This window comes from Vombatus ursinus, unplaced genomic scaffold (genome assembly GCF_900497805.2).
Source record: "Vombatus ursinus unplaced genomic scaffold, bare-nosed wombat genome assembly UNPS02015255.1, whole genome shotgun sequence".
Taxonomy (NCBI): Eukaryota; Metazoa; Chordata; class Mammalia; order Diprotodontia; family Vombatidae; genus Vombatus; species Vombatus ursinus.
In genome coordinates this window covers 28212352-28356530 of record NW_020955033.1, presented here as the reverse complement: position 1 = coordinate 28356530, position 144179 = coordinate 28212352, and the positions used below count along the sequence as shown (strand labels likewise).

The 144179-nt window shown below is 36.1% G+C and overlaps 1 pseudogene; it reads right to left on the bottom strand.

Annotated features, from left to right (window-relative positions):
• Positions 1 to 60338: 60338 nt before the first annotated feature.
• Positions 60339 to 114185, bottom strand: LOC114031769 (annotated as a pseudogene).
• Between the last annotated feature and the right edge of the window lie 29994 nt (positions 114186 to 144179).

Sequence of the window (144179 nt, the reverse complement as noted above, 5' to 3'; positions counted from 1 at the left end):
CTGCCCAGTTTTAAGGGACAGGAAATTATATGTGTGCTTCTCCTGGAATCTTTTCATTACTACTTATCTTGCCTTCTGTTGGAAGCAAATGAATCCAACATCAACCACAGTAACAACCACAACAATAACAAGTCTCCTTTCTGGTTTCTGGATAGGCTGTTCTTTGGTTCTCACCTGGGGGAATGGAAGCAAAATCCATTCTCTAAAGTTAACAAAGGTACATGTAGTCAGACCATGAAATCAAGATTCCTTTAAGGATCAGGCTATTTTGGTATTAACATTTCATATGGATATCGTAAGTATAATAAGATAAAAAACTTCAGACAATCTGCATTTTTCAAGAGATGGGGGAATGGGAATAATATCTTTAACCAAGGCTCTAATTTCCCACAGGGCACAACCCTCTCCACTTACATGCCTGTTTTCACTGGCTTGGTTAGAAGATAGTTAGAGGCTATATGTGCTGGTCCACTGCCACGGGTAGTCCAATTTTCAGAGTTGAACAAAGATGAACCCAAGTGTCATGAAATAAGAAAGTATGAGAATAGTAACATCAGGTATGTGAAAAGGAAGATTTGATCACTAAAGCATCTTCTGGTCTTTGCTTCTGGCCTTTTCTTTTGTTGACATCTAGCCAGAGCCAGTTCTAGATTTTCTGGCATAGGCCTTGAGAATGACAATAGGCAGATGGTGGCACTTGTTGGAAGCAGGGAATTATTTTCTAAAACTCCCATAATCCCTAAACTTTTGGCCAGTTTCACATGATGCCAAAGTATATCTAGCCTTCCAGATGTCTGTGGAGACAACTGGTTCTTCTCTTGGGTGAATGTGCATATAATCAAGGATTCAGGATAAAGGTGACCTTGGTGTCACTTGGCATAAGATACTATAAAGTCAAATTTTCTGGCTGTCAGTGCTGATGACTGGAAAGTATGACTCTGTGTCCTCGGGAGCTAAACAAGAAGATAATAAGAAAGTGAGCTCTGGAGAGAGGATGAATTCCACTAATATAACTTGATTTTTTGGTAGCCTCAGAAAAATCAAAGGCCCTGTGATATGAGTGACTACAGGTTACAAAGTTTCAGTATAAGTCAAAATAATGGATACATTTTTACTTTATCTCTCTTTAAGAGGTAAATTAAGGAGCTCTCTACTATGTCCTGGAAGATAATTGTTTTGGAGGGGAACAATAGTATCACTAATACGTAAGGGAAAGATTCAATTTTTCACCCACTAACCCTTGGTAATCCAAGTAATTTTTCAATGCACAGTGTGAGAAGAGGGTTGTCAGAGTCAACTAAGATATCACTATTGAGGGAAGGAAACTACTAACTAGGTCAAATATATGTTGCCAGGCTAACTTACCTGGGGTGAAAATATAGAATGATAGATAAAGATAATTACTCCTCTGTCAATATTCCCTTTTACTCTCTGTCTTTCTGTCCCTCTGTTTTGCTGTCTGTCTCTCTTTGTCTCTCTGTCTCTATTTTTCTCTCTTTCACATGCCTACACATACTTTTTCTGTTCATAGCATTCTACCTCCCTGCAGCGCTACACATGCCCATACACATACAAATTTTTTTTCTGCCCATAACCTATTCCCTTCTCCTACATATTCATAAAGCACACTTCCCCCCGTCCATAGCACTCTGCCTGCACTCCTATGCACGCACGCGCACACACACACACACATATATGCATTTTTCACATGCATATGCAAATAGACATCTAAATATGGACATAAAATGAGGGAAAGAACTCTCGTTATGTTCATATGCTACATGATCCTTTCTTTCCTCTCTTAATCCTGACCTCCATCTCACCCCTCAGCCCCATTCAGCCAAACAATAACAACAACAAAAGGCAAGTTCTAGGTCTTTAAAAATCCCTTTTGCACTCGAAGACTGTGGCACTGCCAAATGTTTGAGACTATTTAAAACGGAATGATAGTCCTAAAAGTTTATTGTTTGAAGTCTCTTTATCCTTGGCTTATTTCCTAGCATTCCATCTAGAATAGCCTTAGTCCACATCAATCTGTTACTTTTTTTAAAAGCTATTATTAATAAGCTCTGAATCCCCAGTAGTTAATATGAAATACATTCTATACTACATTTGCAGGTTATTTTTGATAAATATAGCACTCTGCTCTTTTAATAATAGCAACTCACAAATGCATATTGATTTAGGGTTTGTAAATAGCTTTCTTCACAGAAACTCTGCATAGTATGCCCTCCAAATGAAGAAACTGTTGCTGAGATGATTTCAGTGACTATTCAGATGTCATGCAGCTTATACTAGAGGTAGAATTCAAATCAAAGTCTGCTGACTCCAGATACACTTCTTTTTCTGCTATACCACGTGGCCTTTCCGAAATTTCTAGCAAACTACAAAACTATTAGACAGATTTCACTTACAGATTTTCTATTTCAGAATTTTACAAGAGGAAGTGCTTCTCAGTTTTATTTTGCCCTGTGACATCTGATGGCCCCTATAACCAACTCTTCATGATCCACACCACTCACTTAAATACAGTTGTATTTAGATGCCAAGTAATAGAATCTTTGGAGAGCTGCTTGAAACTGAGGCCTGACCTCCACTGCTCTCAAAGAACTTCTAGTTGACATCCATATTTATTCTCATATTTAATCATAATCCCAGTTAGGCATGGAGTTATTTCACTCTAGGTACATATTCTCATTCATTTTCACTGTCAGAGGATTTGAATTACCTTGATAGTGTCAGCAGCTTTTAATCCTCCTGCGGCCTCCCCCTCTCTTTTTCCTTAGGTTACCATCATGCACAAAAGATCACATGCTGATAATCCTTACCTTCCTTTACTCCTAGCCCTCACCCACACAGTCTCTGTTTTGTAAGGAGAGGGTTTACATAGCACCTTATCTAATATATTTTGGATTAATTATAATTCCTGGCTATTATTGCGGACAGAGAATCCATACAGTATATGTCACGGGTGATGGCAGATCTGTGTTGAGAATTGCCTGCTTCTTCTTGTTATGAGGAGTAGAAATTGAACCTGATGTAAGGATAGTAGTTATGCTGTCCCATGACATGTGTGAAACTGCCAGGTTGCTAGAACTTAATTTCTGCTGCCATGGAAACTGTCCTGAAGAACACAGACTTCCAATGATTTCCTGCACGCAGAAAGACAACATACCTAAGGAAAGTGACACTGTCTCTATCACCATCAATCAATATTTTTGAACATCAACAGGTTGAATGATACCTATCAGGTTAGGCACTATATGCCTTCTTTTGTCCTTATTTTATAAATAGTTGAACTGAAACATGGGAGGATTGAGAAATAGAGCAAAGGAACTACCAAAAAAAAATTGAAGCACAAAGTATTTGGACTTAGGATTAATTATCCTGAACCACAGTGCTCTAGTACCATCAGATATGACATCTATGTAGCCTTATATACTTTGCAAAGTGCTTTCATAGGCATTATCTCATTTGATTGCCAGAGAGAATCTCTGAGGTAAGCATGGCAAATGTTACAATTCTCATTTTACATGTGAAAAAACTGATGCTTGAAAAGGTGGCAAATGTCAGGGGAACAAGGGAAACTATATCTTGTTTATCTTATTTCTTCCAGCACAGCACTAAATTTTTTTTTAGCATTTATTATGTGCCTATCATGAGCCAGGCACTATGTTATTCTCTATAGATAATAAACATGTATTAAAACTGAATTTGTTGACTTACTCAAAGTCACATAACAAGATGACTAAGACCAGAATTTGAACCCAAGTTTTTAGATTCCAAGTTCTATGCTCCTTCTATTGCACCATACTGTCCATTGCCATAACAAAAATTCACATTTATATAATACTTTCCCTCTTTTCTGGCAACCTTGAGATCTAGATAGTGGATGTATCATTAATTCCTTTTTACAGGTAAGGAAATCAAGGCCCAGAGAAGCCAAGTGACTTGCTCATGTTTATATGTATAATAAGTCATGGGGCCAGAACTCCAACCCAGGTTTCCTGATGCCTAATGTTCCAGTAGAGCTTGGCACATCTCTCTTAATACATAATGCTTGCTTTTTGGTCAACCATATCAAAGGACCTTGGTTAAAATTTCAAGGAACCAGTATCAGTAAGAATTATTAGAAACCAAAGACATAGACACAGATGAATATTTCAATATTTCTGTATCTCTCTGTCTATCTATGTATCTATGTATCTATCTTTCTATCTAGTTCAGACTTGTGATTTAGTGACCTATTCGGTATAGAGAAATTCAGATGTGGAAATTCTATCCAGTAGTGGAGATGAACAAGTTAAATAACTTGCCACTGTATTCTCTCTTTCTTTTTTTTTCTTTGCGAGGCAATCAGGGTTAAGTGACTTGCCCAGGGTCACACAGCTAGTGACTATCATGTGTCTGAAGCCAGATTTGAACTCAGGTCCTCCTGACTCCGAGGCTGGAGCTCTATTCACTGAGCCATCTAGCTGTCCCATGTATTCTCTCTCATACGTGCACACACATGCACACACACACACACACACACACACACACACACATACCCAGAGAGAGAGAGAGAGAGACTTTTTTTAAGAAATATAAATATTCAACAACAATAGATGTGATGAATTTATAAAGCAAGTCACATTCACCAATCTGCTTTTCTGAAAGTTCTCGCTGCTGCTTAGTCATATTTGACCCTTCATGTTTGACTACTTCATTTTTCTCTCTTTGGGTCATCTTTTAAGCATTTTTAGACCACTTAAGATTTTCTAAGCACTCTTCCAACCCAAAACTTTGTTTCTAGGTCTTTGAAGTTATGATTATTGTGCAAGATCAACTTAACTGTTTAAATCCCATGCTATGAGGCAGCATGACATAATGAGTACAGCAAAGAACTTGAAGTCAGGTGGACCTGCATTCAAAATCTTTGCTAGTGATTCTGGAGCAAATCCCTTAGTGTCTGTGAGCCTCCATTTCCTCATCTGTAAAATGGGACATTGAACTTAATGACCTTTAAAGTCCCTTCCAACTCTAAATCAATGATCCTTTACTTTTTACAATCTTTCATTCTTCTTTCTTATCCATAATCATCTCTACATCTTCCTTGAGGAGTAACTGATCCTTAGGCAATTTGTGGCAGACGTGTCACCCAGGCATTCTTTACATAGAATCTACAATAGTTTTTAGATGGTCCATGGACTTGGATGGGACAAAATTACAGTTACATTCAATATATATATATATATACATACATATATATATGTATGCACGTATGTATTTTGCAATCCTATTTATCAACCATGACAATTCAGTTGTCCTGCTTTACTCTTTTTCTTTTAACTCTTCCCACAAATAACATATGAAAATGAAAAAAAAAAGTAGGAAGGTAACAACAAAAATAACCCACTTGATCCCGAACTCAAGCATTTGTCTCTTCTAAATGATGTATAATTCAGGGTTTGGGTCTTGAATTTCTTTACTGAAGGTCAGCTAGAACAGTCCCATGTAACATAGGAAAAAAAATGCAATTTTAAATTTGGAAAAAAGTTCAGAGGGTATCTGGCACAAGGCTTACTTGATTAGGAATTACTATTCTTATATGACCTGGACCACTTTTTAACTTTTACCCCTTGGCTCCTTGCTATGCCTTCTGGGACCAAGCAGAACAAGTCTAAACTACCTCCATGGCAACCACGTATGACCTCTTACAGCTCTCAAACTTGAGATGCTGAAATGCCATAAATGGAGCATGAAGACCACCGGGAGGAGACCTGGTGAAGACTCGTCTGGGAGGCAAGTGATTTGTGTTACGGGCCAGGTGGAGAGCAAATCCTTGTCTGTCATTGGATCTATACCGCCAACTGTTGAAGTAATGTACAAGGACCTTTGAGCTCCCTTCAAGACTCAACTCAAATACAGTTTCCTTTTATGAGAAACCTTTCCTTATTCCTCAACTTGTTAGTGATATCTTCCTTTAGAAATTACTTTATATACATTTTCTATTTATTTAAGTACACATTTCCTCTTAGTAGAACGTAAGCATCTTGAGGGACTAGTTAACTTTTGTCTATATATCCCCAGTGCTTTTTACAGTGTGGTATGTAGTAGGCATAAGAAATTAAATGAAAATTTGGAGTGAGTTTTATGGAAACTGCAGAGTACACACAAAGGCCGGCAGATGACAGAGATGATGCAAAATACCTAACCTAAATCTTACAGTAAGGTATTGTAAACATCACATAAAAGAAAACGAAAAAAAATTCATTCTTCTTTAGTGTGAAGGGAGGGCCAAAAATTTTACACCGTGTCAAGGTTCAGATATGGTAAGTAATAAACATTAATAGGTGATGTTTATTTCAAATACAGTCCCACCTACGGTGACAGACACAGAACCACTGAAAAGACCAATTATTTCAATCCACTGCTGTGAATTTCTATAGTCTCTAGAAATGTAGCAACATTACTTCTTGCTCTACTCAGACAACTATCCAAGTAGCAAGTATGAATGCTCATGAGTGCCTGTAGAGCTGAGTAGATTCCTGGCAACAGATTGGAAGAGTTAAAATTTAGGATCATTCTGAGTCTTCTATTATGTATTTTAACACCACCATTTTATTATTCCTTACAAAATAAAACTATGTGTAAGATTAGCTTTGCCTTCCCCATTTTCAAATATGGAAATTAATGGAAAGGGGATGTTAAGTTGGTTACCTGCAGCAAATCTTTATTTTAACTTAGCAATATTATTCCATAGCAGCTGAAATCTATGATTGAAAAACTTTGTTGACATTATCAATGCACTGAAATTTGAAATGAAGGGAGTTTGAAGTCTAATTATGAAGTTAAAGAAAAAAAAAACTAGGGACAGCTAGGTGGCCCAGTGGATAGAGCACCGGCCCTGGATTCAGGAGGACCTGAGTTCAAATCTGGCCTCACACACATAACACTTACTAGCTGTGTGACCTTGGGCAAGTCACTTAACCCCATTGCCTAGTCAAAAAAAAAAGAAAAGAAAAATTAAACCAATGCTTTGAATAAATATATTGCCTAAGTGACTTTGATCAAATTAACATCCCTTAATATCCCTTTGACTCAATTTTATCATCTGCAAAATGAGAGAGTTGGACCAAATGACCTCTGAGTTTCTTTCCATTTCAAGATCTATGATCCTAGGAACATTTTATAGTATTCATTGTCAGGAAGGAGTTAAGCAAGGGAAAAGTATGCAGTTGTTTTCTAGATCCCTATATCTTGATTTTTTCTCAATAGAACTTTTTGTAAGTGTTGTAAAATCCCATAATATTAGAGATAATCATATTCTACACTCAACCCATATTCCAAAGTCAAATGAAAATTTTATTTTGGATGATATAATTTAAGGGTTTAATACTTTCATCTTTCTCCTTATCCATCAAAGCTGTAATAAACTTATATAACACTTTTATTTTACAGAGAAGAAAACAGAGGCTCAAAAAGCTTAGTTACAGGCTCAGAGTCCTACAGGTAATTAGTGATGAGCTCAGATTCAAAACTAAGCCTTCTGGTACCATATATAGGCCTCTTTCCACTGTACCACACCATCTCTTACCAAATTCTTCAACCCAATTTGGTAAACATGTATTAAGTACCTACTATATGCAAGGCTCTGATCCAGGTTTTAGGGCTTCACAAACAAAAATGTCCCTGACCTTAGAGAACTTATACTCAACTACTCTGGTCATATATAATTCTAATAGGGATATTAAGTGACTTTTTAAAAGGAAACATCTTTTTAGACACTAAATCAAGATTTGAACTTGGAGATCCTTGAGAATTCACCAATTGCTAGGCTACTTAATCCTATTTCCATGGTATATTTGTACTACTCTTATTAATTATGGAATACATAATTTTGAGAATATGTTTATTAATTTTTTCCATCTTTTCAAGAATGAAAGGAATGAAAAGTTCTCTTCAGCCCCAACTCATTCAGTCAGTAAAATGAATACAGCCAACCCCACCCACCCACTACTCAGTAAGAGAGTTCCATTAAACAATTCCACAGATTTTTAATAAACATTTCAAGAAGACTTTGGAGTATTTCCCCCTGAGATACATTTCTTAAGTGGTAGGCAGCACTTATCATGTATACACTCATTCCAGTTGGAGCTTTTCAATATGTTTTCCTTCATGTCAATATCTCTGTTAAATGTTTTCAGATATTTTGAAACATATGCCTGTCGAATGACCATATTTCTCAACATATTGAAACACCGATAGGTTCCTCTGTGTGTGTGTGTGTGTGTTTGTGTGTGTGTGTGTGTGTGCGTGTGTGTGTGCGTGTGTGTGTGTATTTTCATGAGGGCCCAGCTGCTTCTTTCTGAGACCTGCCAAGAGATTCATTAAGATGCTTTTCTTCCAGTTCCCTTTCTTTCAATTAACCAGTTCTTTAGCACCTGCCACCCTCCATTTGACCTGAGGTGGTAATTAAGGCTCTTATATTCCTAGAAAAAGACTATTTTTAAAAAATTCTATAATGTCCACTATTAAATCACCTAATGCATATTCATTAACAGGCAAATAAGGGAGTTAATAAAGAATTCTCAAAAGTCACATAAACAAATATAGGTACACTTATGAGATCGCATTCATAGGGACTGGACTTCCATGGCCATTATGCTATCATTTTAAAGCAAATGACTTGGTTCAGTTAGAGAGTAAAATATAATGAGCGGGAAGACATGAAAAGATTCCCTGAAGGCCAGTTATAAATTTTTAAAATGTAATAAATTAAGAGGCAAGACCACTTATGTAACATCCCTCTAAAACCTTAAGACACTTAAATATATTTGCATTGACCAGCCTTAGGACTTTTTTTTTCAGTATAGCCAATTCCTTGATGAGTAACATTTTTCCATTGTTGGTTAGTGACTTCTCTACCCTTTAGAGGCTTTAATATTTGCCTGGGACACTGAGAGGTAAAATGACATACTGAGGTTCACATAGCAAATTTGTGGCAGAAACAGCATCTGAACTCAAGTTTTCCTGGCTTCCAGGCCAGTCTCTGTATTCACTATGTCATGCTCACTCTCACAATATTTTAAGTAATCACAGCCAAAACTGAGAGGATTTATTCATAATTATGATGCTAGGTTCCCTTTAAATGGAGATTTATTTATTGGTTCCATTTTCAGTATTGCTCATTTTTTAGAAGTTTGGGATTTCCTATGCATTTCTTTATATGACATTCCTGCCCCATACTTCCAGGATGGATCTGGCATGAAGATTTGTTCTCTTTTATATGTAATCAGTTTGTTCCTGGCTTCCTCTTGCTTTTTCCAGTCTTCTGGTACCTATTTCATTCTCCATAAGAGAAGACATTGTGTTCCAGTACTCCGATGGATTTGTGATCTTGTTAATACACATGTTTTCTCCAATGATGGTGGATTACAGAAGATACTTGCCTTCTCGTCCTTTGTGATAATATTCCATGTCATGATAAGTTCATGACATAGGTTCTGTCAAATGCACTGAAAGAAGACATTTTGAAGGGTGGAAAAGTGATTTTAGGCTTTGTTGACTCATTGGATGTGGTAGCCAAAGCAGAGGGAACAATGCTAAATGTTTATTTGGAGAAGAGATAGATCACCCACCTTAATACATATATTGTGATTTGACCTAATTTAATGCAACATAGTAGAGAGCAAAAAGTGGCAGGTTTTGAAGTCAGAGGACCTGAGTTAATCCTAAAATGCGGCCACTCATTACTTTTGTGGCCCTCAGCAAATCACTTAATTTCTACGAACCTCATTATTCTTATCTGTGTATCAAGAGGTTTGGATGAGTGATTTTTGAGCTCCCATTCAGCTTTAACATATTATTCTAATTAATTCTATCACTCACTGAGAGTTTGGATATGGTATATAAAGTTTCCAAAGAGTTTGGTAGGAAGTTATAACAATTAGGTCTCCTTAATAGGTTTTTGTTTGTTTACTGGATCTGTATTTTAGGAATAAATATCATGGGACTAAGATTACATTAATTGGCATTTTGTTAAAATGCTATGATCTCTGCATATTTGGTAATTATATATTTCTTACACATTTGTTACAGTGCATCTTGGGAATGATAGAGCTCTAAAAGAACCTCCTGTACCTCTATCCCCATCCTCACCTCTGAGCTTACTAAAGAGTGGCTGTCTCAGAAAGTGCACTGCTCTTGCTAACTGCTAAGAGAGCAGTTCCTAATCCTACTGTTCAACGTGGTGATGCCCAGAGGCCTAGATAATTTGCTAATTATTCATTCCAGAGGCACTCAGGGCATTGTCTTGAAATAATCTTTCATATTATACTAATTAAGATGCAAAATGATTTTCTGACATTTGGTTAAAAGCTTTCCTTCAGCCTCCCAGTCTTGGCTGTGACTGGCTAAGATCTGAAGCTACAATGTCTTTCTTGGTCACATTTTACAACAGCCGTCAATGATGAAGACTCTAGGCCAGGCTTTAATAGCTATCATTATATTCCAACACCAAATGTTCATTTTAAAAATAACTATATACAATAAGTTATATTGGTACCGAACAATAATGGCATTCAAGGTGGAGGACTTATTTTTTTAATGAATATCTATATGATGGGCACACAAATTGTGTTCATTCAGAATCTTAGATCAAATTGTGAAATAAGCAATGATATTTTTGGAATCCTGAGGAAAAATACCTTGATTTTACTGGACTACTATTTTAATTAACCATATGGGCACATTTTATACTTGTATATTAGATGTAAATGGCATTTCAAATTAAATGTAAAAAATAACATGAGTCAGGCAGAATAAGACATCTGTTCATTAAAACCTTGGTGCTAACATAGGTTTAACTAGAGTGTGCAAAATGACCTTGACTTTTTTGGTACAATTCTAGAATGTGTTATGTGTTTATTTGGGGGCAAGGTTTATAGTCAATATATTATACTTCACACAGATAAATGTGAAGAAAAATGGAAAAATACTGTATTTAGAGTTAGAGGATATGGATTCAAATCTTCACTCTGCTTTTTTCACCAATATGAATTTGAACAGTCATTTAACCTTTCTCTGTCTCAGTTTCATCACCATTAAAATGAGGGAGAGGGAAACTGGTATATTAGGCAACTCTTTGCTTTTCTCCATTGGTATACTCAGAGCCAACCACATGCTAAGACCATAACTTTATTACCTAGATGTGTACTTATCTACTTAAGTACCAGTGAGACAGGTTAATTTGTATATTACACAAATACAGGAGGGATAACTAACGTATTGTATAACAGAACCTAAATCCAATCTGGCATCTCTAATCCCATTAATTGTTCCTGAGGCCAGGACTGCGCTACCTCCTCACCTGTGCCTCATAGCATTCCTTACTTCCTTCAAGATGTAGTTCAAGAACCACTTTCCATATGAAGCCTTTCCTGATCCTCCCAAATGCTGGTGGCCTTCCTTCATCTCTAACTACCTTGTATTTATTTCTATTTATTAGTTATAAACATGCATACATATTGTCTAACCCAACAGAATATAAGTTGCTTGAAAGGAGAATCTTTTATTTTGTGTATTTGTATCCTTAGTGCCTAGCACAGCAATAAATACTGCCTTAAGTGCAAGACTTGATGCTTACACCTATTGTATTTCTTGTTAGTTACTGGTATACAGAGATTTTCTTGTATCTTGACTCTGTTAGTGGGAAAAGAAAAGGAGATTCCAAGGAAATGTCCTTCCTCCTGCTTTGTGCCTATCCAAATTCTACCTATCCTTCAAATGCTATTTCAGGTCTCTCCTTTAGATCTCTACTCTTCCATACTATCCCAAAATTATTCCTCTCTCTTCAACTTCAAAGCAGCTATTATCTGAATAATTGTTTTTTTTTTTTAGCAATTTATCCTGTGCTAACTGCACCATCATTTCTGTTATGTAATTGGACTATTATTTAAACCTTTTATTATTAACCTTTTCTATGTGTTTCTAATTCTTTTCTCAGCAACTCAGCAAATTTAATTAACTTAAAATTTATGAGTTCAGAACATCACATTTTATATTATTGAACATAGAAACACCAAAGACTTTGACCTATTTGAAGAAAATCTTAAAAAAAAGTTAATCTTTAGTTATAGAACCTCAAATAACTGATCACCTAACTGAAAAAAAAATACAATCGTTCTGGTCCTCTACATTTGCTTATATCTGAAACTTAGTCTTTCAGTAACTTTTAAGTTGGAAGAAGCTGTGCCCATCAACCTCTTTATTGTATAGATGAGGATCAAAAAAGTTAAATAACTTATCCGATGTGCTATTGTTAGTAAATGTAGAGTCTATACTTGAATCTGTATTCTGCTCTGTTGAGACCACATCTGGATAATTGTTTTCAGTTCTGGAAGATTAAAAGCATTCATTAAAGTACAGTAGATATCAGGTATTGGTGACTGATGAGACTAAACACTATTGTCTATCTTAACATGTCATTGATCTAAGAAGTTATCGAATCTGACAATAATTGGCATAGATTTTTTTTCAGCATTGAATAGAGAACTGACTTTGTGAAATAAAGAAACATTTCAAGATAGCTTAGGAAAAAAAAAAAAACTTACCTCATCTACCTGCATCTCTGACCCCTTGTCCTTCTCAACAATCACCCTCAGTCTGGCATACTATCTTAGAGTCAGGCTGTCACCTTGGATGGACTCAGTGACAATCCTTGGAAGTTTCCCTACTTCTTGCTACCGTACATTCATGTGTGAAAATTATAACAAGGCTTTTGTATCTGAACATCTCCTACCGCCTCTGCCCAGTAAAAGACAATCTTTCTTTCTGCACCACAGAAGTCTATTACTTTCTCCACAGCTGCAGAATGTGTTATATTGGATGGACTGTCTACTCTCAGACTTAGAGGTCAAGGAACATCAGAGGCCTTTCAAGACTTTCCCAGTCTTAAAAACACGCAGCTGGGGAACGTAGTTTGACCAGTTACATACTGTTTTAGAGTCTGAGAGAGCCAGTAAAGAAGAAATTGAGGCCGTGTACTACCTTTTATTTTAATCTTGTGTCCATAGGGAAAAAGTCAATTACAGTAGAGGTGGATCGAGAAGTTTGGGTGCTAGCTGAATAAGGCTAGAGGAATGGGGAGGGGGTGTGGCTTGCTTCCTTTTCTGGTTTTTCATTAGCTGCCATAGGGTAATGTCTTTTGAAATGGAAGATTAGCTGAAGACTAATGATTTTGACAATAGGGGATTAGTTTCCTTGGTTGGAAGGGCTCATGAAATAAATCAAAATGTCCCTAACTTTACTACTGGCTGTGTGAGGGAAATATGAAATGAAAACAATTGAAACAACAACTAAGCATATTTGTAGCCTTAGTAAAGGACAATGTAGAAATATAATGATAAAAATGTATCTGTGACTTTCATTGCTGACCAGCAAAAATAAACATCTCTTCTGAGACATATTTTCCTTGTTTCTCCTTGTGAGATCAACCTTTTGACACTAGCCACAACTCCCAACCAATCAAGAGGCTGCTTATTTAACATATAATTTCATGCTTGCTTATTATTTTTCATTCTCTTCTATTTCAGATGTTGTGAAACTCTAGACTCTGTCTTATTAGCCCTATACCTGTAACAAAAAAAATCTCATTAATTCTCTGCCTGGCAGTCACCCTTCACTTCCTATGCCATTTTAAAGAAAAGTAGGTAGATTTATCTCTGAAGTTGGTAGTTACTTCTAAAAATCCTCAGCTGGTTTTAAAGAACATCCTTCCTGTCTTAAAGATATCTCTCTCATGATGCGCAAGGTTGGAAGCCTGAAATTTTGGACACCAAAGTAGGATGTCTTAAAAAAACAGTTTAAACCACAGTTGCATCACTAGGCAGTTGCAGGGACAATTAAAAACAGGCTGTGAGTAGAACTAAACTTGCAGCTTCTGTTTCTGGAGGTTTTCTGACTTGTTGAACAGATAAAATGCCTTTTACAGTCACCTGACAAACAAAAGCCTGTCTTGTAAATGAAAATTGAAAGGTGCCTGACTGTAGGGATAAGGTCATAAGCAAACCCAATCAACAATTCCGTTTAGCTTTAAGCGGCCTGCAATCACCAATTCCTTGCCCTTAGCCCACCGTACCTTATAAAAGTTCACTTCCCATAGTTCCTAAAGTTGCCAGAATTGATATTGCCCCTGGAACTCTAATAGGGGCAGGGTGCTCATAGCTCTTTCTGAAAGGTTGTTAAATGTTGTTTGTTTTGTGTGGTAACACAATCTTTGGCAATCCAGTGAAACCTACCCTACCCCATTCCCAGAATGAAGTTTTTAAAAGTATGAAATAAGATAAATAGGATTCTAAAGAAAAACAACTACCTTAAAATAGTTGTCAAAATTTATAGGTTAAGAATGCCTGCCCTAAAAATGCTATCCACATCCAGAGAAAGAACTATAGAGTAGGAATGCAGATCAAAGCATACTATTTGCTCTTTTTTTTCTCTTCTGTTTTGTTTTATTTCTTCTTTCTTGTGGTTCCTCCTATTGGTTCTAATTCTTCTTTACAACATGACTAATGTGAAAATATGTTTAATAGGAATGTATATGTATAGCCTATATCAGATTGTACGCCATCTTGGGAAGGAAGGGGGGAGAAGATTCAAAACTCAAAAACATATGGAAGTAAATATTGAAAACTAAAAATAAATTAATTAAAAAATTAAAGAAAAAAAAGAATGCCTGCCCTAGAAGGGTGCCATTTAGAGAAAAATGAAAGCATTTATAATTCTTCAGGAGCTAGAAATAACTCATTAGCACCTTGACACCCTCTCTCCCAACACATGTCTAAAAAAATTGGCCTGGATATATTTTATTCTAAAAAATTACTGTAGGTGTTACTCGAAATGTTTTTTGTGTCATGATGACACTTTATTCTGTTGATTCCAAAGCAAGTAATGCTGGATTTGGAGTCAGAGAACCTGTGTTAATATCCCAATTCAGTCGATTAATCAGTCAGTAAATATTTATTATTTCTTTTTAGATCCCTTTTAATTCTAGTACCTTCCCTCTGTTGAATATTTCCAAGTTGACCTGTAGATATCATTTGCACATTTTGCTTGCATGTTGTTTCCCCTGTTAGATTGTGAGGTCTTTGAGGGCAGGGGCTGTCTTTTGTCTTTCTTTATATCTCCAATGCTTAGCACGTAGTAGTTGCTTAGTATATGTTTGCCCACTGTTTATTGACTATATACAGTTCTTTGACTGGACAGATCTAACTGGACAGATTAGAGAAGGTGACCTCCAGCTCATCCAAGCAGTGTGAGCAGCCATGACACTCTTCTTTCCCAGCTGCCCTGGGTCCCAAGGTCAGAGGAGGGGTTAAAAATAAAGCTTGTGGAATTCTGAAGACCCAGAGATCAGGGAAGGGGTTGATGGAAGATGAAAGGGAAGAGAGACCCTTGTGGTTGGTTTTCCCATAGTCCAGGAACACTATGGGGTCTGGGTGGCCCAGGGATCAGGAGAAGGAGAATAAATCCATAGTGAATTGACTTGGAGAAACCAGTATCATCTCTATTCTTTTCCTTCTTTACCTCTCAACACCAGTCATGAGGATCTTAAAAGAGTTTATGATCAACGATATCAGCAAAAAAAAAAAAAAGTATCACTCTACCATTCTATACTCCTCCAAAGAATTGAAATTAATGAAAAGGACCCAGTTTTGACCAAGCTATATCAGCCATGGTTTTTAGGCAAACTTTACAAGTATTGCCTTGTCCCTTGTTCTTGTGGCATTAGAAACTGAAAGTTAAAGTATCTTGTTCTAAATGCAGTTTGGGGGTGGGGGGAATCATGGTTGGTGGTAGATGAAAGAATCCACAAGCCTCATATATAACTTTCTGAAATCATTAAGTGTAGGTCTCTGAACACATCAGACTTCTGAAGAGGAGAACCATTGGTGGAATTTTTCCTGTAACTATGAGAGGAAGGAAACTAGCATTTTCTCAGACCAGAGTGTCCTTAAGTGTTCTAATTTGACATCAAGGGGGTCACAAGCTGCCTAATGGCTAATGGGAGAAATCAGCATGTGTTATTGGCAGAGAGATAGTGCTGTGTCATAATATTCAGTAATTAAAGTACAATCATTTGAGAGAAATGGCACTGAAAAAAGGACTATTTTAAGAAGGGGAAAAAGTCCAAATCTATCCTCTGAAAATGAGCATTGAAGGAATGAAACAAATTCCCAGTAGCCCTTTAAACTGCTTGTTTTTTTCCAGTGGTGGTATGCTTTCACAAAAGACCCAACAATAAAATGGCTGAGAGATTGGTTTCATTTAAAGTTCAGTGTCAGTGTTTGGGAAATGTTGCTCATTAATATTTTAAGAAAGTTGTGCCTCCAATATGCAGACCTAAACACCACCAAACTGGAGAAGATGAGTGTTTGTGCTCACTATGAATTTTCTAACAGAAAAGAAAGAATTCATATCCTTAGAATTTTTAGAAAAATATATTTCTTACATGCTGCAAAAATCCTTAAGTCTTTAAACAACTTGTCCTATATCTATGTAGAGGGTTGTATTCAGATCTCTGTTTAAGTCCTAAGAAGACCAACATTTTTACTTAAGTGAATGAAATCAGTAAGCCTGCCAAACATCTATGGCTGTGAATGTTGTCCCTTGATGAAAAGTATAGAAATAGTCCTGTCATTCTGTGTAGAGAGACTTTCCACTTTCTCCACTACAGCTAGCCAACACCACTATTTTTCCAAATGTTTCATATATTCACACACTTGTTTTTGTTCTCTTTAAAATGTGCTGGATAGCGATTGAGTAGTTTAACTCGTTCAACTAGTATGATGGAACTTCTGTTGTAACTAATCTCATTCAAAATACGGACTTCTTTTAATAATGCAAAATCAAAAATAACCAGAGATTATATACTTTGCTGACTTCTTTCTTGATGTTATTACTGTCACACTCTATGTGAGAAGATCATTTTTTTATTTGCTTACATTTCATGACTGATATCTTCTCAAGCAAATATTATCTTCATTAACAATTGTGTTGTTGAGACCATGCTTGAACTTATGCTGGGGTGGTCTCTAATGCTATTACATGCAGAGTTGATTAAATTTCATGGCCTAAGGTGGGGGTGTTTAATAATAATGATGATAATATTGATGACCATCATAATTCAAAGATCTATGTTTTCATTACTATAGTTTCTCAATCCACAGACCTCAATTCCTCCATTTCTGAGTTGTCTTTTGAGAGCAGTATTGTTCTCCTTCCCCTCCCACTCCCCCTAAAAAATCACCTCATGTTTAGTTTGGCTTTTAGTATTTGTAACCTTAGTATAGTCATTAGAAAACAGACAATCCAAGTTAATAATACAATAAACATTTATAAGTGCCTATAATGTGCTAGGCACTGTGCTTAGAGCTGGGGATACAATTAATAAAAAGAAAGACAGTTCTTGCCCTCAATGAGATTACAATTGAATGAAGCTTGACAACACATAAAAGGAGGTAGAAAACCAGAGTAGAGTCATTTTGCCCCATGGAGTTGAAATCAGGCAGAACAACAGATGCAAAGTAGCATAAGCTGAAAGCTCAGTTTCTGCCCTCTATAAAGGAGGGCGTTGGGAGGAGTTTTATACTCCTCCAGACCTCCAATCAGAAGAGTAGAGGAGGCTGATGAAGGTAGTGTCAATCAAGACTTGAATTAGCAGCATGGTTATGAGATTAGAAATGATGAGTTTATCCTGGGAGGGGTGTCCCATAAGACATGGGGGGGGGGGGGGAGAGAGAAAGAGAGAGAGAGAGAGAGAGAGAGAGAGAGAATAAGTGAAACAGAAAGAGAGAAAAGTAAAGTGATCTGCTTTATTCCTAAATACGTTCTTTGACTCCCCATACTTTATCATTTTATCATTCTTGCTCTGGCCTCGCTTTTTTTCTTCCTAGTCTTGACCCCCTATTTAGCCAGTTTAATTATGCATTACTCTCTCCCCCATAAATAAGTTTGTTCCATTATCCTACGGTCACTCATACCATGAGATGTCAATTCTATGTTGCTCCCACCAATATACTTTCTCTTCCCTTACTTCTGTACTGCCTAATGCTACTGATAGGAGTTATGTAACCATGCCAACTGAATTCACTACAAAATTGTATTGTATCTGATTGTAATTGGAGGTCATGCCTGTACAAAAATGTTTATTCTTTCTGACTTCTATTCTACCACCCACTCCATTCTGTCAATTCCTCACTTTTCATCAAGACCTGATACCACCTTCTCTCCATTACCTCTCAAAAGAAGACTTCATTTTCTGTTTTATTAAGAAAACTGAATCCACTTAATTTTCAGTCTCTAATGATTAGATGTTCTTTCTCCTTACCAAGACCAATCCTTTCTCCTTTTGCTCTTCATCACATCCCCTTCTATTTCTTCTAGAAGCTTTTCTGATTAGCCAGAGGAACTTGGGGCTCTAGATTTAAAGCTGGAAGGAAACTCTGAAGCTGTCTAGTCCAGCCACCTCATTCTTACAGATGAGGGCCTGAGGCCCAGAGAGGTTTTGAGTTGCTCAAGGTAATACAGATAGAAAATGACAGAGCCATGATTTGAATTCAACTCCTCTGATTCAAAAGCCAATGCTCTTTCTACTGTACCATACGGTGTCATTCACCGGCACATTACTCACTGCTTACAAACATATTCCCTTATCTCCTATTATTTTTAAGCAAAAATTCCCCACATTAAATAGACTTTCATTTGATGTTGACATCTTCTCAAATTGTACTCACTGACTCCACTTCCTTGCCTTTTGCTTGGTTCTCTACCTTTAAAATCTGGTTTTGAACTCTACCAAAGCTACTCTGGCCAAGGTTGCTCTCTATTATCTTCTAAATCCAATGGCCTTTGTTTAATCCACTTTTACTTGACATATTAAAAGCTTTTGACACTGTTAATGGCACCATCCTCCTAATAATTTCTCTTTTCCTTTAACTTTCCTATCACTGCTCTTTTCTATTTTTTCTACTTGCCTGGTCACTTCTCAATCTCCTTTATTAGATCACCATCTATATTAATTCCCCTAAATGTAGTAACTGCAGCGTTCTATTCTGAACCTTCTTCTCTCTCCCCTTTTTTTTAATCCATCAACCCTGATGAGTTCTAATATCATCTCTCTGTATATGACCTACAGAAGCTATGTATTTAGTCCTAATCTCTCTTCTGATATCCCATGTGATTATCTCATTGGCAATTCAAATTGAACATGTTCAATACAGAATTTATTATATGTCATAATAAATCTCCTTTTCTAAACTTCCTTACTTCTTTCTATGTCATCACCATGCTACTCCAGTCACATAGATTTATAATCTTGGAGTCCTTCTTGACTATTCCCTTTCCTGTTACTCCCTCTCCCTTCATTGGATGGTGGCATGAAGGGAATGGGGCATTCCTGTTTGTTGAGTAAGTATGAAAAAGATAGGTTTGTAGAATCACAAAATATTAGAGTACTATGGGCCTATATTGATTAAGGGAGTTTTCATATAAATAAAATCATAAGTCTAGGGGAAAAGTTATTTAAACATAGAAGAGGAGACACTAGAAAAGATACAAAGAAAAGAAAGACATTCTGTTTTCAAGGAATATATGCTTTAGTAAGAGACAAGGCATGTGTATAGATAAATAGCATACATATTAACATATGTTTATGAGTAGAAAGTGCTACAAGAAAGTTTTCTTAGTAACATAACTCTCTAGTTAGAATTCCTTTAAGTTCCCCGGTTCACTTGAAATCAAGTTGCTCTATTCAGTTCTATTCACCAAAGAACATAAAGTGTCTGCTATGTGAAGGGATCTTGTTCTATGTACTATGTTCTAGATCTTGGCTGCATAGAAGCAGACCATGAAAAGTCATTTCTGCCCTTGTGCTTATGTTTTACTAAAGCATATTATACAGAACTAAACAAATAAATACAAAAATATTTGAGGAGGAAAATAAGACTCACTACTAGAACGCTCATGAAATACTTTACTTTAGAGAAAATAGCACCTGAGTTGAGCCTTAAAGCAAGTTGAAGTTCCAAGAGGCAGGTATGAGGAGGGAAGGAGTATATTGCAGGCATAGGGGACCACAAATGTAGAGAGGTTGGAGCTAGAATGCCAAGTTTGAGAAACTGCTCAAGCCAATAGGAAGCCATGGAAGATTCTTGAGCAGGGAACATTAATGAACAGTTTTTTGTTTGAATGATTGAAGGGACAAAAAACCATTTATTTATTAAATACTAGCTATGTGTCAAACACTGTGCTAAGTGCTAGGGATAAAAATAGAAAACAAGGTTGTCCCTGCCCTCAAGGAGCTTACAACAGGCTAAAAGTGGGAGATAACACAATTTTCAGCTTCCATTTCTTAAAGAAGCAGCTGTCAAAAAGATAGACTAGAGCAGGAGTTCTGACCCTTTTTGTGTCATAGGCCCCTTTGGCAGTCTGGTGAAGTCTATGAACTTCTCAGAACAGCATTTTAAAAAATCATGATTGAAGGAAATGATAAATTGCAGTTAGAGGTTTATGAAAATAAAGATATATACATTTTCACATCCAAGAACATAGACACTTTGAAATCTATCCACAGGGATTATATGTTAAAAACTATTAGACAAGAATACAAGGTTATTTTAGTTTCTTTGAAGAGAATAGATTAAAGAGAAAAGAGACTGTGGGATAAGTTCATAGCATAATTTGTGACTTCAAGTTTGTGATCTTCAGTTCCTGGAAGGATGATGGTTCTTTCAATAGAAATAGAAAAGTTTGGAGGAGTGACAGATTTTATTTATTTTTTTGAGGAGGCAGCTTTCTACAAGAAGATAATAAGTTCTGTTTTGAACATGTTGACTTTGAAATGCCAAAAGAAAATCCATGTAAATATGTCCAACAAACAATTGGTTCTGTGAGACTTGATCTCAGGAGAAGGATTAGGGCTGGATATACTTTGGAATCATTTGAATAGACATGATAATTGAGTCCACAAGAGCTGATGAAATCACCAAGAGAGCTGGCATAGTGAGAACAGAGATAAATTTACAGACCAAAACCCCATATTTTTATGCATCTCCATGTTTGTGGATCTCTCAACAAGTACTTCTTTTCATCCTCTAGGTAGGCCAATACCTCACTGGCTTAGGGTTCTTAACCCAACACAAAATTCCCATAAATTGAGGATTCTTGTCAGTAACAATATTTCTGATTCCCTTGGTTATCCTTCAAAGAAATTGTGTGTTATCAATACAATGATCTTCAAAATCTATAGCTGGCCAGCTCAGCAGGATAAAATCTATTGCTAATAATGCCAATTTCATAGGTTCAATTGACACATGAGCCAGTCAGTTTCCCCATCTATGACCAGTTGTCTCCAAAATGCTTAATCACTTAAAGACCTGAAAATGTGGGTGGACCAGTACCCACACATTACTTTAGTTCAATTCTTTAAGGACCCACAAAGTACTAAAATTTGGTATCATGATGCTAGAAGCAAAATTAATAGAGCTGCTAGAAATAAAATTAATGGAATGAGATAGTTTCATGTGCCCTGGTTTTGAGGCATATAATGAGATGTTTGACATCACCAATCTTGGAGTGGGAACACAACTCAAAACACACACCTTGCTAATTGTGGCTCAGTGTATGGGAATTTTGATATAAATATTAAAAATACCAAGGAAAGCTCTTAAAAATTAAAATATGTGGGGCAGCTAGGTAGCACAGTAGATAGAGCTCTGGCCTTGGAGTCAAGAGGACCTGAGCTCAAATCCAGCCTCAGACACATGACACTTACTAGCCATGTGACCCTGGGCAAGTCACTTAACCCCAATTGCCTCCCCACATAGCAAAACAAAAAACAAACAGACAAAAAAAGAATTAAAATATGAATATTCAGGCACTTTGTAATTAGTAAAAAAAAAGCAGCACAAACTTCAGAAAAAAAACAAATTTATTGCCAGTTCCCTTGGCCTATCTACATAGTATGTGAGATAAGCTATGGTTTCTTTTATGCATAGCTAACTGGTTATAGCATAACAGGCATGTAGCCCAGAATTCCTAGCTTTATCTTATACAACCACAGCTGCAGCCATATTGCAAAAAAGGAAACCTCTCTGATGGGTCCCTTAATTCTTGTGATATTTCACTATCTAAGCCTCAAGGTTTCACTTCTCTGTAATGACCAGGGGGCAAAAGGTACCTTGAGATTATTGTTCTTCAATAGAGTTGAAGAAAAAAAAACAAAACTATAGCTCACTTTTCGAAGGAGTGAGGCATCTCTCTAGCTTATTGATGCCTACAAGATCCCAGTCATTTTAGAATTATCTGTAAAGCATGGACAGGGAAATGCAGGTATTTGACCCAAGACACAAATTGGTCAGTTACAAAAAATCCACAAATAATTAGATCTAAAAAATTTTAAATCTTAAGTCCTTACTAGGAGGCACAAGTTAACAATGAGGGGAAGTTAAGGATCTTTGATTTTTCCTTAGCTGAAAATATTCCATTTTCTCCTCATTTTTTGTAACATGCAGGTTTTAACAATAATATGAATGAAAGGAGAAGATGGTGATGACTGACAGAAATTTCTAAAGTAACAGGGCAGGTGAAGGTAAACTTATGTTCATCAAAGAATTTGAAAAATGGAATGACTACAGAAAAGGTCAAGGGTTCAATTGTTTTGATGATATTGGGAATCATCCTTCTTTTCTCCTTTATGGGGATGGGTCTGTATGAATTACTATGTAAATCTGGCCACTGGAAATCTACTTTCTTTAACCTTTTAACATTTTTTTTTTGAAATTCACATCATTTCAAAAAATATAAAATATTTTTTGAAATGACACATCTTAAATTTAATAATTTATTGTAAATTTGTATTTTTTAGTGACAGTTTTAGAAGAGCTTGTGGTATTAAGAAATTAAATTATCTAGGCTTTCCATATAGTAGCCAGAATTACAAATCCTTGAAGTTCCATTTAGAGCAGAGGTTCCTAAACATATTTGGCCTACCACCCCCTTTTCAAAAACAAAAACATACTCAGCTTGGCTAATGTGACAGAAAAGGAAAATGATAAATGTTGGAGGGGATGTGGGAAAACTGAGACACTAATGCATTGTTAGTGAAGTGGTATGCTGATTCAACCATCCTGTAGTGAGCAATTTTCAACTATGTCCAAAGGGCTATAAAATGTTGCATACCCTTTGATTTAGCAATACCATTATTGGGCCTGTATTCCAAAGAGATTTTTCAGAAAGGAAAATAAACTATATGTACTCAAATATTTATAATAGTTGTTTTGGTAGTGTCAAAGAACTGGAAATTTTGGGATACTTAGCAACTGGGGTATAGGTGACCAAGTTGTGGTATATGATTGTGATAGAATACTATTATAATAAAATAAATGACAAACAAGATGCTCTCAGAAAAACCTAGAAATACTTATATGAAATGATGCAAAGCAAAATGGACAGAACCAGGTGAACATTGTATGCACTGACAGCCATATTGTACTATGAACAACTGTGAATGACAGCTATTTGTACCAATTCAATGATCTAAGACAATTCTGAAAGACTTTTAATGAAAAATGCTATTGATCTTCTGAGAAGAACTGATGCAGTCAGAGTGCATATGGAAGCCTACTTTTTAGAATGTTCTTTATTTTCTTGTCTTTTTTTGTCTGTGTTTTCTTTTACAACATTACTAATGTGGAAATATGTTTTTCATGACTGCACATGTATAACCCATATTAAAATGTATTCCTTTGCAATGGATGGAGGTCAGGGAGTGAGAGAATTTGGAATTCAAAATTTTAAATAATGAATGTTACAAATTATTTTACATATAATTGGGGAAAATATTAAATAAATGTACTTAAAATATTAGTGGATTAATGACTAACTACCTTCTGACCAGTGCTACTACTTTTTAATAACTCCTTAATTTTCTATTATCATTGATACATACATGCTGACACTATTATTTGAACTAAAATAAGACGTTAAAATTAAGTGCATTCTACAAACATGAAATACCTTCAGATCGGTGGCTAGGGGGTGAAAGCAGTGGGAAGCACTACACTAGTCAGGGTCCTTTCTTTTGTGTTTCTGATCTAACAAAATATTACAAAAAAAGTATGACTGACCTTTTTTTTTTTTTTTTTTTTTTGGCTAGGTGATGGGGTTAGCTGACTTGCCCAGGATCACACAGATAGTAAGTGTTATGTGTCTAAAGCTAGATTTGAATTCAGGTCTTCCTGAATCTAGCACTGGTGCTCTATCCACTACACCACCTAGCTGCCCCCATGACTAACCTTTCAGCACCAAATTGCATGGTTGTGCTTCTGCCCATGGTGTTAATCAGAGCATCTCTCCTTGTTCAGGGATCCTGTTAGAGAGAAAGAAAGGAGAGTTTTGTATGGCAAAGACTGATGAACAATATGGTAGAAGGAAAAATGTTGCTCTTGGATAGATACCTGGAGACAGATATTTTTAGTAGAAGGTTTACACCATATTTCCCCAGCTGTCTTCAATCTTGTTTCCCAATTTTTGTAAAATTAAAAATTGGTGCAGTAGTAGTATGATGGTGGTTGTTTTTGGCATGTTTTTGAATACAGAGAAGAATAAAATCATAAAAATTGACAGAGAGGAAGATGTAGAGAGTACAGTAAAAAGAATGAGCATTGAATAAATGCTTTTTTTTTGCAAGCAGGGAAGCTTCTTAGCTATTCTGTTCTAATCATCCTCAAATGCTAGTGCAGCGTATGAAGGAATGTTAATATACTGATTTACTATTCATCATGAATAATAAACAGAATAATTTACTATTTGCACATTTTGACTTCGTAAATTGGCTCGGGTAGTGAGTGAAGAAGCTTGTGATGACATCAAGTTTATCAAGTGAATCGAAGCAGAGAGAATAAAGGCTGCATGTGGCTTACAAACCTATCAAACATTGTAGATTCATGAAAGCGTTGTTCAGTGTGGTCCAGCTTTTGACTTTATTTCAGGTACCCGCAGCTACACTCTATCTTATTTTTTCTTTCACCCTTTTTCCTTGTTCAAGTTATTTATATAAGTGTTCATTATATCATACATCACCTTTGGGCATGATTTAGCTACACTATTTTCTCTGAATTTAAAAACTGAGCAATGAGACAAAGAAATAACTCACCTTTAGATTCTCCCTGTTGAGTTTTAAAATTTCATCAATCTATGATTTTCAGGGAATAATTAATTTGAATATAAAATAAAAATTTACCTAATATAACCAGATACAGAGGCAGCATGATGTAGTGGATAGAGGGATGACCTTGGAGTCAGGGAGACATGCTTTCAAATACTGTCTCTGACACATGATAACTATCTGGCTCTGAGTTTTTTTTAACCTTTCAGCTCCCCCAGGTAACTCTTTAAGACAACTGTACACATGAATTGATGATGACATTAGCAGAGGGAGTTTCTGTATTTTGAGGTAGTTCTCCATATTGATAAAACCACAGATACGGACTAGGGCCATATGCAATTAATTATGGCATGCTTTGGGAGATTAAATTAGCTAGATAATTACCTTGATTCTCAATTTTATCTTATTCTGTAGACAATTCTTTTTTTTGTTTGTTTTGTTTTGTTTTTGTTAGAAGTCTTAATGACTGTATCTAAACACAAAGGAAAATCTGAGAACTATGAGAATACTTGCTTCATGGTTAATTAAAGTCTTTTAATGGGAAAGATATTTTGGTTGAAGGGATTCTATAAATTTTTTCCATCTTTTTAGAGGAATACTTTTTTCCCTATTCATAGGATATCAAAAGAGCAAGCACAGTTGAATGTCTGTAGCAGGAACAAATAATTAACAAATTCATTAATTATGGTGCTGTTGGTGCTTCTATTCTCAAAGCTTTTGGTTTAATAATACATATCATAATCAGAAGTTTTATTGTATGACAATATTTATCTGAGTAAGGTTGTATTGTGTGTTGAGATGCAAACATAATTTTCATTGACAATGTCCACTGAAATGCTGTTAGTGAAGGTAAAATATTTTATTTAAATACTACAGATAGTGTCAGAGTTCAAACAAGTCTATTCTCCAATGCTTACTACTTACATGATCTTGGATAAGGAACTTTATCTCCCTAGGCTTCAGTTTCTTCATCTGTAAATTAAGAGTTACATTAAATGGACTCCGTGGTAGTTTCTACTCTAAGTAGATAAGCCTACTTAAAGGAATATTCATTTTATTTATTGAAGTATGAATTTAGTGAAGTGTGAAGTGCTTATGAATTGTTTTCAGGGCAAGGATTATGTAAATGTAGGTCTTTAATCATAATATCTAATGACACAAATTTTTCAGTTGCTTTTAATAAATTGATGGCTTCTGAGGTTTCTTACACACCTGGATTTATGATCCTAAAATCCTGTGAGCCTATGAAACTAGAGATAAGATTTAAGCTACAGGTAAATCAGTAAAAAATTGTGAATAATTCTAGGTGTTTAAATCACTGATTTCTGAAATAACCCCCAAATGTAAATGACAAAATCCCAGAATTGATCTGAAACTTTAAAAAGTAGTCCAATTATTGTAGCAACTTTTTTCATTATGCCCCTATATAGGTGCATCTCTATCAAGGGATAAACTTTAAATTATATTTTTAATCATTTGGTACCCATTTTTATAAAACAATAACAGTAATATTGAAAGACATCACCATTCCAGTTGTAGAGTGATGTCTCTTTTGCAATATAATGGATTGTCTATGACACTCTCCATGACTCATTCATTAGCCATTAGTCTCTTGATATAAATGATAGAATATAAATTTCAATTAATGAAACAATTTACATATTGTTAAGTGGTGATTTCCTTAAATTTTCATTTCTTAAATAAAGATTAGTGGTCTGAAAAAAGAGAAGTAATTATGAGTAAAATTACTAAACCTTGTGTTGGTTAAAAAAATCATCCTGACAAAAATGTAGATAATGATCTATAGCCCCAAGTACTCAAGGAATGAAACTGGAAAAAAAAAAATTCATATTAGTGGATGTTAGATCAATTATTTGGACTCACTATGTAGAAGATTTATGATATCTTAACTATTTTTAGCTATTTTTTTTCAGAGAATGTTTATGTGACAGAATTTTTTTTTTTTGCTGATTGAATCTATGTTTCTATTTTCCCTGTGTTATTCTATCTCTGTTTGCTGTAATCCTATCCATCTCCCAAGACCCAGCTCCAATGTTACCTACTCCCTAAAGCTTTCCCTAACTCCTTTGTACTCTCAGAACAATTTGTCCACAATTCCCTCATCATTTTCTGTTTTGAATTATGGTTTTTTGTACATATTTTATTTCTTTTCTTACTAGATAATTGGCTCCTAAAGGACAGGGGAAAGATTCTTATTATCTTCCTATCACTCTCAGATGCTCAATTAAATTCATCAAACATTTATTAGGACACTGTAATGTACTAGGCATTATACTACATTCTGGTATACAAAGACAAAGGAAATGGTTTCTGCCCTCAAGGGGCTTATATTCTATAATATGGATACAGTATATATACAAATAAGTATAGTATGTTCAAATATTCAGATACTCAAATGGGTCTGTGATCTCATTGATTCAGGAATTCTATTTATGGATGTAAATCACGTCCCATCTATGTTGGTCCATCCTGGGTAATCCTTATATATGTCTTCCACAAAGTTCATCCCTGTGGCTCTATTCAATGGAGGCTTTCCTCTCTTTCTCCTGACATTTCATGGGTAACAGTGGATCACTCTTGTCATCCCAATGTCATTTCTCACTCTTGCCACATGATGGACCTATCTTCTTTTTCTTTCATACAATTCTTTGATGACATCTTTTACTCCTGTTCTTCATAGTTTGTTACTGATAATTTGTTGCAGCCTACTCACGCTCAACATGATGCTTTCTAATGCTCTCAGTGTGATGTTCATCATTAATTCTTCAGAGGTAGTGTCACACTGGGTGTCACTGTCATACAGCAACACTGGCAAAATGTTTGTATGAGAAAGAGGGGTATTTGGTGTTATGAGAATCTTGGGGTTAGTAAAAGAGCTTTAGAATTTTCTGAAAGCAATACAGCCCACTATCCTCCTTTTTTCAACTCAGGGCCAAAATCATTATCCACCCGTATTGTCTATACCACACATACATATCCCAGGATGAAGTATTATGAGGTATTATTAAAATGTAAGTTGAAATTTATACAAGAGATTTTCTTCATCCATTTGCTCTTTCCTGCTTAGACAGATAGGCTGCAGTCTTTTGAGTGATTACAAATTTTTTCCAAGAAGCTCTACAATGTCTTGGGACTTGAGTCAGTTAACATAATTTCATCTAGAACATCTACAGGACCTTACCATCCACAGGGAATGCTTTCTCATTCTGGTCTCTGGGCTAGATTTCATCCATCACAGTGGTGAATACTTTTGGTGAGTATACTTCTCTCCGTTTTATGTCTCATCTTATATTCTTCTCAGAGAGTCATTGAAAAGGGTTATTTCTGTTATTATATCTTCCAAAGAATCTTTAATAATCTTGATATATGGATGGGGGTGTTACTTTATTGTAAAAGAACTTATAAAGTAGCATTTTGTTTTACCAAGTCAAATGCCTTTTCTCATAATCAACAATAAGCAAAATGGAATTTCAAACTCTATATTTTTCAGTTAGTATAGTTAGTACAAGGAAGACTAAAGAGGGTAAGAACAATAATTTCTGTGGTAGGGGGTGGAGTGTAATAAAAGAAGATTTCACAAAGATGGTGGAGCCTTAGCTGAGGCTCAAAGTAAGACAAGAATTTTTAGAGGTAGAAATGACAAGGTAATGAATTTCTAGCATGGGGAACACCTCATGCAAATTCATAGAAGAGCTGTAGTGTTAAGTTTGAGGAACCATTAATAATATTACAGGACAACTTGAGTTTCATTTTGGACAGGCTGATTTTGAGAAGTCTGTGGGACATCTAAGAGTTGTCCAGCAAGCAGTTGGTGATTCAGGGATATCATGCAGAGAATTTGGGCAGAAGAGATATAAGATAGGGGAAAAATGAGAGAGCTCATTCTTTGCTGAGAAAATCCTGTTAATACCTACAAAATATGAATTATTTGCTACTCTTGTGCTAGGTTCTATGAAGACTGCAAAAAGAAGTGTAACGAGACATTTTTTGGAAGCAGAAAGACATTGTAATTGCCTTCATCCCTATTGCCTACTGAATAATATTTATACTTCTTTACGTGGCATTCAAAGGCCTCCATAATTCGATGCCATCCTACCTTTCCAGATTTTCTTTTTTTCATACTATTTCTTTCCATACAAGCTACATTTGGTTCAAACTGAACTATTCTCTGCCCTTCAGACACACTCTGCCTTTTCACAATTCCATGCCTTCTCTCACATGCCTTCTCATAATGCCCTCTGTCCTGTTTTTCACTTGCGAAATTCCTTCTAAGTATTTGAAGCTCTACCTACATGCTCCCTCCAACCATGAAGCCTATCTTGATGTCCCCTGTTGATTATCTTTCCTGCTTGACTTCAGAAAAGTCAACTCTCTAATGCATGTATCATGTAATATTATCTATTATTATGCTGCTGTTTCATACCTCCCAACAGATGGCAAGTTCAAAAAAAGGCTGGTACTATATTTTAAACCCTCATATTTCAGTACTTCAATGGATGTGTGATCTCAGTAGATGATCCTATATTGATACATTTGGTGACCAATTCATACCTTATTATTCTCTGTGGCTTATTTATATCTTCCTGAAAATCCTCCAGTGGGGCTTCACCCAATATTCTGGGTGCTTATGTTTCATTCCTTTTTTATTTTATGGATACAAGCAGAGCATGTGTGCTATCTATTGGCTATCAGTCTTGCCATGAGTGGCACACTCTCTTTTCTAGTCACACATATTTTGTTTCAGACTCTTTTTGTTGTTTCCCTTAAATAATTCTTGGTCTATAATGCATTGCAGGTTCATGGCCACCATGTGTCTCTACATTGCCATTAGGATTTTGCATTCAGTAGACAATAAATATTCATAGATGGATAGTGGAAGAATGAATTCCCTACAAGATAGAAATGAACAAGCCACTGTAAGCCAATCAATATCCATTTATCAGCTATTATATTTATTATTTATTCTACCAAGTTTCTACATGGCAAAGAGAAGGAAGGAAATGGTGCTAAATATTGTTAAAGAGCTATAGAGAAGAAGCAAATCCCTCCAACATCTATCAGCTGTTGCATCTTCTATATCCTTAAATATATTAAGTTATCAGGACTCCTGGTATCTTTTCATGGTTGACTTAGCCTATCTAAAAAGCTGATTCCATAAAATACCAATACAATTTTGATCTGGAAAGATTGATAGATCTATCTATGTATCAGTCTTTCTATCTGTCTTTCTATCTCTCTAAATTGTATTGGATCTATATAAGTATGTAGATGTAGATATCTCACCAGAGCAAAACTGTATATGTATATGCATATATATATATATATATATATATATATATATATATATATATATATAATTTGTATTTATATGATCATCAAAACACAGATCGGAGCAAATTTTTGTATCCATCAGAAACATAGCAATATTTTAAAATTTTATTTTTAATATTTATTTTTTAAAATTTGACATACAAATTTGCTCCCTTCTTCACACACCTCTCCCACCTACTAAGAAGGCAAGCAGTATGACATATGTGTGAAGTCATGCAAAACATTTTATATTAGCTATGTTGGAGAAAAAAAAACAACAAAAGCAAGAAAAATAAAGTGGGAAAAAGTATGCTTCAATCTGCAGTCACAGTCCATGAGTTCTCTCGGGGTGGAGAGCATTTTTCATCATGGTTCCTTTGGAATTGTCTTGGTTCAATGAACATTACCAATCCAATCCAAATTAAATTACCAAGAGTATGGATCCACAAAGAAATCATTAGTTCAAAAACAAATATAATCTGTCAATAATGACATACAATAAAAATAGATGCCTTAACGACTCATAACATATAAATAACAAAATTATTCTTATAAAAAGGATGACAATGGATTATAAAAGATAACCTATCTAAAACCATCAGAGTCTGGCTGGATAATTAAGCATGTGTACTTCTTAGCTACTAGGAAAGGAGAAGAAGCAGGAAAAAGATAGGAAGGAGAGAGAGAACAAGAGCAAGAGAGAAAAGAAGAGGAAGGGGAAGAGGGAAAGCAAGGTACACAGTATGGCTTTCTAACTCCCTCATGGCTGCAGGTAGGGAAAAAGACCTGAGACCAACCCAAAGGCAATCTTGTCCACAGCCAGAAAAGAAGATAAACAAAATTCCTTCCTTGCAAGAAGGTAGGCAAAAGAGAGCAAGAAAAGGTCAATAACAAAATTTTAGTAATAATAAAAAATAGGTAACATTTATCTAGTGCTTACTATATGTCAGGCACTGTATTAAGCACTCTTACCATTAGTATCTCTTTTGATACACACAACATCCCTGAGAGGATGGTGCTATTATCTCCATTTTATAGTTGAGGATTGAGGCAAACAGAGGTTAAGTAACTTGTCCAGGATCATACACCTAGCAAGTATCTGAGGCTGGATTTGAATTCAAGTTTTCCTGACTCTTGTCCCAGTGTTCTATCCACTACACCACGTAGCTGCCCCTGGTAAGTAGCCTTGCTTAGTACATTCTGAGCCTATCTTCCTCACCCTCTTTAAGTTAATGTAATGCCTATCCACACTGAAAGTTTTGCCCTTGCTGAAAGGAGGTGAGACTAACCCCCATTTAGTGAACACAGATACATCTTCTGCAAGGTCCACAGTATTAAATCAAGTGATATTTCCCTACTTTTATGAAAAGATACTCCTTCAATCCAGTGAGGATCTGACTGAATCCAGACTGGAGATCATTCTTGCATTGACCAGAGCTAGGTGGGAGAGGGGGAGGTTATTCAACTACTCCTTTTCAGTTCAAACAGCTGGACTGTCAGGAGCTAGGTGATATGAGATGGCTTCTATCTCATTCATTCCTAATCAAAGAGCTTGAAGGTGTCAACTGTCAACTATGATATTACAGAAGAAAATGAGAAGTTGAGGACACCCCATAATAGTAGCAGGGCACACTGATCAAATGGCAGGTCTAATTTTGCATAGATTTTTACAGTACTTTGCAGACCATAAAGCTTACGTAAAATGTAGAGTGTTATTGTTATTATTATCAGCTAAAGCTAAAAATCAAACTCTACTATTCAATTAGAATATAATATATGTATATATCATAATGTACAAAATAACAAAATATATATTAAATATAGAAAATTATGTATAATGTATTTATGTATATAATCTCTTGCTTCAGCAGATAACAATGACAATTATATTATATATAATATTCATAAAAATTGTTTTTTTATAAAATGGAATCAGAAATTCAGAGAAGTTCAGAATTGGAAGGGACTTCAGGAGATATCTAGTTAAGTCTACAACTGACCCTGGACAGTCTCTACAATATACTTGACAAGTGGTCCTAATGATCCATGCTTGATGATTTCCACGAGGACAACTCACTACGATTGTACATGCAGCCTATTCCATTTTTAACAGCTCTGGTTATTTGGATGGCCATTCCTTTACAGAAATCCTAAATTTGCCTCTTTGGAGCTTATGCCCAGTGCTTTTCCACCTTAAGGCATCCAAAGGAGAAGATTGTGTTATGAAAGGAGAATGGAGGGGCAAACTAACTAAGGAGAAGTAAATAGTGAAAGTGATTTGGAAGGCTTTGGACTTGTGATAAAAGCCAGAGATGGAAATTGGGAATGCCAAGTTTGGGAGAATTTGAGGAAAGTTGAATAAGAAAAATTAGAATTGAAGATCAAAAAGGGCTCATCTGAAGAGCGAAAAGATTTGAAGAATCATTACCTGAAGAGAAGGATTTAAGGATAATTATACTAAATTGAAAACTCTATCTCAATTTAGCCCAGTAAGTACTTATTAAACACCCACTGAGATGCAAGGTATTTTGGTGGGTGCTAGAAATACAAAGACAAAAAGGAAACAGTCCCTTTCCTCTTTGATCTGCACCAGTAAAGGAGTGCCATAGAATTTAGAGATCATATTTCCTTTTTTCAACATTATGTTCCTGATACCAAACACAATTCTTTGCAACTAGTTAATATTTAATACATTTTTGTTCATTTGAATATTCCTGAGTATTTGGGTCCTCACTACATATGGACAACTTCCTTGATGTCAAATGGCTGTTTGCTTGTCTAAACTTCCCTCAATCCCTTGGATCACTTTGTCTTGCCCCTGTGTGTCTAACTGGCCTTTAGGCCCAAGCTCTCATCTAGCCCGTGTCTCCCAATCAAGTACAAGTTATAACAGACATAGTTACCTAACTTCTAGTTTACAATTATTTTGGAGAATAAAGGCTTAGTATATGAAGCAATTAGAGAACAAAAGAAGGTTTCATATAACCAAAGGCCAAATGTTCATCATACTCAAATTGTACAGTAGGATTTTAGAGGAGTTGTTATTTGTACTTCATTTTTGAAGAGGACCAATGACATCACGGGTGATGGCTTGACTCCTGTGTGAATTGGATTTAAGTGAGGCAAAGTTGCATAAAGTTGTCAGCGTCATTCTCTCCTCCAGAGTCATCTAAGTCCAGTGACAAGACAAAAGTCAAGACAACTGGCTATGGCCCAGGATGCAGTGGATAATCTTGGCATCTTGGATACCTGACTGAACTTTAAGCCCTCCACAGCCCCTACTTTACCACTTTCATGGCACATTGGAACAAATTTTTCTCATCTGCCCATTCTTCTGGGGGAAGTCTTCATATGCTTGGGACAGATACCTTGATAACTCACCAATATGTTTGAGGCCCATTGGTTATCCTCAACCTGGTTTAGCCCATCTGATGAGATGGTTCACCAGCATGTGGCTGCTGTTTATGTTACAGCTTCTTAGAGCTACAGGTGAAAACTGAGTGCCAAGTAGACATCAAAAGTAGATGAACATCCCTGAAAAGGGCTCGGCAACCCTTTACACTAGAGACGCTAGTCCTCCTTGAATAGCCCATATAGAAGTATGGAATGGGGTAGTCTTGGAATGTTCATAGAAGACTTAGTTCATAAGGGGATGCTAATCATATCTAATAGTGCTACCTAGAATGTTATGCTAGATTGTACTAGACCCAGCATGATGCAAAAGAGGCTATTACCTGGACATCCTAGAATAATTGGCAGTAATTTGACTCTGCCATTTATTATTAGTGAAATCTGGGCCTCAGTTTCCTCATTTATATAATAGAGAGGTTGAACTAAATGACCTCTAGAGTCTAATCCAGCTCTAAATCTATTGTCTACCTAGACATCTTCATGGAATCATTGCAAAGGCATGTGGTTTCTTTGAAACAATATCTGTGATCTTTTACCTATACAGCTTTTACTTATATACCTATACAGTTTAAAAAGATTGGTACTGGTAGTCAGACCTACAATCTAGTCCTAGCTCTTCAATCCTATGGTGTGAACTTGATCAAATTAGTTAATCTACCTTTCTGGGTCTTTGTTTCCCTAATTGTAAAATAAGGGGGCTAAATTAGATGATCCCAAAGGTATCTTCTGACTTTGAAGTTCATCAAGTCCCTGACTTTATTGCCCCTTTGAACATAAGCTTCTTGAACTGATTAGGTAGTGTTTCTGCTGCAAGTAGAATGCACCACATGGGGAGAGATTGATTCCCCCTCATTAGAAATGTTCAAAGAAAGGTCATATGACTACTTGCTGGGAATGTTGCATAGAGAAATATTTCTCAAGTGTGGGCTGGATTAAATGGTGGTCAGGATTCCTTACAAAACTGAAATTCTGTAAATCATATTTTCGTTGATTGGAATTTCAAGTTGAAGATTTTTTATACAAAGAAGCTGGTGATACAAATAGAACAAAGAATAGAGAGAATACAATGTGAGGAAATAGTGAGGGGTGGGGCAAGAAGCCGCCTAGAAAGGAATCAGGAAGCACATATCAATCAGAGCATTTAAGAAGTGGGCAACACGTGGGTTATTTTGCTTAAACCTCATATTTTTACAAACAAGAAGACTGGGGTGCATAAAGGCTAACTGATATATCCTCTGTCATACAGTTCATTTGTGGTTGAGACAAACCTGGAACCACAATCACCTGATTCCTAGTACAATGTCCTTTCTTTTACTCCATCCAATTCTTTTCCATAATGACTTTTGGAGATTTAATTATTCGGCAAGTAATGAGAGTAATAACCTTAAAAAGTAGGAGAGGTAAAGAGATGACATATCTAGTAAATATCTAGTATGTGGCATTGAGTGTTAGATATAAGCACTTGAAAGAAGAAATAAACATTGCTTTTATGTCACAGTAAAAATATCCTCACTGGGAGGATTCATCTCTGCATTTTTTTTTCACATAGGCAACTTTATTTCACACACCTAGCAGTACATAGGAAAACCTTTAAAAGGGACAAAAATGAATACCAATTTCTTCTTATTACCCTGGATCTTACTGGAGAGACTGTGTGGTACAGTGGAAGTAGCACTTGATTTGGAGTCAGGGGACCTGGGATAAAATACCAATACTAATACTGACTTTCTTTGTGGCTTTGGGCAAGTCAGTTTCTCTATGTGGGTAAGACAGGATTTTCCTCACATGCAAAATGAGGAAGTTGGGCTGAATGGCTTCTGAGGACCCTTCCAGCTTGGAATTTACATTCCTATGATGACTGTAGGGAGGGCAGTTTGCTTAGCTACTAAAATGAGTGGTCCCAATTGATTTCATTTTTTTTCAGGTCCCTGGGACATCTTTCAATTTTACAGTAGCACTACCTCCAGAGCCACAAATTCATGATATACAGTGTCTACTGGGCACCCCAAAATGCACCCTCTAATCAAATCTCTGAATCAGAGATTTTACTTTGAATTGAGGAATGTGCATTGGGAAAAAAGCAAACCATTGCCTAAAATAAAAATGTTTCAGAGGATACCTCAAATGGATTACTGTCTCACACTTACGCACTTTGAAAGGATTATTAATATTCATTAGAAGCCCCAATTTGCCCTAATTTACAAAGTGTCCCTACCATATTGTTCAAATCTAAGTAGTTTATCCCACAGCCTCTTTCACTGAATTCTGATTTATCAAGAATTATCAAGAATCTTAAATTTGTAATACAATGTAATAGCCCAGTGATTCTTGGATGTGGCTAATTGTTTCTCTGAAATGTCTGGGAAAGAAAAAAGTTCTGGTAATAGACTGATTAATCCCAGTCCTCTGAGTTTACTGTTAAAAGAGAACTAAGAAATCACTCTCCCTAGTAAACCCCTTCCTCCTCCCCACCATGCAATGGAACTTTAGAATACTTTATTATTAGGCATGAAGTATTACAGGATTTGACCCTAGTGCAGAATGAGTGGGTGGAAGAGAAGTCAACTGTAGGTATACCTTCTCCGAGAAGGAGTGAGAATAGCCAAACATGTTGGCACACACCTGTAATTCCTGCACTTGGGAGGCTGAGGCTGGTAGATCACGTCAATTAGGGAATTTTGAGTGACAGCAGGCTAAGCAAATTGAGTGTCTGCACTGAGCCTGGCACTGTCAGGGTATAGGCCCTGGAAACCGCCCCCTCCCAAATTTCCCTTGAACTTTCCCACATGACTGCCCTTGCGTTGTGGTTGACCCTGCCCCAATCTCCAATTCTCTGTTACCTCTGACCTAGCCCAACCCTTCATTGTCTGGATCACTTCCCACTTTCCACCCTTAATCCCATCTAGACCAATTCTCTGTTGCCTCCCAGCCACCCCAAACTACTTGGCCACTCCGAGATCACATCCAGATCTTCCCACAGTCTTTCTGTATAAAAATCTTTCTTGCCTCCATTAGATGACTCAAATTCTTAAAATCTGGCCAACAGCACAGACTCACTAGGAATCTCACCCACTCCAACCGGTGTTTTAATAAACTTTGTCTGTGATTGAAAGAAGGCTTGTGTTGAATTCATTTGAGGCAGACCTGTGCTTTTTGCCCTTGAATTTCAGGGTTCCCAGCACCCCTAGACTACAATAGCAATAATATGGTGAAGTCCTCGTAGTGGAGACCACCACGCTGTATAAAAAGGTAAAAAAAAAAATGTCAAAGCTAATTACTGTTTGGTCCATGCATGGTTTACCACTGCACTTCCAGCCTGAAGAATATAGGAAAAGACAGTAAAAAAAAAAAAAAAAACAGTTACAAAACCTACTAATGATGATGATGGTGGTTGTGGTGGTGGTGATGATTATAGCTGTGGCACTTAGGTAGTGCTTTCAGGTTACCAAAGCATTTCACATATATTGGCTTATTTTTCCTTCAAATTGCCCTGTTGGTAAGACAATGCAAATATCATTTTCCCCACTCTATATATGGTAAAACTGAGCCTCCCAAAAAAGGTTATATAGTTGGCAAGTGGTAGAAATGCAACTTGAACCCAAGTCTACTGACTCTAAATCAAATATTTGCTCCACTAAACAGATCTGCCATTCATATTTTTACAGCCTCAATCTAGAAGTTTCATATGAAGTGATGTATAGAAAATCACATAGGAAACGTAGCATTTCACTATCTCTTCAAATGCTATCATTCTATTTTATTCCTGTCCTCCCCTGAGAAATCAGAGAACTGCCCAATTCTGAATCATCACAAGATTGATGTTGCTCACCTTTCATGAATTCCCTAGTCTTTTTGATAATTGACAAAGATAAGAGTTGTTGTGTTGATAGCAATTACACATTTTCTAAATTTGCTTCAGTATCATATCCATGATGTATCCCATCAGTTCTATGTGTGTAAATAGGTAGATTTCTGAAGATTTAAAAGTTCTTGAAGCAGAAGTATAGTTAGCAAAGTCTGTGGTGAATTGTATGTTTTAGTTCAGGACTCTGTAATGAAATGTGGCAGAGGTGTATATGTGTGTGTGGTTGTACTTACAGGAGAGGCAATAATGAAAATGACCTTGGACCCAGACTCTGAAGATCTGTGTTTGAGTATTGGCTCTGCCACTTATCTTAGAAGTATGGTCTAATAAGGTACTTTACCTCTCTAAGCCTCAGTTTCCTCATATGTAAAATGGGGGTAATAAATACTATACTTATCTCTAAGCATTGTTTGTGAGGACAAAATAAAGTAACGGATATGATGTATTTTGAAACTAATTATACAGCAATATAGAAATGTCAGCTATTAATATTATGCCAACTCATACTGCCTAGCCCAACAGTCTCTTGCCTACTGCTTGATTCTTGCTAGGTTGCACAGCTGCTTCCTGCCACCCACCTAGCTCTGAGTATTGCTGTCTCTTTCTCCCATTCACATCCATCCCCTTGACTCCCACCCCAGCTTTCAGCTGGATGACAAGATTTGCTTCAAAATCAGGTATATAGTTTTCTGCCTGTTCCCACTCTCTTGGCTAGGCATGGTGATGAAAGAAGTTGCTATTTGCCTCAGACAAAATTCTCATCTTCTCTGTGCCTTGCAAGAACATGTTTACCATTTAGAGTGCTACTAAGAAGCTAGACAACTAGGTATTACCTTGGATTTCTGGTCAAGTGGAGGGACTTTAGAAGAGTACAGCAACACCAAGTGTGCCATTGCCAATAGTTTTTCAAAGTCTTTTCATGCCTATCTCTGCTCCTTTCCCCCCACCCTTTGTAGCTTCACAAATTATTTTGTTGACAATCAGGGCAGGAATTCATAACACCATGGTGTAGACTAGGAAACTAAGGCATAGAGAAGATAAATGGCTTGCCCAAGGTTACATAGTAGAAGGTCATGCATCATATAACTTTATATCCAATTCATTAGTGGCTAGGAGGGCAATAGTTAACTAAATTCCTATGCTATCTCACTGCAAGAATTCAGTCATTTTCATCATCTATAACTCAATGGAGGAATTCTCACTGAGATGGAGTGCCTGAGAGTCTTGCCCAAGCCAACACCTTTGCCCCTTACCCCAAAAGAATTTTGGTCCCATTTACTTAAGGAGGGAATGATGGGGTACAGGCTCTGGAAACCCTCACCTTAAACATTCCTTGGATTTCCACACTTGAGCAAGTAAGTCTCTAACACTATAATCCTATCATCTGACTTTTCATTATCCTCCACCTAATCTCTCAATTCTCAATAACCCTTAACCTTAGCCCAGTTCTCCATTGTCTGTTACCTGGGGGAGAGGGGCATTACTTCCCACCCTTGATCCCATCTAGACCATCTCCCAGTCACTCCCATTAAATCCTCCCTAGAGCCTCCTCCAGTCACCCCAGCCTACTAGCCACTCCCATCAAGATCTTCCCTACACCCTTTCTCCCAGACCCCTCCTCCAGTCATAGCAAACTATTGGCCACTCCTAGATCCCTCCCACAGTCTTTCCATATATGAGATCCATCTTGTCCCCATTAGGGTGCTCAGATTCAATCTGGCCAATGGCTCGGGTTTAATCTAGCCTGCTTCTCAATACAAGCATCACAAATGTTCGGATTCCTTAAGAGTCTGGCCAATATGGCAGATCTTTAATAAACCTTGTCTTTGGCTGAAAGAAGGCTTGGGTTGAATTCATTTGGGCAAGACCTGTGTGTCACTATTTCAGGGTGTCAGCGCCCATAAACCCCTAAACCTCAACATCAGTACTATATGAGAGTAAGAGAGTGTGAAAAATAATTTTTCTTATCATTATCTTAGAAACTCAGAGCTTCCTCATCCCCTTTTCTTTCTAAATTCAATCCTTCTTCAGAAGAACATTGAGATGCAATTTAAATGGGTCTATTCTTGCTCATTATGTTGCCTAGACAGGTCTGGGATAATGTTGATTTCTCTCTATTGTCAAGAGAGGTGATATGGAAATTGATGTCTCTTTGACCAGGATTATCTGACCTGGCTCACCCTCATTTTAATATGGCCCACCTCCCAGAGTTGATTGGCATCCCTTGGGAACACCTACTCTTTGAAGGGCATGTAAGATGTATCCCCAAACCCCCAAACTGATCTAGTTCTGAACTGGCCCCCTTAGGGGGGCCCAGTTTTGGACTGAACTCCCATACAATGCATGTCAAGTCAGCTTGAGAGAAATTAAAATGTGGACGCATACACCCCGATTTTGTTGTCTCTTAGAGCTGTTTCTAATTGGGGCTCATTTTTGGGGTTCACAAGAGTAAAACAATAAGAGAGATTTGGGGGGAAAATTAAAACAGCATATAGCTAAGAAAATCTGCCTTTCTTTCTTTCTCTTTCTCTTTTTCCCTCAATCATTCAACACCACAGTAGAAGATTAGAAAATTTCCATTTGTATGGGCCTGGTCTAAGATCTATTGAGAGAAAAGTACAGATCAATGAAAAATGTAGGAAGTCACTTAAATAACTGTGGGGTTTGGAGTACTTAGAACTAGTACTGACCTCTATACTCCTTATTAAAAAGGAATTGGCTTGACTTGACCTGTAAATTCCCTTCCCAGTCTGAGATTTTAAGGGGCTAATTAATCTGCCCCTGCATAAAGCAAGCTCTAGGAATGTCTTATTCCTCTATACCTCCTTCAAGTCCCCTTGCTAACTCCTAGCAAATCTTACTAGGTTTGAGGTAAAATTCATGGTTACTGATCTTGCTTAGTGCTAGAGCCAGGCACTGGGCTAATAACCTCAGTCATAGGCATATTGGGGTTATCTTTGGGAAACTAATCTTCACCACTCAATACCCTACATTGAGTTTTGGAGCTTAATATTCCCATGAAGAATGGTAAATTGACATCACCTACTCCCAAACAAAAGGTGTCAGCATAGAATTATGGAAAGTGTGCTAGATTCCTAGTTAGAAAACCTGGGTTCAATTCCTGTTCAAGGTTTTCTACTTTTATGATCCAGGATAAATCACTAATCATCTTTGGACTAAAAGTTCTTCATCCCAAACTTCTTTATTTCTGCCCCCATACTCAATCAGTTTCCAAGTTTTGCCAATTCTATCTTCAGAACATCTGTCCCATCCATCCTTTTCTCTCCAGTCATATAATCCACACCTTAATTCAAGTCCTCATCACCCCTACAGTAATGCAAATCAGCTTTTCATTGATCTTCCTGCCTTCTCTCTCTCTCTCAGGTATACAGCTGCTGAAGTAATATTGTTATACCTGGCACATGATAGACACTTAATAAATGTTTATTGATTGATTGCTAAAGCACAGGTCTGACTATGTCACACCTCTTTTTAAGAAGCACTACTGGAGGGGCAGCTAGGTGGCACAGTGGATAGAGCACCAGCCCTGAAGTCAGGAGGACTTGACTTCAAATCCGGCCTTAGACCAAACATTTGACACTTACTAGCTGTGTGACCCTGGGCAAGTCACTTAACCCCAATTGCCTTAAAAAAAAAAAAAGAAATACTACTGTGTCCCTAGTGCCAATATAATCCAATACAAACTTCTCCGTTTAGCATTGGAAGTCTTCATAATTTGACTCCAGGCTTATGATGTCACTCCTCTTTTTCTTTTTCTTTTGTTTTCTACTCTCCATGCTCTTGCCAAACAAACCTTGTTGATGTCTTTCACCCAAGATACTCACTTCCCATCTCCATGCCTTTGCAAGGCTCTACCGCTGTACCTACCAGTGACATGCTCCTTTATCACTTTTGTTTTTCTTTCTAGAATACCTAGTTTTCTCAGTTTAACTCAAGCTTCATTTCCTAAAAGAGACTTTCCCCACAGCTAGTAGTGACTCCTCATCCATTACAATCCCTTATGCTTAGTGTACGTTTTGGATCCAATCATATATAATATATCCATATTGCCCCCTCCCATTTTACTCAACGGAACCTAAACTCCTTGATATTGGGGACTGATTTGTTTTTGTCTTTGTGCCTAGCACATATTGTATATTTAATAAATACTTGTTCAGTGATCCCAGATATAAATCCTCTAGTAACATTACCTTATTTGATCACTTATACTGTATGCAGGTATTCAATTCATTCATGTCAAAACTGAATTTTTACAATGTATCGTTCTTTGACTTTATATGAGACCCTGGAAAAAAATTGAATACAGACAATGCAAATAGTAGGAGACTGGCGGAGATGACACCCTCATCCCCTTCCCCATGCTTTCACTGTTGTGCTTCAGCATCAGAATCTTTTCCCCTAAGCCTTTGGACAGAGTTCACATTGAGTGATGTTCAGGAAGCTCTGCTTTGGGAGGGGAAGAGGTTAGCCTTAGCTTCCAGACCCTCTGAGACATTCCCTTTTCTAACTCCAGCATGACATTGCCTTTACTTATTTGGAAAAAAGAGCCCTCTAATCTCTCCAGAACTCATCAAGTTTGCAGTGTGGCTCAAACTCCTTAAAATCCTCTGCTGTCCCTGGTTACTTCTGTTGACAGCTCAGTCTAAACTGTTATGCAAACAAACCAAACACACAGATTGCAGCTGGGTGTACGTTTGTTCCCCAGCTTCCAGCTTTCTTTGTCAAACCGGATCCATGCTCCTGCTAGTATGTGGGGGGCACTCTTCATTCTCCCCACCCCCACAGAAGTTTCTTTCGTTACTTCACTAGCATTAAGGTATGGAGCCGTCTATGAGTACCAGACCAATTCTAAAACTTTCATGATAAAATCTAATTTCAAGTCTCATGGTGGCATGAGGTTCCCTTTCTCCCCCAAACAAGGCTGCATATCAGTAGAGGTAAGTGCCAGAAATTACACTAATAGCCACCTGGTGTCTTCTCATTACACTGAATCCCTAGCGTATATTATTAGATAAACAAGAGTGCAAGAGAATTCAGTAGATGGTCCATCACAAGGTTGAAGCTTGTTAGGACTGCCAGGCTGTTTCATCCACAATACTTAAAAATACTTAACCCCTCCCCTCCCCCCAACACCATTTTTCTCTGCTAAACAAATACCACTGAAGGGGGCTATACGAAGTTCTCAGAAGACTGGAAACGGTACTTCATTATCATATGTAAGTCAATTTTTAAAGAGAAATGCTGTGACGAATTTGGAATAGAAGAATGGTAGAAGTATAATTCTCTCCATCTCTATGCATGTATATATGTGTATGTACATGTACATGTACATGTATATGCATATAAATGCATATACATGCATTTATACATATGTATATATATATAGTTATATAGAGAGAGAGAGAAGACAGAGAGAGAGAGAGAGCAGTATCCATGGATACAGAGACATGAATAGATAGATAGATGGATAGACAGATAGATGAGACACTGCTTTAGCAATGACACTTCAGAATACAAGTGATGCAAAGCAGGGAATAATGAGGAATACAATCATGCTTACAGAAGATAGGGGAGGTGTCACAGGAAGAGTCCTGAAATGGGAATCATAAAACCTGAGTTCTGGTCAGTGCTTTGTGTGACCTTGACCAGTAGCTTCACTTATATTGTTGAGACCATGTTCTCATAATAACTAGCACAATAAAAGCTAGAGTTTACATAGTGTTTTAAGATTTGTCAACTGCTTTATATGTTTTCTCATTTCATCATCACTAAACTCTGATACAGGTGCTATTATTATATCCATTTTACAGTGAGAAAATTGAGGATGAGAGAGATTAAGCGACACACCCAGGGCCACGTTCATAAGTATCTGAGACAAGATTTGAACTTGGGTCTTCCGGTACTCTATCCATTGTACTTCCTACTTACCATCTATAAAATGATGGAGTTAGACTAGATGGCCTCAAAGATTTCTTCCTATTCTAAAATTCTGTGATTCTGTAAGACTCAACTTGCTCCTTTTCCAATCCTTTCCTTGTCACATCAGAGCTTCAGTAATGGAGACTAAAATACCACAAAGTGACTATTAAGATCAAATGAGATAACGCATGTGAAGTGCTTTGAAATCATTAAAGTACTATAGACATGGCAATCATTACTTCACAACTAAAGTAAAAAAAAAAACTAACGTAAAAAACAAGGGTTTTTTTTTATACATAGCACTGTATGGTTTAAAATTTTTGTTCATAAATGTAACTAGCCAAATATAGACAGAGAATGATTCATCTTTTTCTTTGTATCCCCAGTTCTTTACACAGTACCTGAAACATCATAAGTTTAGGTGCTTAATAAATGCTCAGAAAATCGTAAATTGACTCTCATTTGATCCTCAGATCCAACCCTCAAAAGTAGGTTGACAGGAATTGACAAGAATTTTCATCCCTATTTTATAGGTGAAGAGATTGGGGATCAGACAGATTGAGTTGCCCAGTCATGTAACTAGTGACAGTGCCTGAATTATAACCCATTTTGTAGAACTAGATTTTCTTATACAATACATATAATACATGGGAATGTATGTATTTACAATTTGTCAAAAAGAGAGTTGACAAATAGATGTGTATGTGACATTCACTGACAAAACAAAACAAAACAAAACCAAAAACAAAAAACCCAAAACATTTGCTACTGCATGTTTCCTGTGAGAGTTGAGACATAAAAATAGACCATCAAAGAAGGGTTGCATGAAGTATTCAGTAAGCCTACTAATCATAGACAGGAAGGGAAGAAAGTATTTATTACGCTCCTACTATATGTGAGGCATGGTGCTAAGCACTTTACAAATATTATCTCATTTGATCCTCAAAACAACCCAGAGAGGTAGGTGATATTATTAGCCACATTTTATAGATAAGGAACCAGAGACCTACAGAGACAAAGCGACTTCCCCAGGGTCATACAGAAAGTAAGTATCTGAGGCCCAATTTTAACTCAGGTTTGCCTGATTCCAAGCCTAGCACTCTATTCACTGAATGAACTAGCTGCTTCATAGTGCTGTAAAAAGATTGAAGATAGCTCAGATTTTCTGCCTCTAATTTTATAGGTGTGGAAACTTCAGGTCCAGAGTATTAAACTGGCTTACCTCAGATCACACAGTTGGTTAGTGAAAGAACCAAGACTGGAGTTTAGGTATCTTGCCCCCATATTCAGGTATCTATTACATTGTGATGTTTCCTCAGGAGAATTATGAATGGATGTCAAGCCTAATGTCCTTATGTATTTAGGATGATTGTTTCATGTTTGCCCCAGATGAGGCCTGAAGACTTGTGCCATTGGAAATCATGTTGAAAAAGCAGTGAAAGTGTTCCTTTCCAAATAGAGATGCAAGTTATGTATGCCTACTGAGAAATATGACAGAAATTTCTGAAAATGCTCCAGAAAATATTCAATTATTCCTTGTATAAGTTATCTTAACTGGTGTTACTATTCAATATCTTTAAAACATTATAGTTAAAACCTCCATCATATTTCATACTTCCATTCTTCAACAGATCTATGATCTTATCAATGTGGATATTCCTGCCATCACTGTAGAACCTGTGCCTCTCATCCTATGCAATTATTTTCCTGTTTTTCTCTTGATTTTACACATAGGGTACACCCAGAGACCTAGAAGCCTTTTTATAGGTCCTTTTACATTTAATAGATACACGTGGAGTTCTCTAGTAGTCCATCTATTATCCCTCATCCTCTTCACATGGTCTTCTACCTTCTCTTCAGATCATATATTTCCTCAATGATATCCCTTGTGCTACTTGGACATAAAGTATCACAAGAAATATACAGTGACTTGTTAGAACCCACCACTCTATTCACAAACATTTATCTCCTTGTTTTATACCTCAATTGACTTTGGGAACCATAAAGTCATTAAAAAAAAGTTATTTTAGGGGTAGCTAGATGGCACCGTGAATAGAGCACCAGTCCTGAAGTCAGGAAGACCTGAGTTCAAATCTGGCCTCAGACCAAACACTTGACACTTACTAGCTGTGTGACCCTGTGACCACTTAACCCCAATTACCTAAAAAAATAAAATAAAATAAAACAAAGTTATTTTTGTGGTTGTATTTATCATAGAATCTTATATTATCATAATATATTCATGAGAGACTTCTTGTTTGGGAAGGCAATTAACAAACAGTAACCATATAAGAGTTTTATATTTTCTGTTGTGTTCTTCAGTCAAATTGTGACTGTAATGGTGTGGTCTACCTCAGAAGATAAAATCCTGCCCATTTTCTCCTCATATTTTAATATAGTGAAATTAATGGAAGAGAACCTTAACATTCATGTAATTTGTTCTCATTAAGAGTTTATAAAGGTAATGAAGAAGGTATGTGGGTGAGCAATTATTGATGTCCTCTTGACTTTTTTTCATTTAATAAAATTTTTATTTTTTCTCAATTACATACAATTAAAAATTTTTAACATTTGTTTTAAAAAAAATTGAGTTCAAAATTCTTTCTTTCTCTCTCCCTTCCCCCCTCTTTGAGAAGGAAAGCAATTTGATATACATTATATGTGCAGTCATGCAAAACATTTACATATTAGTCTTGTTGAAAAATAAAATGCAGACCAAAAAAATAAGAAAAATAAAGTAAAAAAGTGGAAAAAAACATAGACTTAAACAAAATAATGAAGAATTAAATGAACAGAGCCAAGATAAAGTTTTACAGTAATGTAATATTGTTATAAGAACAACTTTGTGTAAATAAGTCATTTTGGCTATTATAAATACCCAAATTAACTACAAAGGACATATGAAGAAAGACATTATTTGCATCTAGAGAAAGAACTGATAAGTAGAAGTACATATAGAATGATTATATGTTTATACACTCACATATTTCTGTGCAATGGTAATTGCTTCTAGTTTGGGTGGGAGGGAAGAAAAAAAGAAAAAAGAAATGTACATAGTTACTAATAGATTTGTGGTTTCGTGTGTAATCATCTTTATTTTTATTTTACTATGTTATGGAAATGCTTATTTTATTCCATAAATTAAAAAATTTTAAAAGTATGCTTCAATTTGCATTCAGTTTCCAGTTCTTTCTCTGAAGGTGGTTAGCAATTTTTCTTCATCAGTTCTTTAGAATAGTTTTGGATCATTGTATTGCTAAGAATGGTTAGTCATTCACATTTGATTATTGTACAATATTTCTGTTATTGTGTACAATGTTCTCCTAGTTCTATTCATTTCACTTTGCCTCAGTTCATGTAAGTCTTCCTAAGTTTTTCTGAAGTTATCCTGCTCGTCATTTCTTATAGTACAATAGTATTCTATCACAATCATATACTACAATTTCTTCTACTGTTCCTCAATTGTTGAGCATTCCCTCAATTTCCAATTCTTTGTTACCACAAAAAGAGTTGCTATAAATATCTTTGTACATAAAAAGGTCATTTGCCTTTTGGGGTACAGACCTAGTAGTGGTATTACTAGGTCAAAGTGTATGAATAATTTTTTAGCCCTTTGGGTATATTGACTACATTTTGATACCAATATAGTGCATATATTTTCCCATTTTTTGCTATTTTACCCTTCATTAGATACTTCATTAGATTACTTGTAAAGTAATCCCTCAAGGCTTGCAAGATTGTTTTGTCTTCAGTATGGATTTCCTTGGTATGTACTTGTTATGGTCCAAGTGCTATTTCTACTTCTTTTATAATACACTGAAGAATAGATATGCCCCTGTAGGGTTTTATAGATTGTTCATATTCTGATTTGATGTGTTCTCTGCCTCCATGTCTCTTTCCTTGGCAAAGAGATTTGGTGTTTGCTGATACAATTGCTAAGGTCTATAAAACCACCTTGCTATGTTATCAGTGTTTATATTAGTTAAATATTTGCAAGAAATTGCAATAATCAAGATGAATATCTTTGTCTTTTTCATATTCATAATTTTCAGCAACAATGGACCATTTGAATAGGTCCACTTGTAATTTGTTCAAAGAATATCTTTAAATTGCAAAAACCAACTCTAACATCACCATCGTGAATATTTTTTTAATCATAATCCTTCATACTAATGTAGCACTTTGAGATTTAATAGCTTAAAATTGCACTAATATTTTGGGATATGGTAGGTTTTTATGTGTGTATGTTGATAACCAATACATATACTCACACATGTGTATACATGCATATATGTACATATGTGTGTATATACATGCATACATATTAACCTTATAGATCTTGAAAAAACAAACACAGGGAAGTGATTTGCCTGTGGTCATAAAATATAGGAAGTCCTGAAGTTAATATTTTGATAATGGGATTATAGATTTGCAGTTGGAAGGAACGTTAGAGGCCAGTTAATCCCACCTCCTTCATTTCATAGGTTAGGAAATTGAGGCCCAGAGAGGTTGTTAGGTACTTTCTTACCATCACATTTCTTATCTCTTATTTCAGTTCTGTTTACCATTTATTTGTTTCCTTTCCACTTGGAAAACTATTCTCATAGGTCATAGCATCATAGGATAATGGATTTAGAGCTAGAAGGAATCATAGAAACCATTAACTTCAACCTCTTCATTTTATTTTCATAAAATAAAAATAATGAAATTAAAAATAATTTTTTTTCTTTTTTCCCCCTTCATCAATCAGTCAACAAACATTTATTAAGTACCTATTTGGTTCAAGTATTATGTTGAATACTAAGGAGGAAAAAATAAAGACGATTTGGTCCCTACCCAGAAGAGCATATCTTCTGTAGTAGAGACAATATGACAACACCCACCCACACATAATGAGCATATAAAAATATATACATGTATATATATACATATTTATATGTATGTACAAGATATTGGGGGGGAGGAAAAAGATGTCAGGAAAAATTTCATGTAGGAGGTGTCATTTGAGGTGAGCGTTGAAGGAAAATCAAACTTCTAAGAGATGGAGGTGAGGAGAGAGTGTATTGCAAGGATGATAAAATCATACATTAAATTCTGGATGGGACCAGAGAGGCTATTTAATATATTACCCTCATTTTATAGATGAAGAAACTAAGACTCAGTAAAGTGATTTGCCTAACATCATATAGGTAGGTAACTGAGGCAGTTTTTGAACTCTGATTCCTAAGTGAGCTCTCTTTCCATTTTTAGTTTTAAGTTTACATATTTGTTTTTCCAATTATTTAGATCTGATTTTATTTGTGTGAAAAGTGTTTTGTAATTGTGTTCATAGAGTTCCTGGGTTTGTTTCAGGAGGTAGACTTCTAAATATTTTATAATTTCTGCAGTAAGTTAAAATGGAATTTCTCTTTCTATCTCTCGCTGTTGGGCTTTGTTGGTAATATATAGAAATACCGGTGATTTATGTGGCCTTATTTTATAGCCTGCAACTTTGCTAAAGTTGTTTATTATTTCAAGTAGTTTTTTACTTGATTCTCTGAGATTCTCTAAGTATAACATCATGTCATCTGCAAAGAGTGATAGCTTTGTTTCTTCTTTGCCTATTCTAATGCCTTCAATGTCTTTTTCTTCTCTTATTGCAAAAGCTAACGTTTCCAGTACGATGTTGAATAACAGTGGTGATAATGGACATCCTTGTTTCACCCCTGATCTTATTGGAAATGCTTCTAGCTTGTCCCCATTACATATTATGCTTGCTGAAGGTTTTAGATAGATGCTATTTATTATTTTAAGGAAGACTCCATTTATACCTATGCTCTCTAGTGTTTTTTAATAGGAATGGGTGTTGTATTTTGTCAAAAGCTTTTTCTGCATCTATTGAGATGATCATGTGGTTTCTGTTAGTTTTGGTGTTGATATGATGGATTATGCTGATAGTTTTCCTTATATTGAACCAGCCCTGCATTCTTGGTATACATCCTACCTGGTCATAGTGTATTATTTGTGTGATAAATTGCTGTAATCTATTTGCTAATACTTTGTTTAAAATTTTTGCATCTATATTCATTAGAGAAATTGGTCTATAATTTTCTTTCACTGTTTTGACTCTTCCTGGTTTAGGTATCAGCACCATATTTGTATCATAAAAAGAATTTGGTTAGATTCCTTCTTTACCTATTTTACCAAATAGTTTATATAGTATTGGAATTAATTGTTCTTCAAATGTTTGATAGAATTCGCATGTAAATCCATCTGGCCCTGGAGATTTTTTCATAGGGAGTTCATCAATGACTTGTTCAATTTCTTTTTCTGAGATGTTGTTATTTAAGTATTTTACTTCCTCTTCTGTTAATCTGGGCAATTTATATTTTTGTAAAAATGTATCCATTTCACTAAGATTGTCAAATTTGTTGGCATATAGTTGGGCAAAATAATTCCTAATTGTTGTTTTAATTTCCTCTTCCTTGGTGGTAGTTTCACCCTTTTCATTCTTGATACTAGTAATTTGGTTTTCTTCTTTCTTTTTTTTTTAATTAGATTAACCAAAGGTTTATCTATTTTATTGGTTTTTTCATAAAACCAGGTCTTAGTTTTATTTATTAGTTCAATAGGTTTCTTAATTTCAACTTTATTAATTTTTCCTTTGGTTTTCAATATTTCTAATTTGGTGTTTAATTAAGGATTTTTAATTTGTTCTTTTTCTAGTTTTTTTAGTTGTATGCCCAATTCATTGATCTCCTCTTTTTCTATTTTATTTATGTAGATTTATTTAGAGATATAAAACTTCCCCTAAGAACTGCTTTTGCTGCATCCCATAAGTTTTGGTATGTTGTCTCATTATTGTCATTCTCTTGAATGAAAATATTGATTGTTTCTATGATTTGTTCGTTCACCCAATCATTTTTTAGTATTAGATTATTTAGTTTCCAATATTTTTTTAGTCAATCTTTCCATGGCCCTTTGTTACGTATAATTTTTATTGCATCATGATCTGAAAAGGATGCATTTAATATTTCTGCCTTTCTGCACTGGATTGTGAGGTTTTTATGCGCTAGTACATGGTCAATTTTTGTGTATGTGCCATGTACCACCGAGAAAAAAGTATATTCCTCTCTATCCCCATTCAGTTTTCTCCACAGGTCTATCATACCTAACTTCTGTAATGTTCCATTCAACTCCTTAACTTCTTTCTTGTTTATTTTATGGTTAGATTTATCTAGTTCAGAGGGGGGAAGTTGAGGTCCCCCACTAGTATAGTTTTGCTGTCTATTTCTTCCTGTAACTCTCTGAACTTCTCCTCTAAGAATTTGGATACTAGACCATTTGGTGCATATATATTTAGTAATGATATTACTTCATTGTCTATGGTGTCTTTTAGCAGGATGTAGTTTCCTTCCTTATCTCTTTTGATAAGATCTATTTTTGCTTTTGCTTTGTCTGAGATCAGGATTGCTACCCTTGCTTTTTTTACTTCAGCTGAAGCATAATATATTTTGCTCCAGCCTTTTACCTTTACCCTGTATGTGTCACTCTTTTTAAAATGTGTTTCCTGTAAACAACATATTGTAGGATTATGGTTTTTAATCCAATCTGCTATAAGCTTCCATTTTATGGGAGAGTTCACCCCATTTACATTTACAGTTATGATTACTATCTGTGTCTTTTTCTCCATCCTCCCCCCCCCATTTATAGTTTTCTTCTTTCTCCTTCCCCTCCCACTAGTGTTTTGCTTTTGACCAGCATCTCCTCGGTCCCACCTCCCTTCTACTATTCTTTTCCCTTTTCTTCCCCTTTACCCTTACTGCTTCTTCCCTCCCTTCTATCCCCCCTCCCTTTTCTTTCCCCTTTCCCCTCCTACTACCTATAGTACAAGTTAGATTTCTATACCTAACTGATTATGTTATTCCCTTTTTGAGCCAAATCTGATGAGAGTAAAGTTCAAACAATGCTCACCCCCCTCCCTTTTTACTTCTGCTCTTCCTGTAATGTAATTTACCCAGGTCTGCCTCCTCCTTTCTCAATACATTTTCTTAGCTCAGACTAACCCACTTGCTTGGGTCCCTTTAACCCACTTGATTAAATTTTTATTTTTATCACTACACCCCCTTTATGTATACTCCTTTAACCTGGTATAATAACAATACAATTCTCAAGAGTTGCAAGTGTCATCTTCCCTTGAAGGGATGTAAATATTTTGCCCTTATTAACAACATATAGTATCTTTCTGTCCCATTTACCTTTTTATGTCCCTCTTGAATCTTGTACTTGAAGATCAAATTTTTTGGTTGAGCTCTGGTCTTATTATCAGGAACATGTGGAAGTCCCCTATTTCATTGAATATCCATCTTCTTCCCTGAAAAATCATGCTCATTTTCACTGGGTAGTTAATCCTTGGCTGCATTCCAAGCTCCTTTGCCTTATGGAATATCATGTTCCATGCCCTATAGTCTTTTAACGTAGAGGCTGCAAGGTCCTGTGTAATCCTGACAGTGGTTCCATGATATTTAAATTGTTTCTTTCTGCATGCTTGCAGTAATTTCTCTTTTATCTGGTAATTTGGGAATTTAGCTATTATATTCCTTGGCATTTTTAATTTGGGATCTCTTTTAGTTGGAGAGCAGTGGATTCTTTCTATAGTTATTTTACCTTTAGTTTCTAGGACTTCAGGGCAGTTTTCCTTTATCATTTCCTGAAGGATATTGTCCAAGCTCTTTTTTTCATCATGACTTTCAGGTAGGACAATAATTTTTAAATTGTCTCTCCTGGATCAATTTTCCAGATCAGCTGTTTTACCCATGAGGTATTTTACGTTTTCATCTATTTTTTCATTTTTTTTTTGTTTCTGTTTGGCTGATTCTTGCTCTCTCATAGAGTCATTAGTTTCCATTTGTTCAATTCTAATTTTTAACATATTGTTTTTTTCTGTTAGATTTTGTACTTTCTTCTCCAATTGGTCAATGGTATTTTTAAGGGATTTATTTTCTTCAGTGTACTTTTTTTTTCCAATTGGCCAATTGTACTTTCAAAGGACTCCTCTACCTCTCTCATTTGACTTTTAAAATTCTTCTTGAATTATTCTAAGAAGGCTTTTTGGGCTTCAGACCAGTGCATATTCCCTTTTGATATTGCAGATGTGGGTTTGATGACAGTGTTGTCCTCTTCAGAATTTCTGTCTTGATCTTCACTCTTCTCATAATATGAATCTATTATACATTTCTTTTTACTCATGGTGTTTCTTTTTTCCCTGACATTTAAAGAGATTAAGCTCTCCTGCTGAAGAGCAGAGGGCACTGACCCAAGCTTCTTGTGTTGGTAGCCTAGGTCTTGTTCACTGGCTTTGTGTGCTGGGGCCTCTCATGTTAGCAGTTGGAGGCTGTAGGGTTCAGGCAGCTTATCTGTTGTTGGACTGGAATCAGCAAGGCTGGGACTTTCAGGTAAATTGAGGTTGCCTGCTTTTCCTTTCCTTTAGCTTTGTTTAGCTCCTTTTAGATAAGTGCTGCCAGGTGTTTATCTGCCTGGGGCCCCTTGCAGTGTTGCCTCCCTTATTTGTGTTGAGGCACTGGGAAACTTCTTTGCTGTAGAATGCCGAGGCACCCGGTGGTTTTCTGAGCTGGTTTCCACCAGTTACCCCACCCTCACTGAGGCACTCAGAGGTACAGCTGTTGGTGTTTGCCTGCTCGACCACCTGGGCTTCGAGATCTCCTCCTGGTTGGCAGTTGGAGGCTGTAGGGTTCTGACAGCTTACCTGGTGTGTTGGGCTTGAATCAACAAGTCTGGAACTTTTTGGCACCTCTAGGTTGCTTTCTTCAGCTCCTTTCAGATGAATGCTGCCGGGTGCTTTTCTGCCTGGGGCCCTTTGTAGTGCTGCTTCCCTTATTTTTGCTGAGGCACTGGGAGACCTATTTGCTGTAGAATGCCAAGGCACCAGAATCTCCTCCTGGTGTGCTAAAGTGGGTCTTTCCACTAGCTGGCTGGGAGACTCCTGTTTCATACTGCTCCCCTTCCCCCAGGGTAAGAGGTGCCTTTCCCGTTAGTCCCTCTAGCTACCTGGGCTACTGCACTGCTGCACCTCATCTTTCTTCTGGTTCAGCTGTTTCAGGGTTTTTTCTCTGGGGTGATCTGGGTTTTCAGAGGTTGATAGGGGAGGATGAGATCAACTACCTTTTTACTCCGCCATCTTGACTCCTGGAAGCGGAAGTCTAAGTTTATATATTTGGGGATAGAGATAGGAGATGCTGTACCATGTGTGAGCATTAGCAGAAAGACCAGTTTGGCTAGATCGAAGATTAGGTCAAGGGGACTATTATATAATAAGGCCTAACTGGTTTGTTGGAAACAGCCTGTGAAAGTTTTAAATTCCAAACAGAGGAATCTGTATTTGATTTGGGAGTTAATAGAAAGCCATGGAAAGTTCATTGAGTTAGAGAGTAAAATGGTCAGTTCCATGCTTTAGTCATATCCATCTATTATTATCATCTCTATGACTCAGTAAACTCCTCTAGCTCCTCCTTTGGCCTTGCCCTTAAAAACAACTTTTTAAAAAGTTCTTTTTGTTTTCTCTAACTTCTTCTGAGTTTCACTACTCACATAATTGTTCTTCTAAGACCAATGTCACTCCTTTGTATACATACTTGGTTACCTGCCATTATTACCATCTCCTATCCAAGTTAGTCAATTATATCATTTATGCAAATATAATAATATTTTTCAATAGCTTTGCCCTTTATTTCCTTTTGGGATCTTTTTTCTTAGTGTTATGAGAACTTCATTTTTCAGAACTTCTCATCCCCTCCCCTTTTTTAAACTTATTAACCCTAAATAATTTATTGAACTTGGGGATGGGGAGTAGCAAAGAAAGATGGGCTCAGTGTGGAAGGGAGGAGACTGGTGTCCCTATTGTGGCTAACAGACTATGTTAAGAGCTGCCCCCTGAAGGGTCTGACTGCTTAACAGCTCAGAATGAGAACTATCTGGCTAAGTTGTGGGCACAGTGGCTGCTGAAGCTAGAATGCCCCGGGGTGGTGAAGAATGGAAGGGGGAGTAACCTTTCTTTGGGCCTTTTACTGACCATTTATGTCAGTAAATTGACCTTTGACTTTTAGCACCAAGAACTAGGAGCTCTTGGGAACCTGCAATTTCTTTTTTTTTTTTTCCCCTCTGTAGGGGAATTGGGTAGGGAGAGTGGCAGTCATAAGGACCCCAATCACTAACAGTTACATTTCTCTTTACCTCTGGTCATGTCCTCCACCCCTTTTTCTCATCTTTTTCATCCCCCCATTCCCAGGCTTTCATGGATTGCTGTTTATAGGATAATATTTGGGGAAAGTTGGAAAGAATAGAGAAGGGAAGACCACTCTAGTGGTTAGTTATCTGTAAAAGATGGGCCACCTAACATTCTTCAATGCATCAAACCTACCTTCAAACTGCCTCTCTTTTGCCCCTCAAACCGTCCTCTCCCCCTTACCAGAGGGAAAGACCATACTTCAACCCAGGTTGGAGCTCCTGGAAAGCAACCTTTATAGTGTGCTTGGGACTGCTGAGATTAAAATGTCTGGGATAAAGGTAGTTTCACTCTCACACTTTAGACTGGTTTGACAGTCCTGGTTTTACCAAGCTGATGACTGTTAGAGCAGAAAGGAACCTTAAAAACCATTTAATCCAATCCACTCATTTTACATATGCATTTATATGTACCCCAGGGAACAGAAGCTACTTGCTCAAGGTCACCCAGCTAGGGACTAGGATTTAAACCCAGGTGACATAACGTAACCTAGTTGCCACTAGATTACAAATCTGGTGATTTCCCCACATCACCTCTCTAGTCTTACAGCTCCAGGTCTTGTAGGTGCACTAGTCCTATCTCTTCCTAGGGTTAGACAGACCAGGTCTGCCTCAAGTGTTACAGTCTCTCTCTGTTCCAGTTCATCTTGAGTCTATCATCAGCTGCCAAAGTCATCTTCCTAAAGTACTGGTCTGACAATGTTGCTCAGCTTCCTCCCAACCCCACCTCTGCTAATAAACTTCAGTGATACTCTATTACTTCCAGGATCTAGTATACAATGTAAAATCCTCTGTTTGCCCTTTAAAGCCTTTCACAAGATGACTCCTCCCTATCTTTCTAGCCTCCTTACACCTTACTCTCATCCATATATTCCTTTCCAATCCAGTTACTCCAAACTACTTGGAACAATCTATCTCATGACTCTACCTTTTCACTGGCTGTCCCCCAGGCTTGGAATGTTCTTCCTCCACACCTCAGTCTCCTGGTTTCCCTGACTTCTTTCAAGAGTTAGCTTAAATCCCACCTTCTGAAGATGCCTTTCCAAGTCCCCTTTCCCCCAACCCAAAAGGCCCTTCCTTTCCATTTTTACAGTGTAGCTCTTGTGTATACAGTTATCTGCGTGTTGTTTCCTACCCCCATTAGAATGTGAGCTCCTTGAAGGCAAGTACTTTGTTTTTGCTTTTCTTTGTATCCTCAGTAACACAATAAGCTCAGTGCTGGGTTTAGCGGCATTAGGGAGGGAGGTGGGACAGTCTTAAGCTTGTGGAAGAACCTCTCCCCACCTGCAACATGGGTGAATCCATCCTCCGAGTTTTAGGGGGAAAGGATAGGAACTTGGATTGAGAAGGGAGGAAAGAAGCCAGCCATCTGTGCTTCCCTGAGGGAGTCTAGGGGGAGGGGCAGGAAGGGGGCTCACCCACCTGCCCCTGTGTCTGTGTGTCTGTCTATAGTTGGCTAATATATTATTGACATGCCAGCTCCTGTTGCTGCCAACCCCAAATTCATGATATTTCCTCTGGTCTCTGACTATTTTGTCCTCTTCCAACCTTCCACCCTACACACTGGAGCCCATCTTTTTGGGGTTGGAGGAGGGTAGGAGGTAGAGGCTGTTTAATTATTCAGAAACTACAGATGCCCACGGGGTTCCTTAAGGAGGAGGAGACACATAAGAGCTGGATGTTGAATGTGGGTTGAATTTCTCCTGAAAGGTCCAGGATACTTCATTTTAAAATCTGGGTTCATGTTCTCAGTATTTTCATCACTGGGACTTAGGGAATCCAAACTTGCTTGAATATCCACTGAGTGGATATTCCCACCCAAATCAACTTCACCGTGGAATGACTATTCCAGGTTCAAAGCTATTCCACATTATTAAACTATTGCTTAGGAGGGCCCACCAATGTTTTTGCCTCTGATGATCTGTGTTCTCTCTACATATCTGTCTCTCTTCTCAACTTGCTTCCCATAACTCTTGAGTAGATTTCACTCATGTGATTTTAGCCCATAGATTCCTAGCTATCCCACCTCTGAACTTTTTGAAATCTATTATCACAAAATCAAGGGTTTATATCAGACCATAGCTAGATTTTCCCTACTTATTTGTCATAAACTTTAAGGTAGACTAGTCACCTCTACCCAAAATTCCCATCATTTCTTTTCTTTTTTGAGACCTGTTCTCCCTATTTTTGCCCAGCAGCCTCTGGTATGCCCATTCCCGATACTGATTACCTCAGAATCTTTAACCCACTTATTTTTTCTTTTTTGTTTTTGTTTTTTTTTTTCATATTTGAGCTTATGCTTCTCTATTTAGGCCTCCCAGTGGCTTTCTGAGGGCTAGAGTTAATGTGGACACCAATTAGCTTTGGCCCTTCTGTAAATCCTTCATAATTCCTGAACTCAAATGATCCACCAGCTTTAGCCTCCATAGCAGAAGGGAATTCTGGCATATGCCCTAGGTCCTGAGCCTTATTATTTCTGTTTCAATCACAAATTCCTCCTTATTGTTCAGCATCAGAATCATAATTAAAAGTTCCCTTTATCACTTCCTATATGGTTTTGAAGAATGAAATTATCATCAAGGAAAAGTCAAGAATTTATCACCTGCTCTGTTTTTAGCAAAGTAGGAGCTCCAGCTGATATCCAAATTGTTGAAGTCCCCCCTCACAACTGTCTCATGTCTCCAAAATGTAAACATAGCCTATTTCAAGCTGTGTTTTCATATGACTACTGGATGCAGTGCTTTGATTGAACTTATTAGTCAATTCATTCAAATTGGCAGGTCTGCCTGCCAGAAGCACCTGCTTCCTCTCCCTTTACCCAGCACTCTTCACCTTAGTCCTACGGCCCCAATTAACTGCTTTCACATGCAGCATCTAGGTTAGCCCTTCTGGGATTGGTCCCTGCCTTGATAAAAATCATTTTTAAAAATTGGCCTTTAGACTGGTCACTTAGGTTGCCTGCAAGGTTTTTCTTGGTTTCCTGATTCCTGGAGTTTCTTTCGCTCTGTTCTTTATCTCCTGGGCCTATAGACTCTTGGTTTTAACTCCTTGATTAGAACTTTGGCCTTGCACTATATTTTAATATTTTTTGTACTTCAAGTTTTCCTCAGCCTGGCCTTTGAACCTTTACTGGCTCTCACTCTTGTTCTTCACATATACCTGTCTACCTAATTCTAACCTGCCACCTTACCCCAACTTTTAGCACCTAGACATCTTATCACCTCTGATTCCTGACCTCTGGCTTCATTTTGATCACAGCTTCTGGAGACTGGCCTACATTGAGGTCACTTCTATTTCTATGCTTTATTGCATTGGCAAACTCTTCACCTGAATTAGTGGTGGGGAATGCTTGGGGTCCTAGTACTAGGACAATCAATTTGACTAATTTTTGCTTGAACTGATGAACTCCTTTATTGAATATACCACTTACTTTGGTATCACATAGTTATATCCTCAAACTTAGAAGACCATAGCCTTCCTTACCATGTAAAGACTTACCCATTTCTTAGAGATCTTTCTATTTCCCAAGTTAGCCTATCCTAGGTTTGCTCTTAGATTGTGCCTTATTTTACCAGTCCTATACTTTCTCTTAGTCTGATACCCATAAGGATCAGCTTGATTGTCAGGAGTAATCGTCAGTTGTCTATGCAACATGTGAAGAAGGCCTTGTTATAGTCAAATATCTGCTTGTAGTGCCTTAACCTCCACCATTAGAAATACATTATTTTAGTTTTCCAATCTTTTCACACCTTATTCCCCTCCACCTATGTCCAGTGACATTGGCCTCATTGATATTCCTCACACTCAACATTTCACTTCCCACCTTTGCCTTTTTTGCTGGCTGTCTCTCATGCCTGAAATTCTTTCTGCTCCATCTCCTTGCTTTTCTGACATCCTTCAAGTCTCAGTTAAAATCTCAGATTCTGCAAGAAGTCTTTAGTGGTCCTCTTTAATGCTGGTGACTTCCTCCTGAGATTATCTGCAGTTTTATCCTGTATGTATTTTGTTTGTACAGAGTTGTTTGCATGCTATCTCCCTGATTAGACTGTGAGCTCCTTGAGGGCAAGGATTGCCTTTTGCCTTTCTTTGTACCCCCAGCTCTGAGCTCAGTGCCTGCCACGCAGTAAATATTTAATAAAGTCTTGTTGATTTGTTTTAAGGCATTGCCCTCTCAAGATAACATAGCAAAATAACAATTATTTTATGCTTTTGTGTTATTTTCCTAGACCATTTTTCTCTCTAATAGATGAGACAAGGATGCTAAGAGAATGAAAGCTTTTCTAGGCATAAGTGAAAGGGGAGAGTGAGATTATTTTAGAACATGTGCTTATTTCTCCTAAAACTCCTTTCCCCTTCCCCACCTCCTCTCAATCTGGGATTTTTCTAGCCAGGCTCTCTGGGTGAAGTTAATTCATCAGGATGACAATCCCAAACACTTCCAGCCAATCAGGATGGCTCCAAATGAATGGTAGACTTTTGGTGCTGTAATCAAAACTTCCCACCTAATGTCTATCTAAGACACCATCAGGTTCTGCCACAGGAGAGAGAATATTATATGGCCCAGGATACATTACATTAACAGTCCATAAAGCCAAAGTTAGGACATATCTATAAAGGCTACAGATATCCTCCTTTTTCATCATAGAGAGCAGCATGAAGGTTTCTGGAAGTGGAAACATTACCCCATAAAGATCAAAGTCCAACTTGATCTACTCTAAAGTTATCTAGGGACACTCTACACCCATGACACCTAACTGGAATGGGAGATACCTCTTGGTTATTTTCTTTTATGAAAACCAGCAAAACTCCAGTCCACTATTTGTCTTAATCTCCAACTTTCATCTCACATTCTCAGTCAGACTTCTCTCAAATCATAGACTTAACAATGAATAAGTACTCCGATTTAAACTAGTAAACTGGTGCTCCTCTTCCCCCACTATGATTTAATTCATAGAAACAAGAAACTGCTGTAAATGAGTCAAATTTTGACACAGAAAATAATAGTCCAGGTTAAATTAACCTTTATGCACAGTCTGAAAGCTGAGGTATGTATGTTTTTGGTAGGAAAAGACTATTTGGTGAAATCAGATTCCAACTTCACAGCCCAATGACTTCATTTTTGGTGGTATCATCAAAAATGGCAAGATTAAGGGGCAGCTAGGTGGTGCATTTGGTAGAGCACTGGCCCTGGAGTCAGGAGGACCTGAGTTCAAATCCGGCCTGAGACACATAACACTCATTAGCTGTGTGACAGTGGGCAAGTCACTTAACCCCAATTGCCTCAAGGCAAAAAAAAAAGCAAGATTATATCCATGCATCAAGGATGTCAACCAGTTCAAACCAGCCTCCAACCTGTGGATAGCGAAGTCGAAAAGAGCAGGCTAGAGACAGGAGACTCCGGAATCAAACAGAAGTTAATTTCAAAGTGAGGGAAATGGCTTGCAAGCAAGGAAGGAGGTTAGACATGTGTGCTAGGGCCATACCCCTATTGTGGGGATCAGCTTTAGTGCCAATGGCTATGCAGTGATCTGTAGTCTTGACAATGAGGGGTAACAGCAACAATGTGACAAGTTTGATTCATAGCAGGGCTTCATGACTAGAACTTGTCTGGACTTGTTCATGACTCATCCAAGCTCAGAGAACAACTGGTGCTGGTCAAAGCCATACAATAATTATGTGATTTTGCCAGAGAGTAAGATCATCCAGAAGGTGAGCCCAAAGGATTGTTATGCCAAGGTCAAGGTGCAGCTTGCTTGCTGAGCCTTAGATCTGGAAATAGGGTTCTCCTAATATCTTGACAGGGAAAACAAACAAACAAACAAATCCTGGCAGTTGGGGCTGTTAGAATGTTAGCTTGCTGGAAGGGGTTGGAGTGTGTGGTCCTTATTTGCCTCATGTGAGCCTACCTGGATTTAAGGAGTGAATTAGAATAGTGGTTTCAAATTCAGCTAGAAATGGGGGCCACTAATCTATACATAAGGATCCCTGAAGGCAGCATAATGACATAGTTTAAAATGTAATCTTATCTATGTTTTACTGTGTTTTTATTTATTTTGTCAAATATTTTCCAGTTATATTTTAATCTGGTTCAGGTCATGCCCTGGAGTGTTGCCTGCCCTGCATTTGATACCTTGGGGCTAGTGGAATTCTCAAGATCATTTCCAGGCCCTTGATTCTTTACTCTCCTTTTGCAGATTTCTTTCTACTTGGTAGGAACTTTTCATTTTTGTTTTTCTTTTTCCCTCTTTGCCTGAAAGACATGACTTTAGTTTATGTTTGTCTTCAATCCCTAAAGCAGCTTGGGTGATTCAAAACCCTTCCAGTTGGGAGCTGAGGAAATTACAGACAACAGCTGCACTAATTGCTCTGGGATTCTTAGCTTCCTCAGGGGCTGAGCTCTCTCCTCATGTGCAAAATCATGTGTTCTCTCTGTGCTTAACAAAGTAGGCGTCCCAGGCCTTCTTTCAGGAAACTATTGACAGCAAGACAATTCTTGCTGGGAAGAAATGTGCCGAAAGGAAGGGGCATGAAGACCCTTGAGATCCTTAAACATCATCATCATTATTAAAAATCAAAAGATAAGTGACTAATACATATTTTTAAAATTCATAATGGAGCCACATTTCCCAATCCCTATGTAGCAAACAGTTTAGGTGATGTATAATGGTCTCTTTCTTTTATCTCCTTTCTCTCTATCCCTTACCCTCCTTTATCATTTTTTCTTTTCCAACAGTGAATAAACTTCCTCTCCTGCCAGTTTTCATCTAATGGTGGTGATGTTTATGGTATGTGATGTAGTGGAAAGAGTTTTGTAGCCATGTAATGTAGGTTTTTAATCCTAAGTAGCTCTTTCATTTGCAATTTTTGTGATCTTAGGCAAGTCACTTAAATTTATAAAGGGAGCTTAATTATATCTCTATGCCTTTCTGACTTTTCTATGGCAGGAAGCTCATAGACACAAGCATCTGTCTATGTTTCTATATCTATTGGTGCAGAAGAACTGCAATCTAGTGAATAGTGCTTTGGAGCCCAGAGTTGGAACCTGGGCATTCCAACTTAGCAACTGTATCATTTGAGGGGATTCTCAAACCTGTTCATCCAAGAATTTTCACATGCAGCAACATAAGCAATGAAATTATATACCTGGCTGCTTTAATTGACCCTAGCCACAATTTCCTTTCAGTTTTATGAAACTGGATGTCTACAATTCAAGGAAGCTCTAGACAGAATTGTCTTCCCAAAGAACTAAGCTCTTTCAGTGTTGTGAGTGAATGTGTCCTTCACCAGCTTCAACACTAGTATGTATTTTGTATTTTGTCCCCAGGAGACCAGGATTTCCCTGTGAGGTAGTATGTTTTATGGAACTGGAGAGATTTTAGAGAATGATCCTAAGTTGGACAAGATACCAGGGGACATTAGCCAGTAATGAGAATTTATATCAAGTTAGCCATCAGCTAATGTGAACCTCATAATTCTTGGATCACTAGAGTAATAAGCATCACTAGAATGAGCAATTATGAGATTAAAAAAAAACAGAACTTGTCTCAATCACATTTACAAACTAGTAAGTATTAGTTCTTCTAAGTGATGAGTTGTAGTGTCCTGTTTCTAAGTAAAGTGACCAATTTCCTATAGATAGTCATAACAGTCAAACCAGGTGATACAGAAAATAATGGGCTTTTGGTTTTACTTAATATATCCAAATTTGACTCTATGGTTTTTCCTGAGCTATGTGCTTTCCCTGATAAGACACGATTTTTATTCATGCCTGTTTTGCTATACTATTCCTACACTAGTTCTCAGGCTGCCTCTCAGCATTCGATAATGGCTGAAATACTACCTCCTCCAGGTAACTTTGACTGAATAAAAGACCATTCTCCCAATATTTCTCTCCTAAGAGTTCCATAGTTCGTTATCATAATAGTATTAAATAGACATGTTTCCCTCTGTATAAAATGGAAACAACTTGTAGAATGTATTTGTATTTATACACACACATACTGGGGGAGAGGTAGAGAGAGAAAGAGACAAAGACAGAGACAGAGACAGACAGAGAGAAACACACAGAGAGAAAAACACACACCCAGAGAAAGAGAGACAGAGAGGTAAAGACAGAGACAAAGACAGAGACAGACAAAGAGACAGAGAGAAGGAGAGAGAGATATTTAAAGAATTATTGTACATCCTCAATAACTCTAGTCACATTGATATTGTCTACTTTTAACAGTAAGCTCCTTCAGGAAAACAAAAATATGACCTATTCATGGAACAATTCAAGAAAGATCTATTAAACACTTTTTGCAAGAGAAGTAACTGATAAGGTCTCCAAGTGAACTGTTTGGTCTGACATCAAGTGTGACTAATGACTATGGTTATAAGAAGTGGATGAATGCTTATTCTTCTTTTCCTTCTGTGCTGTGTAGAGACAGATTAAGATCTACTAAACCTGGCATAAATAGTAGATGTACTTTTGTTAAAGCATCTGTTCAATATGGATGGTTAAATGAGTGCTAATGAAAGTCTATTCATAACGTCATTTGTTGTTATTTTGTCCTTCATTCCCAAAGAGGACCATGGCATCAGGAAGGTGATGCCATGACTTACAAGTGAATCAGTTCTAAGTGAGGAGGACTGTGCAAAGTCACCAGGCTCACTTTCTCCTCCAGTGGCAAGATATAAATCAGGACGATTGGAGATGGCTCTGAATGCAGTGGGACATCTTAACCTTGTTAAGCTAAGGTCTTTCCCAGGTCTCAGTTTGACTGAGGCAACAGTCATTTAATGATTAAGACTAGGTAAGAAATGAGACAAAGAACAGCCTCTTTTACCTAGTCCAAAAAAAAAAAATCAATCTGGGAGGGGAAAATCCTCCTGGCCAAAACAGAAAGAATTGCTATTTACATTCACTCTGAGCCAGTCAGGGTCCAAACAAGGACCACCCAGTGGCCTTGGACTGGAACCTATTGTTGACCAATCAATAAGAGGCCAGAGTGATTTGGGTCTAAGACATGGTCTGTTAAGAAAGATCTTGCTAGGTTTCAGCCATCAAGATTTACATTCCTTTGGGCAGAGCACCCACAGGTAAGGATGTGATAGCCTATGTGGACAGAGGGAGAGGAAAGAGAAAAGGAAAAGGAAAGGGAATGGATGAGAAAGGCGAAGAGGAAGGGAAGTAAAGAAAATGAGGAGATGCATTGCTCAACTGGAACTGGCCAATGGGGCAGCCCATACTACTCATGGGTTGTTATTGTCCTTCATTCTTGAAGAGGACTATGGCATTACCTTGAATAGCAAGTGAATTGGATTTAAGTAAGGGAGGACTGGGTAAAATCACTGGCCTTACTTTCTCCTCCACAGCCATCTGGGTCCAGTGGTAAGACATAAATCAGGATGACTGGAGATGTCCCCCAATGTCATTCATGGAATCATGGCAGGGTCAAATAGATTTAGAATTGGACCTTAGAGATCATGTTGTCCAAGATACCCCTTTAACAGGTAAGGAAAATGAGATTGAAAAGAGGAGTGACTTGACCCAGGTTTTACAGATTGTAAGTAGCAGAGATGAGATTCAAATGCAGGACTTTTTTTTTTTTTGTGAGGCAATTGGGGTTAAGTGACTTGCCCAGAGTCACACAGCTAGGAAGTATTATGTGTCTGAGGCCGGATTTGAACCCACATCCTCCTGACTCCAGGGCCAGTGTTCTATCCACTGTACCACCTAGCTGTCCCCAAATGGAGGACTTTTGACTTCAATTCCAGTGTCCTTTGTTCTTTACTACTTTTCATTAGAGCTGTGGAAGATTTGCTTGTACCATCAAGTTTATGTTATGCTCCATAATCATTCTGGGTTCCCATTATGGCAATGTATCAGTTATGGAGGGGTTAAAAGACTGCCCCTGGTTTGTAATTGACTTTCTATTTCTCCTTAACCAGATGTGGTCTGTTTATTGAGATTGATTGATTTGAATTGATGAGTTTTACTGATTTTTGTCATGCCCAATTTAATTCAATCAAAGTGCCTTGTTCCAAGTTGGTTAAGTGAGATTGTATTTTCTAACCCAATTAAAAGGAGCCTATTGGATATTGCTCATGTTCAGAAAGTGAGAATGAGCAATTTGCTTGGGAGCAGGAAGCATTGAACGATCTCAAGTGGTTCAAATATCCCAACAATCTTGGAAATAATTGTCTATTGGGCAGGACAAATCTAGGCAATCACCCAAGACCTTATACTTTAGGGAACTCTTCTTGAACAAGTGAACATATTCACCTCTTGAACAGGTGACATGCAATGTAGTACAGTGGACAGAGCAACGGCTTTAGAGTCAGAAGTCATGGATTCAAATACTAGCCCTGCTACTTATTACCTATATGACTATAGGTACATCAATTTATCTCTCTGGACCTCAGTTTCCTATATGTTAAATGAGATCAGGCTAGATGATGGCTGAGTTCCCTCTCATTGTGTGACCATATGAGTATATAATCCAATGGCATGGTGAAAATAACACTTGACTGAAAAGTAGGAGACCTAGTTTTTGTGGAGGAATTGTTTATCCAACTGGCCACTGTTAAAAGAGATTTTATATGTAATTCTATGTCAAATTTATTCCTACATCTCACAAACTACTTTTTAAAACATTAGTTCCATTTAAAAAGGTCAAATAATTGAATTCTGCTTTTCATTAGCAACTGTACTATATTCTTATTAGTTAGTGAAATCAAGAAAGCTATGTTCAGTTTAAGTTAATGCAGGAAGAACCTAAAATGGCACAGGAGATAAATGCATTCCCGACAGTTTTGTATGAGTCATTTAAAGTCAAATGTGTGAGATTGCATTGCTCTCAGATTTAAACATTGCATAAAATAGAAAAATGAATAAAACTATACTAATGTTAAGATACATCTAAATCAGAGTTCAACAGCATTGTGTAGCTCTATACCAGCTAAACTGGGTGAAAAAAAAAAGAAAATGGAAAGACTGTTTTCTTCAGTATAAAATTTTAAAGCATGTTTTTCTTGATATTTTTACATCATCTATATTTTCCACTGAATCCACTTTCCCTGATGGAAACATCCATTGTAATAAATAATTTAAAAAGAAGAAAAAAAGTTCAGCAAAACTAACCAACATATTTCACAAAAAAAACACCAAGAACAGTGATTTATATGCAGTGTCCCACACACATAGATCCACACCTCTTCAAGAAAATGTGGGAAAGTATCTTTTCATATCTCTTATTTGGGGCCAAATTCATCAATATAATGTTATAGCATTTGGTGTCAGTTGTGTTGTTCTTTCTATTTACGTTGTTGTCATCATTATGTACATTGTATTCCTGGTATTACTTACTTCACTTTTTATCTTTTAATATGTCCTTTCATATTTCTCTGTATTCATCATATTCATTTTTTTACTTTAATTTAATTAATTCACTTTAATATTATCACAGTTTGTTGAGCCACTCCTCAATCAATGGAAATCTACATTGTTTTCAGTTTTTTCTACAACCACCACCTTGCCCCCACAAATGCTTCTATAAATCTTCTGGTATCATGGCACCTTTTGTGATGTTATTGACTTACTTAGGGTACATGCCTAACAGTGAAATCTTTGAGTCAAATTTCCAAATTGTTTTCCAGAATGGTTAGACCAATTTGTAGCTCCACTAATAATGATGCCTCTTCTTCTTCTTCTTCTTCTTCTTCTTCTTCTTCTTCTTCTTCTTCTTCTTCTTCTTCTTCTTCTTCTTCTTCTTCTTTTTTTAATCACATACCCTCAGACTCCAGCTAATTCCGTCATCTATTATCTTTGTCAATTTGCCAGGCAGGTTTGAGGGTCATTTTGTTTTGCATTTTTCTTACTCTTAAGAAATTTTTAAATACTTTGAGGCATTCTTTAATATTATTGCTAATAGTTTGTGATTTTTCTTTGAGAACTGTTTGTTCATATGTTCATAACTTTAACCACTTACCTATTGGGTAATTTCTTAAAAATATATTTCTCTTATATGTATATCTGTATATACATCTATAGGTATGTATACATTAGGTATACAATAGGTATATTGTCTTTGTGTCATAGACATATATAGATAGATAGATAGATAGATGGATAGATAGATGGATGGATAGATAGATAGATAGATAGATATGCACATTAGACGTGGTTGACTGGGGGAAAAAATTCATAGCAAACATATCAGGTTAGGGTCCAATGTCCATGACACATAATTGTTTATATATCATAGATATTAAACTACATATATATATATATATAATACAGATAGATAACTATATATAGTAGATGTTAGACCCTTATGTAAAATATTTGTTAAGAGATTTCCCTTAGTCAACCACTTCCTTTTTATTCTAATTACATTAATTTGTTCCTGAATAAAACTCCAATTTGATATAAAGTTATTTATTTTATCTTTGTAATTTCCTCTCTCTCTTATTTGGCTAAGGATTTTCCTTTTAGCCATAGCTGTGAAAGGTATATGATCTATTTCTCTTCTAATATGTAATATATGAATATAATATTAATTATAAGAATAAGTATAATTGATATTAAATTAATTATAATATATATAATATTATATATCTTATCTCTATTGAATTTACTGCAATATGTAGTATAGCATGTTGTTCTAAATCTAATTTCTGCCAGACTACTTTCTGATTTTCCTAGCAATTCTTGTGAAATTACAATCTCTTTCCTAAGTAATTTATGTTTTGGGGTTTATTGGATGATGGGTTTTTGAGTTTCTGATTTTTTTCTTGTTTAGTTTGTTACCTTAATCTACTCTTCTATTTTTTAAACCAATACTAAATGATTTTTGATGATTTCTGCTTTAAAAAACAGTTTGAGGTTTAAAAGTATTCTATCGTTTTCAGTCTTACTTTTTTTTTGCTATTTATCTTGATATTGCATTTTTTTTTACTATAAATAAATTTTGTTCTTATTTTGTCTAGCTTTATAAATTATTTCCTTGATAGTTTGATTGGTATAACAATCCAGTGATATGCTGGTAAGTATTTAACAACCAGCTCTCCAAAAAAAAAACCCACACAGTTTTAAGTTTAATTTGCATTGTTGACATTTTCTCTATCACTTTCTTAAGTTGAAGAACCCTTGAGAAGATACCTAGTGCATTCTTCTGCCTTCACTATGCTTTGTTATTGTTTTGTTCAGTCATTTTAGTCATGTCCAACTCTTCCTGACCCTATTTTGGGGTTTTCTTGTCAAAGTTACTGGAGTGGTTTGCCATGTCTTTCTCTAGCTTATTTTACAGATGAGGAAACTGAGGCAAACAGGGTTAATTGACTTGCCCAAGGCCACCCTGCCAGTGTTTAAGACCAGATTTGAACTCAGGAAGATGAGTTTTTCTGACTTTAGCCCCCACACCCTATTCACTGCATCACCTTGCTGCCCTTTGCCCTGCTGCTGCAACCTAAAAAAACAACTGGATTTTTTGCCTGCCCTGCAGCTGAGTATTACTACATGTGTTATCTCCCTTAATTAGAATTTGAGCCTCTTGAGAGCAAGCACAGTTTTGATTTTCTATTTAATTGCCTAGAGTTTATCACAGTTCTTGACACATAGTATACACTTACAAATACTTTTCTAGTCCTGGAAGGATCCTAGGTAAACCATTTGGGACATATAGGCACGTATTCATAAAGAACATTAGAAGCCTTTTTTAGTTACCCATCCCATTATTTCCAGTGTTTGCCAAACCACATCATTTTAAAAGGAGTAAAACATGAAAATAAATCACAAGACTTCAGTAGCCTGCTGGTGAATCTGTCTGCCTCAAGTTTCTCCCCACTCCAATCTATCCTCAATTAAACTGCCAAAGTGATTTTCCTGTAGAACAGGTCCTATCATTTCATTCCATGTCCCTACTCAATACACTCCAATGGATCTCTATCATCTCCAGGATCAAATACAAAATCCTCTGTTTGGCATTCAAAGCTCTGCATAACTTGTCCCCAACCCCACCCTTCCAGTCATCTTACACCTTATACCTTATGCCTCACCACATATTCTTCCTTCTAGTAACACTATTCCCTTAGCTATTCTACAAGCAAGACACTCCAACTCTTACCTCCAGGTATTTTCTCTGTCTGTCCCCTCATTCTTGGAATGCTCTTATCCCACATTTCTGCCTAATGGCTTCCCTTGCTTCCTTTAAGTCCTAATTAAAATCTCATCTTTTCCATGAATCCTTTCCCAACCCTTCCTAATTCTAGTGCCTTTTCTTCTTTTAATTATTTCCAATTTATCCTATATATTTCTTGCTTGCATTTATTTGTTTGCTTATTTTATCCCCTATTAGATTGTGCTTTCCTTGAGGGCAAGATTTGTCTTTTGTCTCTTTTTGTAGCCTAACACTTAGCACAGTGCCTGGAACATAGTAATAACTTAAGAAAATTATATTTACTGACTGACTGATAGAAGAAACATGTGCTATATGAGTTCTATATGAGGTCTAAAGAAGGTAATTCCATTTACATTCACAGGATTCAGGGAAAGCTTCAAGGTAACTTTTGAGTTAAGCCTTAAAGGATGGGCAGTATTCTGTGAGGTCTTTGGATTGGGTTGTGGCCTTGAGTAAAAGGTTAGAGGTAGGAAAATGCAGAGTGAATGTAAGTGACATTATCAATTAGAACATTAACTTCAGATAGCTTTAGTACCAGCTGACCAAGTCAACTCCTTTTGTTGGTGAAGGCTACCTTCCTAATTTACTGCCCCAGCTCTCCGTTACAGTAGGATGGACTCTCCGACAAGACAAGAGCCAAAGAAAAAGCTTCATTTTACTGTATCCTAGGGATAGCTCTGCCTATGTATGTCTACCAAGAAAGACTACCAATTCTATAGGAATTGGAATCCTTACCAACTAGAAGCAAGGGGATTGTGAAGTAAAGGGCCTTAAATCAATCAAAGTTTCCGTGGTTCCATTTTTTTGTTCTAGCTCAGTATAAAGGAGAACATTCTAACAGTTAATATTCAAAATGGTTTGGGCAATGATCATGGAGAGGGGCAGTGAGTTCTTGGAAAAAGGGGGACTTCAAGTAGAGATTGAATGAATCTACTTGTAGCATAGAGAAGATTGTTGTAGAGAGGAATCATGCTTTGGATAGGAATAGGATTAGTTTAACTCTGAGGTACCTTCCTAGTATTCAATTTTGTGATTTGTTGTGTTCCAGTGTTCCCTTCTTTTATATAAATGCTGTACATGATTGAAAATCAACTGTTAAGTGAAAGAATATGTCCTGAGAAGTAGAAAGGCACAGGTTTTATTTGTTGCTGTTTAGTTTTTTCAGATTCTTCATGACCCCATTTGGGGTTTTCTTTGCAAAGAAACTGGAGTTGTTTGCCCCCTACCTCTCCAGCTCATTTTAAAGATGAGGAAACTGAGTCAAACAGGGTTAAGTGACTTGCTCAGGGTCATATAGCTAGTAAATGTTTGAGGCCAGATTTAAACTTGGGAAGATGAGTCTTCCTGACTCCAGGTCCAACATTCTATCCACTGAATTACCTAGCTGCACAGGTTTTATAGGGTATATCAAAATCTGATTCTTCTTTTTGTAGGCCAGCATTTATCACAGTGTCTAGAACATAGTGATCACTTAAGGAAAAAAAAAAGTTCATTCACTTGTCTTCTCCCAACTTGGGAAGGGGTGAACCTCTGTTCCCTTCCCCCATCCTTGCCCCATCTTAGACCAAAGAAATATTTTATGACTGGGAAGCTTATTTTCATTTCTAAGGTGAAAGAACATTAGCTAATAATACAATTACTAACTGCACATTAATAATATTATGGGAGATAGGATGGGAGATGGGAGACAGGGCATCAGGATTTGAAATGCAGTTTAATTAATATAGAAAGGTCCCAGATGATGGGACTCCCTCTATCAATGTAGAACAACTTCTTTGCAATTTATAGACTTAGAAATATGACTTAATGAAAGATCGATCAGGTGACTTACCCAGGGTCACATAGCCAGTATGTATCAGCAGCAGGATTTGATTTTAGGCCCTCTTGGTTTTGAACCTAGTTCTTTTTCCACTTTACCATGTCTCCTCTAAAGCAATATTTCAGACTTGCAACTGCTACCATTTCAAGTATTTTCATATATTGCAATTGGAAGAGCACCAACTGGAAGCTAAAGAACTAGGGTTCTCATTTCAGCTCTATGTCTTGTGTGACTTTGGGCAAGTGTCCTCATTTTTCTTAGTGTTTTCCATTTCCTTATCTATAACAAGAGAGAATTAGACTACTAAGGTTTCTCACAGCTATAAAAACAGAGGCAGCTTGATGTTATAATGGATGGAGCAATGGTCCTGGATTCAGGAAGATCTGAGTTCAAATCCAACTTCAAATAGTTACTAATTGTGTGACCCTGGGAAAGTCACTAAATCTCTTTGCCTCAGTTTCTTCAGCTGTAAAACGGGGGTAATAACAGCACCTACCTGATAGCATTATTGCAAAGATCAAATGAGATATTTTTAAGCACTTAGCACAGCCCCTGACACATAGTAGATGCTTTAAAAACACTTATTCCTTTCCCTTCCCCTAAAATTCTATGTATTTAAATTTATACTAATAGCACAACAACTTATTATTTGTTCATGTCAATGACTGGTCTTTCAAATAAGCTGTTTGAAATAATGTTTCTACTTTTAACATTTTTGAGAATATTTTTCCCCTTGCTATGCTTGAAGTAAGAAGAGAGAAACCATCAATAGGAGAAGAACATTTCAATTACCCATCATATTCTGTGCTAGGGATCCTGAAACACTCTCTGCCTTCAAAGCACTTATATTCTATGGAGGAAACAGCATGCAAACATATATTTATATATAGAATATATATGAAGTGAATCCAAGGTACTTAGGGAGTCCCTCATAACTGGAGGGGGGGTGTTCAGGATAGTCCTCATGCAATTAGATACATTTCAAATGATTTTTGAAGTCAACTCAATAATTGAAAGTGTGACTTGTTGCTGTTCCCCAACGGATAAATATTCAAAGGATATGAATAGGAAGTTTTCAGATGAGAAAATTAAAGCTATCTATAGTCATATAAAAATGCTCTAAATCACTATTGATTAGACAAACACAAATTAAAATAATTCTGAGGTACCACCTCACACCTATCAGATTGGCTAATATGACAGAAAAGGAAAATGACAAATGTTGGAGGGAATGTGGGGAAAAAAGGGACACTAATGCACTATTGGTGGAGTTGTGAACTGACCAAACAATTCTGGACAGCAATTTGGAACTATGCCTAAAGGGCAATCAAACTGTGCATACCCTTTTGGTCCAACAGTATCACTAACAGGTCTGTATCCCAAAAAGATCATAAAAATGAAAAAGGACCTACATATACAAAAATACTTATAGCAGCTCTTTTTGTGGTGACAAAGAATTGGAAATTAAGGGGATGTCCATCAATTAGGGAATGGCTGAACAAGTTGTGGTATGTGAATGTAATGGAATACTATTGTGCTATAAGAAATGATAAGCAGGCAAACTTCAGAAAAACTTGGAAAGACTTACATGAACTCATGCAAAGTGAAGTGAGCAGAACCAAGAGAATATTGTAGAGAGTAACAGCAATATTGTACAATGGTCACTATGTATTATTTAGCTTTTTTCAGCAATACAATGATTCAAGACAGTTCCAAAAGATTCAAGATGGAAAATTCTATTCACATTCAGAGAAAGAACTAGTGGAGTCTGAATGTAGATTGAAGCATACTGTTTTCACTTTACTTTTTTCCTTCCTTTTGTTCTGCTTCTTCTTTCAGAACATGACTAATATCGAAATGGATTTTATATGATTGCACATCTATAACCTATATCAAATTGCTTATCATCTTAGGGGTGTGTACAGGGAGGGAAGGAGAAAGTTTAAAACTCAAAATGAATGTCAAAAATTGTCTTTACTTGTAATTGGAGAAAAATAAAATGCTATTAAAAAAAAAAAAGAAAGTAACTTGTGCCACACTTACAAACCCTCACCTTTCCTAGTGGAAAGAACATAGTTCTTGAGATAGAAGGCATGAGGTCAAATTCTGCTTCAGGCAAAGCTGTTTGACCTTGAACAATTTACTTAACTTTAGTATTGTCATATATAAAAGGGTTTGTATTTGAAGACCACTGAAGTACTATCTAGTTCTGTATGTGGAGGCATTTCTCATATTTGTATCATTTTGTGTCATATATAAGGTTTTTTTAAACCACATTTCTTTGTTCCCTGGGAAGAAATACTTTTAGGAGGGAAAGCTGTATGAGAATGAATTCATTATTTATTGGAAATAGTGAGTTAAATGGTATAGAATTATCATTTCTATGTAATGGCAGAGGTACCTACAATCATGAAAATCTCCATAGCAACTTTGACCTTGGGGTTTTTTGGTTTACACTCTGAGGAATGAAATCAGTTTAAATCAACCAAGCTATCTTTGAAACTGCATGAGGCAGTCTTTTTCAACTCATTGCTTTTTGGAGAAGTTCTCAATATTATTGTTCTGGGCATTGGAATGCCTCTCCTTGGCTTGCTAGAGACATTGGCATGTGAGCTTGAATGGTCCAACTGACAGCAGTATCTGGCTCTGAACCAGTAGACTTCTCAACATATCATTGCCAGAGCACTAAATGCTGGCATGCCCACCACAGGCACTCTCACTACCACAAAATGGTCTTATTAACTATCCCAGGGTAGCTAGATTCCAAAGTTTAAAATCCACAGCTTAATGGGAGTGGATTTTCTTTTCCACAAGGGGATGAGGGAGAGTAAAGAACATTGTTTCCTCTGACTGAATCACCAGATCCTCCATAATTCACTTTTCTTTGCTTTGCTAAGTATTTTTCCATTTTTCACTTGATAGGTCTTTAAATTGTTTTGCCAATGCCCTTGATTTCCTGGCAGTCAAATAAATTGATTGCCTCCCACTTATATTGTCTAGCTGTATTTTCTTTCTGGGTAGCACAATACATAGACAAGACCTGGTAACTGGCTACATGACTGAAATGACTAAAAAATATAAAAAATATATTTTCCCCTATGGGGCCTGACTGCACTGATATTTTGGCCTACAACCCTCCTAAGTATAACTCAAACAAGACTAAAATATAATTGGGAAATATTTAACAAAATGAATAAAAATACAATAAAACATAGATAATATTACTGTGCAGTTTTCCAAATCAATATGCAGCCTGCAGGAATCCTTATGTATAGTTTAGTGGCCCTAGAGTGTGATATCATTAGTTATAAGCACTGAATGAGAAAATATGTATAAGGTACTACCTTAACTTTTGAGTATTATATAAATTCCAGCTATTAGTTTTTTTACAGATTTCCTTCTGGGTAGCACAATACATAGACAAGACCTGGTAACTGGCTACCCCCTGATATCTGGAGAGTTTTAGGATTGTTTAAACTCTAGTTCAGGGGAGATCCTAGGGCAATTTCTAAGTCATTTCTATGGTTCAGCTGCTGATTTATTGACCTATTAATTGCCATTAGCAGTTCACTGGGATAGTTAAAAGTGGCTGATGACTTTTTAAATTTATGAGTTGTAATTCTGGAGTCGGTAATGAAGCACTGATACATAATTTATGGGGTTGGGAAGGGAAAGCAATTCTTAGCATCGTCTTATCATCTCCACAACATGAATACTTTTAAATGTTAAAAAAAGTTTAGAAAAGATTTAAATTAGAATAGAAAATAATGATCCTGAGCCTCAAATGAACTATTTTAGAATCACTAGGGGGACAAAAACCACCTGATTTTCAAATGTCAAAGTTAACCACAAATCAGTGGATAAAGGACCTCACAGATTATTCTTTGTTGAAATAGGGGTTGACATTAAAATACAGAGCCAGTCATCTATAGTGCTGGACTCTGGACTTAAGATTTGCTTCAGATGAGAAAAGCTTTTGGAAAAAAAAATTAGATATTTTCTCTTTCTCCCAATCTTATCTGATATCTATTTGCCTAGTGCCAAAAGCTCAGTCAATTCAATTGAAATCTGTAATAAAACTAATAGCTGGAATTTATATAATACTCAAAAGTTAAGGAAGCACCTTATACACATTTTCTCATTCAGTGCTTATAAGTAATGATATCACACTCTAGGGCCACTAAACTATACATAAGGATTCCTGCAGGCTGCATATTGATTTGGAAAACTACATAGTAATATTATCTATGTTTTATTGTATTTTTATTCATTTTGTTAAATATTTCCCAATTATATTTTAGTCTTGTTTGAGTTATACTTAGGAGGGTTGTAGGCCAAAATATTAGTGCGGTCAGGCCCCATAGGGGAAAATATATTTTTTATATTTTTTAGTCATTTCAGTCATGTATAACTCCATTTGGGGTTATCTTGCAAAGATACTGGAGTGGCTTGCCATTTAATTGGATTAAAAGTTGTTTTCATTGTAAAATAATAGAATAAAAATATTATTTGAAGCTATTTGCTTCCTGTCTGACAGCTCTTCAAGATGCCTTGAAGCTGGATTCCTAATGTTGACTTTGTCTGCAAGGACCTAATAATGACACTTAGGATGGATGTGTAATCTCATGCTGTGAGTGAGAGAAAGGCAGAGAGAAAGAGATAATGACTTACATCCAAATCCATACACATACACATTCTTGCTTGCATACACACATTCACAGAGATATGCACTCTATAGGTCACTTGTTTGATACCTCTGCTATACTCACTCTATGTGTTCAGTGCTACAGATTTTCATATTCCTATTTTACAGGAAAAATGAAATCTTAATAAGGTTAAGTTGTGTAGGGTCACACAGCTAGTAAGTATCAATGTTAAATTTTGGCGCTTGAGATGTATGCTTGTACATTCATACATGCACATGCATGCATGAACATCTGTACATATTGTCTATTTCCTCTCGGCAACACCGAGGGGTAGAACAGGTCAGCCTTGAAGTTCCCAGTGGGATGTTCTTGTGACATACAAACCATTCACTGGTTGTTAGATATTAGTAATATTTTGGCCTCCTGTCCCATATGAATGGACAGAGTAGTACAAACTAGTAAGGGGAATGTCTTCCATGTGTCTTTCCCTCCTTGGCAGTTTGGAACAATTTGTTTTTCTGTGCCTTGCTGACTGAGGACTAGAAATTACAGTGATATAACAGGGAAATGAATAAAGGAAAAAGATCAGGGTCCATCTTTTCCTCAAGTTAGCAAGGAAAGTGTGGTCAACATTGACACCTAGGTTCTCAACGTAAATGTGCATAGAATTTATGAGGAAGAAAACTAAACAAAACAAAAAAAAGACACCTAAAAAGCCTTAAAACATTTGCATCATTAAGCATCCTTACGAATCCGTAGGGTTTTTACCCCAACAGAAGTAAAGGTATAGAAAGTTCAGTAATTTTCTCATGAAAGTTCATTTCTTTGGGATCTATGCCAAAGAGATAACTTTCCCAAGGAATAGCCAAAGAAATATTAAATTCAACAGTAATGGTGGGAATTCATTCTCACTGGTTTGTCCCTCTTTCAATGAATTGATCGAAGATTTAGCTACTACAGAATAAAAATGAAAAAATGTAAGACATTAGAATTTTATGTTTTTATTTTCTACCCTCCTCTACACCAATAGCTATCTTTATAAAGCAAATTCAGCAAGTATTAGATTCTGAGAAGACTATTATTGAAAAGATAGGCATCTGTTCATGGAAAGCCAAAGGGACTCAGTGATACTACTACCCAGCAGTTATTCCCTGGGATATAAAAGAGCCTGAAGACCTTTCAAAGCTGGTGATCAGTTTGGTATAGCAGTAAAAGAATCCAGACCCTCCTTCTAGACATGTGATGGAATTTGTCAAGATCTGTGTATGGATTGTGTAGAGAATGGAGCATGTATAAGTTATCATTGAGATCGGAAGGACTGAGTTATTAGAGAGTATACCATAATGAACCAAAGCAAGAGAGATTGTGCAGCTTGATTCTATTCTGAGTCGTGGATGATTTGTGTACATTTCAAGGTGGGGAATCTTTAACAGTTTATGCATCTGTCTGGGTATATATTCCTGATGGGTTAAATCCTCAGGTTGAATCCTGGTTTGTAGAAGTGTGGAGAGAATGTACAGTGAGGTTCAAGTCAGAAAAGTGGGAGTCACAAAAGCGCTACTCTCTATTCTCCTAATAGCAACCTGCTCCTGCCCCTCCTTCATCCTTTCACTCATCTCTACCTCTATGTTCCTCCTCCTCCTCTTCGTCCTTCTTCTTTTCCTTCTCCTCCTTCTAATTCTTCTTTTTTAAAGGCATTTAAGTACCATGAACCCCTTGATGAAAAAATCTATCCTAGAGAAAAGAAGCTATGGTCTCACTCTTGCTTTGGCTCTGGTGAGTAGGTCCATAACACCAAACACCATATCAACGTTGCCCCAAAGCACAGTGAAGATCCTTAATAAAGATGGTGGTATGGGATTAGTACCACACTGTATAGACTAACTAGGTTTTTTTCACTGACAAATTGATGTTTATATGTTTGGATTGAGCAAAATAATAACTTGTTGCTCTGTATTCAGGTATTTCTATATATATATATGTAGCTGTTGGATTTAGTCTGATATGATTTGACTTGTAGCAGAATTTCCATTATTTCACTGTTCTACTGTGTCTGCTACTAACCTCCTTGCATTTTCAAAATGTCTTTAAAAAGTTAGATATCTTATAGATCAAACTTAGGGGTCTAACATATATATGATAGGAAACATATGTTTGTACCCATTTGTTGAGCTGCTGACCTTGTGGTCCACATTTTCTATTTTAAGATCAGACTGCAAATGATATTATATCATGATACCTCATGTGTACCTCTTCAGAGGCTTAAAGTGACTGTCAGAATAGTTCACTCTGTAATTATTCTACAGCCACAGGAAAGAAAACATATCCTTCCTCAAGGTACCATGGAGGAGGTTTTCTTGCTGTTGGGAGAGAGGTCTCTTATTTCTGTTCAAATGAAGCTGCAAGCCATGTGCTCAGCAACATAGGTAAATAGCAAGTAGGGGCTTCTGCGCAAAGAATTTTCTGATCCTTAGAACTGCTGTTGTGCTTGACAGATGCTCCAGCATCACACACTGGAAAATAATTATGTGTAGCAATAAGAAACTTTGAGCATTCCTCCTTTGTTTGTCTAAAGCACCTTTGACCCATCAGCTGGACAACTGAACAATCTACTATGTCAAATGTGGATTATATTTTTCTACCCTTGAAATATAAAAAAAAAATCCTTATTTCAATGATTAAAAAGAATGAGTTCTCTATCCCATTTCCCCTTATGCTTAATGGTGTGCTTAAGATGGAATATAAGGTAGAACTTACAGCCTTGTCACAGGGAACAGGTGGTTTGTAAGAGTAACTTTGCTACTCACTGCAGAGGGAGTTTTTAGGAGGAGTCACATGGCACTGCTTCCAACTGAGACACAAGAAGCACAGCAGCTAAAGTAACTTTTATAGAGACCTGAAACATTTGTGTGATCTTTGTCCTCCCACGGAGTTTGGGAGGATAAGGAGGGGAGGGAAAGGAGTAAGTATTTATGTGCTAGGGGCTTTACAAATACATTCTACAGGAAATACTCTAGGAGCTTGGCCATCATTGACAACATAATGAGTAATTGACATTGTGTTATCACGTAAATGTTTGGAATGGGCAACATAATAACTTGGCTCTCCAGCAATAAAGTCCAGCTAGGATTATAAGTTTCAGGTAAATGAGCTCCAATAATTAACGCCACTAGATCAAGGAGGCAGATCTCTATATTTTTTAAACATGGGTGACCCTCTTTTATTCACAGCTGTTGTCTCTTGAAAAGAGGGAACACATAAAGTGAGGAGCAGGCAGAGAGGGACAGAGGAAGACAATTTCATGTGCTGATCCTTTGTGACAGTAAATTAGAGGAGGTATACCTAGATCCTGGCAAAGTAATCTAATTTCATATTACCTAGAAAAATATCTTTTATTTTTGTACTTCGTGCTAATGATAATCTCAATATGTAGATGTCATTTTTATGAATTTGTGTATTTGTATTATGCTAGAAATTTCTTAAAAATTCACATTTGTTTAATTTCATTGACTATATTTTTATCTTTCTCTCAATAATAACTTTTCATTCATAGGGATCAGCTAACCAAGTCCCCTATTGACTGATGTTGACAAGATCTTTGGTTAAAGAGAGCGTTGGCCTTACTAAGATTTAGTGGAGAAATGGAGGCAGTGCCTAAAGCCATATTATCAATGCTTGTTGTAAATTTAAGTTTATCTCCATGCCTGAGGAGAAGGTAGAAGGAACTGGGGAATATGACTGGAAGATTCACAGTAGGACATGATGAATTCTAAAACAAGATCAAAAGAAGTGATTTGTAAGGGACTTGAGGGAGTTGAATATTCTAGGAGGATAGAGCAATCAACACCCAGTTGGTGATTGGGAAAAATAAGAACAACATTTAACCACAGGATGTTAGAGTTGGAAGGGAACTCAAGGCATCATTCCATTATGTATCTCAGTGATTGACCCACAGAGTTGCTTAATAAATACTTATTGACTGATTAAGGATGTGATTACTTCTGTGCTCTGCCCTGGTTAGATGACATCTGGAATATTGTGTTCATTGCTGGTCACTGCATTTTAGGAAAGACACTGGAAGAACTAGAGAGCATTTAGACAAGGGCAGCCAAAATGATAAAGAACATCATGATCATAACATATGATGATTGGTTAAAGGAAAAAGAAATATTTAACCTGGAGAAGGAAAAAAAAAAGAGTGCGTATGTTTGAAACCTGGCAATGATGATAGACATCTTTGAGGGTGTGAAGGGTTTTTATCAGTAAGAATAAACTTGTTTTTATTGTCCTTGAAGAACAGACCTAAGAGCAATGAGTAGAAGTTGGAGACAGACAGATCTAGGCTTGATGTAGGAAGAATTCCTTAAGTAAAAAGAGCTATTCAAAAGTGGAAGAGCCTGCCTCAAGGGTAGCTTTTTACCCTCACTAGGGGTTGTCCAGCAAAGGCAGAATGACAATTTCCTAGGTATTTTATAGAAGAGAACCCCTGAGGTTCTTTCCAACTTATGGATTCTGTGATTCCATGGTGGTCCTCAGGTGGGTCTTGACAAGGAGTAGGAGGCCTGTATCTGCTCTTGTTCTGTATGTCATGCTTGGAACGATGGAAGTCATCAGCTGTAAGCTTCCTCATGTCTCCTATTCCATTCCTCTCCATATTCACTTGTTATTTCCTCTTTTTTTTTCCCAGTTAAAGAGGAAGAGATGTGCCTTCATTTTGCTAAGGCTAAAACTTTTAATCTTGCCCTCGATCCCAAATCCTCCAAATTCTTCTGGAAGCTGTTCCAATGATTATTATGTTTCTCTTTCTCTAGTTCAGTTGCTCCTTATTTATTGCCTTCTTCCCCACTGCCAACAAACAGGCTCACTTCCACCCATGTATTAAAAAGCAAAACACAAACCTTTCATTTGACTCTGTTATATTCTAAAGCTACAATCCCATGTCATGTCTTTTTCATTGGTATTACACAGAAATTTTCTGCACTCATTTCAGCTAAGTGTCACTAGGTGGTGTAGTGGATAGAGCACCAACTCTGATGTCAGGAGGACCTGAGTTCACATCCAGCCTCAGGCACTTACTAGCTGTGTGACCCTGGGTAAGTCACTTAATTCTGTTTGCCTCCGTTTCTCATCTGTAAAATACCACTCCAGCATCTTTGTCAAGAAAACCCCAAATGGGGTCACAGAGAGTCAGATACAACTGAAATGACTCAACAATAACAAAAAACTCATTTCGTCACCAACCACTGACTTCTCAACCTCTCCCAGTTTATTTTACTTCCCTGCCAGACAGCTATAACTGCTCTCTCTATATTCACCAATGATCTCTTATGGCTTAATCTGAAGCAATAAGATTTTTTTTTCAGTCTTCATCCTCCTTAAACTTTCTTCAGTTTTTTATATTGTTGACTGGCCCCCTGTAGGTACTATTTCTTGGTTTCATTAATTCTCTTCTTACTTATTAGATCACTTTTTCTAAGTTGTTTCCTGATGCATCACTCTCCAATACACTAATGATGGATGTCTCCAAAGATTTTGTCTTGGATCACTTTATCTTCTCTTTCTCTTCTTTTTCTTGGTGTTCTTATTTCTTAATATGCATTTATTAAGTACCTACTATATACTAAGCACTACATTAGGTGTTGGGGAAATGAAGACAAATTTTAAGTATCATCTATATCCAGAGAACTCTGAAATATTCATGTCTAACTCAAATATCTCTTTGGACTCCAGTCCTTTAGTTATAATCTAGTGTAATTCAATTCATTCTAAGTTTTTATGAAAGACTTACTATTTGCAGAGGACTAGCTAAGCTAGGAGTGGGGAACCTTAAGCATCAAGGCTATATGGGGCCTTCTAGGTCCTTGGGTGTGGCCTTTTGACTGAGTTCAAGTTTTACAGAACAAATCCTTTTCTTAAGGGGATTTGTTCTGTGAAGTTTGGATTCAGTTGAAGGGTCCCACTTGAGGACCTAGGGAGTTACATGTGGCCTTGAGGCCAAAGGTTCCCCACCTCTGAGCTAAGCTGTGAAGATACTCTCAAATATTCAAATGTGATGTCAATCAGTTTGAATTTTCATTCTAATGATATAGAATACAAGCCATCCATGCCTTGCCATCCTGTGTGGCTCTTGTACATGACCTCCCATAAATTGACCAAAAGGGATCTACACAACATGCTGGGAGCCTTCCTCAACTTCTAGTGACATTTTGAGGATACCAGTGGAGAACTTCAGCTGCCTACCTGCCATTTTCTACCCTAATCATGTGACCAGCCCACCTTTTATTCCTTTACTATTTTCCCAGACCATATCTTTTTCTCCTCCTCACTTCAAAATTCCTTATTGGTTATAATAGGTTTTGCAGCTTGCTTGCTCTCATGATATGCCTCCCCCTTGCCCTCTGGGTCAATTCATGCTCAGCAATTTGAAAACCATTGTTTTCATTATCTGGAAGCCATACAAAATGAAGGCAAAATGTTGGTATTAAATAGATGAATCTGTTTCTAAGGGTCTTTAAGGGATCTTTCCAACTTCTTGAAGTCAATATTGTTTACTTTCCCCATCCTGTTTAATTCTGGGCCCAACTCATACTCCTTTACTCTTTCTGTCCAAGATTTATATACTGTTGTACCGGCTCTATATATTGTCCTTCCAAATGCATGTCCTAATGTGGGCAGTAGATATTTTCCATTCTCTTTTTTTCCTTTCTGTATGTATGCATGGTCAGGTCAAACTCTTTTGAGTGGTAATGTATTTATTTCAGGAGGCTTTGAAATATTCTAGCGTTTGATTCTTCTAGCAGAATTTCCTCACAAATGGGAGCCCCTTGTTCCCTATTAATCATCAAAGATGCCTTCAATTTATGTGTAGAGAATTCTTATAAAGATTTTATATAGATAGTAGATCAGGCATACAGGTGAGTATCTGTTAAGCTTTTATTTAAGCATTCATAATACCCTTTTTTCATATATTATGTGAATTGAACCCTCAATGCCCTCCTATTTATGCCTTCTACAGCATGGATCTTTTCTATATATATTTGGTTTCTGCCGGCCACTTTTCCTGAACTTGTTCTTTTTAGTGTTATATTGGGGTTAAAAGAGCCAAAGTTAAAAAAAAAAGTTCCTGCTCTAATGGTACTTGCATTCTACTGGTTGGAAAATATATAAATGGGTAAGTTTGCACAAGATAATTTGAGGAGGGACAGAACATTAATAACTCAGGAAACAGGAATGTCTTACTGTAGGAAGTGGACTTAGTTAATCTTCGGTGGAAGCCAGGATTCTCAGGAGCCAGGGATGGGAGGGAATGAATTCCAGGAATGGGGGCAGCATATGAACACACAAAAGTAGTAGATGGAATTTAAGTTTAGGGAAGAGTAAGGAGACAACTTTGGCGTGAATGGATGGTGGTTATAGGGAAGTAAATGTGAAATATCTTGAGAATGCAGAGTACAGCCGTGTCAAGCTTATGTAAAGCTAAGACATTTGTATTTTTTTTCCAGTCAATAGACACTAGCTGCTATTGGCTTTCAGACTTCTCATGTCCTGAAGGTGAGTTCATCTTCCTTTTAAACCAACTCTTCCTCTGAATTTCCTTATTTCTATTGGTAGCAACACAGTCATCTACAAAGGTAAATGTTTAGGCCATGTACTCTTTGAAATCTGCTCTCCCAAAATCTATATGTACCTTTCTTCTTCTTATCTCTCAAAGACTTTGTTCTTGTCCTCCCAAGGTTCTAATAATTTCCTTTGTAAACCAATAACCCCTATATAGAATTCTGCCCAAAGAGCAATAACCCTTATTGCTTCCTGAATTTATGAAGAATTAAATTATCATCAGTGTAAGTAAAAATATATTAGTTTCTATTTTATGAGAGAAAGAGCTTCAAAAGTTATAAGGATTGTCCAAGTTCCCCATCATTACTATCATGCCTCAGTATTGCTCTTGTGGTCTATTACTAGAACACATATCCATTGCCTCTTTCTGGTACTTTTCTGTACTGTTATTGTCATTTTTACCTCAACATGGGGCAAATCTTGCCCCAGTGATTCTCACCCCAATAATCTCTTACTGACCTTACTCCCTCCTCCAGTTTTTGGATTTCCTTAGAACAGTGTATGTTCTGGATGTGCCGTGCTATTGTATTGCCTTTATTATCTATTTTTGTGCTTTTGAATGCAGCATGCCTTTCGCAAATAAGAATACGGATGAGAGAATGTTGGGGAGGAAAGTCATTTTAGAGGTCATCTTGTCCATTTTTTATTTTATCAGGAATAAAATAAAGTGGAATAGTGGCTTCTGGTGGTGATTATTAAAAGTGAATATGGCATCAAAAAGAGTTCATGCTATTCTAACATTTTTTTTAAATTTTTTGGAAAATGTTACTAGACTGATAGATCAGGAGAATGCTACAAAATACTTTACCTAGGTTTTAGCAAAGTATTTTAAGCCTAGAGTCTTTGAAGCTATTTTTTGTGAGCAAGGTAGAGACAAATGAGATACATGATAAATGTATCTTCTCTCACTAGGTTCCTGACGTCCCACACCTCTATCTCTGTCTCTATGTATGCCTCTCTGTCTCTTTTTTGTTTCTGTCTGTCTCTCTGTATCTGTGTCTCTTTCATATCAAGACTCTGTGCCCCTTTTTTGCATCTCCATGTATTACTAGTCCTCAGATGCACCTGTTTCTCTGTGGAGGCCATGTGGTCTTTCATCACCCCAAGAGTCGTACAATATGGCCATGTGTGCAGCCCTCTATGAATCTGCGTGTCTGTCTGCCAAGTGTGTGTCTATCTCCTCTGTGTCTGTTTATCTCCTCTCCTACTTCTGTATTTCTTTCCTGATGGTTTCTCTTTTGAAGGTGAAATGCAAGGCCTTCAAAAGTCAGTTTGAATGTTGTTGCCATCAACATAGTGATCCTCATTGCTGCCAACTGAATAATGAGAACACAAATGGACCAATGAGAATCAAAAGCAAAGGGACTTCACACCATTTCAAGGAGCAATGGAAAGATTTTGCAGATAAGCAGTTTTAGGCTTTATACAAAGAAACAAAAAGTTTCTAATGATTAGCTTTGTCCCAAAGTGGAATGGACTGACCCAGGAATTATCAATATTCCCCTCACTAGAGATGTCACAGTAAAAGATAACATGACCACTTGTCAGGGATGTGGTAAAATTGGATTCCATGCAGATAGAAGTTTGATAGATAATGTTTAAGACACCTCTTAGGCATCCAGGTTTTAAATTTGAGATGACATAATCTCAAATTAAAAGGCTACCATAACTTCTAATGGTCTACCAAATAAAATATAAACTCATTATCTTAATAATTCAAATCCAAGCAGCTTTAGTTAAGGGCATGATCAATATCTGCCATGTGAGATGTGGCTGCCAAAAAACTAATGTAAACATGCTATATATACTTGGTAATAATATAATAATTGAAGTGTAATTTCAAAATAAGGGAGGCGAACATTCCACCATCCTCTTCCATGGGCAGGTCGCGTTTAGAGAATTATATTTAATAGAACCATAACTAGCCTAAAATGAATGCGACTTTATTGCTGGGACTCAAAATAAGGGGTAGAGCTGGGGAAATGTATAGACTTCATTCTAGGGGGAATAAGCTTCTTCCCCTAGTTCCTTTTATCCTTATACTTCACCTTCAGAGCAGCCCCTCTGCCCCCCACAATCCTATTTCCTTGATGCCCTTGTCAAAGAGTCTACATTATCCCCGATTGCAGTGGTAGTTGAGAGTCAGACTACTCCACTCCCCTTTTTTAATATGACTGCACTTGAGGTCAGTCTTTCCTTTGTGCTACTTATGCCCTCTTTCTACCTCCATGCCTATCACTCAAATCTTTTTGACCCAAGTGAAAATAATCTTGGAGCTGGTGTTTAATTCTTGATACCATCTCTTAGGAGAAAAGTTTACAATTGGGAGATAATTCCAGAACTCATAGTACACTGAGAATTATTACAAAATTCCTTAGGGTTTAAGTCAGGATCAAAGTCAAAGGAAATCTGAGTAGTGACACTGAACTGATAAAATAAACCAGCTATCAAACCAGAGGCAATAATCCTAAATCCAAAGGCAAGTCTGAACAAGGGACATTAATAACCAAAATCCAAAAATCCATAGAACTGGTTCCTGTCAGCAAAGGGGAGGATAATAAGAATATGGTGAATTAGAAACACAGTAAACTTAGTCAGGGTTTCATAAAGCACAGGGCTTGATTGATGCATACGTACCCAGCTTTACTATGATCCTTAACTGTATTCACTCACCTCTCCTTTTCTTTAAATTTTTGATAGCTTTTGTTTTTAGATTTTTTTCTAAATACTTTAGAGAATACTTTTTTCTGAAAATATTTCTTTCTTTTTCCCAGTGATTCATCCCTTATACTGAAAATGAATGAAAAAAAGAAAAGGAAAGAGAAGAGGGAAAAAGCACTTTATCAAAGTTAACTAACATATGAAAAGGGTCTGATAGTATATACAATGTTCCACATCCATAGGCTCCCATCTTTGAAAAGGGAAAGGTAAACCACCTATTCTGGGCTACAGCTTCTACACTTGTATATCCACAGGAAGCAAATAGGCAACTCAGATTATGAAGGGTCTCAAATGATGAAGAGCTCGATTAGAAATGATTAAAAAGACTAAGGATATGTGACAGAGAAGCAAAAACTTTGAGAAAGTGATTTGATTATTTTCAACTACCTCAATGGCTATTATATGAAAAAGGGATTAAGTATACCATGTATAGTTCTAGAACTGAATTTTATTTCTAACATTGTGAGGAGTTAAAAAATGGAATGGATCGTTATGTGAGTTAATCAGTTCCCCATCACTGGAAGTGTTCCAAGGGAGCTTGGATGACCATCTGTCAACAATGATGTAAACAACACTTACATCATGGAATGAAAGGTATATGTCCCTTTTAACATTCACAAAACTCTAAAAAATTAAGATTTCAAAATGTTTGACATAAATTATCTAATTTAATCACACCATAATTTCCTTGTGCCTAAGAAAAATAAGTACAAGATCTGACATCTTGTGAGGTTAGCCAAGAAATCGTGGATGATACTGAACTTGATACTATAATTCTAGCCAATTATCAAGTCTCTCTGCTAATGAGAGACAACTATATTATTTCACAGAAGCTAAATGTAGGAAGAGGCCTCAAAGGTCATCTAGACCAACCCCTGTCTGAATAATAATTATTTCTACAACAAAACCTTTGGTAAGGGAGAACTTACTACTTTCAGGAAAGTTCACTTTTTTTTGGTGATAACTGTAACTAGGAAGTTTTGTCTTGCCTATCTACCTGCCTTTCTATAATGCCATTATCTAGCTCCTAGTTCTGCTGATCCCAAGCAGAATTTTTAAGGATAACTTTTCCAAGTGACAGCTTTTCCCATATTTTGGGCATATATAACATAATCTTCAACTCTTCTTTTCTTCAGACTATACATCTTCAGTTCCTTCAAATAATTTTAATATACCTTGGTTTTCAGTCTCCTATTTACTCTGGTCATCCTCCATTTACTAGATAGGCTCTAGTTTTTCAATGTCCTTTCTAAAATATTTCAACAGGAGAGGGTCAATCCATAGACATCATGCTATCCAGTAGCATGATATTCCTCCCCCATAAATATTTTCTCCATGAACTCATAAAAGCATAACCTCACAGGGTTGTTGTGAGAATCAGATGATAGATTTATTAAAAGCACATAGCACAGTGCCTGGAACATAGAAGGTACTATTTAAATGCTAATTTGCTTCCCTTCCCTTAGAAGTTTATTACATACAATCTGGTTATATGTAGATACATACATACATAAACTATATATATAATATATAATGTATATATAAATGATATATTTATATGTAAACTTTATAATCTCTATATTAAATAAAAATAAATATATATTAAAAGCTTATTATGTACAATCTATTATATATACTCCTACATCATCCTTGAGGGCAAAATAGCATCTTCTTTACCTTTGTGTATCTCCCCATTAGTTATCACATTGTACGTAGTAAGTTTTTAACAAATGTTTGATGACTGAATGAATGAATGAATGGAGTTTTGGAATTTGAAATGATCATAAGGCAGAAGAATGGAAGTTGGAATACAAGGCCCTGCATAGATAATCCACCCACTTGATAAGACAAAAGAAATTTGGTTTGTAAATCTGAATTACTAATTAATTTATAGAATTATGAAACGGAGGCAGACATGGCCCAGTTCTTTGAGTATTCCCTAGGAAAGACTATAATGACAGTAGAGAGTAATGCTTCAATCATAGTTTAATAAGGCACAGAGGGTACAGTGGCAAAGAGCACGAAAGGGAATGGAGTACAGAAGCAGATAGCTTGGGGATGCAGAAAGCAGGCATTATGGGAAGTGAATGGGGAAGGGGAGAGGCACAAAGAGTAACTCATGTTACCATCGATTAGATTTGGCAGCACTCACCAGCACGGACCCAGATGGAGATAGAAGAGTGCTCAAGGGACAGGAGTTTGGGGTCTCATTTTTGTAGGATTTTGTTGGGAGAGAGATTAACTCTCATTGGTATCAACTCAGGGTTAGTTCATTACCATATTTGCATCATCTCAAATTTATCAGCAACATTTGATTTTCTGCAGATGTCTGGAATTTATCTGAAATCATAGGACCAAAAGGTCTTGATGTAGCACATAATCTCAGGATGTGAATTTTACTTAATATATGATACAGTTTGCAAATTATGCTCCTTTGATCCTTGAGACAGTCTGTAAGTGACTTTTAGGTTCTCCTTTGCAATCTTATTTTTATGAGTGTACTTTATACTGACTACTTGTAAACTTAAAATACTAACTAGAAGGGTGATGGTGGTCATGGGAACCAGAATAAGATATAATTTTAATTAAAAAAATATAAGTAGTAAGATCTCTGTCTCATGCAACTTACTCCTTTAAGGTTCAGCAGCCTTCATGGCTATTAGAACACATTGTTCATATCCACTCATTCCACGGGGAGGAAGTCTTCACATGCTTGAGGAAGATATCCTGACAGGTCTGAGGCTTGTATGTTGCACTTAACCTAGTTTAGCCCATCTGCCAAGATAGTTTTGCCAGGGTGTGACCGCAGTACATGTTACAGCTTCCTGGAGCCACAGGTGAAAGTTGGATGATAGGTGGACACCAAAGGGATGTAAGCAGCCCTGAGGTGCTAGTCTTCCCTGAGCACTCCATACACCTCAAATGCTGTGGAGTGCTTTCAGCTTGGTCAGGTTATCCACTTTATCCTAGGTCAAGGTGGGGAACTTGCAGCCTTGAGGCCACATGTGACTCTTTAGGTCCTTGGGTGTATTCTTTTGACTGAATCCAGGTTTTACAGAACAAATCCTTTTATTAAGAGAATTTTTCTGTGAAGTTTGGATTCAGTTGAAGGGCCACACTTGAGAACCTAGAAGGCCACACATGACCTTGAGGCTGCAGGTTCCTCACCCCTGTCCTGGGCTATCACCAGTCATTTTGACTTTTATCCTACCACTGGACTACAATGACCTTGGAAGAGAGATTGAGGCTGATGACTTTCTGCAACTGTCTTTTACTTAAATCCAATTCACACATAAATGAAGACATCATCTATCACATCATATTATTGGTCTTCAAAAATGAAGGATGAACAGCTCCTTTAAGGAAAGGACTACACCCACAAGATAACACAGACATAGAGAAAGACTGAAATTTGTTGTTTTAAACATTTTTTTTCTTTTTTTTTCAAGTCAAGGTGAAGGGAATCATATTGAACCTTAGTCTTTGATAGGAGACAACAGCAAAGAGAGGTGGGAACATGCTTACAGGGAAGTCAAGATGAGAGGTTGGAAAGAGAAGAAAGCAGAGAATGGTGCCTTGGTGCTCTACTTCAATTCAAGCCTTCACTGAGTATCACTGACTGCATATTATCTATTCTTAGCCTAGATATTCGGGGGATATTTGTATCTGAAAGAAATACCACTGTTGAATATGTTCCCTGCCATATGGGAACTGAAAGTTTTTCTGTCTTGTAATCATATTGAATGACATTCAATAATATTCTGCACCTTTGTCCTATTGGCCTCAGCACCAGGGAATAGGAAGAAGTGAAGGGACAAATATTTTCATGGAGAATATTGGATCATAGACCTACCAAGCTCCAAATCCAATATTATTTATATATATATATATATGTATATATATATATATTCATACATTCCTACATACAAATGTGTGTATATGTATACATATATATGTATTTATGTATGTATCTATATATAAACAGATCATACATAATAAGTTTCTAAGGTAAGGGAAGCAAATAAGCATTTATACCGTACCTTCTTTGTACAGTATGGTTAATGTTCTAAACTTAGATTTTTTAAATTCAATGACTATTTCATAACCCTGTTGGAAAAGCTGTTCTCCTTACCTATTTAATATTTATCTGGAGTAATATTTTGTAGATTTTTCTGCGAAAGAATTCCTTTATTACTTTTCCTAAGCTAATAGATCCATTAGGATGAGGGATGGCAGGGTTTGAATACAATTTTATCTGATAGATGGAAGATAAGAATATTGACTTTGAATAAAGAAGCTTCTTCCCAACCTCTAACGCTGACATGATTACTGATGGGTCATAAGGTCACATTGGTCTCTTCTACCCACGCTGTCTTTCACCAGAAAGGTCAAAATTCCTTGAGAATGGAAGCTGCTCACTCTGTGATTACATGGTCAGGAAATTCTGGACATACAGATTCTTTTGACAGCTAACCCAAAACAGAGATAGAAAGGAGAAACAGAATACATTGGGTCTCTATGAGTTCCATTTAAAAATTCTCATTAGACTTGAATTCTAATCTCTTCCAAGTTCTTACCCTAATGAATACTTGCCACTTATTCATTCACTTATTTAATAAGCATTTATTAAGTATTTACTATGTGCCCATGGAGAGAGAGAGAGAGAGAGTCAATTATTAAGGGCCTACTATATGCCAGGCACTGTGCTAAGCACTGGGGATACAAAGAAAGGTAAAAGATAATGTCTGCTCTCAAGAAGCTCATAATTTAATGGGAGAAGACAACACGTACACAGCTGAGAAGAGGAGTAATGGATGAAAGGAGCTACCCTGTGTGATGGCATGATAAAGAGAACTTCATTGGAAATGATGAAATGGACACCCTCAACCCCCTCATTCAATGGAGGATCTGGAGGAGCTCTCTGATGTCTACCCTCTAACCTCTTCAATCAGAGGAAAAGAGGGACCCTAGAGGCAGGAGATAATGAAGAGGTATGAGTTTTAAAGTTGATGTGATCTTGCAGAAAGGTGAGTTTTTTTTTTGTTTTTGTGAAACAATGGTGAAGTCTAGATGGTAAGGTATTAGTGGATTTAGAGTTGGCCAAATGACAGGAAGAAAAATACCTGTTGGCTGTCTTACCCTGGGCAAATAATTTAACCTCTCAGCACCTCCAAGCAAGACCCTAAAATTCTAAATGCCAGAGAAAGTATTCACCTGAATTGACAGAGATTTCCCTCCAGCAAGCTTATATTCCTATTTATCAGTTGAGATATGAGTGGGCAGGGGATAACAGATGAGTATATTTAAAAGATAAGTAAATATAAAGCAGATAAATATAGGATGTCTAATCTTCCCCAGACTGCATTGTGTATTGGAGAAGTCACTGGACTTATATTTCCTCCCATGTAGAATGAGGACGTTGGAGTAGATAGCCTCTAACTCCCCACTTGTCTATAGATTTAGGAGCCTATGATTCTATATTACAAAGTAAATGCAAAGCACCTTTTACGTAGCTAATGCATAAAACACAAAAACAAAAAAACCTTGGTAAAGAGTTGGTTGCTAAATGACTAAGGGACAGATTCATTCATTGCCAGAAAAAATCACTATGAATTAGAGTTTGTAGGGCATAGTGCTAGGCAACTCCTGAGGGTGTGTGTGGGGAATTAAAAAAAAAAGTTTAAATCATATGTAGTCCCTGTTGTCAGACAGCCTGTGCCTTAGTAGGGAAAATAAAATACTAACACAGATGACTAATTGCACTATGTAAGTACATCAGAGGTGTGCAAAATAAAGTATTGTTTTAGATACAGGTAAATGATTAAATTAATAAATAGGTGAGTCAGGAAAGGAATTGTTGTGGAGAGATATTTGAGTTAAATTTTTAATGAAAAGTAGGAATTTGGTAACTGAAGAGGTGGTGGGCAGGTATTTCAGGTGTGAGAGACTGTATGAGTAAAAGCATTGAGGTGGAAGATATTATGGTATATTCTGAAGGTTGAGATTCATCCTGTTTTGCTGTAGTCCACAGTGTATATGTGGGAGCAATGTGGGAGCAATGAATCTCTAATTAACATTTTCCCATAGAATTGGTCTCCATGCTGGCAATAGCCATATCCTTCTGAGTTGCAGAGTCTCTTCCCCCCTGGTATTTTACTGTGGCTTGATCCCAATTTTCCCAGTTATTAATAAACTAAAATCTGTATCCCCAGCAGTCATTATTCCTCAGTGGATCTCCAACAGTGTCTCACTTTTGCAGCTGTTCCAGTTGAGGAGCTGTGGGGATTATCTTTGCTCCTTGAGGGGCTCACTTCCACAAATCAATTAGCAAGCATATTCCCCTAGGGATCTGATGGCTTTCCATTTAAGTCCAACATAACTGAGCCACTTTGGTTATGGCAAGCACTAATAAGTAAGTACAGAGTGGGAAACACCTGCTAAACTCCTTCCCTTGATGTAAACTGTGGCCATCATGACCCATTCCAGAGCTGAACTCCTGGAAGGAATTAGAATGTCTTTGTGTCTTCTTGAGACACTTTTTCATGAATTAGTGAGGATTACTGAATTCCATGGGCAATTTTAATAAGTTAATGGTAGATGCTTGGAAAAAAACTTTAAATATATGTACAAACATATCATATAAATACATACACACAAACATAACTATAATGTTAACAGAACAAGGTTGGGAGGAGATATTAGAAACTGTCCTTTAGTATGTTTTCTGAGAAGGGAGAAAGAAACAGGGAAATCAGAATTATGAAAAAAAAAGTTAATTCAATAGAAGAGTTACTCAAAGTCCAAGAAAATTTCCTTGAGTACCTATTCAACATTCTCTCTTACTCCTGATCTGAATGATGAAATGTCACTTTGAGGCAGGAATGATCACTTTTCTTTTAAAAATACTTTTATTTATTTTGTTAAATAGTTCCCAATTACTTGTAAAAAACATTAACAATCTTTTTTTTTTCAAATTTTGAGTTCCAGATTATTTCTCTCCCTTCTATCCTTCCCTCCATTTTGAGAATGCAAGTAATTCAATATTGGTTATACATGTGAAGTCATGCAAAATATAGTTCCATTTTAGCCATATTGCAAAAGAAAACAGACAAAAATAGAACAAGAAAAATAAAGAAAGTAAAAACGTTATACCTCAATCTTTATTCTGAGTTTGTTGGCTCTCTCTCTAGAGGCGGATAGCATTTTTCATCATGAATCCTTTGGAATTGTCTTGGGTCATTGTCTTGATCAGAGTGGCTAAATCTTTCACACTTCATCATCCTTAATATATTACTCTTACTGTGTATATTGTGCTCCTGATTTTGCTCACTTTACTTATAAATCTTACCAGAGTTTTCTGAAACCATCCTACTAATCATTTCTTGAGGTAGAATAGTATGGTATCACAATCATATAATGTAGCTAGTGCAGTCAGTCCTCAATTGAGAGGATAGAAGTGACAGCCTGAAGTCAGGAAGACTCATATTCTTGAGTTCAAATCTGGCCTCAGACTCTTACTAGCTATGTGACCTTGGGCAAGTCAATTAACCCTTTATGCCTCAGTTGCTTTTATGTAAAATGAGCAGGAGAAGGAAATGACAAACTACTTTAGTATCCCTACCAATAAAACCCCAAGAGGGGTCACAAAGAGTCTTACATGACTGAAAGGGCTGAATAACAACAATAAATATATTTGTACAAATAAGTAATTTCCCCTTTTCTTTGATCTATTTGGAATACAGTCCTAGTGCTTTTCTTGACGGATCAAAAAGTATACACAGTTTTATAGCTCTTTGGACATAGTTCCAAATTTTTCTCCAAATGGTGTGACTAGTTCATAACTCCACCAATAGTTCACCAGTGACCCAATTTTTCCAAATCTCCTACAGCATTAGTCATTTTTGTTTTCTGTTATGTTAAACAATTTGGTAGATATGAGGTGCTACCTCAATTGTTTAAATTTGTATTTCTCTAATCAGTAGTGATTTAGAGCATTTTCATATGACTATTGATAGCTTTAATTTCTTCTGAAAACTGTTTGCTCGATTCCCTATATATTTGAGAATCTCCCCCCCCCAGTTTCCTGTTTGCCTTCTAATTTTGGCTGCATTAGTTTTACTTTTACAACAGTTTTTTTTTAATGTCACATAATCAAAATTATCTATTTTACTTCCTGTGATCTTCTCTATCTCTTCCCTTAGCCAAAGAACTGACAGGTATATTTTCCCCCATTAATTTGCTCATGATATCACCCTTTATGCTGAAATCATTTATCCATTTTGACCTTATCTTGGTATATGGTGTGAGATGCTGGTCTATGCATAGTTTCTGCCAAACTTCTCACCAGTTTTCACAGAAATTTTTGTCAAATGGTGAGTTCTTACCCTTCGGATCTTTGGATTTATCAACACTAGATTACTGCTGTCATTTACCACTGTTATTGTTTAACTAATCTATTCCACTGCTCCACCACTCTTTCCTAGCCACGTTTCTTAGCCAGCACCAGATTGTTCTGATGATTAATGCTTTCTAATATAATTTGAAATCTGGTGCTGCTAGGTCACCTTCCTCTACATTAAAACAGACAAACAAACAAACAAACAAACAAACAAGCAGTTGATTCCCTTGATATTCTTGACCTTTTGTCCTTCCAGATGAATTTTGTTATTATTTTTTCTATGTGTGTGTGTGAGTATATGTGTGTGTGGGGGGGGATAGTTTGATTGGTATGGCATTAAAAAAGAAAATTAAGTTAGGTGGAATTGTCATTTTTATTATATTGGCTTGGCTTAGCCATGAGCAATAAATATTTCTCCAATTGTTTAGATTTGCCTTTATTTGTATGAAAAGTATTTTAAAATTGTGTTCATATAATCCCTGGTTTGTCTTGGCAAGTAAACTCCCAAGCATTTTATAGTGTCTACAATTATTTTAAATGGAATTTCTCTTTTTATCTCTTCTTCCTGGGTTTCGTTGATAGTATATAGAAATGCTGATGATTTATATGAGTTTACCTTATATCATGCAACTATTTCAACTAGTTTTTTAGTTGATTCTCTAGGTTTCTCTACATATGCCATCATATAATCTGTAAAGAGTGATATTTGTGTTTTCTCTTCAACTATTTTTGTCCTTCATTTTATTTTTTTCACCTTGTTTCTATAGCTAGCATTTCTAGTACAATATTGAATAATAATGGAGATGATGGACATCATTGCTTCACTCCTGATCATATTGGGAAGGCTTCAGAATTTCTCACATCTTCAAATTTGGTTAAAGCCTTGCATCCCACCAATAATAATAGTATAAAAATTGCCTCTTTCTATCATCTAAAATCACTCCCTATTTATGGGCTTAACCCTTACTGCCTAAAGCACACTCAAATTTCCTGCATTTTAAAAATTGCATACTTGACCTCACCATCTCCTCCTTTTCATAGTCAAACCCCCAGAAAAAATTACACTTGTTCCCTTCACTCCCTCTTATTTTACTCATCAACCATTGAGGCAATTTGGCTTCCAATCCAATTACTCAAATGAAATCATTCTTTCCATAGTCACCAATGACTTAAATGCCAAATCTTAATTTGGCATTTCTCAATCCTCATCCTCAGTAGATAACTACCACAAGGATATGGACAGGCTGATGTATCTGGATGTATTAAAATTAGAGATGTTGTTGAGTCATGGAAGTAGGAAGAGGCTTTGGAAGTAGCATTGGGAGACAAAGAGGATATCTGTTCTTCTTTCTGTCCCATTATATTGGGTGACATGAGGGAGATGTTTCCAGTACTGGAGAGAGTAGCTAGGGATGAGGTACCTTCTTGGAGTCAGTTGATGGCACAGTGGCTAGAGTGCTGGGTCTGGAGTCAGGAAGACCTGAGCTCAAATTCAATCTCTGGCACTTACTAGCTTTGTGACCCTTGGTAAATCACTTAACCTCTATTTGCCTCAATTTCCTCAACTGTGAAATTGGAATAGTTATAACACCTACATCACCAGTTTGTTATGAGGGTCAAATAAGACAATATTTATAAAAAGCACTTATCACAATGCTTGGCACATAGTAGGTGTTATATAAATGCTTATTCCTTTTCTTTCCTTGACTTCCCTTCCACATTTGACACTTCTTCTCCTAGATACTCTCTTCTTTCAATATTTTTATTGCACCATTTTTTTTCTTTTGGTTCTTCTATCTGATCATTCCTTTGTCTCAATTGCTATATCATCATCGATATTCTGCCCTTTAACAGTAGGCTTACACCAAAGCCCTGTCATCTCTCTCTCTCTCTCTCTCTCTCTCTCTCTCTCACTGACTTCATCAACTTTCATGATTTCCTTTATCATTTCTACACTGATGACCCCTAAATATGTATTTGTGTGTGTGTATATAAATAGATACAGATATCTCTCTCTCTATATATATATATATCCATATGTCTATATACCTATATTTATGTATTTCTGTTAGAAGAGAGTGAAAATAAAGATGTATTGTTTTCCCCATCTGAGTTTTAGGTTCTCCCGAAATCTATAGAAAGACTACTAGGAATTCATGAACCATAGGTTAAGAACGACTGCTCTAAATAGATTGTTGACTGGTAAATTTCAGATAAAAAATTCTGTGAGGCTATGGATGGGTCTTAGATATTACATTCCCAAAATGTAAGTTTTTCAAAAGCAGCCAATCCTGAATGTGCATAATTTAATTGTTGAAAGAATAACATAATTTAATTATCAAAAATCTCTTAAGAGTCTGAAGATCAGTCGGATTCTTTTTTAGAAGTTAAGCTGGAAAGAAGGAAAAAAATGTACGTGTGTGTGTATGTTTGGTCAGCATGTAAGGAAAGATATGTCTTGATTATCATACTGGTTATAAGCTTTGTTTTGAATTTAACTTAGAATTTGAGTTAAATAAAACCTTCTCTATTAACTCTTTTTTTCTCTTTATATTGGGCTCCAGACAACAGAGGTCTGATTCTACACTCTTGATTTCTAGCTGCTTACTTTATCACTGTCTGCTAAAGTGAAGGCAGGCCTGTCTGCCCACTACTGTGAGTACCTTTTGTCACATGTTTGGAAACAATCCTAAAGTTGTTTTTCTTTTCCAGCTGCTGCCATGGGACTCCAGATGGAATGGTTATGCATCTCACTGTCATCTTTCATCTTCTGCTAAAAGATGACTGGGAATAGAATTGGATTGCCACTTGATTGAGTTTGTGCCACCAAATTTCAGCAAGTTAAAAATCCTTATATTAAAATGTATTTTATCTACAGGTCATTTTAGAAGAAAAAGAACAATAACAACTTATTCCAGATCTTTGTAAAGAGGAATTTCCTTTCAGCCCTACATCAATAAAATTTGCCCTTCCCTTTTTGCTCCCCCTTCCCCTACCTCAACCCCTTAACATATAAATGTAACATTATTTTAAATTGATAAGTTACAAACTAAAATTTCTTGATCTGAGTTATTAAAATACAATATTATATAGCCCAATACATCTATCTCTTCTGGATTATTTCTATCAAAAAAGACCACCCCAAAACAGAAAAAACAGCTTCAGGAAATAGTGAACTCCCCCTCCCTAAAAATAGCTAGATGACCATATGTTCATGATATTTTTCTGCACTGAGAAGAAATTTGGACTAGATGACCTGTCAGTGTTTCTTCCAACTCTGAGATTTTATGATTCTATCATTCTTGATGTCCTTCCTATCTCTAAAATTCTATTAGAGGTCTAATCTGTCTAAGTCATTCTTAAGAATGTCAAGGATAATTTAGACAGCGCAGCCAATACAAATAAAGACCCCTTGATTAACATTGATATTCTTGAGGTTGTGATAGGGAAAGGTCCAAGTAGAAAGGTATAAATCTAGCTCTAAAATACTTGAAAATTTCATTACAGTCATAAATATATTTTGCATTGAACTTTCTGTGCTATGTCATATCACTCAAGAACTTGATAGCTAATACCTTCATGAGCGAGGAAATGACTTAATAGTTTTTTCTATTTGAAATTTTATGATTACCACAAAGAAAAAATGCCACAACAGAAATTATTCTTTGTAATCACAATTTCTATTCTACTCTTGATGCTCAAAACAAATGGGCAAGTCATTTTTAAGTGGCAGGGGAGATGTGGGGACAGCCATATGCTTGCATATTAATATTATTTTGAATGCACACTATTTATTTTGAATGAGCTAATTACATGTATTAGAATTTATGGAATTCAAAGTTTGTACTCAGAACACTCAAAGGTTTCCTTATTGAGAAATCCTGAAATGATAAGATTTAAATATACATGTGTGCCACATTTATTAGGGTTTTGGATTGTGTTTCCATTTTGGAATGCTGCATCTAGCTGACTTTTTACAACCAGTCCAATATACTAAAGCCTTCCTGCAGCTTTCCTCTTAGACATATGTGATTGTATCTCTTCCTTTAAAAGTTTGCTTTGAATTGCTAGTAATTTTTGCCTAGGTGAATGCTTGCATTTTTAATCAACTCGTAACTTTTATAAATGAGTTTAGCACCATCAAAATATTAATAGGATATTTTAATAGTGTAAATAATAATTATTGTTGACATTAATTCAAACAAACCCTTGTGGATAAATATGATTCAATAAATATCATTGTTTTAAACAGTACTATAGGCATGTCATGAGAAATCATACTGAATTTTTTAGGATGCTCAAAGAATTTAAAATAAAATTTTGAGATTGGGATGTTTTTCTACTACTAACATAACCAAAACTTGAAACTGAATTTGAATTGAATTGAATTGAATTGAAATTGAATAAAATATTTGAAGTCTATAGAGAACTCAACCATTATTACATTTTAATTAATCAAAATAAAAGGATACACATGTGTAGTGATACTTTAGACTTACTGTCCCATCATATATGCATTCTAGCAGGTCAGATTTCCAGAGTGAACAGCACTAGCTACATCTCCCTCTTCAGGTTTCTAAGGTTATCTCTGAAGAATCAGTGTTATTTTTTTCCCTACCACCATTAGCTCCAACTCCCATTTTAATAATCTCTCTCCCAAGTACCAGCTGTCATTTATGTTTACTGAGGAAGTATAGCAAGGACAGAAATGCAAACATTTCTTCTCAACACCTTGGGACATGGTATCCCTTATATCACCCTGGTCCCAGATAAGAATAAGCTTAAAATTAACATATCTGTTACAAACCCTTGTCCCACCAAGCTCACTTCCAAATGCAGCATAGCTGATGGATGATCCAATTTTACTCCTTTCTGGCTGCTTTTGGTCTATGCTGGGTGAAATATGTCATTTAAGACTTGGTTCCTCATGACTGGCTGAAAAATCTATCAGGGGCTTTCACTCCTGGACTTCTTATGGTTTGTCATTCTGACCTTTTGAAGCGCACAAGGTCATAGAGATTTCTAATACTCCTTCATTTAAAAGCAAAAAGAAGAGAGACAACTGAAACAGAGGCAACAGGAGCACCATGTACTCATGGCCATTGGTGTCGGCTCTGGTAGGGAGATAATGGCCTGAGGTCTCTCTTCCTATTGAGGACCTAGAGAAACCTTTGTTTTCTCACTTAAACACGGAGAGAAGGAAAGAGGAAGGCTCTCTCATTGACTCATCAGTGCTTCCGGAATATATCTTTGTTACAGTTCAGCAGCCAATCCAAAAGTCCATCTCTTTACCACATAGTTAGCAGACCATAAGCAATTAAGGAGTGTCTGTATATATTCCAAAGCCCATATAAGAAGTGTATCAATTTGCATGCTCCAAATGGTCATAATGACTGGGCTCTTTGTCTAGTATCTCTATTATATTTGTGAAGTATACACATATACACACATATGTACATACACGCTCATTCACACATGTGTGTATATAAATATATCTTTAGCACTTTCATGTATATAAACACACATACGTGTGTATGTTTGCATGTATTTGTATGTGTGTATGCATATGTGTGTATCCACAGACATATATTAGGCCCTAGCACTGTCTGAAAGATTTAGCAGATTGAAAATAACAGAAAATTCTGCTTTCAGTATATGTAGGAGTCCTGTAGCTTTGAATAGAATTGTTTAAAATTTCTTAGCAGACCCTAATCAACTTAATTACCTAGGTTTCAAGACCTTGCTCACTAGTCTGAATGAAATAAATCCTCTTCCACACTTGAAGTCGCTTATAGCTCTCAATTCTATAGAGAACTCATTTCTTCAAAGAATGACAGGAATTCCTCAGAGATATTCTAGAAATATGAGAAACCATAGCAAGAGTGATAGAAATACTTGGCAAAAGCTATGAGAACCACAATATAGCTATTCTATCCTGGTAGTTTCATGCTAACTATATCTATCTAAAGTTACTTTAAAAGCTGTGACAACAGTTGGGAAGTGAAAAAAAATCTGATAGGAAAAAAAACAAACCTGATTGCTCTGTCTACATATTCTGTCTTCAATGAACTGACTTTACTATATTACTCTTTGAATTATTTACACTAATAAAATTTTGGAAAATACTTTAACAATTATCTAAAACCACCCCCCAGAAGCTTTAAACTCCAAATCAAGTGAGAGTATTTTTCCATGACATCACATAATTAATTTAAAGTAATTGAAGATTTTGCGTTGTTAGACAGAGGTAACCAAAAGGCATTGAAAACTAAATATGCCTTGCCACTCCCCCATAGTTTATGACTTAAATTTAATGCATCTTAAAAAAATTTCTCAGTTCTGTTATACCATTTATGGGGCAGTATTGCCTCTATGAAACAATCTAGGCCTATTTGTGTGAGGTCAGGCCATTAGGAAGACTTGCTAGGTGCGGCGATTCATAGTTGCTCTCCTAAAAGAGCAAATGGTTCATGTTAACACACAGGCCACAGGCTAAATGTCTAGTTGTACTCTGGGGCTCAAACCTTAGCCACATGAAATGTAAATCACCGAAAGTACATATACCTTTGGACTCATGGTGTACTTCCCCTAACATTTTCAGCAGTTTTATATGAATGAGGTTTTCCCCCCAGTATTTTTCTACTTAAAGATTCACTTTAGTTGGTCCTGTTCCTGAAAAGCTGTCTATAAATTGCTTTTCTTTTTTTTTAAATTTTTTTTAATTTATGGAATAAAACAAGCATTTCCATAATATAATAATAAAAAGATGGTTGCACACAAACCTGCAAATCCATTATGTACAACTTGCTACTCTTTTAAAATACATCATAAAGTTATCATGTAAATTTATTTTTTTATTTTTTCTTCCTTCTTTCCTCCCCATACCTCACCCTAAGAGATAGCTACTATTAGACACAAATAGGGCTATATATGTGAAATTGTACATACTTCAATTTATCAGTTTTCTCTGGATGCAGATAGCATCTTTCTTCATATGTCCTAAATTTATAGTTAATTTGGGTATTTATAATAGTAAAAAGGACTTATTTACTCAAAGTCATTCTCAAAACAATATTGCTGTTACTGTATACAATGTTTCTTGGTTCTGCTCATTTCTCTCTTCATTATTTTATGCAAGTCTTTCCACGTTTTTCTAAGATCTTTGAGCTCATTATTTCTTATAGCACAGTAGAATTCCATCGCAATCATGTACCATAACTCGTTTAGCCATTCCCCAATTGGTAGACATCCCTGCAATTTCCAATTCTTTCCAACCACAAAGAGAGCTGTTACAAACATTTTAGAATATATAAGTTCTTCCCTTTTTTCCTTATTCATCGTTGGGAATAGATCTTTATTTCTATATGTTAAACTCCCCTTTACATTGGTATTCATTAGACAAGAGGAAATCTTCACTCTTATGAATAATTCAGCCTCAGGACATATTAGAAACTTAAGCATAGTGTCAATTGTTTTAAAGTTAGATAAATTGAAGAAATATTAATTTTCTGAGAAAATTACAAAATTAATAAAAATTTAAAAACGCTTTCATATATTTTAATCTGAATTGTCTAAATTATCACTAAATATCTCACTAAATGCAAAGTTGTAATAGAATTTGGATTTATTATGAAATTGAAAGAATTGAAATAATTAAGGCAATTAGCTGTTCCAGGTGCCAGGCAATTACCATATATCCAATATTACATAACTAATATTACATATCTGTTTACTATTGCTAAATGTAAGATTTTTTAGCAAAACTGAATCTAGAATTTAGCGTCATTTAATAAAATCTGAGCTGTGAATTTGTTTTTCTACCAAAACTACTTGGAATCTTGATGACATCCATTTCCAAAATTTCACATTGCATACTTTATTGTTAAAAGGCCAGTCGTAACACAAACTTTTCTTGTTGGGCAGGAGTGGGGGAAGAGTACTGTGAGATAGTAAGAAATATCCTTGATTTGGAGTCAAATGACCTGAGCTTAATTCCTGGCTCTTTTAATTGCTATCAGTGGCATAGGTGACTACAATGCTCAAACTGGAGGCAGGACCACCAGATGATATTCACTGGGTTCACAGCAAAAGTAAGTCCTGTGAGTTAGTTTATCAAACATTAAGCTAGGCACATCAAGCATTATAATATAAAGTATACAAATTTAGAATTCATGATATTTGGATTAACAATAATTAATATAGAAAATAACAGGATCAATTTTATACTCCATTGCCTGTATATCTTATTTCCCAGTTACATGTAAAAACAATTTTTAACAATCATTTTTAAAACCTTGAGTTCCAAATTCTCTCCCTCCCTCCCTCCCCAAGCAAGCAGTTCGATACAGGTTACACATGTGTAGTCATGCAAAACACTTTCTTAGTAGTCATGTTGTGAAAGACTAACTATATTTCCCTCCATCCCATCCCATCCCCCCATTCATTCTATTCTCTCCTTTGACCCCGTCCCTCCAAAGTGTTTGCTTCTAATTACCCCTCCCCCAATATGCCCTCTCTTTTATCATCCCCCCCTCTCTTATCTCCTTCCCCCATATTTTCCCATAGGGCAAGATACATTTCCATACCCAATTGAGTATGTATGTTATTCCCTCCTGATCCTGCCCTACAGGAAAATAGAAGGGGAAGGGGATAAGAGGGAGAGGGTGTTATACAAGGAAGAACAGATTGGAGGAAGGGGTATTCAGAATGCATGCCATTGGGGTGTGGGGAGGGGAGAGATGGGGAGAGAGGGGTGAAAATTTGGAACTCAAAATCTTGTGAAAGTGAATGTTGAAAACTAAATATAAATAAATTAATTAAAAGAAAGAAAAGAAAAAATATAGAAAGTAACAACAACAAACAACAACTATGGGTTGCAGTTGTAAACTCTAGTAGTTAAATAGCCCAAAATAACTTATAAAATTTAATGGCAGAAACAAAAGAGCCAGGGACTGCACAGTGCTGTGGTTTTCTTATTTGATATGTGAATTCTGATGAAATCATATATATAGTTAGTGATTATTCTGCTTTAAATTGAATATTTATAGTGGACCAGAATTCACAATTTTCCAAAGTACGACAATTTAAAAATCTCTAATTGTTATGGGTTTTTCCACACATTGAGCACGAAGTGATAGGCATCTTCGCAGTTTCCACCCATTTTTTCCTTTGTCTGTCATTTGTAATCACATAGAACAAATCTAATCTCTATTCTATGTAATAATTAATAGTTATTATTATTATTATTATTATATTGTTATTGATAGCATTTGTATGGCCCCTACCATGTGCCAGACACTTTGCTAAGCACTTTTAAAATGTTATTTCATTTTCTCTTCACAGCAATTCTGGGAGGTGGGTGCTATTATTATCCCCATTTTACAGATGGGACAGAGTTGAGGTGACTTGTCCAAGGTCACATAGCTAGTAAGTAACTGAATCTGAATTTGAACTCAAATCTTCCTGACTGGAGGCCCAGCACTCTATCCACTCTGACACCTACCTGCCTATACTTGAAGGCAGCTACCATGCCTTATTCCCTAACCCCTAGGTTTTTCTCTTCTAAAGACTAGATGCCACCACTTCTTCCAGTGATATCCATATGTCATGTGTTCCTTCTCTAATCTAGTCACCCTGCCCAGTACAAGAGTTGTTCATCTTATCAATGGTTTCTTAAAATGTAGTACCCAGAAATGAACCAATAATTTACATGGGGAGGGGTAGTTAGGGGTCATCAGAACAGACTGCAGTAGAATGATCAGTTTTTTTCATCCTGGATACTATGCCTTCCCTAATATACCTAAGATTTCATTACTAGCATTTTTGACTGACTTCTCACTGTTGACTCATATTGAGCTTGCCACTCATTAACTCCCATATCTTTTCCATATAAACTGCCATGACTACCCCATATTGTAACTGTAAAGTTGTTTCTCTGTGACTAAATTTCAATATTAATATTTATTCTTATTAAATTAGATATTAATAGATTTAACTGAACCTTAGAGACTGTTAATATGTATTTTTAAATCCCATCACTGAAAAGTTACTAACACTTCTAGTTTTGTGTCATAGATTAAAAAAGAACAATATAAAATTTATATATATCCTTTTATATCCATATGTGTGTGTATGCATGTGTGTGCATCCTTTTAAACAACACAGAGCTGAACACATATCCCTTTTTAAACAGCATGGAGTTAAGCATAGATTTTTTTCATACTTCACTAATTACCTTCTTCATATAGTTTTTTTTTTAAAAGGAGGAAAGTTCTGTACTTATAATTTCATCAATGAGAGGAACTCCTGGCATGGAAACTTCCTCTACTAAAAGAGCTGTAACTTACAATCTTAAAAAATTGCTTAAATTACCAAGAAACTAAGAAATTTAATAGTGTATATCAGAGGCAAGACTTTAATCACAAAATCATGATCACAACAGTTATGGACTCCAAAGAATAACTGAAAAAAAAGTCCAATTAGAGGATATCTGTAAAGTAGTTATCCAGTCTCTTCTTTGGAAGACTTCCATGAGGAATGGCATGGGGGGTGAAGGGGTGAGTGAAGGGGAAGGCACACCACAGTCCTTGAAGGAGAACATTCCCTTTTGGCCCAGTTTTAATCATTCCCTTCTGTCCTGTATATTTTCTCCTTTATCAGTGTGCTGACCGTGATAATCAGAACTGAAAACAGTATTTCATATGACATCTAAATAGGATGGAGTTTGAATGCTGTTGATAAGTCCACTTAACTTTGGCAGTATACTCTCAAAAGTACAGAAAGAATGATCGTGTCTCTACTCCTGGAAGCTATGTTTCTGTTAATAGGGTTCAAGATCACTTTCACTTTCTCGGCTACCACATCGAACTACTGACTCATAGTGTATTTATAATACACAGAAACCCCTATACCTTTTTCTTCTCAGGAAAAAAAAAAACTGCTGTTTTTACCATGGTTTCCTCACCCCTTATTTGGAAAAAACTAAATTTTGTACTCAAGCATAAGACTTTACATGTATATCTAACTATTAAATTTCATCTAGGTACATTCAGCCCAATGCACTGGTTTTTCAAGATCTTTTAAAAATTCTGACTCTGTCATCCAGAATGTTCACTATCCTTCCCAGTTTTGTTTCTTATGAAAATTCAATGAGTATGTAAATTCTGTCTTTATCAAAGCCACTGGAAAAAATATTAAATAGGGCAATGTCAAGCACAGGTCACTGAGGAACTCTACTAGGCCATATAAAACTTACTCTATTAACTCTTTGAATTCATCCATTAAATCAATTTTGAATTTCTGGAGTCTAATAATTCTGTCAAAACAAAATGATATATGACTTGTCTATAATGCCCTTCATCACTCCAATATTGTAGATTCCATTCTATTCCTTTATAAAAAACCAGGACATTTTTTATCAACTTCTGCAAGAACTCTCCTATTCTATGCAATATTACAAAAGTCACAGACAAAGAGGCCCAATGATCACATCCAGAAGTTCTTTCAGAAAAAAAAAAAGGAAAACAGAAGTTCTTTCAGGGCTGTGTGATATAGTTATGGTGTGGTGTTGGTTGATGGAGTACCTCTGTTTTCTTGGTGTTAATTGTTAGGCCAAAATTAGCACAAGCAGCAGAAAATTGATCTATACTTTTCTGCATCTCAGCTTCAGAGGCTGAATTGAGTGCACAATCATCTGTGAACAAAAGGTCATGCATGTCTTTTAAAATCCAAAATTTTTAACGAATCACCTGGTCATCAATGTTGACCTCTTTCAAGAAATCCTTGTTTTTTTTTCCAGTTCTCATAATTTGTTTCTATTTTTCAAATTTGTTTTATTGGTAGTATTCTTATTAAACAGCTTTTCCTCATATAATTTACAATTTTAGAAATAGGGATCTCGCTTACCCTTCCTCTGAAATTTTTGAAATTTATAATTGTAATACTCCAGCCTAGTCCCTACTACAAAATAGGTTGCTATTCCTTTCCCTCCTTCATCCCTAATTATAAAGCTGCAATCAACTAGATAAAATTAAATAAGGATGGATATATTCCTTATTGACATGATACAGGTAAAAAGACTCTTACTGGTGCCTTATCTTGCTCACTTTATGTATTTTCAAGTAGGTCTTTCAGTATCACCTTAGTATAATGGGTGACATCTCTATTGGTTTTTATAAAGTTCTCATCATGCATGATGAAAAAGTAAAATGAATTGTATTTTGGTAGAAGTTTTTATACTCAATAGATAAAAATAAATGTTTCCTTGCTCTTTAGGATAAGGTCTGAAAATGCTTTAACAGAAAGTCATGGTCCTTTCAAAAGTTTGCTGGATTTTGTTTGAATCCCAGCACTCAGCCATTTACTATATTCAGAAATCATTTAACCATTGTGGACTCAGTTTCCTAAAAAACAAGGTGAGATTAGATTACATGAAATTTAAGGTTCCTTCTAGATTTAATTATTTTAATTTTCTCTTATTTTTATTAAGTTATATCTTCACATCGTATTCATTTCTGAATATGTTCCTTCACCAGGGACCATCTTTTCTTGCAAAGAAGAGTGAAAAAAATAGTCAAGCAAAATTTATATATTAGCTATTTCTGGTAATACATAGAATATCTTCCCAATGCAATAAAGAGAAAAGAGGAGCATTTATCTTATTATTGGTGATTTGAAGCAAGCTTTCATGTAGTTATTAATAATTTATAATTCTTTTAAGAATCATTTCTTACTTTCCTTTGAAGTTATCTACTGGGGAATGGATCTTGGCCTTACATATTTCTGTTAACTCTCCATAATTATGACGCATCAGATCTTGATCAGAGGTATTTTATGAAAAGCCCTCCCCTACCCATTCAATGATTTCCCATCTAATTTTTTTCTTATATTGTTCTTACCAAAGTTTTTGATTTCCCCATAATTTAAATTATCTGGTTTTTTTTAATCACCTCTGTCTTTCATTTGTTTAAGAATGTTCTTAGAAGTCATGGTTGTAGTAAACTAATCTCATTATCTTGTTGTTTTTCTTTTTCCTGCCCTGCTCTGGTATTTTCAACTTATTGTGGCCTGTTATAAAAACCAATTTTTGCCAAAACTGTTTTCCAATTTTCCAAGCCATTCTTGTTAAATAGAAAATTATTTCCCAAATATTTTTAATTGTAATCTTATTGAACATTGAGTTATTTAGTTCAATTATTTCTTATTGCTCTTTTCTTTTCATTTATGGATCTAATTTTCTATTTTTAAGTTGTACCAAAGAGTCTCAATGGTTACTTGCTCTATCACAAAATCCTTGAATTGACTTAATTAAATTAACTTGCTATTCTGATTTTTCTTCCTCTTCCTAATTTTTCTTTCTGTTCACATGTAAGTATACTTTTCAAAAGTCTTTTCTACTCTAATTACAATTTCTAATTTTAAGGACCTTTCTTTGGCTGTGCCCTTTTACGATAAGTTTTCTTTTACTTTTCCTTCCCATTTATTTCTTTTTCACTCCAATATACTTTGAGTCCTTTTCTCTGACTCATATACCATACTCTTTCCTTCTTTATTCTCTCTGTGTCACTCATGAGAGTAGATCTTTTTAACCTTAAATGTGAACTTCATTCTGAATTCCATTGCTATGTTATTTCATTTGTCATCTATCCTATCCCCATTTCAGCTACTGTGCCTCAATCTTGTGTTTTCAACCCCCTATTATTAGGGAGTGACAGGAGCTGTTCCTTCTCAGAACAAATTCCAGGAGGAAAAAAATGTCTGAAGCAGTGTTTTTAGTCCCCTTTATCACAGGTACAGAAATTCAATATCTCTTAGTGCAATCTGTGCTGTGTGTTCTTTCATTCACTATCCTTCATTACTTTCATCTATACTTTCCATGTTCGAATAGATCCTTTGTCTAACACATCTTTGATGGTAGGGTTTAGAATGATTCCCTACTGTGGGTAGAAATTAACAGGACCCCTTCCCCCACCCCCTTACCTGCATTTCAACTTTGATTTTGAAGCCTGTGGCGTTGTGTTGCCTTTGCTTTGTTCACCATGTGGATTAAGGGTGAGAGGTAGGGATGTTGAATGGGAGGTTTAAGTATGACCTTTGACAGATATAATTGTATTTTTACCTTGCATGGAGTTTCTGTCTTCTTGTCTTATGAACTATACTTTATTCCATATCTGGTACATGATTTGTTTTTCTGAGATTTTTTCATTGGAGAGATTTATAGAAACCATCTCCACCATCTTGTTAATCACATGGCTTACAATGTTTCTCAGACTAGAGGATTTCAAAGGATGTTTTCTGCACTAAATTCTATGATCCTATGATTGTCTTCAAATGCATTGCAGCATGTTTTTTTTTTTACCACATGATTCTTTATTTTGAAAAAAGATAATATTGTATCATTTGAAGTGAAGTTTTAATTCCTCAATGATTATTGATAAAAGAAATAGAAAAGTTGAAAAGCATAGAGTAGGTCTTTTTATTGTTTTTTTAATTAAAGTACATGATACAAAGTCTACAAATGAATTAATATCTCAATTTTATAAGTATCAGAAGCCTGATAGGAAAATTTGCTGTCTTTGCTCACACATGGTCCTATTATTACTTTAATGCCAGCCTTCTAAATGCATCATTTTCTTTTGTACATCATGTTCAAGATGCACTTTCAAAAATTAAGAAGCTTAAAACTCAAGACGAAAACTGTTTTTAACTTAATAAGAATAAGAACTTGACAATGAGTTTGCAATGAAGTACTGAACCTTAAAACTTAAAGCTAATATCAGGATACTTTGTGTGTGTGTGTGTGTGTGTGTGTGTGTGTGTGTGTGTGTGTGTGTAGTCAGAGAGACAGAGAAACAAAGAGAGAATAATGACACACCATTCTTGTGATACTAAGGACACTGCAATGACATTATCTGTCATGAGTAGAACATGGATTTTCAACCATTTTGTAATATTTTTGAAAGATTTTCAATGAGAAATTTTAAATATTTGAACAGATTACCAGGAGGGCATTCAAAAATTCTTTCCTTGAGGACTTTGAAAATGTGATGTAGTTTTACCAACTAGTGAAAGATATGGATAAGGTCGTCTCTATTGTTTCTTCAAGAGGTAATATTCTGTGACCCTCCTGACTGAAGACAGATATGTAATTAGATTTTTCCAGTTTTTTTTAAACATTACTTAGATTCCATCATTAGTTTTATGCTCTTCTGTTTTAAAATTTTTGTGTCCTTCAAGCTGAATTCTTTTTTCCTCATAAATATTTTCCATTTACATTTGTTTGAAGATATTAAATAATTTAAAAATTGAGAAAATGTGACTTTTCATTGAAATTCTCAAGTAAAAAAAGGACTACGACTGTATCTGCCTTATGCCTCAAAAATAAGCCACTTAGATTTTTTAAAAAATATGGATATTATCCATACAGTATCAAAACATAAAGGTTAAAGAAGAAAATTCGGTCAACGGAGATATTTTAATATAAAATAGCTTGATGTTTTGGAGTTGTGTACTCCAACATTTCTTATCCATTTTCTATTGGATCATTATTTTAACATCATACGTTATACTTGCTTAACAGAGTCAGTGTGGTACAGCAACAGAATACTGGATTAGGAAACAAAGGAACTGGGTTCACATCCTAGCTTTGATATTTACTACCTATCTTGTTCAAGTTAGTTAGCTTTCATGAGTTTCAGTTTCCTCATCTGTAAAATAAAAAGATTGGAAGAAGATCTTGCACTATGCTGATTGAATTCCTTGTTCTCAAAACCAGAAATTGTCTGACATGTACTCTAACTTTTTGGGAGAACATATTTTAAAGATTTTAGAAAAATAATGAATAGATCATTATTCCATTGTTTCAGTTGTGTCCAACTTTTCGTGATTTCATTTAGGGTTTTCTTGGCAAAGTTACTGGAGTTGTCTGCTATTTCCTTCTCCAGCTCATTTACAGATGAGAAAACTGAGGCAAACAGGTTTAAGTGACTTGCCCAGGGTCACACACCCAGTAAGTGTCTGAGGCTGGATTTGATCTCAGGAAGATGAATCTTTCTGATTTCAGGTCCAGCATTCTATCTATTCTGCCACGTACCTGCCCTAATGAATGGATTAACACGGACTAAATTTCTACAGGTGAAGTCAGCCTTGGTGAGATGGAAAGCTCTCAAGAAGGAAATTGTAGAAACATAAAAAGGAAATGGTTCTGATGATGAGGAAAAATGAATCAATTTGGAGACCCTAACTTAGCTGTAACTTGATGGTCAACTTAGATTTTAAACAGATAGCTAGAAAAGATAGAAGCAAGGGCAGAGAAAGGAGGATGAATATAAAAGTGTGACACAAATCTATAAGAATGGCACATTCTTACATGTACAAATGTGAGATCTAATACCTAATCAGTTGAGGCTGGCATAGAAAGCCAAGGACATCAATTTTTTTTAAAGCTTTATTAATGAGAGAATAGGATAAAAGAAGAAGTGAACAAATTGTAGGAGTAGATTGGGTCAATGATAAAAGGTGATGCAGCAAAAGGTATTTTTGTTCAAATCTTACTTTGCTTTTGTTTTCTCTGCCACAATAAAGAATGATCTTTGTGTTAGAAAAAGATAAACAAAAATGACTAATAGGGAACTGAAATTAAAGAAGGGATATTGTAAGAAAACCCCAAAGTATCTTAGTTGGGTTCAAGTCAGCTAGACCAAGTGAATTACAATGTAGGATATTGAAAAAACTGTCAGATGAGCTACTGAGCCACTGTCTATGATCTTTTTTTAAAGATAAAAGGAAAAGAAAGAGAAAGGCTCTGTAACGGTAAAAAACGGACAATTGTTTTCAAAATTAAAAAAAAAACCTGAAATGATATCTATAAACTACAAGTCAGTGAGTTTGACTTTGATTCCTGGCAAAATTACAGAAAGTATTATTAAAGAAATGGTTAGTGAACACTGAGAAAATGAAGCAATTATTGTAAAGAGCTGGAATGTCTTCATCAGGGCATATTCAGATTAGCTATGCCAAGTTAAACTCACTTCTACTTTTTCACTGATATTGTTTGATAAAAGTTTGATGAGGTCTCTCATTCTATTCCTGTGGAAATCATGGAGAGATATGTGTTAGATTATGGAATAAGGTAGAGTCAGAATGAGTCCCATACTCAGATACAAAGAGCAGTTCAAAAGAGCAGTAGTTCTATCATGCTAGTAGAAAAAGCAAAAATAAAAATTCATAATATTGAGAAGGATAAATATGGGAACAATTATGGCATGATTAACAAAAAAGCAATATTGTTATTAAACATTTATTTTCCATATAGCATAGCAAAGGAAAAGCTAGCTCTATTGCAAAGCAATAGCAAATGAATTATTGGTTCTTCCCTCAGAGATGAATAAATGTAACAGAAAGATAAACAAAATGAAAATTTTGAACAAATAACAGATTATCAACAAATGAACAAAACTAAAATAAATGCAAAATTAGAGGAGAAATTGGTGAAATAGAAAACAGAAAAGTCCATATAAATGATAAACAAACAAAAAAAAGAATCTCAACTGTTCCTTATGACTCTTACCACCTTTCTTTCATAAAATGGAGTATGGGAGATGGGTGGCATTCAATAAATATAGAGTCATAATGATGATAGTAAGGTGAAACTCATAGTAAGGGGAATAGAAAACGTATGTATAGAAAGGAAAGACTTTGTTCAATTCCTGGCTGATCAATATGCAGAAATAAGTGTTAATTATAGAATCATAGGTTGAGAGCTGGAATGGACATCTAGAAACCATTCATTTTATAAATGAGGAAAGAGAAGTCCTCTGATTCCAAATCTGGTGTTTTTTCCATTCTACTTCAAATAATGATGGTAGAAAAAGAAACAGGAAAGAGTTCAAAAGACATGAGGAAAAGTATTGGGGAAAGTAAGAAAGAAATTTGAATGTCCCTTTGAATAGAAGAGCATAATTTGTGGATTGCATAATTTAAGTCTGCTACCTGTTCTGTGTGTCTATTTCTGCCTATCTCTGTCTTGGTCATTCTGTTTCTCAGTGTCTGTATCTCTGTCTCTCTCTCCTTCCTGATTTGAGGTTACATGGCACACTATGATGGATACCTCTCAGAAATTAAGACTAGCAAACCTGAGAATAGGGCCCTACTTGCCCAAGGCTGATGATAGAATATAACATGAAGGATTGACAGAGTGGTGTCAAAACAAAGGAAAGTCTATTGTAGGACATAAAAAGTTAAGTATAAGGTGGAAGAAGCAAATATTCTTAGTTTATAGAGATAAGAACCACATCTATTATTTCTTCTACCAATAATGGTCTGTACCTTCTCTGAACCTTACTGAGAGATTAAGTGACTTGCCCAGGGTCATATAACCAGCATGTGTTAGAGGCAGGCAGGACTTGGGTCCGTGTCTTCCTGGTTTCAAACGCAATCATCTATCTAATATGTCATGCTGTCTCATGTTTTAAAAACTGCCATATTTGGAGGTAACAGGGAATCTCTTTTGCTGATCAGTTGAGGAGCTCAATCTCTGTCCTACTACAAGTATTACTTTGCTTAATTATATCTCATGTTTTATTTCCCTCTATGGGTATTGATTTAGCCAGACCCTTTGTCTCTGAGAAAAAAGTGAAGTAAGCTGGAAATGGGAGATAAAAAGAATAAAGTTGTAGAAACAAGTGGGGAATAGACATAAAAGAAAGTACTAATAAAAATACTTGAAAACAGAGATGGAGAAGAAAGAAATGTGGGAAGCAAAACATTTTCAAAGGGAATGAGTGAACTTTATTTTTTTTTAACTTTTTATAGATACTTTCTTTAATACTTTCTTCTACTTGTACTTCTTCTTGAGGTAGTAAGTGTGCAATCTTTATTAATAATCCTTCACTTGTTGAACTACGAAGAAATGCACATACCACGAAAGGTCCAGTACTCTGTGGTTTGTGCCTACAGACATCAGTGATAACTGCTTCCAGATTAGCGACTATCTCATTATTGGGCATATCCAGCACTGCTATTTGGGTCTGGAGAAAGTCCCCTCTTTCTTCATCTACTGCAATCTCATGTCCGGTTTTAAAGAATTCTAGCATTTTCACGATGTCGTGATTGATGGAATTTTGGGAAAGCCTGGGAAATCTTTTCTTAAGTTTCCTTCTTAATGGCTGAAGTGCTGGCGTCATTTCTGGGACACTTACGTAAAAATCTGCCTGGATTTCATCATCCAAAGTCTTCTGAATCAGAGCAGATCCTCCGGCAAACGCAGCTCTGTTCTCTTCTGCGATTTTAATTTCGGATTCTTTCTCTGTAAATACCAGAATTTTTTTAGCCTTTGAACTAAAAGAATATGAGAAATTATGGACACTGACAAATGGCTCCACCTTTTTCTTCTTCTTCTCCAGTGTCATATCCAGTGTCAAATCAAAATATACACCTTGCTTTGGGCTAGAATAGTCCAGAATTTGAAATTTTTTAGTAAATTAATTGCTTTATCCACTTCATAAATCTGCCTTGGGAGTAAGCGTTTTAAGTTGACATCGTCCTCAGGTTCACCCTCCATGTAAGTGTATGTCTTTAGCTTTTCTGTATCGTCTGTTTTTTGCATCTGAAGTTTGCACTTTAGAGCCTTTTTTCTGCTTTTTTTGCAGGTTTTGCAGCAACATAATGTCTTTTGGCTGCCTGAACATTCACAATACAAGATGCAGCAGAAGCATTATAAGTGATCCTGGAGAAACATTGCCTCTGGTACTGAAGGAAAACTCTCGCGAAGCAGCTCGTGGCCATCGCCATCTTGACCGGCACGCTGCGATGAGTGAACTTTAAAAGAGAAGAAAAAGAAATGAGAATGATGTAAAAGTAAACAGAATTAATAACCATCACTGCCATCTATTATGTGTCGTGGGAAACTCTTAAGCAAAATAACTTCTATCTATTTCCAAAACTTGAGCCAAAGTTTGGGAGGAAATTTTATTCTTTGGCAGGAAATTATATAGACTTTCTAAAATAAAAAAACTTTAGAAAATTTGTTAACATCTATGCTCCCCTCCCCCGCCCCCGTGACCCTAATTATAGCAAGCATTAGACAGACACTCCTTTTTCCTTGATGCCAAAGTAGAGAGGAGAGTGGGTATTTGAGATCCACAAATGAAAAACAAAAACTCACAAGCTCTTAAAAGGAGAATTTTTAATAAGAAAGATTTTGCTTCTCTCACAAAACTTTGAATTGGTTTTGCAGTCTGAGTAAACCAATTCATGTAAAAGAAACCCTTCAGTTTCAGGAGCAAAAATCAGATTTTAAGAACTCTTTGAAAACTTTTAAAAAAGAGGGAAAAAAAAAGAAATGTTCTGCATGCTAGCACCTTCTGGCTAAAACTTTTAAATTAAAATGAATTAAATTAATAATTATGAAATCCATCATTGAAAGAAAACTTTTAAAAAAATGTGAAATTTTCTTCCAGCTTTAGAATCTTTTCATTTTCAAAGCTTCCTAACACAAAAGCAGCTCTTCCCCACCTTCCTATGATTCTTGACAGAGAGTTGCTGCTCAGAAATCTCATTATCACAGAAGCCTTTAACTGCATGTATCTTCTGGAAACAATGAAATGAGGTCAGATACCAAGTGCTCCAGAGCCAGGAAAGCTGTCATACCTGCCAATATCTGGGGATGTGGTTAATAATGCTTTTCAAATGAAACATTTTGATCCAAAACATTTTTTGTTTGTTTGCTCACTTACATAGTAGTTTTCAAGGGGAAATAAATGATATGGATGATTTAAATGGGTTTGGATTGGATGAAAGTTATGGTTGGATTTTCCAAATCCCTCAGAGAAGAAGATGGTATTTGGGTAATAACTATAATGAATTTTAAAAAAACCAATATATCAATTGCTTTTTCCAAGTCACCTTCATGAAACAACAGTTTCATGGTCCCCTAACCTCTGCTTATCAGCACTCCCTGATCCCTGACACTGACAAATAATTTAACTTAATACAGCACAAGTTCATTAAGAACCTACTAAGTTTAGGGCTAGGTGTTAGGTGTTAGGAAAATAAAGACAAACATTTTTTAAAAAAATCCTCAAGGAGCTTAAATTATGCCAGGGAATAGAGAATATACACAGGTAAATAATTATAATATGACTTGAGGAGAGCAAGAGATACAACATGAAAATAATTTGTTTATGAAATAATTGGGGTTTTGAAAGGCACAATGGAAGTGAAGGACAGAGTAGGATAGGGAATAGGGAGGGGAAAGGCAAGGGTGGATGGGCATACAAAGGTAGAGGGTAGTATTGCAGAAGGGGGTTTCATTGGCAGACTACTTCTGAATTGTAGATGTTAGGAAAGGAAAAGTTTCTAAGCTAAAGTAGGAGAAATTAGTTGATGGGTCAAATTATCCAGAGCCCTGTGCTGAGGGAGGGTTGTATTGAATTATTACCTCTCAAAGAACAAAGAATGAATGAATTTTTTAAAAAAAATTAATTAAGCACTTACTTTGTGAAAAGCACATACTAGCACTCTGCACTAGGCTCTTGGAATAAAAAGACAAAAATAAAACAGTCCTTGCCCTCAAAGAACTTACATTTTATCAGATAGTCCTAAACATGTCTGTACAAGATAAATTAAAAAAAGAAAAAAAATTAATGAGAGAGTTAAGGTTCAAGGAAATGAAAAGATGTCCTCATATCACATCCATGGCTCCATAGCTATTTAATAAGAAGGTGGGCTTGAACCATGAGGGAGATCAAAACAGGTATCTCAGCTTTGAATGTCTGGTAATCCATTCCAGAAGGTGAGACTGGCCCCATACCTCCTAATGGCTTAGAAGGAATGAAGTGTTGTCAAGTAACCTGAATGACAAGTGAGTCAAAGAAGAAATCAAAGAAACAATTAATAACCATGTGAAATAGAATGATGATGATGATGCAAGATACTTAGTCCTCAGTGGAAAACTATGTATCTGACAACCTGCACTAATAGAATAGAGAATTAGCAATGAACCAAATGAACAGTAAAAAATTAGGAATCATCAAATAGGGAAAAAAAAAGCACAAAAGAGAAAAACCTCAAAATTCAAAGACAGGTAGATGAAGTGGAAAATAAAAAGGCCAAAGAACTCACAACTGAAAGCTGGTTCTTTGAAAAGACTGAAAACAAAAACCAAGAGCCCACTCTTCTCTTCATTGGCTTTTTGAACCTCTTTTGCCATTTGGGTTAGGCTATTTTTTAAGGTGTATTTTTTTGGGTGTCCTTTAGCAAGCTGTTGACTTGTTTTTCATGATTTTCTTGCATCATTCTCAGTTTTCCCTCTACTTCTCTTACTTGCTTTTCAAAATCCTTTTTGATCTCTTCCAAGGCCTGGGACCAATTCATATTTTTCTTAGAGGCTTTGGATGTAAGAGCTTTGACTTTGTTGCCTTCTTCTGGTTGTATATTTTGATCTTCTTTGTTACGAAAGAAAGATTCTATGGTCTGACTTTTTTTTTTGCGCAGTTTGCTCTTGATCCCAGTCAATTACTTGAGTTTTAAACTCTTTGTTAAGATAGGGGTCTGCTTCCAGTGTGGAGAATGTACTGTTCCAAGCTTCAGGGGTTTTGTGCAGCTGTTTTCAGAGATACTTCTAGAGACCTGTAAATTTTCAATTATTCCAAGATGGTGCGATCAAAGGTGAGGTGTTTACTCCTTTCCTGGCCTGTGCTCTGGCCTATGAGTGACCACAAGTGCTCTTTTCTGCCTTGGAACTGTGAGGAGGTTTCCCTCTCTGCAGCCACTACAAGCTCCTCCATGCCAGTGCTCTTCCTCACCCCAGGACTGCCACCCAGAACTGTGACCCAGATCCAACCACAGGCAAAACGAGAGAATCTTGCACCAGTAGTGAGATCCCTACAATCCCCCTCTGATCAGCCACTTGATTCCCCCTCAATCTGTGGGCTAGAAGCTCTAGAAGCAGCTGCCTCCCCATTGCTGAGCTCAGGGACTGGGGCTGGGGCTATGTTTCTCTCTCACTGCTGGCACAGACTTTTCCTACTGACCTTCTAAGTTGTTTTTGACATTCATGGGTTAAGAAGTCTGGAAACCACCACAGCCACCTGTGATTCAGTCCTCTGAGGCCTGCTCTGGGTTCACTGAGGCCTGTGTGCCCACACTGAACTGTGCTCCCCTCCCAGCCTGGTGCAATATACCTTTCTGATCAACCATCCAGGCTGTCTTGGGCTGGAAATTTGTTTCACCCTGTCTTTTTGTGGGTTCTGCTGCTTTAGAATTTGATTAGAGTCTTTTTACAGGTATTTGGAGGGGTTTGGGGGAGAGCTCAAGCAAGTCACTGCTTTTAATCTGCCATCTTGGCCTTTTTGAGCTAAGATATTTACAAGTTCTCACTCTGAGTGAGGCAATGCCCATTCAATGATTAAGGCTGCTTAAGAGCCAAGGGGGGGCAGCTAGGTGGCACAGTGGATAGAGCACCGGCCCTGGATTCAGGAGGTCCTGAGTTCAAATCAAGCCTCAGACACATAACACTAGCTGTGTGACCCTGGGCAAGTCACTTAACCCCCATTGTGCAACAACAACAACAACAAAAAACAAAACAAAAACAAAAATAAAAACAAAACAAGAAGTGAGCCAAGGGATGTCGCCTTTGAGCAGGAAAAAAAAATAAATCAAACTGGGAGGGGAAGACCCTTAGGATTTCTGGCTTAAAGGGAAACAATTATTATTTACATTCACTCTGAACCCAAACAATAACCCAAACAAGTGGTGCTTGGGTAGAGACCTATTATTGACCAATCAATGAGAGGCACAGTGAATTGGTTTAAGGTGTGGTCTTTAAGAAAGAAATCTAGCCAGTAAACCCTATGATATCTAAGTAGGTTTCTGCTTTCAAAATTGACCTTCCTTTGGGCAAAGCACCGTTAGGTAAAGGATGATACCCCACATGAAGAGAGGAAAGAAGTTGAAAGGGAGAGGAGAGGGAGAAGAGAGGCAGTCCAGTAGTAGTATATCAGCACACCAAGCAGGGGTGCTGTGCACCTTGATGAGCAAGCTCAGCTGAGAAGTTGAGCCATTCCTTGAAATGCCACCTTGCAGTGAACTCTTTGAGGATTTTCTAGAGAAAGAAAGGACATTGAGGTCTGACTGTTCTAGAATCATGAATGACCTGGGTCATGTGTGTTTCCTGTACATATGCCTGAATATTAATATTAAAATTTCTGTCCCTTCTTCCTTCCCCCTATTGACTTTGTGTTTTTGTGGGAGAGTGAGACCCAGTTTTTGGTTTTTTTTTTGTTTGTTTGCTTTTTTGGGTTTTTTTTTTTTTGGTTAGGGAAGGAGATATGCTTGTCTATGTAGATTTAGAGTTGAAAGTCATCTAGTTCAGTGGTGTTAAACTCAAATAGAAACAGATCCCTGGAGATGCATATTGACTTAGAAAATCACAAATTAGCATTATCAATGTTATATTGTATATTTTTAAAAATTCCCTATTACATTTTAATCTGGTTTGGGCCACACTCCAGAGAGAGTTTGAAACCTCTGATCTAATTCAACTAATGCAATCTATAGATTAGGATTAAGCAATTTAGTAGGGGTAAATTGCTTGCCAACAAGACACAGAGAGTATTTGGCAGAGTCAAGATTCAGACACAGCTTCTCTGACTTTAGATTAATTACTATTGTTCTTGTACCATGCTGCTTATATTATACAATTCAACAAGCATTTATTAAGCATAAAAGACACTGGGGAAGTTTATATATACAGATAAGCAAATACAAAATATATAAGAAACAATACAAAGTAACCTCAAGAGGTAGATAACACTAATAAAGAATTAGATTAAGAAAGGTCTCATGTAGGATACAATAACCCACCTGGACCTTGATATAAGTAAAAGTTTCTATCAGGTGAAGATGGGTAGGATGTGCATTTTAGGAGGATAGAAGGGTATGGAGATGAGAAATGAATCATTATGCTTGGAGAAATGGTAACCTGTCAGTTTGACTTGAAAGTACAATAATATGAAACAAGACTAAAAAGGTAAGAGGGAGGCAAATTGTGGAGGCCTTTCAATACCGGAAGGATCATTTTGTGCTTTTTCCTTAAGGTAGTAGAGAACCAGTAAGGGTATTTTAGTGGAGGAATGAGACAATCAGAGTTGTGGGGTCAGATATCAATTTCACAGCTCTGTGGAGGATCAATTGGAAAGGGATTTACTAGAAGTAGGGAAACAATTAGTAGGCTATTGCAATACTCTGGTTGAAATGTGATGAAGGGTGGAACAAGAATAAAGGCTGTGTGAGTGAAAAGGAAAGATTCAAAAGACAGTGTGTAGATAGAAGTGACAATAGGTGGCAACTGTTTGGATAGATGACAGAGAAGGAATAAAAAAGGAGGACATGAAAATAACTATAAAATCCCCCTACCCTCAAGGGTCTTCTCCAGCCTGAGCATCCCTAGTTTCTTCAATTAATCACCATATTGCTTCATTTAGAATTGCACATTTTGTGATGGTGAAGAAAATACTTATTTTTCAGTCATTTAAATATCTTTTCATTATTCATTATAGAAGTCAACCTGAATTAATAGTGGAATAAATCATGTTTAACATTTCCCAGCCCATGACAGGAATTATGGCTATAAATGTCTGTTAATATTCAAATAAGTTTTCTAAGGCTTCAAGCATCATCTGGTAATTATTCAGCTGTTTCTTAAGTATGATTTATATTGAGTCAGCAATTTGTAAATCTGGAATGGCATTACCTAATTTATCCATGTAGCTTCATTACTCCATGTAGGAGTAAGACTATGTTTCCCGTATGTTTGTGAGAGGATTTGTTTTCATTAAAAGTTTGAGATGGGTCACTTCATTTATCTCTGTAAATTCACCAAGGGCCTATTATTGGAAGGTTCTCTGACAATTGGGTTACTGACATGTCCCTAATAGAGTCACTCAGTTTCATTGGTTGGGAAAGAAGGAAGGAATGAAAAAAAGAAAGACAGGAATTAGGTACAAGGAAGATATTCACATACTCTGAGCTCTGCAGTCTGTAAGAATACTCTTAAACATTCATCCAAAAGAATAAGAAACTTAAAGACAGAGAGTAGTCAAAAGAAGCTTTCAAGAAATATTAAACAGCACTGGTAATTCTGCCTTACTGAGACAATAGTATCAAGTTTCTTTTCAAAGCCAGTGTCCCTATATTCAGGAAAGGATACAATTCCTTTCACAAAGAATTAAATTATCATAAAATATTCTAAATCAACTGTACCATTCAGTTAATCACTTTCATTAAACTCTCCCAATTAAGAATGCTATCATTCAATTTTTTAGTCCATAGTATGATTAAGCAAATAATAGAAATGGAAATAAAATATATGTATACACACAAATGCACAATATATATGTGTACATGCATAGACGTAATTATGTGTATCATATACAGGTATGTGTGCACACATACATGTACATGCACATACACATGCACATAGGACTAATGCTATTAGATATTAGATATAAAAGGTATCTTCCTCAAGGTGATTTGGCAGCACAAGTTACAAGCTCCTAAAAGAAGAGGACCCGCTGGGAAGAAAGAGCGAGAATTAATAGATCTCAGCTCAGATACTCTTTTATTTGAAATGCCTTTTGAGAAAGAGTGTAAACAGCCTGACCAATGCCTCACTTCAGTTGGAGAGTAAAGACTAAATTCATTTTCCTTTTGTCAATGGCATTTTAAACTTAATTTTTAAATGTAAATTAAAAATAAAATGTAAAAGTTAGAACTAAAACTGTCTCTCTGGCATTGTTCTACCAGCTACAGTATTTTTCTATCCATAAATCATGGCTGGTAAATTTCAAACTTCCTCCTTCAGGAAATCTATAAGAAGAGAGCTCTTTTGTGTCCTGACATTATTGAAGCCCACACCATTATCTTCATTCTCACTTAATCCTAAAATGGTGATATTTGTGGATTGAACGTTTCAGAGAAAAAATAGAGTATGTTATACATCATCTCCCCTCAAAGATTGTGAAATCTAGTCAGAAAGGTAGAGAGATGGAAGAATGAGCCAATAATTATACAGAATACAGAAAAAGGAGGCTAATTTATTGAGTTATGATAGTATCTTCTAAGCATTATGTGGTCTTCAGGACCCAAAGAATTCAGTGTGCTTACCAAATGCTCTATGGTTTCTTGTTTTAAAATGAACTAATACAAGGGAAAGGGGGGATAGGTTTGGAGTTAGCAGAATTGGGTGGAAGTTTGGGATCTGACCTTCAGCAAATCACTTGACCTTTTTGGTCTCAGTTTTCACATCTGTAAATGCAAGCATTGAGATCTCTCCAACATCTAAATCTATGAAAGTCAAGAAAATATGAATAACAGAATTTAAAGCCAAAAATGGCCTTAGAGATCACCAGGTTTCTTTTCAGATGAGAAAACTGAGGCTAAGATATATTAAGAATATTTGTGATCACATGGCTATAAATTGAAGTACTGAGATTAAAACACAGGTCTTCTGGCAGCCAATTTTTTTTTACCCTTTCAAAATACCACCAGAAAAAAAAATCACTTAAAAAAAACTTTAATTAATCCCTTTTCTTATATAAACCCATGCTTACTTATAAAAATCCAAACACAAAATGTTAATTATCTATTCAAGTTTTTTTAAACTAAAGGTGAAATGAAAATGGACTTTCTAATGAATAATAAATTCTTAAAATAGATATTTACTTCATGATGAGTAATATTTATCTGAAATAACTTTAATATAATTCATACATTCCATTTTAAAGAGAATTATTATTAAAGAGGCATTTACTTTATCAAGATATACATCTTTATTACAATTTTACACAATTGAAATTGCTAGTATTCTGAATTTTAGTTCAGTCCTATAGGATTCATTAAAAAGCGTAAAGTGAGAGGGGATAATGATAAGTAAATGCAGATCAAAGTTGATTAAAGAATACCATTTTTTGGACATAGAAGGAAGTGGTTTTTTTTTTGCTCTGTTGTGTGTATGGGAAATCTCAAATAATTGCAACCCTTGTTATATAAATGTGTAAAATTTAATTAATTACCTGAGCTGAGGTCAATTTTCATAGGTAAAGAACCTGATGAGCTAAATCGTAGCCCTTCGTTTAAATCTTTCTGGAGGTTACAGATGAACTTTTGATTAAATAATGATAAAATTACTCCTGAATTCCCACAAATACTAATCTGATTCATCTTACTTCCAGGAAAAATCAATATGAATTTATTCAACTGCAAACCATCCAAACCTGCTTTGTCCAACATCCTGGACAGGTTACAATTGCCCTTGGAATATAATTTGTATTTCCACTTAAACTCTCAAAGTTTTCTGGATGGTGAGGAGTTTTTTACCCCCAAGCAAGATCTCATTTTTATTTCTTTCTTTATTTGTGATAAACAAACCTATGCCCACCTCTCTTGTGACATATTCCATCTGGTTAAAAAACAAAACAATGACTGAAAGAACTCCTATTGCATAGGGGAGAGAAGACTCAAACATTATTTTTTCCATACCTAGAAAGAATCATTACTCCTTAAATATTTTTAAAAATATTTTATTATGAATTTCAAATATTTATAAAGACAAACATTTTAATAAACAAAGACCAGGAAAAAGAATTGTATATAAAACTTCGATGAGGCAGAGTTGAAATATATATTAAATTCAATATGATAGTGACAAAATTAACCTGCTTATCTGTGTCACCTTCTGGATTTTTGTTTGTTCTCTTCTGTGTATTTTTGAAATGTTTCATTAATACTCTTTTTTCTCCTTTTCTGCATCAATCTCATTACCAAATAATGCCCTCTCCCCAAATAGAATCTGTCCTTTCTAACCAATAAGTATTAGGAGTATAAAACAAATCAGCATATTGTCCACGTCTGTGAAATGTTAGTCTCTTTCCGCACTTTTACTAATCCTTAATAATTTTAGTCCACTCTCCTCTTCAGCAAAAATGAAGGTCCCATTGTAGCATTGTCTTGGAAATACCTCTTGCAAGAATGTTTATCATAAAGTTAGGGATAATAATACTAGCTAGCATTTATGTAGCATTTTAAAGTTTCCAAAGCCCATTAGAAATGCATCATTTGATCTTCATAACAAATTGTTCTCCAGAATGGTTGGACTAATGCACAACACCAACAATGTATTTAGAGATATAAATTTCCCCCTAAATACAGCTTTGGCTGCATCCACAAATTCTAGTATGTTGTCTCATTATTGTTATTGTCCTTAATTAAATTACTGATCATTTCTATAATTTGTTCTTTGACCCTCTCATCCTTTAGGATTAGATTATTTAGCTTCCAATTAGTTTTTCACCTAAACTTCTACAGCCCTTAAATGAATGTAATTTTTATTTCATTATAGTTGGAAAAGGGTGCTTTTAGTATTTCTGCTTTTCTGCATTTGATTGTGAGGTTTTTATGCTCTAATATATGGTCAATTTTTGTGAAGGCACAGTATACAGTTGAGAAAAAAAAGTATACTCCTTTCTGTTCCCATTCAATTTTTTCAAGAGTTCTATAATATCTAACTTTTCTAAGATTCTATTCATCTCCTTAACTTCTTTCTTATTTGTTTTATGCTTAGATTTATCTAGTTCTGAGAGGGAAAAGTGGCAGTTCCCTATCTAGTATAGTTTTACAGTGTATTCACTCCTGTAATTCATTTAACTTTTCCTTTAAGAATTTGGATGCTATAGCATTTGATGCATATATATTTAATATTGATATTATTTCATTGTCTATGGTGCCCTTTAGCAAAATGTAGTTTCCCCACTTATCCCTGTAATTAGATCTATTTTTGTTTTTCCTTTGTCTGAAATCATGATTGCTATACCTGCCTTTTTTACTTCAGCCACTGCATTTGCTGCAGTCCCTTATTTTAATCTCTGTGTCTCTCTAATTTAAGTGTTGTTTTGTTTTGTTTTGTTTTGTTTTTGGCTAAGCAATGAGGTTAAGTAACTTGCCCAGGGTCACACAGCTAGTATTATGTGTCTGAGGCTGGATTTGAAATCAGGTCTCCTGAATCCAGGGCCTGTGCTTTACATTCTTTTTATTTTAACAACATATTGTTGGATTCTGGTTTCTAATATATTCTTCTACCCACTTCCGTTTTATGGATAGATTCTGGTGGCAGAATTAGAGGAGAGAAGGGAACATATGTGAGATGTTACAAAAGTAAAATCAGCAGCACTAGCAACAGATTGGATATGGGGAGAGAGTGAAGAGTTGAAGATGACACCTAGGTTTATAGCCTGGTGACTGGGTGGATGATGGTACTCTCAATTATAATAGTACTGTTAAGAAGAAAGGAGGGATTTTTTAGGGGGAAGATTAAGTGTATTCTTGGATACATTTAATTTAATATGTCTATGGGACATAAGTGTTTGGAGATGTGAGTAGGGAGGTCAAGAGAGAGAGAGATTAAGGCTGAAGTAGATTTGAGAAGCATTAGCCTTGAGATGATAATTGAATTCAGGGGAGTCAATGAGATCATCAAGCAAAATGGCATAAAAGGAAAAAAAGAAGAAAGCTGAGGCAGAGCCCTGGAAATGTATCTACATTTAGTGGTCATGATCTGTATGAAGTTCTAGCAAATGACACAAAGAGTAGTCAGACAGGAGGAGAATCAGAATAGAACATTATCAGAGAAACCTAGAGAGAACAGGCTATCAAGAAGAAGAGGATGATCAACAGCGTCAAACACTACAGAGAAGTCAAGGAGGAGTATTGAAAAAAAGTCCATTCAATTTTGAAATGAAGTGATAACTGGTAACTTTGGAGAGAGCAGTTTTGGTTGTATGATGAGGTTAGAAGTCAAAAAGTAGAGAAGGAAAAAAATAGAAGCACCTGTTGTAGATAACCTTCTCAGGCAGCTTTAGCCACAAAAAAGCAGAAGACATATTGCATGGGAGCTAGTGGGGATGGCTGGATCAAGGGAGATATGGGCATGTTTGTAGGTAGTAGGGAAGTAACTGGCAGACAAGGAGAGATCGAAGATAAGTGAGAGGAGGCAATCTGTTGGAGAAAATGGGATAGAATAGGATCACTTCTGTATACACAGAGGTTTACCTTGGTAAGGAGAAAGACCACTTTTTCATCTGAGGCAGATGAAGTAGGAGATAATGGCATTCAATGAAATAATATTTATAGCATAGTACCTGACACACAGTAGGTGCTTAAAATCCTTATTCTCATTCCATTTTCCTAATGGCAGAAAATATCTAGAGGATGTGAAATGGAGAGTAGGAGAGAAAAGAAAGATTTGGCCCATGGTCTTAACTTTGTAGTGGAATATGAGGCAAGGTTCAGAATTGAGAAGATAGGAAGAAGATTGAGGAGAAATCAACAAGTTTGGAAGAACTACTATGGTGAATAGGAAAGTAAGTTAATTAGGCAGATATAAAAGGATTACCTTGCCGTAGTAGAAACCAGTTGAAATTATTCTCCAAATTTTGGAGATAAAAACAATTGCAAAGAAGGTGGGAAGAGGACTTTACTCCCTTGGCCTGGAGAAACCTTCACTTTGCATTGACTACTATTATTCAGACTTGTGACTATCTTCACCAAGAGGGTCAGAAGTAGGCTTGCACAGTCCCTGACTATAATTGTTATTGGCTCCAATTTTGCATTATGAATCTTTGATTGCTGTATCCTTGAATGATTCTTAGTAATGAAAAATGAACGCTTCTGTCTCTGAACTTGTTCATTCCAAGCCCAAAACCCAAACCTGAGGCTCCCTGGGGCTAATTTAGCATCATGGGGTTCTTCAAAATATCAAGTCCATTATCACTACTAAGTATTTAATTATTCATAGAGGCCAGGAACATTTTTCACACTAAATGGAATAGGGAGAAAATGTCATTTTCACCTAAGATTACATGTGAAGTTTTCTGCAATATGCTTACCTCTTTTAAGTTTCTATTTTCACATTCTAAAAGGGGGGCCAATATAATTTCTATTCAAATGAGATAGGAAAAAAGTCACCCTGAAATGCCTATCTATTATTTTCTCTCCCCACTCCCCTCTGCTTACTCTTATCTAGAGTCTAATTTCTAGATTTCTGTTGTTGTTTTTTGTCATTCAGTCATGTCTAACTCTTTGTGACCCTCCATTATCTCCCAAATTCTTTCCAATCACATGTTTGTTGCTTCTATGACACTATCTATCCATGTTAATTTTTGCTGTCCCCTTTTTGTTTGGCTTTCAATATTTCCCAAGATGAGGATGGTCTGGTGGTTTTTCCTACTTTCTTCCACTTAAATCTGAATTTGGCAATTCTAGTGATCACAGGAAACAGGTGAAGTATGGGAGACACTCATAGAAAATGATAGGCTGGAAGATTGGCTGGTTTGTTTATTTTTCTGATTGCTTCTCTAGTTTTGATAATATGAGTCCATGGGCATGAGAATAAACAGTAAAGAGGAGAAATTGAAAAATCATTGCAATATATGTGTGTGTGTATGTAGCGTATATTTTATGTGGTCCAAAGAAACAATACTGTCTTCCTTCCTTTCTTCCTTCTTTCCTTCCTCCCTCCTCTCCCTTGGTCCACATAGGGAATTGTACCCTTAGCTGTGGGTGCTCTGCCCAAAAGAATATAAACTTTGATAGCTGAAACCTCACAAGATATCTTGGTGTTTATGGGCTATAATTCTTTTTTTCTCTTCCTTCCTTATTTATTCTATCATTAAAAAAAAAAACTGACACAATTAACTCTTGCCCCAAGTAATTTCACTTGTGATTTCTTGAAATACAGCATTGGAAATGCAGGCTTTGATGAAGCCTATTAGGATTCAAATGGAGCTATTTGAACATGCCTTAAACCCAAATTACTCTGGCTTTTACTGATTGACCAACAATAGGTCACAACTCAAGCCTCACTTGATCATTGTTTAGGTGTTGATGGCTCAGAGTGAGTGTAAATAGCAATTGTTTCTCTTTTGGCCAGAAACCCTAAGGGTCTTTCCCTACCAGATTGGTTTTTTTTAACTGGGTTAAAGAGGCCATTTTTTGCCTCATTTCTTACCTAGCATTAATGATCATTGGCATTGGGCAATTGGGATGGACATTGCCTCAGATAAACTGAGACCTGTGAAAGACCTTAGCTGAAAAGGTCAAGATCTCTGGGGCTACCTTCAGTCATCCTGATCTACATTTTGCCACTGGACCCAGATGGCTCTGGAGGAGAGAGTGAGGCTGGTGACTTTGCACAGTCCCTGCTCCACTTAAATCCAGTTCACTTTCAAGTCAAGACATCACCTTCCTGATGTCATTGATCCTCTTTGAGAACAAAGGACAAATACCAACAACAATACCACCTGGGTTTGAAATGTATACAAAAGGTGTGTTGAAGAAAATGGGGAGAGAAACAGAAGAGGCAGGGGAAGCTAAGTATCAGGTTCACTATCCATGCTCTCTGAGGGCCAATCATACAAATCATAGAATCTGAAAACTGTAAAGGATCCTTCAGTTGAATTCAACAAACATTTAAGTAGCTACTAAGAACAAGTAATGGTACTGCCCACAGAAAGATTTTTAAAAAATGGCATAGTTGTTGCCCTCAAGAAGCTTACATTTTGAGATGTTAGGCTGGGGAGAGGTGGGAATATCACAAGTAGTTATAATTATCACACAAGGCATGATGGGAGCAAAGGGGAGACCCAGAAAAAGTAGTCTAGGGAAATTAGAGGAGAGAGAGAGCAATTTCAAGTAGGGGAGATAAAAAGATGTTTCACCAAGGAAAGGGTATGCAAGAGTCAAATTGAACTGATTCAAAGGAACTGATTGTTAAATTTTCGGTGTGAGCTCAAAAATCCTCAAAAATCAGCAAACACTACAAATCAAAGCTTGAGTTATTATTTTGTTGTTTGTCTACATTTAAGGAAGTGATGGAGAATATAGAAATAATGCAGATTAAACTCAAAAGTTTCCTGTAGGTACAATTCTTCTCCAGAAAGCTGATTGTTAAATATTTACTAGCACACCACTGCCAAAGATACTTCAGACGAGCCTGAAAGAAGACAAAGATTTTTGAAAGAAAGAGATAAAAAGGGAGTACACTGTAGGTATGGGGAATACCTTGAATATAGGAGAAAACTTGTCAAGTACAGGAAATAAGCACTGATTTAGGTTAGTTTGGAACATAGAATATGGGAAGGGGAGTAATGTGAGATGAACAGCAAAGATAGATTAAAGTTATATTACAGGAGTCCTAGAATGTACGGCAGGGGTGTTTGTATTTTATGCTGGAAAGGTTTTATTATTTAGTTGTTTCAGTCATGTCTGTTTCTTTGTGACCCCATTGAGGGTTTTCTTGGCAAAGATACTAGAGTAGTTTGCCATTTACTTCTCCAGCTCATTTTATAGATGAGGAACTGAGGTAAACTGGGTTAGGTGACTTGGCCAGGGTCACACAGCTAGTAAGTGTCTGAGACCAGATTTGAATTCATGAAGATGAGTCTTACTGACTCCAAGCCAAGTGCTCTAGCCACTGTGCCACCTAGCTACCCTAGAGAGATGATAGGAAGCTAATAAAGAGAAGTTTTTGAGAAGAAAACCACTTATATGATTAGAAGAACGACTACTTTAAGCAGTCGTTAGAAGGATAGATTAGAGGGGGTAGAAATTGGAAAGCAAGTAGACCAGTGAAAAGTCTACAATTCAATCTCTTCCTCTCACAGACGAGAATAATTGACAAAACTGAGCCTGAAACCCATACTGTAATTCTGTCCAAAGTTCCTTCAATAATTGATAAATTGATCTATTTTCCCTCCTTAGATCCATAATTAAAGGCACTAAGATCAGTCCTTATTCCTGATGAGTCTGTGCTATTAGCCAGATTTTAAGAATCTGAGTGATTTAATGGAGGCAAGATGGACCTATTATATGAAAAGACTGTGGGAAGGTCTGGATGTGATCTAGGAGTGGCCAAGTAATCTGGAGTGATTGGGAGATAACAAAGAAGAAGTCTAGATGGAATTAAGAGTGGCAAGTGGCTGGGGTGGGGGGTGATCTAGAGGTAACAGACAATGAAGGCCTGGGCTAGGTAGAGAATTGGAGATTGAGACTGGGTCAAAGCCACAATGCAAGGACAGTTGAAAGCATTATCAACTGGAAAGGGCTGGGTGTCCCAGGTGAATGCCAGGGACCTGGGCCATGTGGGAAAGTCCATGGCCTATTAGGGGTCCATCATTAGTGCCCCATCATCTTAACTCACCCAGCCAATAGTTGAAGCCTATAATAGCCTTAATACCTGCAATAGATGTAATACACCAGAGAGCATCACATCACAGGCTGATTCAATGAATACAGGTCTAAATTTCATGTAGGAGTATATATGTATACACACACACACACACACACACATCTATATGTATGTATATATGTATATATATATAATGTCTTAACATTCTTTACATATCCATATATCAAATAAATATGCATACCAATAGATATAATCAAAGTGATAATAAAACTAGTAGACTATGCAAAATAGTCAGATTGTGTGCACAGTACTAACAACAAAACTAAGTATAGCTAGCAAACTATCCAATACACATATGATGCTAATACAAGGCAAAATACCATAAAAGAGAAAAAAATAAAACAGCATGTTGAACATGTAATAATTACAGAGTCCATATGTAACGCATGCAAAACATACCTCATGTGGCTAAACATTAACATTATCATCTGGATCCATGAGTAATTGTTGACACGATTTCACTTGTGATATTAGTCTGGGTACTGACTAGGTGATCATTCTTTTTTCCTGACCGTATGACCTATTTGCCCACATACCGGTACTAGTTGATAGCATAGGCTGATCACAATTATAATTAGAAATATAGTTCTTTTTTTCTCCCAAATATGAAATTGTATAGGGCTCATGCTCGTTAGCAGTGTGAATGTGTTTTTTGGGGTATATCTATATTCCTTAAGTCTACACAGCTGAGCTATTAGGTAAATACAATGTTACTTCTGGATTCTAAACTGTCCCATAATTGTTAAGGTGCAGTATACAAGCCCTCTTCACTTGAAATTTCTTTTTCTTTTTAAGTCATTGTTTGGATCAGGTAGACTTTGCATGACTAAGCAGTCTATTTTAAAGATTATAGACATGAGGGTCCATTAGTCTCAAATTGCTCCTCAGGAAGGATAACTAACCCACCTGTTGGCAATAGTGGGTTGTGGTAGGTTTTCTTTTCAGGTTCCCCATCACCCACTAGGGATATTTGGTAAATAGGCAGGTTTCCAATTTCTCCACAACAAAATGTTGCTAGATGGTGCAGTGGATAGCCAACTGGACTTGGAATCAAGAAGACCATTTTCATGAGTTCAAATACAGCTTTAGACCCATACCCTATGCAACTCACTTAACCCTGTAAAATCTGTAAAATGGGCTGGAGAAAGAAAACACTCGACTATTTTTGCCAAGAAAACCTCAAATGGGGTCACAAAGAGTCAGACACAGCTGAACAAAAAATAGAGTAGCTTTCTATGTATCTGCTAATCTGTCTGTCTCAAGAGGAGATGACTTTTTAAAATTTGATTTTAATTCATTCTTTTTCCAGTTTTTTCAAATTGAATACTTAATTCATTACTCTGTTCTTTCTCTATTTTTTTCCGGGGGGGGGGGGCAGGTTAGGCAATGGGGTTAAGTGACTTGCCCAGGGTCACACACCTAGTAAGTATCAAGCGTCTGAGGCTGAACTTGAACTCATGTCCTCCTGACTCCAGGGCTGATGTCTACCCACTGTGCCACCTAGCTGCCCCCCTCCATTTTCTTAATGAAAGCATTTAGAGATATAAGTTATCCTCTAATCACTATTTTTGCTGTATCCTATAGGTTTTGATATGTTGTCTCATTAGTGTCATTCTTGTTAATGAAATTATTGATTGTTTCTATGATTTGTTCTTTAACCCACTCATTTTAATTACATTAAATTAAAAAGGCTTTGTATAAATAAAACAAATGCAGCCAAGAACAGAAGGAAAACAGAAAATTAGGGAAAAATTTATAGACAGTTTATCAGATAAAGGTCTCATATCTAAAATATATAAAAACATTTGCAAATGTATAACAATATGTGTCATTCCCCAGTTGATAGATGGTCAAAGAATGTGAACAGGCAGTCTTCTGATGAAGAAATCCAAACCATTTATAGTCATATGAAAAAATGATCTAAATCATCACGGATTAGAGAAATGCAAACTAAAACAACCTTGAGATATCATTTTACACCTACTAGATTGCCTAAAATGATAGAAGGGGAAGTGATAAATGTTGGAGGGGATGTTGAAAAATTGGGACACTAATTCATTGTTGATAGAATTGTGAAGTGATCCAACCATTTTGGAGAACAATCTGGAATTATGCCCCAAAAGTTATTAAATTACCTATACCCTTTGACTCAGCAATACCACTACTTAGAACAATTTTACATGTACATACATACATACACACATATGTATACACATATATATGTGTATATATATATATATGACTATTTGTGTGTGTATACACATTTGTGTCTAATAGTAGTCATCTCTAGAATGGGGAGGAGAGGGAGGAGGAAAAGGAAAAAAGAAATTTACTTGATAATTTTATTGAATATTTGAAAGGAATAGCAAATTCTGCACAGTAGATTTGCAGTTTCATGTGCAATCATCTTTTTATCATACTACATTATAGAAATGCTTGTTTTATTCCATAAATTAAAAATTAAAAAAAAAATTAAAAATAATATAATAATTTCTCAGAAAAAAATCTGTTACTTTTTAAAAAGTTGTGACAATGAAATTGGCATTATACTGTCTTATTTATGTCAGTGTTCTTCTGGGATGAAGTTGTAGCTAGGTGTTGTTTCCTTTAACTTTTCTCTCATTGAGGGTTACTACTTGTGAATGTCTGGGGGCTAACTATTTTCAGAGACTACAAAATGGCAATAAATAGGATAGCATGTCTCATGTCCAGACCTCAGCAAATACGGCCCAAAGTGCCATCATTCCTTTGGAGTTGTATGCATGTAATACAAATCTGCATAACTTGGCAGTAAGTTCAGGCCACAATAGGTGAGACTAGAGACAGACTGACGATGGTTGGCTCCCGTGGGTCACATGACAAACAGGAGTTTGTGCAGTGGCAACCCTACATGTTTTGTGGGGCTACCTGAAATCTTTTGGTGGGCTGCTTGCCCAACTTCATTTTTCGTGAAGGCCTCATGTAACAAGAAAGCTACATGTGAGCTCCACTGAGTTATTTTTTCAGTGTACCTAACATGTTCATCAGGGTGTAGTGGAAAAATTGTGAAACCCCTTAGAGGTAGTAAGTTGTTCTAAACTCCTTAATAATAGCCAAAACTGACCATTTCTGGAACAGTGTACTTTCAAAGCCTCTGTATTGGTCTAGATTGATCTTGGCATAAAGTCCATATAATTAAAAATATTTCTTCCACAGTATTTTAACAACCATAAAAGCTCTCAAGTTTCCTAGTTAGTTATTCCTTTGCATAACATTTAGTCAGTTACTTCCAACATATGATTTATTTTGATTCTATTTCCTTCCAGAGATAAAAAGTCAATGAGGTAAAATAATTTATACAATTATACCAACATTATGGGCAAACAACTTTGAAAAAAAGATTTGAGATCTCAACCCAGCGACCAAGGACAACTTCAGAGGACTGATCATAAAGCTTCCTCTCCACCTCTTGAAAGAGAGGTAGTAGACTCAATATGTAGAATGGAAAATATATTTTCAAATATAGTCACTGTGGCAATTTGTTTTGCTTGGTGATGCATATTTATTACAAAAACTTTTCCCCCTTCTTCTAAGGAGGTGATGGAAGGCAAGGTCGGATAGAAATGGGAAAGGAAAAGAAGAAAAGAAAGAAGCAGCTCACTGAACTCTGTCTGTCTGTCTGTCTCTGTCTCTCTCTCTCATTTTAATGGAAAGAAAAGAACGGAAGGAAGACCAGAAAGAAGACTAGACAAACAGGATAACTTTGAGAACCATAGATTAATTTTATGATAAACTCAAAAGAAAAGAAAACTGTACATAATAGAGATTTGCTGTTTTATATAAAATCCTTTTTCTATTCTATTATGTATATGTAAATTACCATTCTATCTGTTATTTTAAAGATCAAAATAAGAGCTAAAATTAATAAAAAAGGGAAAGTCAATAAAGGTAAATTTTAAATGTTTGCCAAGGCTAGAGGTAGAATATTGTATATCATCATGGGAATGGTTAAAAAAATCTACCTCAAGTATTAAAAATCAGTTGAAGTTAGCATTTAACTGAAAATTTTAAAAAGCAGAAAATTGCCTAAATATATTGACAAAACCATGTGCAACTGATGCCAATCAAGTCTTCTCCAACTTTGAAATTTCATGATTTTATGATACTGAGATTCTTTGAAGGACATCAGTTTGGTGAAAGTCTTTTCATTTAGCTTTAATCTTCTCTGTGAAGCAGGCAGAATAGTCTTTTGCTAGATGTCATTGATTTGGTTGGAGGGGTTAAGGTAGAGAGAGAAAGGTTTGGCACAGTCACTGTGGAAAAGGAGATGAGGAGTCACAACATCTATAGGTTTTCTAAGTTATATGGAGAATCCAGGTAGCCCAGTGGATAGTGCTGGACCTGGGTTTAGGAAGACCTGAGTTCAAATCTGGCCTCAAATACTTACTAGCTATGTGACTCTGGGCAAGTTGCTTTACCCTATTTGCCTCAGTTTCCTCATCTATAAAATGAGCTGGAGAAGGAAATGGCAAGCCACTCTTGTATCTTTGCCAAGAGAACACCAAATGGAGTCATGGAGAGTAGGGAAACAACTGAAAAATGACTAAACAACAACAAAGTTATATGTATTTTCTAATGCTATATTAGATATGTGCTCTGACTGAATGCCTCCTCACATTTACTTTTTTGATATCTTCATAAAACTTCTCTCCAGTATGTTAACTGTTCTCAGTAAGTTGACTTCTCTGACATAAGTCCTTACTTTCATTACGTTTATGTAATTTCTCTCCACTATGAATTCTGTAGCAGTGAGTTTTTTTTTGCTCCAGTTGTTTGCCGATGGTTAACTGCCCCTTGCTGAAAGAAATTCTGAGATTTTTTTTAATTACAGAGAAGACAAAGTTCATGAAAGGAGAAAGTAATAAAATCATGACCATAACTGTCTATACTCAAATGCACAATAAAAAAATGAAGAATTTCAACTATCTATGCATTTGCTGGTGACTTCATTCTGCTCAGGGTAGAGCAATTTTTTTTTAAAGGTAATTGAGGTTAAGTGGCTTGCCTAGGGTCACACAGCTAGTATGTGTCAACTATTTGGTCTGAGGCTGGATATGAACTCAGGTCCTCCTGACTCCAGAGCTGGTGCTCTATCCACTGTGCCACTTGGCTGCCTCTATACAAGCATTTCTTTCTTTCTTTCTCTTTCCAATTGGGTTAAGTGTCTTGCCCAGGGTCACAGCTAGTAAATGCCAAGTGTCTCAGGCTAGATTTGAACTCAGATCCTCCTGACTCCAGGGCCGGTGTTCTATCCATTGTGCCACCTACCTGCCCCGAGTAGAGCAGATTTTTTTGACTAACATAGCTTTCAGTGGGGGATGTAAGAATATATGACAGAATAAAAATACACATATTATGAATTTCAATCTGACAGACAGTGGAGAAACATTTAATAAATTCAACAGAGTTGATATTTTGAAAGAAAGCTAGTCTTCTAAGCAAAGAATATCATGGTACCTAATATTAGTTTTTACAGGAATCAACATTAGGTCACCACTTACTTAGTCTGTAGTGCCACAGTGACTGCTGGCTATCATTTTGAGTATTAATAAATACTTCTGTATTCAACTTACTCAAAATCCTAATGAGACATTTCTTCTGATTGTAGATTTCATTTTGCATGGCTAGTATGCATGAGGTTCTAAAGCTTTGGCCCAGAAAATAATAAAAATAATCCAATCAGGAAGTGTACTTATATTATTTAATCATTTCTAATCATTACTATAGGACAGGGTTGGGGAACCCACGGGGAGGCCAAATATGCCCTCGAGGCCACAGGTTCCCCACCTCTGCTATAGGAATTTGAGGAGTGGACAATGGGGTTTACAGTCTCCAGTTTTAAACTAACTTTTTCTTTCTAGAACATTGTTCCTTTACTCAGTACCATTTTTTTTTTCAGTTAGAAATGAAGAATGGAAAAGTTTTAGCTATTAAAAGTTTATAATAGTCTTTAGAGCAGATCAAAAATCAGGTGGATAAAGCAACAACTCTAGAAATGCTCAGGAATAAGTGAGCTCAGATAGGAAAAAAACCAAGAATGATATGAAGAGCAGGCTCTTAAAAAATGTATAAGGTCAGGTAGAATGACTTCAAAAGTTCTTTTTGGGCCTTATGCCCTCAAGTTAAAGGCATCACATTAAGGGATGTGACTTGCATGCAGTAGGATAGAATTGGATCCTACAAATTCACAGGCAAGGTGAAGCTTTCAAACTCAGGAATTTTGATTTGTATTTCAGGGGGATCTTGGCACTCAGCAAGGTGTTTGATGTCAGAGACTTAGAGCAATTATTAAAAAACAGACCATGAAAACAGGTTTATTTTGTTTCATGCTACACAAATAGGTTTGTGTTGTTTATGGCCTTTATCTTCAATGTCCAATCTATCAGGCTAACTGGACTGTAGGCTAAGGATTATATATAATCTTCTAATAAAGTCCTACTAATAAGAATCATTGTGTTATGGCATTCCCCTTGAATCCTCAAAGGCCATCTATGACAGCAGATCAAATGCTATCATATGTCCTACCAAGCTGGAAATGCTTTAATTACAGGCCTGGCATTGCATTGGATCTATTACCCAATGACCAGCCTAAGTAACTAGAATGATGTTCATCAGCAGAAATTTGAGAACCAAGAAAACATTTTTCATGACCAAGGTAATTCATATATGTGATAGGGTATGGAGGGATTAGGGTCTGTGTCAACACAAAGAGTACATGGAACAATGAAATAGAGTCTAAGAAAAAATGGTTAAATAAATAAATGTGTGCACATACATAGATATATGTATATGTGCATATATATGTACATATATATATACATACATATACACCATATATACACAGACATTTTAAAAGTCAGATTATTATGAAAACACCCATAATATAATGAAATGCATAAAAGTTCTTAGAGGAAGTTCAAAATTCTCTGAAGAGTTATTAGACAAAAAATAATGATATTTTCATCAAATTAAGGTTGATAAAAATTTTCTCTAGTTTCTATCATACGTCAAATGTTGCTGCAGATGACAAATGTCTTCATTTCCCCTGGCCTTCATTTCTCTCCTGAATACTTTTTCTGGTTTCTAGGCAACAATGTTCATATGCTGTTAAAGGAAAAGGCACTCATAGCTCAAGAATAGCATCCCTAAGACAGAATGCAAGCTTTCCCAAAGAATTTATAATCCATAACCAAGAAAAAATCAGAAAATAAATAAATAGTAAATTGCCACAATTTTATTTATCAATAGTAACTTATTTTTACAGCACTTTGTAGTTAATAAAGCTCTTTCCTCATTAGAGTTGATAGGTAATACAAGTATTACAATCTCCATTTTTTTACAGATGAGGAAATTGAGGCTCTTTGAGTTTAAGTAATTTGCCCAGAGTTACACCATTAAATGTCAAAGTAAGGATCTGAACCCAGAGGTCCTGACTATTCCAAGGTATCTCACTGAATAATATTATGTAGAAAGCAAAATCAACCAAGTGTAGTTTGAATGAGTGTGCCTCCTTCAGCAATTGCAGAGCCAAGAGGAAGGCATGTAAGTTGGCTTTTGCAGATGATGATATACAGAGATATTTACTGCTGCAGCCTCATACTGTTCTCCAAGCCCGGTCACCCATTTTCTCTGCTGGACGTGATACCCAGGTAAGAACATAAGGATGGTCCAACATGGCTCATCAGTGGGATGAAGAAAACTATAATCAAGTTCTACAAATGATGTGAATGATATGGAAAGAAAGGCCTAGTCATACCTGGTCCTTTTAAACCTCAGTAGCCACGGTGATCAATTGGTACCATAACCATAAATCCAACAGAATACAATATATTCATTATCCCATTAAACTGCCTATATTGATCAAGTTAGCCGGGTATCTGACCAATCGCTACTTCACTTGGTGCTTCATAATAGTAATAAATGACATGTAGATGGCTTTAAGGTTTTCAAAGCATTTTGTATACTTAGAAACACAGAATCACAAAGTCATAGAATTGGAGCCTCACAACAACCCTGTATGATAGGTAAAATACTATCTAAACAGGAAAGTCAGTCTAGTGGACTGGAAACAATGGTAATCTTGAAAGAAACTGATAATCAGGGATGAAACAAGAAATTTGTATGTCTTAGGCAAAATTTGAAATTGTAGCCTACTCTTTATTTTATTAATTTCCAACACAATATGTCTTGACGTATGACAAAATAGAAAGGTATTGCTATAGGGGTCACATAGCTAGTAAGTGTCTGAGATTGGATTGTATCTCAGTTCTTTCTGATTCCAGATTCAATGCTTTCTAGATTAAATAATGTCAAATTTAATAGTAATAAATGTAAGGTCGCACTTGTGTTTAAAATTTTATATAAGAAATATAAAATAAAGGAGGCATAGTCAGACAAAATTCTGTCCAAAAAAGAACTAGAGGTTTTAGTGGACTGAAACATTAATATGACAACAGTGTGATATAACGTCAAATAAAGCAAATTCAATGTTAGGGTTCATTACAAGAGACCTAACTTTTATGAATAGGATGTAAAAGCTCTACTATACTATGCCTCAGTCAAACCACATCTAAAATATTGTGTTTGGTCCCATTTGCAAGTTTCCAGAGGCAGGCAACAAGAATGGAAAAGGATCTCTATTTTGTACCAAATGGGTAAAAGAACTGAATATTCTGCCCAAACAAGAGAAAATTCAGAGAACACTTCAAGTATAGACACATACATATATGTATGTATAATCTTTCATATATATATATATACACATATATATTATATATATAACACATTATATCTGTATCATACATAAAAAAGAATGACTAGATATATTCTGTTTCATCTCAGAGAATAGAACTAGGGGCAACAAGTAAAAGGTTTTAAAAAATGACAAGCTCTCATTTAATGTAAGGGATTAAAAAAAAAACCTGACAATTAGAATATTATGCTCTATTTCTGACAAGATTTCAGACAAGATGGGTAAGTGAAAAGTTATGTCTAAGCATAATGCTCCATTTTTTCCTAAAGTAAAATGAACTTTCTCAGGAAATAGTGTGCTGCCCCTTATTTAAGGTCTTCAAGGAGAAGCTGGCTGACCACTAGGTAGGTATGTACATTATATAGTGGATAAGATGTTAGATTTGGAATCAGGAAAATTTGAATTCAAACCTCACCTCCAACACATATTAGCTCTGATACCTCAAATCATTCAACCTCTCTCAGTCTCAATTTCCTCATTTATAAAATGGGGATAATAATAACATACCTTAAAGTATTGTTTTGAAGATAAAATAATATAACATGTAAAGCTTTATGTAAATGTTAAATAATAATAATAATAATTGTAATTACTATTATGATTTTGTGTCAATGTAAAAGACTAAATGGTCACTGCAATCCATTATTTACCCTGAAGTTCTATAACTCTTTTAATCTGAAATGTTTGAAAATTTGTATTCATTAATCCCCCCCCCAAAAAAATTGTCATTCATTGAATCCTCTGATTATTTCGCTCTTGATGAAAATATTTGCCTGTGCTTAGGCTCAGGTGGTGGTGTCATTTTATAACTTGTAATAGTCAAGGAGGGGGGCTCTGGAAATTGTCAGACACATACTTATACTTTATAATGTTTTTTAAGTCCACAGTAAAGATAAGGAATATGTGAAGTCCTAAAATATGAAATAGTCATGATAAAATCTTCAATAATAGCAATGGGAAAGCAAAGTGGAGAATAGCTAAATAAACCCAAGGGAAGCTTATACAGGGAGATTTGATTTTCAGAAGACAAATATGAATAATAACAATAATTTACATTTATAATTCACAATATGGTTAAACAGCATTCATATACGTTACCTCATCTGATCCTTATAAAGATCCTGTTAGGTAGCTAGTGCCAGTATCATTATCCTCAGGTTACACATGAGGAAATTTGGGCTTAGGGAGTTTAGATGATTTGTCCAAAGTCATTGAGCTAGCCCAGAGACATGCTGGGGGCAGGTGCCAGCTTCTCAATAGGGTGAAAAAGCATGTACTTCATGCTGAGTTACAATGTATTAAAAATATAGGCATGGCAGGATTTCTGACAAGATGGTTAAGTGAGAAGTTATGTCTAAGCATAATGCTCCTTCATTTCAAAACAGTAAGAAATATACCAAATAATGTGAAAGACAAAGAATAGAAAGGAAACAGAAGATCCTCAAAGAAATCCACACAAATACTGAAGAAAATAAGTATACTCACCCAAACATGCCCACATTTTCTTAATCCAGTGAAGGAACAATGTAAAAGAAGATAAAGACAGCATTGTAAAAAAAAGAGAGAGAGAATAATTTTGTATTAATTATAACAACAAAAACCTCAGAGTGGTTGAATGATCTAAAAAAGAAATGAAGAGACAAAGAATGAAATTAGAGCACTTTTTGAGTTGAAAGGGGAAGCCATAGTTTAGGATGAAAGCTGTACTTTTTTTTCTGCTTTTTTTGGTGATGCAATTGGGGTTAAATGACTTGCCCAGAGTCACATAGCTAGTACGTGTCAAGTGTCTGAATCGGATTTGAACTCAGGTCCTCCTGATTCCAAGGCTGGAGCTCTAGCCACTGTGCCATCTAACTGCCCTGAAGCTGTACATTTTTAAAAAAAAATTTTATTAATTTATTTTGATTTATCAATAATCACTTCCATATGCTTTTGAGTTTAAAATTTTTCTCCCCCTTCCTCCCCAAGATGGCGCACAATCTGATATAGTCTATACATTTACATTCATATTAAACATATTTTCACATTAGTGATGTTGTAAGTAGAAATTAAAAGCAATAGGAGGAACCATCAGAAAGAGGAAACAAAACTCAACGGAAGAGAAAAAAAATGACAATTCGGCTTCCATAGTTCTTTCTTTGGGTGTGGATAGCATTTTCCATCACAAGGCCTCTGGAGATGTCTTAGATACTTGTATTACCAGGAAGGGTTAAGTTTATCAATGTTAGTCATCACACAACGTGGCTGTTATTGCGTACAATGTTCTCTTGGTTCTGCTCACTTCACTCAGCATCAGACCATACAAGTCTTTCCAGGTTTTTCTGAAGTCAGCCTGTTCATCATTTCTTATATCACAATAGTATTCCATCACATTCATATACCACAACTTGCTCAGCCATTCCCCAACTGATGGGCATCCTCTCAATTTCCAATTCTTTGCCACCACAAAAAGAGCTGCTATGAATATTTTTGTACATGCAGGTCCTTTTCCCATTTGTGTGATCTCTTTGGGATATAGCCCTAGAAGTGCTATTGCTGGGTCAAAAGGTATGCACATTTTTATAGCCCTTTGGGCATAGTTCCAAATTGCTCTCCAAAATGGTTGGATCATTTCACAACTCCACCAACAATGCATTAGTGTTCCAATTTTCTCACATCTTCTCCAACATTTATCATTTTCCTGTTTTATCATGTTGGCCATTCTGATAGGTGTGATATGGTACCTCAGCGTTGCTTTGATTTGCATTTCTCTAATCAATAGTGACTTAGAGCATTTTTTCATATGACTATAGATGTCTTTAATTTCTTCATCTGGGAACTGTCTGTTTATATCGTTTGATCACTTATCAATTGGGGAATGGCTTGTATTCTTATAAATTTGACTTAATTCTTTATATATTTTAGAAATGAGGCCCCTATCAGAGAGACTGGTTGTAAAAATTCTTTCCCAATTTTCTACTTTCTTTCTAATCTTAGTTTCATTAGCTTTGTTTGTGCAAAAACTTTTCAATTTAATGTAATCAAAATTATCTATTTTGCTTTTTGTAATGTTCTCTATCTCTTGTTTGGTCATGAATTCTTCTGTTCTCCATAGATCTGACAGGTAAACTATTCCTAGCTCTCTCAGTTTGCTTATAGTATCAGCCTTTACATTGAAATCATGAACCCATTTTGACTTTATTTTGGTATATGGTGTGAGATTTTGGTCTATGCCTAGTTTCTGCCATGCTCTTTTCCAGTTTTCCCAGCAGTTTTTGTCAAAGAGTGGGTTCTTATCCCAGAAGCTGGGGTCTTTGGGCTTATCAAATAGTATATTACTATAGTCATTGACTACTGTATCTTATGTACTTAACCTATTCCACTGATCGACCACTCTATTTTTAACCAGTACCAAGCAGTTTTGATGACTGCTGCTTTATAATACAATTTAAGATCTGGAATGGCTGGGCCTCCTTCCCCTGCATTTCTTTTCATTTGTTCTCTTGATATTCTGGACCTTTTGTTATTCCATATGAATCTTGTTATTATTTTTTCTAACTCTATAAAATAATTTTTTGGTAGTTTGATTGGTACAGCACTGAATAAGTAAATTAGCTTAGGTAGAATTGTCATTTTTATTATATTGGCTCTACCTACCCATGAGCAATGATGTTTTTCCAATTATTTAGATCTGATTTTATTTGTGTGAAAAGTGTTTTGTAATTGTGTTCATAGAGTTCCTGGGTTTCTTCTGGGAGGTAGACTCCTAAATATTTTGTAATGTCTACAGTAAGTTTCAATGGAATTTCTCTTTCTATCTCTTGCTGTTGGGCTTTGTTGGTAATATATAGAAATGCCGATGATTTATGTGGGTTTATTTTATAGCCTGCAACTTTGCTAAAGTTGTTTATTATTTCAAGTAGTTTTTTACTTGATTCTCTGGGATTCTCTAAGTATAACATCATGTCATCTACAAAGAGTGATAGCTTTGTTTCTTCTTTGCCTATTCTAATGCCTTCAATGTCTTTTTCTTCTCTTATTGCTAATGCTAATGTTTCCAGTATGATGTTGACTAACAATGGTGATAATGGACATCCTTGTTTCATCCCCAATCTTACTGGAAATGCTTCTAGCTTGTCCCCATTACATATTATGTTTGCTGAAGGTTTTAGATAGATGCTATTTATTATTTTAAGGAAGACTCCATTTATACCTATGCTCTCTAGTGTTTTTAATAGGAATGGGTGTTGTATTTTGTCAAAAGCTTTTTCTGCATCTATTGAGATGATCATGTGGTTTCTGTTAGTTTTGGTGTTGATATGATGGATTATGCTGATAGTTTTCCTTATATTGAACCAGCCCTGCATTCCTGGCATAAATCCTGCCTGGTCATAGTATATTATTCATGTGAAAAGTTGCTGTAATCTATTTGCTAATACTTTGTTTAAAATTTTTGCATCTATATTCATTAGAGAAATTGTTCTATAATTTTCTTTCTCTGTTTTGACTCTTCCTGGTTTAGGTATCAGCCCCATATTTGTATCATAAAAAAAAAATTGGTAAGATTTCTTTTTTACCTATTTTACCAAATAGTTTATATAGTATTGGAATTAATTGTTCTTTAAATGTTTGATAGAATTCGCATGTAAATCCATCTGGCCCTGGAGATTTTTTTTGTAGGGAGTTCATCAATGACTTGTTCAATTTCTTTTTTCTGAGGTGGGGTTATTTAAGTATATTACTTCCTCTTCTGTTAATCTGGGCAATTTATATTTTTGTAAATATATATCCATTTCACTAAGATTGTCAAATTTGTTGTCATACAGTTGGGCAAAATAATTCCTAATTGTTGTTTTAATTTCCTCTTCCTTGGTGGTAGTTTCACCCTTTTCATTCTTGATACTAGTAATTTGGTTTTCTTCTTTCTTTTTTTTAATTAGATTAACCAAAGGTTTATCTATTTTATTGGTTTTTTCATAAAACCAGCTCTTAGTTTTATTTATTAGTTCAACAGTTTTCTTAATTTTAATTTTATTCATTTTTCCTTTGGTTTTCAATATTTCTAATTTGGTGTTTAATTGAGGATTTTTAATTTGTTCTTTTTCTAGTTTTTTTTAGTTGTATGCCCAATTCATTGATCTCCTCTTTTTCTATTTTATTTATGTAAACATTTAGAGATATAAAACTTCCCCTAAGAACTGTTTTTGCTGCATCCCATAAGTTTTGGTGTGTTGTCTCATTATTGTCATTCTCTTGAATGAAATTATTGCTTGTTTCTATGGTTGTTCTTCGACCCAATCATTTTTTAGGATTAGATTATTTAGTTTCTAATTATTTTTTAGTCTATCTTTCCATGGCCCTTTATTACATATAATTTTTATTGCATCATGATCTGAAAAGGATACATTTACTATTTCTGCCTTTCTGCATTGGATTGTGAAGTTTTTATGCCCTAGTACATGGTCAATTTTTGTGCATGTGCCATATACCACTGAGAAAAAAGTATATTCCTTTCTATCCCCATTCAGTTTTCTCCACAGGTCTATCATACCTAACTTGTCTAACATTCTACTCACCTCCTTAACTTCTTTCTTGTTTATTTTGTGGTTAGATTTATCTAGTTAAGAGAGGGGGAGGGGGAGGTCCCCCACTAGTATAGTTTTGCTGTCTATTTCTTCCTGTAATTCCCTGAACTTCTCCTCTAAGAATTTGGATG